The 117246-nt window shown below is 39.7% G+C and overlaps 1 protein-coding gene across 1 annotated transcript; it reads left to right on the forward strand.

The window, feature by feature from the left end:
• Positions 1-21645: 21645 nt before the first annotated feature.
• On the forward strand, positions 21646-98477 carry EML4 (echinoderm microtubule associated protein like 4; the record flags this gene model as incomplete). Its single annotated transcript, XM_010576534.1, has 23 exons — positions 21646-21841; positions 33133-33262; positions 38931-39104; positions 41237-41365; positions 44495-44520; positions 44960-44992; positions 58885-59008; positions 64111-64260; positions 65732-65801; positions 67167-67277; positions 69677-69772; positions 71899-72033; positions 72262-72397; positions 74222-74373; positions 75914-76039; positions 76159-76290; positions 76913-76980; positions 83211-83299; positions 84518-84615; positions 89174-89261; positions 90527-90625; positions 95000-95130; positions 95635-98477. Coding segments are annotated over 23 exons (2958 nt in total), but the record flags the coding sequence as incomplete, so codon positions are not given.
• Positions 98478-117246: the final 18769 nt, after the last annotated feature.

Consider the following 117246-nt stretch of genomic DNA (forward strand, 5'->3'; position numbering starts at 1 on the left):
CCCGGCCTCTGAAGTGGGAGCGGGAGGTGGCGGTGTGTGCAGGGGCCCGCTGCAGCCCTCGGGGGAGAGCTGCCTCTGGGCGTCCAGCCTTTCATTTCCACCTCTCGGTTCTACGCGTTGCAAAGGGCAAGTAAGCCCAAGCCCGCTCCGGGAAGCCTGGGCAGCGTGCGGGCCTCTCGGGCAGGAGGAGGCAGTAAAGGCTCGTTCAGAGCGGGGAGTTCTTCCCTGCATCGGCTGCGGCTCCCAGCGTGTGCATTGCTCTACTTTCTGTGCGCCCGTAAAACACGGATTTGCCCTTCAGAACCAAGTTTTTCCCCCCCGCTTTATTTTTCACTAGTGTCGCAGTAAAAATTAAATATTTCGACACCTCTTTCCTCTCTTTAAACAGCTGCTATCAAACCGGCCTCTCTTGAGTGTAAGTTGGGTGATTACTTGCAGCGTTCTAGCTGCATCAGCCAAAAGCATATGAGTTAAGGCTTAAAAAGACCAACCAAACAAATAACCCCCCTCGACAAATCGGATCGGAGGAAAAATGTATTGCTCCTGTATACGGTGAAGTATTTTACTGCAAATGAAACAAACGTCACTGAGCTGCTCTTCTTTGTCTGCTGATTCATGCCGCGCGGTTTTGATATGAATATGGTATCTTGCACAGAAAAAAGTACACTTCTGCCCTAAATATGATGGTCAACAGTTTGTTTAAAAAAAAATAAGGAAATAAGGGCAGGTATTTAATGCATAGATTTCTGTGTGTATTTAGTGGGAGAAAGGAACGACTTTGCTTACTCTTAAAGTGAGCAATGCACTGTACTTTCATCGGCTTCAGAATTCAAAGCGTTTGTTTTAGAATTCAAGATGTTGCAACCCTGAGGAAAGAGGGAGGGTGAATTGGAAATTTTAAAATTACAAGTGCTTCGTACAATCTTTTGCAGGCTTGCAAGGATTTTTATGGTAGAAAAGAAAGGCTAATGTTTAGCTCTTTTATCTTCAGAATAAAATTCCAAAGAACAGTAATTTTTGTGGCTATAACTTGCAACTTTGTTACTGATTAGTAGAGGTTTATGTTGACATTTCTATTGACTCTAATGGCTTTTAGCAAGAGTTTCTGTGGTTATCTGTAAAAAATATAGCAGTGTCTCAGACTTGAGCTTGAGGCATATCTTGAAATTCAGAAGTGAGTGTGGCATGGTGGACTTACCTTTGAGATTTGTCTAGAAGTGCAGCAGAATAAGGTGCAAGAAATACAGTCTTTTCTCAATGCGTATGTTCTACTCCAGGTTTTTTTCTGCATCTTAAAAAAATAATTTTGGCTATAATCTTGATACAAGACTGAGGATTTTGCTGGATAAGGGTTAAAGACGGCATTTGTAATTAAAAGAAAATGTGGCTTTGGATACTCTTAGCACTGTAATGTATTCTGCTGATTTAAAACTTGATTCCTACTTAAATCATTAAACCTAATGTACATTTATATAAAGTTTTCTGAGGAATGTGTGTTGGCTGGCAAGTGAACTTACAGTGATAAGAAACTGCTATGTTGGAGAATTAACAAGTGCTTTGTTCATACGAAATTTCTAACTTCATCCTCGAGAGCTCCTTGCCTCGAGGGCTTTTAGCAACTTTGCAGTGGTAGCAAGTAGGAAAAGCCTGAGATTAAGCTGTAGAAAGAATTTTTTTTTTTTTTTGGCCATACATGCTCATTCTTGCTTTATTTGAAGGAGATGAAGGCTTTGTACTAACAGTAGGGTATTTCAGGTGAGGTTTGGGGGATAACTTAATTTTTTTTTAGTAAGTATCCTATAGTGATATGCTTTTCGATAGGAACTTCTTTACCTTACCTTTAATTGTGATTTGTTTTCTGCACAGGTATGACTGTACCTATGTCCAGTAGCTCATTTCTTGCCAAAGCTAAAAATAAATTCCTAATTCAGCAGTGAAGAATTAGCACTTCCTTTTACCATATGGGATATCAGTGCCGATGGGCAGCTGAATCAGATTTTTAAAAAACACTTGTTTGATGTCAGTAGGGATGACTTCTTTTTTCTACTTACATTTAATAAGCTTTTTATAACTGAAGCTAAGGCAAGGGCTTCTGTCATAACATGTCCCTTGGGAAAGATCTTAGCTATCAAATTAGGTCTGGGCTAGAATTTGGCTTAGGTGATACAGATCAGGATAGAAATTTTTAGTTTGACCAATGAAAATATTTACCTGCAAACAAAACTGTTAGTTTTGCATGCTTCTTGATTAAATATCTGCCTCCAATGACACTTGGCATTGTAAACAGTATTTATAAACAGAAGAAAACCCCACAAATGTCCCCAAATTTGTAAGCTTTTTTCCAGACTCTTGAATTGATTTGGATACATTTATCTTTAATGTTAAGACTAGTAGAGAGTTTGCTTAGGCGTTGTTTCACAGTGGGGGTTTGCCAGTTGCTGGAGGCGTTGGTGGTAAAGGTGGTGGTGTTGCGGTGGCTCTGCAGGGTTTCTGCAAGGGTGAGACTGCGTCCTCCCTGGGTGTCACCGTGCCATGGAGGGCACCTTGGCTGGCAGAGACTTTGCCCTGTGCCTCGCTGGCAGGGGTGACGGTGGACAGTGCACATTGCTGCTCTTGCTGCATTGCTTCCCTAACCAGGCGCTCGCAGAGGAGTACTTACTTTGGATTGGTATCTGACATAAGGAATGTATTGTCCACAGTCTTGGGCTAGAGATGTGTTAATAGTTTCTCTGAACTGGCTTTCCTGTTTTCCAGAAAAAAACCCTATTTGATAGTAGCACGCTTAAAGGGCCGCAGTGAGTTTCCTCAGTGAAGGAGGCAGAGCATTTTATTTTCTAGAAATAGTGAAATGCAACCCAGCTATTCCACAGGAGCTGGGGCTCCCTTTCCCCAAGGTTACGGTAGTCCAAATGCTTTAGGCTGTATTTTGGGAAAATTCTCTGCTTCCTATTGATCACCTGACAGAAGGGCAAACTGGTCCCTACCAGGAGGAACAACAGTCACCAAGAAATGAATGCAAAAGGTTGCATTTTTGTGGACGTGGCCATTCATGCTTGTGATTGAAGGGCTTAAATGCCTGGAATTGGGGATTTCTGAATGTAGGGACGGATGGGATGTTGCTCTCCTTTTGTATGCTTCTTTGCTTATTATATCATACTTTATAGAAGGAAATTTTGAGAGCTACCACTCTTTACTGGCATCATTTTCCACATCAGTTGGACATCTTCAGCTAGGATACTTGTCTTATGTCTAGAGGTGAAATCCCATCTCATTATAGTTTGTGAAAATACCATTGCTGCCTCTTGCACAGCCATAAGTCTACTAGAATTTGCAGGATAATGTATACTTGCTTTTAAGTTCTACTTCCTTATCAGGTTAGTATAGTTTTAGTTACCACCTTCTACTAGTTTGGCAGAGTTAAATGAAGCTTTTATTGAGTGGTTATATTAGAGTAATTATAAGCACAGTTGGACAAAGCAGTATTTACTTTGTTCATGTGTTAGCTGAGCCTATGCTTAATGAAGGGAGCTCTAAGCTAGGTGGGCTAGCTGTTTCCAGGCTTTATTACATTAAATTTATCGTCAAGGTGCTACTTCCTCTTCGGATACTACTGCCTTTCCAGGTAACTGGGAGAAGGGACATGCCTGGTCTGACCCAACCATGCACAGTACAGGCTGGTGTGGTGGCATTGCGCAGAGCCACGTGGATCCCTCTGTCAGGTCAAACACAGTGTTTGATTGTCACTGACTGTGGATGGCCTGTAAATGTTTGCGCCTACACAGCTCATTAAAAATCTTTCAATGTATGTCTCGGCTGAGAAACAGAAAAAAGTATATCTGGTATATACTTTGGTAAATAACTGTTTTATTAATCTATAGCATATGACTAAATATCTGCAGTTTTGCACTGTAACAGCAGTGCCATGTAGATACAGCATAAAATTACAAATATCGCAAAGGTCCATAGGGGTTTTCAACTCACACTGTTTAGAAGGTTAATACTTACCTAGACTCAGTGGACAAGTCTAGTTTCTTTAACTTGATAGTTACCTTTTAAAAATGTGGTTACATTTTTTGGTAATGTTTCTTCTGCTTTGCCTGTCTGGGTCTCTATCTCACTTCTAACAGTTCTAGGAATATGTATTAGTCATCAAAAGAGAGTTGAGAAGATAATGATGACTTGTGCAGGGTAACGGTTAGCATTTCCTTAGCAGTCGCAGAAAGTAGTTGCAAGGTGAAGTAATTGCAAGCCACACTTGAAGTTGCTGAAGTATCAAAACTGGTGAAATATCAAAGGTGCAGTTGACACAGCAAACTTGTCATTAGAGGTCAGATAAAAACGTTCAGCGTGCACACGCTTTCTGAGCACTAAGTCAATGGTCTCAAATTTTGAGTAATGCCCAGATTAAGAAACCCAAGAAAGTATCTTTATGAACGCTACATCACACCCCTGCTTCACGTGGATAAATAAATTAATCAGGAAAGCAGCAGCATTGGAAACCTCCCTTTTGCAGCATGCAAAACTAAAGTGGTTCTTCAACCTGCTCATTCTGCAGTGAGACAGAGTGGCTCTGAGAGCATAACTTGCAAAGAAACACAGAAAAACTGCTGGACTTGTAGAACCTGCCCTGTGAGTGGGGAAGGAGAAAGAATGACCAGATGTGGCAGTCATTGGTCACAGTTGTTTATCGTGTGATGAGAAGATGCTGTGACGTATCGCAAAACCAGATAGAATTTAGATGCCACATTTTCTGGCTTTACCCTTCTCTCGCAGCATCTTTTTTGTTCTTCATATGCTCTAAGAATGCATGAATTTGTTGGGGTTTGCCCTTGTTTGCTTGTGATGCTCTTCAGAAGCATTTAAAACCATGAGAATACCCACGGTGAGATTTCTGATACCTATGAGACGCATTGAACAGAGCGTTCCCTTCCATGAGAAGCTGATTTGAGTTGGTCCTTCAGGTTTTTGCATGCTGTTGCCACCGTTACTTTTACCCATTTGCTCAATGGCTTGCTTAAGTGGCACGGTGTCTTGAGTGGTAAGGGTTTTTGGGGGGTTGTTTCTTTTTAGATGCTAAAGGGGCAAAAATTGGAGGTGGAAGTGGCTTTTGATTCCTGAGTGGTTTGCACTGATCACGTGCAGTTTCTATATTGGGGTTAGATTACGCGACTGGTGGAAGAATGGCCCTGGGGGCTGTTGGGCAGGGGTTTGGCAGGAGCTGGCAGGGGCAAAGCCGTGCTCCTGGCATGGCTCCCTCTGCACCAGAGCAGTGACGTTGCTGGGGCAGGGTCGTTTGTCCTCTCCGCCTGTGGGTTAATGCCAGGAGGTCTTCCCCAGCTCTGAGGTGTACAAGCTGCGTTTCGTGTAGTGCTCCCGTACGAGGACTTTTTGCTGTTGCAGGTCAGAAAAGATGGTCACACCTAGTTAGAGTGTGGGCTTGCACATGAGTTGCAGAGAGCTAAGTGAAGGCGGAAAACTTACAGCATGTTGACACAGTAGGTTTGTAAATGTGGATTAGTAGGTTAAACAACCTGGCATTTAGTCTTGAGTAAGAGAGTGCACTTGAGTAGTTACTACAGGGAAGCTGTGATGCTGTTAACTCCCTCTTGGGCTCACTCCCTCGTAGTTTATGTGGCCATACCCCAGGTCATAGCCCAAAGAACTTGCTCATACTATCTCAGTTTTTATTCTTTCCTGCTAATGCTAAAAATAAAATAAAATTTGTAAAATAAGATTATCAGAAAGGTTAGAAGATGCTGAAAATGTATAAACCAATTTTGTTCTTATTGATCTATTCTGTTGGGGGGGGGGGGGTCCTTTTCATGCATGAACGATCTGTTATTTTGTCTGGCATTATTATGCAGAAATTGCATGCTCCTGGATGGTTCTTTTTTATGTATAAATAGCTGAATTAGTATAGCGAATGCTTAATAAGTGTATGTGGAATTAATCAATCTTAAAACATAAGCGTTAAAGGAATAAACTAGATAAGCTGTGGTTTAAGATGATAGCTACTTTCAGAATAATTATTATTTTTTTGGTTTTAGATTGTTCCCTCCCAGATATCAAACAAAGTTATAGAAATCTCCAGGATTTTAAAAAGGGAAGAGAACTGAATTGCAAACACTGGAGATCTACAACATACAGCTTTTTCCAGTGTGCTTTTCACTTCATTAGTTTGAAGTCTATTAGTATGAAACTATAAATTTTCTTTCCATGGGTTGCAGGCAGGCTTTACCTAGCATTGCTGTTCCTCATCTGTTATAAAAAGCTGAAAGCGATACCCAGTGTACTGAAGAGAAAAGCTCTGTGGTAGGTGTGCGAAGGAGCAGTGGCTGATGTGGCAGTGGCAGATTTAGTGGCAATGTAGAGGCTGTGTGGTTGCATCAGTGGTGGTGTACATTTGCAGCAAAATGTTGCTGCTTTTTTTGAACTTGTGTACTTTAGCACATAAAGATTGCTCTTTCTGAGGCGGCTTTGATTTATGTCAGTTCTTGATTAGTTAATGCCTTGATTTTGGGGAATAAGGAAGAAAATGGGAAAAAATGAAGCTTATTCCTGGTTTGTGACACTGCTGTTACTTAGTCCCAGCCAGATTTAATTCTTGTTTTCCTGTCAAGCATTTGTAGTACTTGATCATTTCTAATACCAGACACATCCATGATCAGTCCCGTCTCCCTTGCTAATTTGTAGGGATATTTCTTTACCTAAAAAAACTGTTGCTTTGTACCAAATAGTGGGAAAAGAAACCTGAAGATTTTTTCCACTTCAGAGGCCCCATCTGTTCGAAGAACAGGTAGTAATCTGTTTATGATACAAAACATGATGTATTTAAGCAGCTTCGATAGAAATGTGGTCCCTTTTGAGTTTACAAAATTTGTCAAACATTCCACATAAGAAATGTATGTGTTTTCCTACAGGATTCTTTGAGAAGGAAGGAAAAGGTATCCCCGTGAAAAGGCGTATGCTTTTCCCATGCAGGCAAATTCCATGCACGCGTTCGTGATGGTTTCATATGATTTATCAATAGCGATTGTGACACTTCAATTTCATGTAGGACTTCTACATAAAATTTGTTCAAGGTGAAATTCTATAAGGTCTTAGCCTGCCTGTGTCATCCAAAATGTTCTGTTAAGTGATTTTTCTCTGGGAATTTGTAGCATCACATAACACTGTTGCCATGTGTTTGTGTTTGGTTGCAGGTGAATCAATTCTGAAACCTGCTTTGTGGCTTAGCCTAAATAAAGATGAGACCTAATTCCTCCCTTTCCAGTGGAGTTTTCCATTTTAGGTGTAATAGTGCCAGGATTAGCAACTGAAATTACCATTGAAACTGGCTTCATTTTTATGTATTCATTTCTGTGGAAGCAGCCTAACTATAGCTTTTTAATATATATGTGTAGTCACACATGCTGTTCAAGGGTTCTTCCTCTTCATGAATTAAATTATTTCAATTTGACAGTTAGCTCACTGGTTTGCAGAGCATTTGTGGAAACTTATTGTTTATAGTGTCCTTGCTAAGGAAAATGTGGCAACACTGGATGGTAGATCTGCAGTCTGAATTGCTTAAAAGAGTATCTTTCTTTGTAAAATAATAAACGTTAATATGAAATATTTCTACAGCTGTTCACACACAGCATGTTGCAGAATGGCCGGATCGATGACCAGGCAGTCCGTCTCCTGTCAGGCAGCAGCAGCCACAGTGGCAGGAAAGGTGTGAGCAATGCTTTCCACCCACACCTTGTTTATAGGTGTTGACTTCAAAGCTTTGCTGGGGCTATTTAATCATTAACATAATAAAACAAAAGGAGCTTAACTAGTCATTTTTTTTTAATTGTATTTACGTTTGGTTCCCCTTTTTGAGGGTGGCTGTTGACTTACACCAGGATAGATACTTGCTGTCTGGTCTGAAATGTTTTCTGTGACACACAATGTGCAAATATTCCCTTTATTTCTCAATACTTGCTCCTCTGTAGTAACTGAAATGGAGATTGTGACTAATGTGCGATGAGTAGTTGCAGATACCACCTTACAGGTTGGCTGTGTGGGAGTCATGCAGCTTGTGCTTTATCCTTTAAACTACGCAGATAGCTTAGCAGCGTCTATACTATGACTAGTCTGTATGGAGACATTTTAGATCTTTCCTATGCAAAAAAAACCCACCAAACTGCTGTTGATTTGGTTGTACCTGGAGTAAGCATTAGCTGTTGTAGAGGTGTTCCTCTAGTATCAAAGCTGAAAGCAGTTGCAGAAGTTGGGGAGGCATCTTTGTGGAGGTAAACAAAAGTGGGATTTTGACTGCTGCTGTTAGAAGTGTCATGTTGGATCTGGCTTGCAATTAAAGAGATTTAGTCTTACACTCCCAAGAAACCATGGACTTTTAAAAATATCAAAAGCAAACCTTATGTCTGTTCTTGCCTACAGAATACAGGAGACATGTAATGACTGTGAGGTGGTAACCCCTGCTGCAACAGCGAGTGTAATGTTTTCAACACAGAGCTGGGAACCAGGGGTGCCTTCTGCAGGGGATGAAGCCTGCTGGGACAGAGCGTGACGGGCACACAAGCACAACTGGTTGCCTTGGCTCCGGTGTGGCAGTGCCTCAGCCATGATGGATGATCACGGGAGAAAACTTAACACTGGAATTAATACTCCCTCCAGAAGGCTTGTCTCTTAATAGAGCTTATTTTTCACAAGGTAGTGAGCGTACCATCATCCTTTGGATAAGAAAATGCAAAGAGGGACAGTAACTTTTCAAGGTCACTTTGGCTTGCTGGAGAGAAAGTTGGCATTTTCCTGAATGGGCTCTGGTATTGAGAGATAATAAAGCAATGGCCGCAAATGGGTTGTGAATAAGGGGAAGGAATTCCTGTACCTTAAAGGCAAGGACAGAGAGCAGAATACACCCCCCATAATCCAAGAGGAAATAGTTAGTGACCTACTATGCTGTCTGGACACTCACAAGTCTATGGGACCAGACGGGATCCATCCAAGGATACTGAGAGAGCTGGTAGAGGAGCTTGCCAAGTCACTCTCCATCATCTATCAGTGATCCTGGTCAACAGGGGAGGTCCCAGATGACTGGAGGCTTGACAACGTGACACCCATTTACAAGAAGGGTCGGAGGCAGGATCTGGGGAACTACAGGCCTGTCAGCCTGACCTTGGTACCAGGGGAGATTATGGAACGGTTTGTCTTGAGAGCACTCACATGGCAAGTCCAGGATAAGAAGGGCCAGTCAGCATGGGTTCATGAAAGGCAGGTCCTGTTTGACCAACCTGATCTCTTTCTATGACCAGGTGACCCGCCTAGTGGATGAGGGAAAGGCTGTGGATGTTGTCTGCCTGGACTTCAGCAAGGCCTCTGACACTGTCTCTCATGGCATACTCCTTGAGAAACTGGCGTCTCATGGCTTGGACAAGTGTACTCTTCTCTGGGGGAGAAACTGCTGGATGGCTGAGCCCAGAGGGTTGTGGTGAATGGGGTGAAATCCAGTTGGCGGCAGGTCACAAGTGGTGTTCCCCAGGGGTCAGTATTGGGGCCAGTTCTGTGTAATATCTTTATCGATGATCTGGACGAGGGGATCGAGTGCACCCTCAGCAAGTTTGCAGATGACACCAAGTTGGGAGGCAGGGTCGATCTGCTCGAGGGTAGGAAGGCTCTCCAGAGGGATCTGGACAGGCTGGATTGATGGGCTGAGGCCAATTGTATGAGGTTCAACGAGGCCAAGTGCCGGGTCCTGCACTTGGGTCACAGCAACCCCATGCAGCGCTACAGGCTTGGGGAAGAGTGGCTGGAAAGCCGCCCAGCAGAGAAAGACCTGGGGGTGCTGGTTGGCAGCCGGCTGAATATGAGCCAGCAGTGTGCCCAAGTGTGGCCAAGAAGGCCAACGGCATCCTGGCCTGTATCAGAAATAGTGTGGCCAGGAGGAGCAGGGAGGTGATTGTTCCCCTGTACTTGGCACTGGTGAGGCCGCACCTCGAGTGCTGTGTTCAGTTTTGGGCCCCTCACTACAGGAAGGACATGGAGGTGCTGGAGCGTGTCCAGAGAAGGGCAACCAAGTTGGTGAGGGGCCTGGAGCACAACTCTTATGAGGAGTGGCTGAGGGAGCTGGGGCTGTTTAGTCTGGAGAAGAGGAGGCTGAGGGGAGACCTTATCGCTCTCTACAACTGCCTGAAGGGGGGTTGTAGTGAGGCGGGTGCTGGTCTCTTCTGTCAGGTGGGTGGAGATAGGACGAGAGGAAATGGCCTCAAGTCGCGACAGGGGAGGTTTAGATAGGATATTAGGAAATTTTTTTTTACTGAGAGGGTTGTCAGGCATTGGAATGCGCTGCCCAGGGAAGTAGTTGAGTCACCACCCCTGGAGGTATTCAAAAAGCATGTAGACGAGGCACTTCAGGACATGGTTTAGTGGGCATGGATGATGGTTGGACTCGATGATCTTGAAGGTCCTTTCCAACCTAAATAATTCTATGATTCTATGAAATACTAGAAAACTCAGATAAGACAGTGAGTTGCCAAGTCTCTTTCCAAACAGATTTTACCTTTATCTGAAATCACTGTGTCCCGTGAGTTGGAGAGATAAGAGCTGTCAAATATCCTGTTGTGTACACCAGCCCTGGTCCCTTTCCCCTCCCTCCTCTGGTGTAAGTGTGTTTCTGTTGAGCACAAAAACCCACCAGATCCCGCTCTTCTCAGCAGAGCTGAAAGGGAAGGCTTCCCCTGGGGGGGAGAGGAGTGTTTTGGGAGAGGGAGCTCTGAGTGCCCAGGGGGATGCCAGCACCACAAAACCGAACTGCAGTGAGTTGGTGGCCTGTGGGGAGCTGCCAGCCTCCCTGGGAGTGGGCGCAGGGCTCTGTCCCATGGGAGGAGCGTGGCATCCTGCCCTGCTGTCCTGGCACCCACAAGAGGGCTGCTGTGAATTTGGAGGAGTGCTGATGAACAGGGGTGTCTGCGCTTTAAGGCTGAATTTTGGGCCTGAAGTGATGCTGCAAAGGACAGGCTTGGGCAGCTGTCCCTTAAGCATGAAGGAAGATGAAGACAAGTGAGAACAGCATTTGCTATGCTCCATGTTTAATATCAATATCAAGAAGTAAATCTCTTTAACGTGTCAGTACCCTAATACTGGTATTTTTATATGCATGTCCATCATTCCAACAGGAGATTATTCTTGTTGCGCAAACATAACACTAAATCTACCAGATAACATCCTATTGCCTGTGAAACACAAGCAACCACTGACAGCTGCACAACCTGTACAACCCAGATTCATAAGTGGACAGTGTGGACAAAAACATATTTCTTTTGGCAAAGGAAATTAATAAAATAGGCCAGGACTCTCTTTTTCCTGACTTGATGGAGTTTTGCATAGTGGCATTTATGATAGAGTGCCTTAAAATAGCACAGAATGAGATAAAAGAAACGTAGTTTGTACAGTGGTATTTTTGATGTTACAAATTAGTTACTTATGAGTCCTAGGGGCAGGAAAAAAGAACAGCACAATGAAGCAGCCAATACAACAAATTTCAGAAATATTCCAACACTTTTATTTGCAGAGGTAATGTCTAACTTGATTGCTGTGTAACAGAAGCTGGAGATTATTCATTTGTCTTCTAGGATTTTAGATTAGTAAAATTTTGCAAATAAACATTGCATGGTACAAAATAAATTGTATCCATAAAAGAAGAGGGTATGTTGCTTTGCCTGATGTTATCTCAATGATTTCAGTGCTTTTCTGTTTTGCTGCTGAAATTATACCCTAGAATTGATGAGAGTATAACAAGCTTCAAGAGTAAAACCAGCTTTCCTCTGGGGCAAAAATGTACCTGTTAAAAGCACACCACAAACAAAAACTCAGATAAGTTTGTTGCCCAAATAAGCAATAAATATTTAAGATGTTGGAAGGTTTCCGTAAGTTTCAGATTAGAGGTATGTTGGTACTACTGAATTCGGATGTTTTGCGTCAGAGGAGGTGTACTGCAGCAATGGGGAATGTTGGACTTTCCCTGAGTTGTTGCAATCTAAAGCTTGAATATTTTGCAAACTTGGATTTTATTTGCATGTTACTAGAAAAAATATATTGGAAATATAGCTTGGAAATATAGCTTGGAAAATCAGAGGTAACCTGTATGAATTGGCACTTAAATTCTGAAAAAAAGATACCCTAAATATATGGACAGTTCTCTGAGCAGGAATTAGCACCATCACTCTGACAAGAACAGTTAAAAAATAAGTGGCCCCGAGGGGAGGGAGGGGTGCAGAGAGAGGTGGAGAGTCTGAGATCACTCTGAGTGCTCTTTTTCTCTGCCGCTTACAAGCCTTCACACCAATTTCCTTGCCTGCCAGATAACTGGTGGGTACCTGTCTGTGAAACTGAGTTTGCAAATACTCCAGGAAAACCAGTGTTTCAGATGATCCCATGTTTCTCGGTAAACTCTCTACGACGTTTGCTGAACTTCATGATGTTTTGGGTAGTGGTACTTTTGTCCGAGCCTGAATATGGTTATTATTATCATTCGTTGTGTTGAGCAGATCAGTGGCAATTACTGCTGTTGTATTTTTTAGATTTATGCAGTAATGTCATATGGTTAAAGAAAAGTGTTATGAGTGGGAAGTCAAAATACAGAACATAAAAGTCAGAACTGGGTAGTCCTCCAAGCCTGTATTTCATCTTCTGGATCATATAGGTATTAAGATGCAGCCTTTAATTACTTGATCATAGTCTCCTCCAACTCAGAACTCGGAAAAGGTGATTCTGCCTAAAAAGCGGTTGTTCAGCATTTTCAGTTGCCTTAATTTTCTTTGCATGTCTTCCTATATTATTTTTATGGCAAAGCTTTTAGTCTTGCTTTTCAAAGAAGTGCATGAATTTAAGCATTGCCTTCGCTGCAGCACTTATGGTAGTGCTTCGGTAGCCCACAAGTGTTAATTAACCTTTATGCAGTGTGGGATGATGCTTGCATTTAACAGATGAAGAGTGAAGTTAAGAAGAGATTAAGGTCAAAAGCATCTGCTAATTACCTAATTTTCTCATTAAGTAATTGCCCAATTTGAAACCGGGAAGACTTGATTGTCAAAGTGCATAGGTAGGACAGCCCTGTACACATCAAAAGCCTGATTGCTGCTGGTGTGAGGTACCTGTGAGAGCTCAGCACTTTTCCACCCTGATGTCCAGGGTTTCAGGTTAGGCAGAACCTGCAGGTTCTTCCTCTGTGTGGCCTAAGGAGTGCAGGATGGATGCTTTCGTACTCTTGGTGTCCTGCCCTGGGCACCCTTCAGCCCGACGCAGTGTCTGGCTTTGCCTTCATCCTGCAAAGCTGGAGCCTGTTGAGTTTCTCCATGGGGCGGCCGGGATGCCATCCGGTCGTGGTGCAGGGAGGCAAGCGTTGGCAGAGCCCTTGGTGACAAGGAAGACCTCGGAGTTCCGGTCCCTCTTCATCTTCAGCATGTGAAAAGTTGTTTCTTTAGAAACTTTTAACTAGATCGGTTTGGGCATGGGGGAGGATAGGGGAAAGGAACTCCAGGCACTGAAATTTTTAACCTACATAGTTTCATGCTTGGCAAAGTTATTAATTTGTAACTCTTAAATTAGCATTTTATCATGGAAGTGTTCTAACACTTCTAGCCCAACATGAAATATTTTCGACGAAGGAATCCTAATGTATGTGTGCTAAAGTGTTATTTTTAATGCACGTGTAACTTAGAGCAGTTCGTTGCAGCTGTCTCTCTGGTTGCTATGTGAAATTCCAAGCATATGTGTTAGAAAAGATGCTGTCTGCCCCTCTCTTTCTCTTACTGTGGCATGAAAATAAGGTGGCATCAGATATTAAAAAGAGCTTGGGGTGACTGGGATTGCTGCTGAGCAAGTTATACGGGGGATCCCAAGCAGGTGCCTGTAGACACCATGAATTCTGTCTACGGAGTGTAGCAACAGTGAGCAACAGTTGCTCATCTGTTGAGCAGAAACACCATTTTGGAAGATAAAGGCATGTCTTGCTGGTTGAAGGCAAAGTGTTGAAGAGTCCTGAGCTTAAGAACAGTGTCAGGAGTATCAAGAGCTAAGCAATGCTAGGGGAAGAAAGATACCACAAGGCTTTTTAAGTAGTGGGTGGTAAAAATCCCATGAATAGTCTTACTGTTGAGATGTGTCTTAATGGAGGTGGAGCTGATATGAAGTATGCAGTTGGGGAAGGTTACATGAGAGAGCCAGCATAATTACCTGCTTTTTCGAGTAATTATACGGATACCAATATAAAATATGAGAAGTCTGTGTAAGTGTTGGTTTTCTTTTGTTTTCTTGGTCTGTGTATCAAAACTGGTGTTGGCAAGTATGAGGTCTGATCTGTTTCTTCTTAAAACTTGTGTGCCCAATAAATACTGGAAACGTAGGCAAGCTGAACAGTTGTGTTGGTCAAATACAGCATGGGTGGAGTTGTGCCCTGTGAATCTCTTGCTGATATATTTCTAGATTATCTGTATTAAAAATAATACGAGTGTTTACAGCAGCAGACGCACAGGATTATTACAAAAATATTTTTGTCATAACAGCTGTAATTTGTGGTTATTACAAAGTTATTTTTTCAGGATGTTTTTGTATCGTTTTTTAATCTTTCTCCTTCCCTTGCTTTTTCACATCAGAAAAAAAAAAAAGATTTGAAAGCTTATGTGCACAAATCTGTTTGGTGTACACAAGTAGAACTGCTAATTACTAGAGATGAAGCGGTAGATCATCTTACATGTCAGACCAACCCTTTAAATGAGATTGCCTGAAAACACAGGTGATGTTCTTTATAATGTAATGGTACAGTGGTAGGCTGCCAGGCATGAACTCGCTTCAAATAAACCATAAAGCAGTTCACAAATAGCAAAGAACAGTAGTGACTATTGCATTTCATAATATTCACATGCTAGGGTAATATCTCCTCATGGATCACCTACAGACAAAAAACTGCAGTTGTATAATGTATATGTTGTGCTTAATTGAAAAGTCCTAAGGAAACTTTGTCCAGTGTAGTTCTATATCTTTGTTCTTCTAAAATTTAATGCACTGCTATAATGATTTAAATTTATAGTTTATGTCCCCTCCCCCCCTTTTATTTTAAATTGCATTTTGTTGTGTGTGATTATCTATACAGATATATACAGGTCTGTATTCCAGATGGGCCAGTTTACATTTATTCAAGTCATGCATAAATTCTTAACAGCATAGATTATATTCCTTTCAGGGTTTTGACTGAGGTTTTTAGGCACAGTCTGCATTTTCAGACTTGAGTGAGGGTTGGGGTTTTTTTGTTGGTGTTTTTTTGTATGACCAAGTTCTTTATCCATCAGTTAGCATGGCACATTGCACTGCTATATTTTAAAGTGAATAATAAGCAATCTTTTTACACGGTTTATGATTAAAAAGGCAGATTAGCCATTGGGGTGATCACTTTTGATGTTTAAGGCACTATCCACTAGACATTGCACTCTCATTTTATGGTCTGATTTTGCACTAAGATCTGTGCAAATAAACTTAGTGCTTACTGTGGACTTGCATTTAAAGCAGCTTGTTAAAGGCTAGTGGAGAGTAATACATCTTTTTTTATTAACTAGCATGTAGAGGACTAAAATGAGATTGTTTAATGTTTCATAGTCTAATCTTATGAGCTGCAGAAGGAAGACAATTTGCTCAGCATGGTGGTCCTTGTGCAGCATCAAGCCTGAGGAAATGAGTGGTGTGTGACAACATGCGTTCTTTCAAAAAACCTGAAGAAATGTCTGTGGAAGAGAAAAACACAAGGCTTAGCTAGTGTTGGAAGTACTAACATGCTGCATATTTGAGAGCCCTGAATTGGAGATCGCTGTCTGCAGTCAGTGACTTATCTGTACCCATCTCAAAGCATCTGCATTGTTCTACAAGAAAGTGCAGAAAGAGCTTTTACCTTTGTCTCCAACAATTAATGTGAGATCAAGCAGTGCGTTATTTTACTTCTGAGTGGAAAAACTGGAAATTAGGGAAAGAGAATGAAGAAGTAGGAAAGGAAGTAAAAAATATGTGGAGTAATCCAGAATGTTAAAGGCCATAGTCTTGCATTTGCAGGAAAGGACAATTTGGGGACAACTTCCTATTCCACTTCCATGCTACCAGATCTAGCTTCTAGGGACACATCAGAAGTTAATACAGTATCATTTGGGGGGGGAGAGAAGGGAGGAGGGAGAAGCTTTTTTAATCTTTTACATTTGTGTTGTGGGTTTTAATTCCTGCTCTCATGTTCCTTCCATGACTCACGTCCTTTACAAAACCGAGATAATTTGTGTGTGTGCTGGCCTTTGGAGGAGGTGAAGGAGATACTGTGGGCAAAAGTGTAGAGTCTAGTTCTACTTCTAGTTCTACTTCTCTCTTTTTTTTTTTTGAGAGTTATGTATTTGAGATATGGAACAGAATTCCCGATCTTTTATAAGCTAGTCTTAAGACAAGTGAGCTGCAGAGAACTGCAGAGCATTTTCTTTCGGTTAACATGGTAGGAAAAACAAATTTGTCAGTTATCTCTCTGGAAATACAAGCCTCATACAGAGTCAAATTATTCACTGCTCTTCAGAATAAAAATTACAAGTCATGCAAATACGTACCTTCCTACACACATGGACAGATTGTAGTCCCAGTGAGAAAGGGTTCTTTTGGGCCATTTACTCCCTGAAATTGTGAGCCAGAGCTTTATACCACTCCAAGTAATTTCTATTGCATTTCTGTAATAAAAGTCTCTTACCACTCTGGGGAAAACATAGAAAACTGTGTGGGTGCCTTGGCAAGCAGGGGTTTAAAAATATCTGTGGTTTGTGTGGCTTTATTGGATAAAATGTAGGATTTTCCACCCTGTGGTTTAAGTTTCCATGTGCTGGAGTTTGTAAAATTTGTTTTTCTGAAATGTTACTTATGTCTAAAATGAAGCCCTTACTTATGTTTAGTCGGGGCTGGGAGGAATTGACTCAGAGAAGTGATAATGGATGCTCTGGAATTGTTGAGGGGCCTCCAGAATAGATGGTTCAGTAGTAAGATTTTTTTTACTTTTTTTTTTTAAATGCAGCCATTTCAAATTTCTGCTAGGCAATGAGTGATGAAGGGTGATACTTTTCAAATGCTGTTATTCTCATGTGCCTGGTTGGTGACCTGTGAGGAGAGGAGGGATACATGGGTCACGAGGTTTGTTAAGTACCATCACTATGTGCTGGATACCCCTTCCAAAGTTCCTGGCCCAAGTCTAAGGGGTGGTTTGAGCTGCTGCTTTGTTCAGTCTACTGGGAGTGGTTTGATGCATGTGACTTGAGGAGTCCCATGCAGCATAATGCATCTGTTTAATGCTGTTCATTGACTATGAAAAGTGAACCCTAATTTTTAGGGTCGTCCAGATATCTCATGAGTACTGAATACAAACATCCCGTATACATCCCTGCTTACTCCAAAAGCAGGGGAAGAATTGATGTTTTAGTGGCTAAAATTAAAAATCTATTGAGCTATGGCAACTATGATAAAATAAGACATCTTATTTTGAAATTTACAGTACTGTACGTTTAGACCTAGCATGGTTTTGCTGTCATTTGAGTACCAATACTCTTATTTTAAACCACTTTTTAAGATTGAAGGACCTTAGATCCTCATCTGTGTGGATGACTCCTCACTACTACCAGCGAGCACTGCAGATGGTGCTTTTTTTGCAATGGTTCTCTTCCCAGTGGCTCTCTTGAATGCATAGGTCATGAACAGCTTGGGAAACGTGACTGACACATCAGAAATTATGCTATTTGATTATAATAAAAATAACCAGGTAACTAAAAAGGTCTTTTTAAAATTAATTAAGTGAATGAATTAGTAGTCAACTTCACTTACAAATTCTTGATATATACCCTTAACGGGTTTCCCTCTTTAAATAGATGAATAAATAAATAAATCTCCCTCTGGTTTAGTAAATTAAGAGTGGTTCATGGAAGGCCTGGATAGATGTCTGAGACAGCATGAGGGAAAGGCCAGATGTTTAGGAGTGGGAGAAGAGAAAGGGAGGAGATGGACTTCTGCTTCACAAGTGACAGACTTTGTACTTGCCTAAGAGTTCTTTCCCCTCTGAAGGGGGAAGGGCATGCACTTGAAGCTTTTTGTTTAAAATTCTTTTGAAGTAGTTCTGTAGATTGTAAGAATGTATTTTTAATGGAAGAAGAAATCTGGAAGAGATTTTGAAAACCTCTATGGAAAAAAAAAAGTATAGTTTTGCATTGTGCAGAATTGTCAAAATGATCTCAAGGATTGCAGTTGTGTTTACTTTCAAGGCATCTTCTTTTAAGCTAATCCCTAGTTGACTTGCTTTTCAAGACACTACCAAGAAGGGCATGTTGAAGTTCAGCTGAATATTTGCTTTCATGGGTGAGGTGTTTGGGTTGGGAGTCATTCATTTTAATTCTCTAATAGTTGCCAGGGTCATATATGACTGTCATCACCTGAAACAGATGCTGCTTCTGTAGAGTGATAAAGAACAATAAAATATTTTCCTATTGTGCTACTGTTCTTTGATCAACCAAAATATCTGTGATTTTCTAGTGATCTTCTTGCTGTCCAACTTCTTTCAGTCACTGTCTCATGTGCCCTCTTTGCAACGCAAAAGCCACTGGTGGTTTGAAACCTCTTTTCTGCCATTGTACACACACATTGCCCACTGCTTTGCCTGTTTTTGAATCAGCTAAATGGCTTAACCGTCTTGGTTTCCTACTCATGCCCCATTTATACAGCTATGACCTCTGACAAGCTGTTGGGATGAAGTTGAGTTTGAGGGTCCTTCTGCCTCTTGATGCTGTGTCTAGGGGTTAAACCTCCATAGGACAGGTCACGGAGGTGGACATTGCTCAACTCCTCTACCATCGCATTTGATATGTTGAGGAGGTCAGAGCATTGCAGCTCACCCTTACAGGGCAGAAAGATTTGCTCTCTTGCTTTCCTTTCAAGTTTCTAATTAGTGACATAACTGTGGCTTTGGGAACTGCAGGAGCTATCTAATGTGTCCCTTTTTTGGGGTACTGGGGTTCAGCAGAAGCAGTCTAGGCCATGTTAGTAGTCGGTGGGGAAGAAAGATGTCCACGTCAGGCAGAGCACTTGCATCTATGCTCATCAGAGAGACAGACCAACAGTGGAGCATGGCTGGTTTGGTAATTACTGTTATTTGGACTCCACACAGAGAACACAGTAATGTCTGGCTTCTGAAATGATGATTTGACATAACTACTTCCTCCTTTTACAAATGTTTTAGAGTGATCTGCTGTATATTTCTACAGCCTGGGAATTTATCCATAATTTATCCATTATAAGACCTTTTAATAGTTCATTAATTGAAGGCTTTGGCAGACAAAAAAGGAAAAAATTAAGCTTTCCTTTTTTTTTTTTCTGTATTTTTTTCTTTTCTTTTTTAAGGAAATGTCACACTTGTCTCTTCTGTTTGAACTGCTACCCAGTGTAAGATGAGTTGGAAAGATTATACTATTTTGAAAATAATTGTCATTGTTTTCTGCAGTGTTCATTTTGACTGGTCCATTGCATGTATTTAAAGGCTAATATTGTAAGGATAGCAAAAATATGAATTATATGGTACATCTTGAAGTCTAGTTACTTCCCTAAAGCAAAAGCTTTTCTTCCTGAATTAATGTAAATTTACCTTAGTTCCTTTTTATATGCTGCACAGGTATGTGTGCTTGTAGGAACTTCTACTAGCTCCTTAAAACAGATGGGTTTTATGGTTTGAAAATGGGGTTTTTAATAAAATAATCTTACACAGTCTTTCCCAACCTGGGGTAGCTGTCACTGGTCTGGATCTGTAAAGTACTATTGAGAGAGCATTGGATATGCTGGGCTGTAGAGTCGTTAAAATAACTTTTCTGCATACAGGAGGTACAGTTATGGCTAATGATATTAAAGGCATTTTGTACAGAGTTGTTCTGATCTTTTGTCTCTGGATCTCAGTCTGAGTACATGCCTTATTAATTCCCCCACAGTTTTTTTTACTTATTAGCCTGAATGAATACAGTATTACCCATGAAGTGATACACTTCTGCTTTTGGTTTAACCAAATAGTGAATTAAATCAATACGCAAAACTGTCTTCGTGTAGGGGTTGTTTTATCAATGTAATCTTAACTGTTCCTTTCAATGTAATAATAATCGTGAATACATTTCACTACTAATATTAGTTTGTTTTACTAATTCCATGCAGGAATTTTGTTGGTGTTGTGAAAGTGTTACTGTGATTCTTTATTTTGGTTGGTTCAATTCTTGGTCCTTCAGTAGTGAGTATCATGTTTTAACTGAATGGAAGTTGGCATTAAACTCCTTAATCGCTTTCATATTTAATTCAGTGGAGGGGTTTGGCTCAGTGTTTCTTTTGCTTACATTTATTTTAAAAGTGCCCTTATTCAAGTATTTCAAAGATTAAGGCTTTTTTAGTGAAAAACAGAGTTTTAGGATTGTGGCTTATATTAACTCTTTTTTTTCCTTGGTATATCTTCATAAGATTAATGAACTAAAGTTTTGATTGTATATAATTGCAGTAATAATATCAGCTATTTACCCTTACGTGTAAATTCGCTCTTTGTATACATTTCATAGAAAATGGACTTACGCTGTCTGTCTGTGTAATACAGGTAAATTTTGTAAACCTGTATTAGAAGTCCCTTCCTGAGTTTTTAGTAAGCCTAAATTAGGATGGATAAGGAATTCAGTACCTTGTGATTAAGCAACATATTCTTTTATGGTGTTTTTTGTTTAGTGGTTGGCCTGTGATTTATTGGAACGGCCAAATACAAAAGTCTGTTACGCGTTATTTTGGCTTGGCAGAAGTAATACAAAGAACTGTCAAAGGCAAACAGTATGCAGAAGCTGTAATTTCCTTTTTACCACTGAAGAATAGATTTGGCTGGATTATGCCTTCAAGGCTAATCTATCTCTGTGTGGCCAAACAGATTTTTGGAACCTTTTTGCAGTGTATTTATTTTCTGTTCACTTCAGGCCAAATGTTATAATGTCATATGTTTTTCTGGCACGTACAGGGTGGTGATGTGAAAAAAGTTAGAGAAGGAATTGAAGTTAAGAACTCTGATTTAGACCACTTAGATTGAGATTGCCACTTGATGCAATTAGGTCGTGGCTAGCAATACTTTTATGTTCAACTGTGGAATTTTTTCTTCAGCTTTACAACTTTCTTTAATACTAAGGATCACAGTTAAAATTCTTCAACAGTTCCAAAAGAATATATTGCAAAATTTTACCACAGTTTTATACCTTTTTAGTTAATTCAGTTGGCTATTTAAATAAGCTTAATTTCAGTTTGTCTTCTGCTGGTAAGCATGTTTTTCTTTCTACACTATTTTAACAGAAAGCACATTGCCTCTTCTGATTCTTATAGGGCCATGCACCTTAAGCCTTCTGTCTTGGCTAATGATTAGTAAAGTTTCTGTCTTGAAGCACTAATTTGATATGTTTAACATAATATCCATTCCTTATTTGCCTGACCATATTTGTTTGAATGTCTTCAGTATTTCAAAATGATGGGACAGACATACTTATGCTGTACATGCTTTTTTCTGTGGCTTTTAGTTAAGAACAAAACAGTTAAACGTCTCTTTCTACTCTGCTTTCCCGCTGTACAGATGACAGCATCTCAGCTGCGAGCACGTCTGATGTCCAGGACCGTCTTTCAGCCCTGGAGCTGAGAGTACAGCAGCAAGAAGATGAAATCACTGTGCTAAAAGCAGCGTTGGCTGACGTGCTAAGGCGTCTTGCTATCTCCGAAGACCATGTAGCTTCTGTGAGAAAATCAGCACCAAGTAAAGGTAAGCCCATATTTGGTAAATTCTTTCTAGAGTGAGAATGTTATCATTTAGAATGTTCTCCATTGATCACTTCTTTTTTCCCTTTTCTATCTCATTTGGAAAGGCAGGTATATTTTGAGCTGGAGGGGTTAGTTTTTTAAGAGTGGTTTTATAGGATATAGCTAATAGATATCTGAAATACGCTGTTTGCTAACATTTTTATGTACTTAACACTGCTGAAAGTTTATCTTACTTCTTGTTAAAAGATTCTTGTTTTAATTTAAATGGTGAAATGCTTTACACCTGCAGTCTTTAACCTGCCACAGGGTGTTCTGGGGCTTATGGGCAGTTCTGAGTCTCAGCTTTGACTTCACCTAGAAGTTATTCAACTGAAGGAGCATATTAGAGGCTACATTTCTCCCTGCTCCTGAATTAAAAATAAAATAAAACAAAAAAACCCAAAACACATTGCCACCAAATAAGGAAGCGTTCTGAATATAGTTAATTTTTGTTCATCTACAGAGATAACTCACCACCAGTAGGTTTCTTGTAAGAAGTGGCCATATAGCCATTCAGCAATATCTCTTTTGGTTAGTAGCTAGTAACTTTTACATTGCAACTTTGAAATATACAAGATTGTTTAAAAGTAGAGAAACTAGATGCCTTTTGCACTAGTTTTTACATACTTTTTTTTTTTTCCCCTGTGGACATTTCCTTTTCTGTTCCAGAGGACTAATGGAATTTAGTTATTTGAATTTACTCCAGTGTAAAATTGTGTGTTCGGAGAGAACTATGGCTATATATGTTTGTGGTATATATTAGACCTCTGATTAAATAAAAGGTTAGATCATATTTCAGGTAATTCACAGTTCCAGTTCACCATAAATGCATGTATCCCCATCAAACCATGCAGTGCAGTGTTGTCTGGGCTCAATCCGTGTTATTTCATCCTTGAAGTACACCCATTACACCAAAGCCAGTATAACACTGAACTGACACATCATAGCCTATGTTTGGGTGGCTGCATTATACAGGCTGAAAATGGTGAAAGTTTGAATTATTTTAGAAGTTGCAGAGAGATCAAATTCCTTAATTAAGTGTTTTTGCAGTCTCTCTGCCAGATGGAAGGAAGTGATGATGCTTAATTGGCTTGGGCTCTGAATCCTGCCATTCTCTCATGCTTGCTAAATGGTAGACTGTTGTCATCCCTGCTTATAAACGCAGTTTTTATCTACCCAATATGCATCTCTGGTCTAAACAAGATTGAGACTTACTTTTCTAACTTTTTGTAAATAGAGCTCTAGCAAGTATTTCAACTAAATCACTCTTTGCTGTCTGCTGTCCATTATGATAAAAAGAAAATGTCCAAGTAGAAAACTGTGGGCAAAACGTGTGCAACATAGGACCTTATTCTTCCCATTTAAATGCAGAGGAGCTGGAATATGCACAAACACAGCTAAAGACCTTTGGCTTGGAGCTGTCTAATACCCAGCAAACTCTGTGCACAGGCAGGGCAAACTTGCAGTGTTCTGCAAAATGCCTTGGGGCCATCTCCTTAGTGAGACTTTGGGGGTCTTGGGGCCGGCCATACCAACTTCTCCAGGTGAATTTTTTTTTTCAGTGAAAAATAAATTAATTATTTCTTGGGGGAGAGGGAGGGTGGAATATCTAAAAATCTTCAGCTTTGTGCTGTTACATCTCAACCAGTTAATGACAATAGCATGTAACTGAAGAAAAAGATGGGGGTGGAGGTAGATATGTACACATATGAGCTAATGCATTGAACTTTAAATGAGTTATGACCAATTGGCACTGTATTTAATTTGTGGTAGATGTGTCCCCATTGTGTTCAGTTACCTAATACCATCAGGCAACACATTAACTTCACTGTTTATCATGAAATCAGCTGCATATAGATGGTATAAAGACATCACAAAAGAAAATGTTCACGTACAGTCACTGGAATTTTGTAAAAGTCTAAAATTAGACTTGAGTGAGTTTGAGATTAATATTGATTTAAACTTAAACATCAATATTTTAATAAACATTTCAAAAGAAGTTCGTACATAGCTTTTTGCAATACCTTAGGTATTGATTTTTGATTGATTTTGATTTCTATATTTTAAGTTCATTCATTGGGTAAAGAGCTCTTGAAATGTTTTAACAAAGAGAAATGTATTAGTTTCGTGAATGAGTAGGATTGGCAGAAGATCTGAATTGTCATACAAAAATAATACTCAAGGAAGTCATTGTTAATTTTTCTTTGAAGTATTTTACGGGTACATAACAGGCTCTTACTAGTCAAGTCATGGTTGATGCAAAGGTAATTGTATTCCTCCAAAGCTCTTTTTGGTGTTCATGATCCTGTCAAGAATCCAGATTTCTGCGTTACAATGATTGCAGTTTCATGGTAAATATTATAGGTAGGTTTTCTTTAAAAAAAAATGCTGAGGCTTTGATTCACAGAAGTATTTGTCTCTACAGCAGCCCTTAAATACATGCTGACATAAATGAGCAAAGAGGATAGATGTGTGCATATTTCTGAATACACTGAGAGAGATGTGAAGTCTGGCAACACAGTAAGATAAATACTTTTAAAATAAACTGAACTTAGAAGAATCATAGTACCGGAAAAAGCCATCTTGAATCTTTCCATCAAACAAAAGAGTTTTAATCTGAGTAAGAGACAATATCTAAAGTAGTTTGAAGGAGTCTTTCCTACTTGCTGCTGAAATGAGTTTTCTAAAACCTCTCCATTTTTTTCTTGTTGCCACCTCAGCAGTGTCTTTGAAGAGAGGTTTTTCATAGGCTAAAAATAAGTGCTGTGAATAGACGGTGAATCATGCTGAAAGGGACAAATCCTGATCACTTTTCAACTGATTTTTTCATTCTGAAGTTCATGGCCCAACTTAATGCAAAAGATCTCTTCGTCCTTTGTGTGATGTCCTATCTGGTGAGCTAATTCTGTGCTTATTTTTCTTATCCCTTTTTGAAGCAACCATAGCTGAAGATAAAATTGTTTGCATTATACTTGTAGTCTTGTGTTTTTCTTTTTTCCTACATTTCTGTTGCATGCTTATTTTGAACTTAGTCCAGTCTTCAGTGAAAAACTTCACATGGGCATGGGTAGAGTTTTATTTCTAACCCATTGGCTATCAGTCAGGAGGTTACTACCTGTGATTTTATCTGTCTTGCCCTGTCTCAAAAGCAAGCTGCTCTTCGTGCAGGGATAGGTGATTTCCAAACTGTATGAGAAAAGCTAAAGGGTTAGATATTTTTTTTTTAGCCACCGTAGTGCCTCCGAGTAAAGTATGAAGTGGGGATACTGTATGAGGGAAATACCTCTAGTAAGGATTGCAACAGACCTAGAGCTTGTCTGTTACTGCACAGTGAAAAGCAGACTGGGAGTCTTTGCATGTGGCTTGTTTTCCTGTTCAGTATGTCTCGATGCAGTGTCATTCTAAATAGAGAAAATCTTTTCAAAATAAAAAGGCTACAATAGTACTTCTCCATCTCTGCACACAGCTAAGAATAACTACACAAAGGAGAAATTACCAGGTCCAAAGATAGGGTTGAGAATTAGAAATGTGAAAGGGCTTGATTAGGGAACTGGTCCCCAGCAGCTACAGGGTTTGTGGGGATCGTAGTGTGAGGGTGCATTTGGAGGGGGGTGGGAGGATGTTTTCTTTCTATCTGTTTTCCTTTTCTTTCTTAGTAGATGGCTTGGTAAGAAGAATTTCTTTGGTGGGAAGTTCTTTGCTTTTGGCAGCTCTGCGCTCTTGTTGCCACACGTCTCTGCTGTTGATGAATGATTGATGCTGTTAACATTCACAAAAAGTTCCAAAAACAAAGATTACCTGGACACCGAAGAAAAGGAAAGCATAAAGCAGTCTGGTACTTGCAGCTGCCAGCAAGATAGATTGGCTCGCAGCTGGTGGCTGGTAAACCTATTAAAATCTTCTAGGGTGTCAAAATGTGTGTAACAGGAGAATTCATCCCTCAGGCTCTGGGTGTGGAGACAAGTTTGTGGCACACAATGGCACCAGTAAAATATCTCAGACTAATCATATCACTGGGGTGTGAGCTCTTGCCTGAAAAAGCGACCATCTACCAGAAAGTACATCTGATGTCTGCCTGTAGAGAAACAAAGAGTTCATGTCCTTTTTCTGGACCTGAAGGAGCCTCGTCACAGGTTAAACCTTTGGACGAACATTTCCTATTGCTTGGACAAGAATTGATATAAAATAACTCATATGCAGACTCAACTCACAAAGTGAAATTGAAGCAGTGGATGGCAGTTTGCAGAGAGGATCTCCCATGACAATGCAGGGTGGCAGACTTGAGAGGCATTTATTTTACTTAAAGCAATGATCTTGGGGACCTGAAAAAACAGCCATGTACTGGAAATGCAGATTTTTTAAAAATTTATTTTATACTTTTTCCTTTGTGCAGTGGATTTTTATAGTAGGAACCCAGAGAGTTTTTCTTCCTTTCCTGCTCCCTTCTCTCGTGTGAAATAGTGTGTAACTTCAATAGGAAAAATCCTAAGTGGTATCTTGGATCAAATTCCATCTCATTGCACTAATGTAAGCAAAGCACTTCAGATGTCATTTTTGCCGTATCTCAACAATGGTTTCATTTCAATAACATTAAGTCATTTTCTTTTATATTAACAAAAATTGACTTCAGGTGTTCAGGAAGCTTCATTAATGAAAGCATAGGATAGACTTGCATTTATGGTTTTAGTCCTAACACATTTTAATGCGCAGAATTGTACTAATAACTGGGTCATGTTTATGTTGTCTAATCAGTAAATGTTAAAGGAACAGAAAATAGAAGTGTAGACAGGAAAATGCTTATGGTAGAGGTAGGATATAGGCTTTTATCCATGATATTAGAACTAACCTGGCAAGCTTGTATGTGTGTCATTTTACTCATGGGAATAGTCCAATTGAAGTCTGCAGGCTGTATGCTCGCATAACAAATAATGATACTCTTGAGGTCTTAATGGATTTTCCATGTATTGGTTTTAGTGCCATCTGTTCTTTCTGCATTAACGTTAAATTTTTTGCATTTCTTCCCCATTTTTTCCTGTCTTCTCCTCTGTCTTTAATATTTTCTTTTTCTTCTGTTATACTTTCTATTCTTGATGTTCTTCACATATTTTCCTTTATTCAAAGAATTTGGATCTAGAGGGCATTAATGAACTAAGGGTCACTAACGAGCTAAGCTAAGTTTAAGGAAAGAGAAGTGAAGAAGAAGAAAGTTCAGTTTTCTTTTAACTTCTGTAACCTAATAATATTGTTCATTGGAGAACATACTTAGGGCATTGTAGAGGAGTGGTTTACAGTTGTGGTGGTAAGTGTCCTTATTCTTCTTCCATATGTTTCTTACAGTTTTGGATCTATTTTATGCATTTTTGTGCTTTTTTTAGAACAGTGTGGGCAAATTCTCCTGAGCGGTACTCAGCCGTTCTCCATGATGCTTCCTCAAACTAAGAATTGCAATGTTGGAAGAGTTAAATGGTGCCACTAACTTTTTCAGATAAAAACTGCTTGTTGTTTGTAACACTAGAGTAGCTCTTTCATCACTGTTTGCCAAAGTACATCAAATTGTTTCAGATTACCATAGTTAAAATTTTATTTCCTCTGCTTGGGTATAGCTCATTTGGCAGTTGGTTGAGGAAGTAGATGGTGCCTCTGGGAAAGTATAGCAAAATAATAAGATGGTAGGGAGGGAGGAGAAGGGCTGTGGTTTGAAGAAGCAACTGGCTGTCCCATGCCAAAGAAATCCTCAGTTTCCCTGGGTAGTAGGTTTTAAAATGCCTGCCCAAGGAGCCGTGCGTTAGAGCAGGCTCCCCTAGACTCGTAAGAGCAGAACGCCTGAAAAACTAGTTTTATTTCTCTAGGAGAATCAGTTATAGTTAGAAATGTGTGCATTGACAGATTAAGTCACCAGCTATAAAATTTTTGTAGGAAATCTCTAAATAAATATCTAATTATTCTTAATATTGTAGTTAATTTATCTGCCTATTGGGAGAGACTCACTTGCATCTCAAGATGTTTATGCATTACCTATACATTCTCAAACTGTTGCATATTAACATGCTTTTAACAGGAAATGACAAATAATGTGTTTAATAGCCAATTGTCAGTTGAGATTTGTGAAATTGGGCTTCAATTAAAAAAAAGTATGAAAAGCATCTTGTGTTTTTTCAGCTAGATACAATTATTGTAAGAATAATAAAGTTTGTCAAAACTTAATTTTGTCTTAAAATTGGATTATTAAACAAGGTGAAGTATAACCCATAGGTAGTGAATGGAATTATTTTTTCCTGATTTATACTGGTCATTATTTGAGAACTAATATCTCACCCTGACCTGTAATGTTTGTTCATGTGATAGAAGAAGAGAACATTTTTTTCTACTTAAGAAATCTCAATCAGAATTTGACTCTTACTGTGTAAGTGAAGTAGCTGAATAAAGAAAAATGCTGAAGAAAATATTTCCCTACCCTCCAGAATACAGTAGTCTTTTTAAAAGAGTCGTAGTGCTCCCAAGCTATTTCTTTGCCAGCATCTTCCATGAGCTGAGGGACTTGACATCCTTTGAAACTTTGGAAACAGCAGTGACTACAGTTAGTTGCTTCGGTACAATTTATTATAACATCTTGAAGTAAGTTTAGGATTTGTCGTAACTTCTAGTTTGTTTTTGATATCTTTATTTTAGGAAGGAAGTGCAGATAAAATCTTATGTTTTGCTACATTTAGAACTGTTTCAGTCTGTTTTTCTACGGCTCACCTGTGTGGGTTCTCTGGTGACTAATAGTGTGGTTGAACACACATTGTATGCTTCTTTAGTAAGAGTACTAAATTGGGTTTCTGTCCTTAAACCCATCAGTTTTATTTGCACAAAACCCCTAGGCATGTAATATGCTTGAAATATAGAAATCTTTGTCAAGTTTTGCTGAAAATGAAGTATTCTAAGATTGTTGAAAGACTTGGATATTTTGTGCCTTTTTTTTTTTTTTTTAACAACAAGGCAAGCCTAAAAATACAGTCTATCTTTTTTTTTTTTTGTAACACATAATTTCTTGAGCTTTTTGTTTTAAATCCACTAGAATGAAGTGTCCAGAGAAGTTATTTTGATGTAGCTGCAGCTTCTTAACTTTAAATTGAAATTACCTGAAGAAGAGAAAGAAGGGTTAGATTTTAATTTGGAAGAAAGGCAGTTTGCCTGTCAGGGTATCAGCAAATACAAAGATATTAAGCGAATTGTTGTTCCAGCTAATACAACTAATAACATAATAAACTATATTTAAACATAAAAACCTGTAACTTTGGGGTTTGGGAAAAAGAAGAGAATTACTAACTGATCCTCAGCTCTAGTACCTTATATGTATGTTTGGAAAGAAAAGCTGTCATGTTATCACAGGACACACATTTTCAAAACTAGCACTGTCTCTTACAGCTTGGCTTCAGTTTTTCCCCAGTTAGCTAATCAAGGCTGATAAAGAGTTGGAAATAGATTCTTGGTTTATTGTGGTCTGTTTTTTCTAATCCTACTTATCTTTCATTCACACACTTGTGTACTTGACAGATGTTAATGAAATGCTTCTTTTGAACTCAACAGATACTATTCTGTGAAAATTATCAGAACAGAGATGAATCCGTTATCCATAAAAGACATTTTTTTCCACTTTGATCTCTGACAATTTGGCTTTAATCCTGGTCACCATACACTGGCTTTCATTTTACGTTCAGTTTATGTCTGGCTTTTGTTCCAAACTAACAGATAAAGCTGAGTGCTATTCAGTCTGAAAAATTTCAGACTGTTTATGCTAGCAGGTGACGTATGACATGATATTGGCAGAGATGTGCAATCTGAGTGCTGGGACAACTCAATTGGTTTAGGCTATTGATCTGGAATTTGTGTCCTCCTGTGCCATTTCATTATTTCCCAGGTCTGAAGCAAAGTTGCTTGACTGCTATGAAGGCCTATCATGCAGTGAAGAAGGTTATAGCGTTGTTAATTTTTGACATCTTTTGACTGTAGAGATGCCCTGGTTAAAAGTTGTGAATAGAGCTGCATGATTTGGACTGGTAGGTCGGCTTCCCTGAGCTTCTGACCTGGCTAGCAAGATCCCGGTTGTGTGTCTCTGACCCCACGGACAGCCAGGCTTCACTGCTCCACTGCCTGGGATGTGCACAGGGCTTAAACATGCCCTTCCTTCTCACGGCTTAAAATGTAAATGCATTTTCTTTACATGTAATTGCAGATGATTTCTTGAATTTTTCATTTTTTTCCCCCTTTAAAAATAGTATTCTAAAGGTCACTTTTGAATACCTAGTTAAAAAGGAATATATACTGAGTGTGGAAGGGGGCTTTTTTCTTAGGGGTGTTGAGTTTGGGGTTTGAGGGTTTTTATTTGTTTTGGTTGGGTTGTGGGTTTTTTTTCTCCATTGTTTTTGTTGGGTTTTTTACATTTTATTGCACATTGAGTGTGGCACTCTCAACTGTGACTGACCAAGATTTTGTTCTGGACTGTAAGAAAGCCTGATATATTTTTGACTCTTGAAAAAAATCTGTCAGTGTGGCTTTTTTCCTAGATATTGATGTTTTGGTCTGTGTCCAAATGTTTTGGTCACCTTTTCAAGGAATGAATGGTTCAAGAGATCTTTGTTATGTATAATTGTTAGTCATTTTACAAAAATTGTTTTTATTTTGATTCAAAAAATCTTAATCTCAAACTTAATTTTGCATGCCGCTTTTTGAAATTAGGAAGTACTCTGCAGATCTACCATCAACATCCACTTTACCAAAAACCAAATAACCAAAAAACTGCCATACGGATCCTTTTTTTATTATTATTGCATTCATCATTGCATGGAGCAGTGCATGTTCCTGTCATGAGTATGCACTGTTGTACAGTTTTATTCGTAATCAGTTTTGTCCTTGAACGTAAGCAGGAGCTAACACTTTCTGTACCTAGAAGGGGGAATTACTCACAAAATAGCCATGTGCTCCTTGCTTGAGAAAACTGAGAAATTTGTTCCCCATCTCATTAAGTTCCTGTACCCTGTCTTTAGCACTGTTGTTCTTTACACTTTCCACTGAATGCTTTCTCCACCATACTGAGAATTACCGCTATTATGCCTCCTGATCCATGTTTCTGGAAAGTTGTGCTAGTGCTGCTTGGAGAGGCGTTGATCTATTATGATGAGCAGACGGAGATGTTAAGGTCGTATGCAGTTCAAGAGTGAATCATAGGCCTTGATATTATGCATCTCCACAAAGAAGATGATTTACTTTGTCAGTGAAAATAAAAGAAGCTAATTTATAGGCTTCTAATACTAAAAGTGCTTTTTAAGCTCATGTGCTTTTGCTCTTGCATCTAAGTTACACAGGGGGGTAAAAATCTCTTGAGCTTCAGACGTTTTGTACAGCATATTAACTTTTAAAATAAAAATCTATATTCCAAATGTGTATGTTGCAAGTAAAACAGTCACTAAGAAGTACCGGTTGGAAGGAATCACACTGAGTTGATTTATGCAGAACTTAGGAAGAACAATGATCTTTGCAGTGTTTCTGTATTTGAGTGTGTCTTTACTTTCTTCAGATTTCCTTTATTCTCATTTCTGCTGGGGATATTCTGCATGCTCCTTTTGGCTCTCCTGATCTGAATTTCAGATTTGGTCACATGCCGCTTGGTGCGTTTGAAGCAGTATATGGTTAGCACAGGTCAGCCTATTTCTGCCTTCATCCAAATAGTTCTGAAATCTAATACTCCCTTGATGGTATCTTTCATATGTAAATTGCTTGTTTAAAACAAGAATTTGCCTCTTAGCCTGCCTGATAGAGCTGCGATGTGATAAATGGACCAAACGCTGGTATCGTTCAAATGATGCATCTGTGCGAGTTTGCCCTCAGTGCACAGAGCAGTTGATTCTCCCTGACCACTTTTTTACTCCTCACTTTTATCTTCAATGTGTGGCCTCATGCCTTATCTAACTCACACTATTCCAAGCCTGCCATGAACACAGAACTGTTATTTTCCTGTCAGTCATGTCTTTCGTGCTTGTTGCTGAAGTCAGAGAGACTGGACATCGTGACCCCATCAGATGCAGTAACAATTTGCTGTTTGTGAAATGGGGATGTGGCACGGAGATGGGATCAAAACTAACCACTGACTTTTGGATGCTTGATGTGAGATTAGCCCAGGAATTTTTTCAGGGTATGCCACGTTTCAGAGGGTAAAAGCACAAGTTTAGCACTCAGAGGGAGGAGGGGGCAAACTCTTTCCTGAGTAAGACCTTAGAAATAAGACAGGCAGGCAAAAAAGGAGACACACACAATTAATGGGAAAGGGCGAAATGTCAGGTTCGAGTAAAATGCCTTCTATTTCCCTGATGGTCTGTGGCAGAGGCAGGTCTGCAAGCCAATTGCCAGGCTAGCGTTCAGCTCTTTAAATAGAAGAGCCTTCGCTCCCCCCATCTTCCTTGCAGTCCCCTCCCACATTCACTGCATAGTTTCAAACTTCTACAATGAGTGAAGTGGGCATCTGACAGACAACAGCCTTCTTCACAAATACAGTCTTGATTCATCCCCAGAGGGAGTCTGTAATGTTCACTGGATGTGGCAGATGTTCTATGGAGTGAACTGTATCAGAAACGTAACAGCTATATTGTAGTGCATATATGCAAAGGTTGATACTTTTTTAAGATCGAAGGGAAAGCTGAAAACAAGCTGAAAAACTGGATTTTTGAATCCTTAGAATCACAACCCTTAAATAACTCAATAATTCTTTCAGTGTAGAGAAGGCTTCTGTCTGCAATTTCTTTGAACTTTAGTAAAAAACAGATTGAAAGCAACAACTCTCATGTAGTGTTATCTGAGCTGTGATGGTTTTGAACAACAGAATTGAAATAATGAGATCTGCTGTCCCACGGCTGTTGGAGCTAACCAGCTTCCCAAGGCTAGCCATAGTCTCTAATTCTCCCTGTGGATCACAACCGGAAAGAGATGTGGCGTGTCACTGAATTAAAGTATTTGCTGGCAGCATGGCAGTAGAGAAGCTGACCCCTATCAGAAGATATTCTTGCCTGTCTTACTGTCCCAGGTCTCCCATCTCTAGCTGCCTAGCTTAAGGCTTTCATGAACGTATGTCACTGGATATAGGCTAGATGGTTGTCTTGAATGCTGGGGCTGCTGCTGTGTGATACCAGGTCCACACCTGAGAGCTTTTAGTTTTTCAGATGGATCTTTGGATACAGCTGTAAAATTTTGTGTTCTTCAATATTATTTTTTTTCTAGGTCAGCCAAGCCTTCGAGAAGCTATCTCAATGTCCTGTATAACTAACGGGAGTACAGGAAGCAGGAAAACAAGCCACAGTTCATCTGTTTCTGTTGCCAGAAAAGAAACTCTTTCATCTGCTGCAAAAAGGTACCGCCTTGTTATTAAAATTGAAAAATTTTTTTTTTTAAAACAAACAAATGGAGCAAGAGTTTGATTTTTGCCTCTGCATGACCCTCAGCAGAGCTTCCTGAAGCCTAGTAAGGCACAAATAAACTTTGGAGCTGTACCGCGTTGTTGGGCTGCTTACAGCAGGGTTCTAAAAACAGTTCATAAATGGAGAGTATTTCTATAGTGTATAGTGTCCAAAATGCATTCTCACCGAGGGACAGAACAGGCAAACGTATTTCCAATACAAATGGAAAATTTTTCCTTCTGGTATTCATCTGCATCTTTGTTGGTTTTTTTCAAAGAAATTAAACAACAAAACTGACTTCATTGTCTGGAGTGTAAATAGTAGGCAGTAGCAAAAAAGCTATGAAACAATAGTGAATTGTGTAAGATAAAAATTTACATTTTTGTGTAGAAGATCTTAACCCAAAATGTGGCTACTTAGTCCTTATGAAGAATATCTCTATCAGATCTCAAATGTGTAGAAATAACACTGCTTGAGTATTTGAAGTTAAATGAGCTAAGCACCAACCATAGCTTTTTTTTCCCCTCCATGTAATGGTTTCAGCTGCATACAGTAAACAAAATGTTTGTGTAACTACTTTCTTCTGTGGGTCTGTTAAATAGTGATTGCATGGCTTCTTTAATCAGTAGGTTTTGCACCTATTCCTTTTTGTTGGGAAGAACGGGCTGCCAGATACAGCCACAGCGCAGAGAATACTCTAATGTATAACTGTGGTAAATTATGCGAACAAATTCTTGGCCTCTGTAGAGTACTCTGGTAACTTCAGTGGCTGGTTTATCTTCTAGCATGGATGTAAATACTGTGCTATAGAACAAGACAAGGAAATGATATACTTCAGGGAATAAAAATGCTGCATGCAAATATAAACTGTGTGGGAACAAACCAGGAAAAGCTTTAGTGCCGTTTGGAATTTGGAAAGCAAGGGTAATGCCCTGCTCTTCGCTATTCTCCATTGTGTAGCATTGCGTGTCTTTCTTTTTAATGAATCCTTATGTTTACTTTTCAACAATAAATCAGAAGGTGATCACTGTATGTCTCTATACTAGTGTGACAGGCACCAGGACAAAAGACATTCCCACAGGAAGGTATTTCTTAGTTAGAACTTTTCCATTAATCTTAACCACTGTGGCTCTTGGCACTTTGATGAGAGCCAGTCCGGTTCCCGTGGTGTTCAGCTTGCGTTTGCGCTGAATCACCTTCTTGATTCATTGGCTGCTCAACACTTGACTACAGAAGAAGAGCAGCCTGAAGAGAACGGCATCCCTTTCATCTGAGTTAAGGTCTTTAAAAGGAGACCTGGATAGGCCAAAAGAGGAAAACCTTAATATGCGAAGAGCAACTCTTCCTGGGCCCCCAAGTAACTGTTAGGGAAGGTTTTGGTGCTTCCAGTGCAGCTGAAGATACATGACTCCCTTCTTCAAGGCTTGTTTTAGGAAGGCCTAAGTCCGTTCTTCAGTTATCTTTCCAGCAGTTCCTTTCACTCTCCAGCAGTTCCTTTCACTCTCCTGTCTTTATATGTTCTTCCATTAAAATTGTTTGGTATTCGGAAGAATATAGACTTGCCCTCTTGTAAATTACCAACTCAAGAAAGATGAAAGAAAATGCCTGATCTCAGGCTTTGTGGATGCGTTTTTTTAATAACAGCAAAACCATTCGGTACCGAATCGTGTTCCTATTAGAAACATAAGTGAATGTCAGTAGTAGTCCCATTTCCGTAACAAAGATAGGGTAAACATGTTTATTTCTAACACTCTTGTCATGGTGAAAAAGAGGCCAAAGGAGAGTATCAGCTGGTCGTGGGATGCTTCACCCCAACTTGTCCAGGCTTTTCTTCAGGCTGGAGGTTGAACTGATGCAGCAGGTGGACACGGTCATCTGTTGATGTAGAAGTACGCTGTAGTTACCAAACAGACCCCATAGCCTGCTTATAGCTTTTCATGTTGTAAATACATGTAGCCACACATCTAGTCACAAATAACAGGTGGCCTACTTGTGTCCAAGCTGTTGTTGTTGAAGTTCAGTGTCCGTTTCATGCGGTCTTAATATTGTATATTTCTGTGGCTCTGGCCTCTGTAGACCTGCCATCTCTGAGAATTTATTCTATGAATAAACAGTTTCATTTCTTAGACTATTTAATCTTTGTTCTACCAACACGAACACTGAGTTCATGGAGATGATCTGATGGCTCAGTAGCTGCACAACAGCAGCATGTCTCATTTTAACAAAGGTATGCTAAAATAGCAGCTCTTGCTAAAACCAGAGCCCAGAAATGTATCACAAACAAGAGGTAGATGATGCCCCATTGACAGAAATGAAGTCATGTACATGTTGGGAAAATTTCAGCCCTATAGTCTGGAGCAGACTTGTGATAGAGGTGTCGAAACACTTCAGAAGAAAGAACCATGCTGCATACCTTGTATATCACCAGAGTTGGAAGCAGGTTTGTACTTCGTACTGTAGGTGACTGTCACAGAGACCTGTCTGATTGTTTTCCCTAGGACTAAACATTCTTCTGAAAACAGCTTCTGGTAAGAATAGTCTTCATGTTTCAGAATGACAACACTCCACGGTAGCTGCCAATGTGTTGTGGTCCAAAGGATGAGACATTGTGCTGCGTGAAATTAAAGAATCTGCAAAATTAGGGCAGATAGTAATAGCTCTCAGCTACTCACATGTAGGCTGAAGAGATGCCTCATCAGGTTGGGATTTGGAAAGAATTTTTTGATGCATTAAATGACTGCTTCCCAGAACAACTAGTCTTTAGAAACCCACAAGAAAAGGTGCTGGTTTTGATTTGGTTTCAGTTGTTGCACAAGACCTAGTTGAAGAAGTATTAGTGGGAGAGCCACTCTGTAATAGCCAGTCATAATACAATTAAGCTGAAGATTTTAGCAGAAGTGAGCAAACAAAATAAATTCAGCACAAAGATATTCCATACCCAGGCTGCCACATATCTACATAATTTACTTTCAAATTAAAATGGCAGTCAAAAAAAGAAGCCTGCTTGCAACCTGGTGGTAGATAAAAGCACTGTGTTGGAGCCCAAGGTATACCTTGTGCTGCAACGCAAAGAAAAACGAGAGTGGTCCAGTGATTCTCGTGGCCCAGCAGGAAAATTAAGGAGTGAGCCTAATGGTAAAGGTGTGAAATGGATAGTCCACAGCTGCAAGCTCAGTGAAGACTTTGGAGAGATTCCCACACTGAACCTGTGGTTTCTAGGAGGTGGATCAGGTGAGCTAAATGAGTTTGGGTAAGAACACAGAAAATACAAGACCGAATTGATAAGTTAGATGTATGCTACTGTCATCAGCAGGTGGCATTCACCTGAGCCTGCTGGAGGAACACAGAGGTGAACTGCAGGATTGCTGGTGTGTCATTGTAAGTGGGATATTACAAAAAGTGTGGTGAAAGGGACTACAGGTAAAGACCCCACTGTTGAACTCTTTTATGTTACCATCAGAGGCAGAGCATGGTGCCAGGAGAGCCATTGTTCTGACCAAGTAGGACCATTCTTCGTAGATGTGCAAGCTGGAGTTATGGAAGTCGTTACATTTGTGTGGTGTCTCTCCTGCTTCCCTCATCTCTTTTACTGTTATTAGACTGTATTTTGAAATCCCCAAGTAGAGGGAAAGGGAAAGTTGGAAGCATGTCTTCCTGAAAGATGATCTCTTTAAAAAAATCAAACACAGACACACCCTCTGTCCTAGTAGATGGACTTTGTTGTGAGAAATCCTGCATTTATGGGAGAGTGAATGCAGAGGTCTATGAGTGTACATGTCAGAGTAGGAATAGAGAGACTTGTTTTCTTTAGTGACAAGAGATTCTGAAAATTTATTTCGCTATACTGCATTTCTTGCCACAGACTGCAAAAAGATGAAGATTTCATAGTGTGCTTTTGCATCCAGTAATGCAAGCTAAGTCTTCTGATTAAAAAATAGTAATTTTTATGCTTCTAGTTAATTAAGGACTTCTGGCTATAAATTATTAACCAAAACCCCACAGTTCTTCAAGCTTTGTTCTCTGTGATCACATATATGCCCTCGAAGAACTGTGAAAGCTCTTTCTGTCTTGTTTCCATCTGTTTTTCTGAAAAGAAAATGTAACTTTGATGGATTATATTGACATTTTTAACTAGTCAGTATGGTTTACAGAAGAAATCCTGAGTGATCACTATAAATGTATTTTGGCATATGTTTTTACCTGTTCTTCTATGCTTCTTTGGAAGCATTTAGAAAATTTGAACTCATATAAGTGTTGAGGGCTTTGTCTCAGTGGTAGATGATATACTTTAATTGAAATAATAAATAAAACAAAAAGAGGGTCTTATGAATGTTATATTAAAATTGGGGGCCCATTTTTATTCATTTATTTTTAATATTGTCTTACTGTTTTTCATTGGTTTTGGGGGAAAGGTAGATGGAAACACAAATAATTAAGATTATACAAGGGTTTGGGGGGGAATTGGTGTGAGGGAATAGAAATCTGGATTCTCCCCTTCAGAAAGATACTATTTGTTTTTTACTTTGCAGGTTACTTTGAACCCAAGAGAAAAAAAATTTCTTTTTCCTTTTTAGCCGATGTTTGTATCTTGCTTTGTTTGTTCACTGAGAAATTTATCTTGGAAGATATTTTTTTATTCTTAAGAAAGAAATAGGCCACGTACTACAATACTCTTCTCTTTCAGATCCTGCTATTGTTTGTGGTATTCAGTATATTGCAAAGCATGTTATTTGATAGAAGAGCCTTTTAATTAATCTTTCTGTTTACATAATGGACCATTGGTTATGTTCTTAATGAATTTAAGGTTGTTAATGGTATGTATTTGAAGCTGTTTAAAATGTTAACCTAATAAATACAGCATTATGAAAATAAAGATGTATTATTAGCTGTCGTTTACTGAAGGCATTAAAGAAGTGGCAAGACAGTCTGATGTTAGTCAACTACAGATCAAAACAGCAATGAGTTTTCAGGGATGATTTCCTTTGAACTATGGTGCAGCCAGGGAGAGCCCAGGGACCAGCAACAGCATTTCAGTCTTTCAGTGACAGCGCAAAGATAAGCGGTACCACACGTGTCCAGAAATATAGAGAGGTAGGTATAGTTTCATGGCAGGCTTAAGCTAATTGGAGATAATGCAAGTCACACTCCTGCCTTTCCCTTGCACTGAACCTTGGCTGGCAGCACAGTAAGGTAGTCAGTGAGCTGAACCAGAGGATGGGTTTTTTTTTTTCTGAGGGACGGCAGACTTGAGATGTATCAACTTGTGTCAGCTTTGAATGCTGTAGGAGCACCTGCAAATGAAGGACATACTCAAATCAAAGTTGTATTCATTTTAAAATCAGAGTAAACTTAGTACAACTACATGGTAAAAATAGGTAAATAATCTTCATGCCTCCCTCACCTTTTTTATTTTTGGAGTTTGTGAATAAATCTTATTTCAGCAAAACACTAACCTGAAGAGATTGAGTAACTAATCAAAGTGTTCTTTTGGTGATTATATATAGTAAGTTGTTACATGCTTCTCCCATCTTTTCACAGAGGGTGTTTTCTCCCACCTTTTTAATTTATTTGCTTGTTCTCTTTTTTTTTTTTTTCCCCCCTATGTTATACTTTATTTTACAGCGGTACAGAAAAAAAGAAGGAAAAACCTCCAGGACAGAAAGAAAAAAAAGAGGAATCTCATTCTAATGATCAAAGTCCACAAACTCAAGCATCACCTTCTCCCCAGCCCTCCTCACAGACTCTCCAAACACACAGGCAAACTCAAGAAAGCAAGAGTTCTGCTCCAGCTAAAAGGTTTTCACAGTACCACAGTACAGCATTAGAAAATGATTGTAATGATACTGAGTTCATATTTGACAACAAGTCATGTGAAATAGTTCCAATCTCATGATCAAGTTAATAAATGATATTTTTTGTGCTAGAGAACATGCATTCAACATGCATTGCGACAGAGCAAATATGTAAAAATGCAGTTTTTCTTTGAGTAAATCTTTAAGATTACAAAGTTTGGGCTTTTTTTTTGTTCTTTGTGATTGAAATCCTAATATGGTAGATTACCTCTAATCAGTCATTATTCTAAAATATTTAACGATGACTCTGACTTGATCCTTCTCAAAATACACTTCATAGGTTTTGTCTGGCATAGCTGAGTTGTGGAGTGTATTTTGCACATGGCCATTTACTACACCTCGTAACAGCATTAGTTAAATACTAGTATCATTGCAACTCTTCCTTCGGGAGTTTTTCTTCTCAAATTACTCTATAAAGTGACTGCAGTTGGGATTTTTTTTTTTTTCTTCCCAGCCGTTCCCTTTTCATTTCCTGCTAGGTTGCAGGGTGGTTCACTTCACTTTTATTCTGATTCTTTACATGAGTGAAGTTCTGGTTATACACCCAAATCATAGAACTGCTTGACTGGGGTGAATGTAGAAGTTTATTTAGGATTGCCTCTAAGTTCCCACTCATTTTAGTGGGAATTAGGTACAGGAAAAATGGTACTTCTTTTTTTAATGCCTTTTTAAGTCAAAGAAATGGATTTTAAGATTTGGGTGATTACTTCTGAGTTTCAAAACTATGCAGATCACTCGGTGTGGTTTCTTTTTGTTTTTTCGGTTCATTGTTACCTTATTGTTTTGGGAGGTGTGAAATTTTCTTTTACTGTTTGACATTTAGGAGACTGAAACAAGCTCTTAAATAAATGAAATTTATTCTGAAATTTACTGTAGTTCACAAGATGATGTTGTCTTGCATTGCTCGATTTCACAGCTCTAATAAATATTTCAACTTTCACTTGACTGATGCATGTTATAACACTCCATAAAGGCTCTGTTTCCATGTCTTGCACAAACTCTTTAAGTTGTCTGAAGCTGAACTTGTGGCCTGTTGTTCTCCTGCCTGGTATCTCACTGTAAAGATGTTTGTCTGAAGTCTTGCTTACTAATCTTTTGCAGTGTAGGGAAAAAAATAAATGCCTTTTTTAGTCTCCTAATGGTTTAACTTGATTTGATTAACTTGTTTGTCACAGGACCTTTCAGCCTCCTGAGGTGCTGTGGAAGGAGCTTGCCATTTCTAAAGCTGCAGTTCAGGACTTACTCCTGCAAAAAGCATTTCTGACGGGATGAAGTATGATACTGTTAGCAGGACATATGTAGACTCTAGATCAGCTGATTGAAGAATAATTTGGGCTACATCACTTCTGAAAATGTTTTCCATGATTAAGATGTGCGTGAAATTAATGAACTAGTGACTGCAAAACTTGCAGGTTCCCATTAGTGTAAATTGGCTACAATTAGATTGCAGAAAATTTATATCAGAATTCATGGATTTAATCATCTGTAGTATTGGGCCAAACCTAGCTTGCCTTATTCATGCAAGAAGTTTGCAGACATTTTTTTCAAAAAGATTAAAGCCATTAATGTGGTTTAGAATGTGCTATCTGTAAAACAGCCATATGAATCTGTAATCTGATAGAACTGTTCTGCCTCAGAAATCAGTGTGTTAAAGCTAGTGAACAGTTAATCAGCGGAAAAAAATTCTACTTTTCTTTGTTACCTTCTTAAGTGATTTTTTTTTAAATAATTTATTCTTTAAGGCTAATCTACTGTAGCCTCATTTTTTTCCCACTTTTGTAATTCATTAGCAATATAGTAATGAAGTATAGAGTTGTTTTGTTCAAGTCTTTATATGAGAGCATTTGGAAGTGGAAAGGAATGAATAAAACATTTGGCAGCTGTCTTGCTCAATTGTTTTCATTCATCCAGTTAGAACTTTTTGACTAATCTTTTTTTCCTGTTTCATGCTTCAGCTTGAAGGAAGACCTAGCTCTGCTTTTGTCTCCTGCTGCTTGATCTGTCCGTTGCATACCAGTTCCATTTATTGATATCTTATTAGCTTGTAATTTTAAAATGTATCTTTGTTTCTTCTAGCATAAAGAAATCCTTGACTGCTGAAAAACCTCACAGTGCTTGGGAGAGTTCAGATGACAGTCGTAACAAGCTGCTGAGAGTAGCATCAACATCTAAATTAATATCAAAAGTGGCAAAGAATGCAGACAAGTATGTATCAGTTTGGTGCATAAAAGCAAGTGAACTTTAGAGTCAAAATATTATGAAATTGCATAATTTTAGTAAATTTATTTGTGTATATGCTAAGACCATTTGTATCTTTGTTTTTACCAGGAGTAATTACTTGCATAACCTGCCAATGTGATGCTCCAGGTGCCTGTGGAATCTCAAAATTACTATGAACTGTGAATGCAGGATTTGAGTGTAAATATATTTTAATGTTGCCCATTTGGGTTAGCGAAATTATGCACTATGAGTTAAGATTTATGGCTTAATGCCACTGTTGTGAAGCTTCCAACCAGTTTTTTCTTAATTAAAACTGATTTGAAAATGCAAGTGTATTTCCTTGAAGTTAATTTACTGGATTTGACATAGTATGTGTGTTTCTAAAGTAGGCTGTAGTAGTAAGAATATATTTTTATGATTTCAGGTGGGTCTCTCAAATTAACTATTTAACAGGTTCCTGATTGCAGGTTCTAGATAATAGGCAGGGATCTTCTTTTCAGCTTCACCTTCAGTAGGTGATGTGCTGTAGCCCACCATTCCTCTCGTGCTCTTCTTCAGCAGCAGGTTTTCTCAGTTTGTCGTCTCCAGTGGAGGCCTCACTGGGGATGAATAGCACAGAGTAGTTACTTCTCCTACTCCTGTCAGCACAGGTACAAGAGTTTTCTTTTTGCTGTCACTCCACATTGTTGATCCCTATTGTGACCAACTTTTTGTCCTCAGTACTCTTTGCCAATTGGGCTTACCACTTTGTATTCGCACCCTTAGTTGCTGGTTTTGACTTTGTTGAAATTTTGCTGAATTTGTTGAAATTGTTGTGTTGACTTTTTGACTGAGCCCTCTTGCATTTGCCAAGATCACCCAGTGTGCTGGCAGCTTCTCCCAGCTTGATGTCGTCTGCAGATTTCATGCATCTGCTCATTAATCTTCATTCAAATAGCCATTAACTGGTCCAAGGCAGAACTACCTGAAAATCCCTCCCACTATGACAAATAAAACTCTTCAGACCTTTCAGAGTAATTTCCAGTCTTTTTATGATCGTGTCTGTAGTGCTGTCCTTAGCTTGGATATAAGACTGTCAAATACATACTTAGTCAGGAACAGTGCAAGTGCATTCCTTCTTCCCTGGGAATGGGAAGAACAAAAACATCTTTAATCTTGGGTGTGGATATCAGCACGTTTACTAAAAGCTTTATGCTTAGCCTGAAGAGTTCTGCAGAGCAGTGAAGTGCTGTGTGTGAGGGACTATGGGTTATGTATTTTGCAAGTATTTTTTTTCCTTTTATGATTGGTTTTCACTGTTGGAATTTAAAAGCCCTTTGGCAGTTAAGATTATAGCAGGGTACTGCTAGATAATATTTTGAAATGAAAAAACTCTCTGACTTGATTTCTGTTTATCGAGTTTCTTTTCTTAGTTTTTGTTATGCTGCTAAAATACCTTTCACAATGTGGTATATACTTCAAATTTGCTAATCATAAAAAATAAATTTTACTTTTATTGACATTTTGTATATTGGTTCAGGCATGGTCTAAACAGAGGTATCTTGTTTCATTTTCCTGTCATTCTGATTTTTTTTATAAAAGACTTTAAATGCTGCCTTTCTGCAATCTCTAATGTAGAAAAAAAAATCAGGTATGTAACAGACAAGGAAAGATTAGGATTAAATGTTGTAAGAGAAGGTTGTCTGTTCATTACTTGAAGCTATTATTGTATCTTAAAGTATTTGGAAAAAAACCCAAAGCTTTAAACATTATCAGTTGTAGACTATCATCTGATTGAAGACTGGGTGTTGTATTGTTTGTGTACCTTGTTCTTATGCTGAGATTTATAATAAAAGCACTATTTGCATTCAAGAGTACACATTCATACTAATTTTTTACTCATATCCTGTGTGCTCAATTTCTGAAAGGATTGGTTGGTATTGTGCAAAGGCATATTGTTATATTGCATTTATCTTCCCCAGTTAAGAAACATTGGCCTAATCTGCCTGAAGTTACCCGAGTCTTGTGCAAGGGAATAGAATTCAGCCCCTAATGTGGGCCCCAGGACAGAAATGTTCTACATATGCTCTGTGCTACCAGCCCAGGATATGAATTTTGTTTAGTAAGCTCAGTCTTTAAGCCAGCACTGAGCTGTAAATCAGTCTGATAAAGCCATAAGAAGTAAGAGGGTTCCCATGGCAGCCCATCATTCAGTGTTTTTCAGGCAAGACTGGGAGTCTAGTTTTAATATTTCATTTGGCAGTGTGGTGAAGGGAGATTCTACCAATAGCCAGAGATTACTTTTCCTCATGCATATGCTTGACCCTCTGCCACTGTTAGAAAAATTTGACCTTCATCCAGCTAAATATACTGGATGCCACTCATACCTTCCTGCTGAATTTCAAATTAATTCAAGAGGGCTTTTTTATGCAATACACCCTCCTGTCAAGGAGTGGTATTCTGGTAAGAAGTAGCTCTGATGCTGGAAATTAGTATTTCTTCCCTCTTCACAAAAAAGGATTGTCGTTTTTTGTGAGTAGTTAATTCCTGGTTCTGGTGAGGAGAGACATCTCAGCTGCGCTCCTTTGAAGACTTTGTGTTGTACATCCAGTAATGCCTTATGGGTCCAGTTTAAATGAAACCGCAACTTGCTTACATTTAATCCATGTGTCCAACAGGGTTAATTTCTAGAAAAGTTTGTGGTGGTGTGTGCTGACAGCTAATTTTGAAAGGTGTTAAATGCTTTGCATGCAGGCCTGAGGGTGTTTGGCAGCTTAAAACACTTGGTTATTACAAGTTTGCTCTCAAAATGGAATTTTCTGTGCACAAGGAACATGCCTTCCATAATTTATTTTTAAAAGCTTTTTGTATTTTGTTGTTATCACAGTAGTTCTTAGGAACCCTTGCCATCGGGCCAAAGACTTTAAGTTACTCAAAAGATATGATGAACTGCGTAAAATAATATATGGGTGAAAATGCACTACAAGATTAGTTATTTAGCATCCTATATTACAGTCACACTGTACACAGAATCTGATGAGATTACCAAATGCAATAGAGTGTAAGAACTAGATAGCGTTGGCTTGATAAGTATTTTGCATATTATTAACAATATTATTTTGAATTTTTCCCCAGGCATAAAGATGTCATCGTCAGCCAAGGTAAATAAAAAAATTTATTTTTAAATACTGGATAAAGTTGAAAAGATTTGCTTTTGACCGAATAGTATTTCCTGTAAATACATTGGGATATATGCTTATGAAACAGATATAGAGCTAAAATAGCATTAACAATTACTCCAAGAATTCATCAGGACAAATATTACTCAAGACCTGTATAAGGATCTTTGAAATTATGGAGAAATACCTCATCAAATTGGAACTTTAGGAAGGACAGAAATTTTTGGTGGGTGGTGGGAGGATTTGTTTTACTCTTGTGAAACAAAAACCCTTTTGATTATTTTCTCTGTGTATGTGCATAAATAGAGAGAGGTTATGAAAACAAAAACCTAAAGTTTTGACCTATGTGCCAGTCTTCATCCAAGCAGGTGTGAGACTTTAGAAATAGTTTTAAGATATTTTATTTCTGTCCCATAACCAGCAAAAATGTCAACTCGTGAAAAAAACAGCCAAGGTAAGAATTAAGCTATGCCCTTCGGTTGCTTTCTAATTTAGTGCTCTCACGAATCTTTTATTTGGCTTTTCGCCTTCAAAGAGCATCAGTGCATGATCTCTTAAAAACTTTGTGCATTCAAATAAATATTTCAGCTTTCTTGTTATGGAAATATTTATGCATATCACATTGCAATCTATGTTGGGTTTATTTGGGGGTAGCCTAAAATAAATTACTACATACACAACTTCCTCAGAGAGGAACGTGTGTTCAAATAAGGTTCTAGAAGTCTTGCATTGTTGCCTAAAATATCAGAATATTAAGAACTGCCAACTAAAAGATTTGTTTTATCTCAGCTTTCTGTCTTGCCAATATTACAACATATACACGCTGATTAGACAAGAACAGAGACTGAAGGTTTTAATATAGTCTCCTAAAATAAAAAATGAGTCTCTTATAAAGCGTATGTCTTTGCACCGATGAATCTTGCATTCTGTGGCTACCTGCTGCTGCTGGCTTGTTCAGACAGGAAAAGGAGCCATCTACCTGAACGTGGTGGCACGCAACAACAAAAGAAATCCACTTCTTGTGTCGCAAAACTACTCTGCTTTGATGTCCTGCAAAGTGTACTGAAGCATGCAGTTTCAAAACTAAAGCATGTAACCCAAGTGCATGCTGTACACAATGTGTATCTATGCACAGAGGTTCTGTCTCATGCTTTTTTGCTGCTAATTAACAAATCTGTAGTCTCCAAATTCTGTGCTGTAAGCAAGATTACATTATACACAGTTTGATTACTTTTGGTCTTCTCTAGATTTTCTTTCAAAAACTTAATATATGAATAGTTGTAATGAGAGCAAAATCAACTTGAATCCAATTGCTTTATCTTTTTCTAATTAAAAATTTTCTAATTGAGGCTTACCAAAAGCATCCTTCAAAGACAAGAGGGGTGAAAGAGGGTGCATGAGCATGAGGAACAAAGAAGAAATGTTTCTTTATGGCAGGTTGCTTAACACTAGCTGTGGAATGGTACATATGTGCAGCAATGGTTACTGTAGGAAGAAAACTAATCAGTAGTGTCCAGAACAGCTGCAATTTAGCTTTGCAAGAATTAAATAAAACTGTTATATTAAAAATACCCTTTCTGCCAAACTCAACTTTTCACAAAGTCAAGTTGCATACAGCTAAAATATCTTCAATACTAATTCTTTCCTTACAATGTGCTTCTACAATTCGATGTGTTCTGCCAAGAATGGGCCATCCTTCAGTTCTCTCGTCCTGGTAGCTATAACTTACATGGCCTCGATGTGTACCCTGCTATCTCTTGTGTTACTCTGCAGATGATGTGAGCTTTCACTGAATGGTGAATGAGTACCTTCCATGCGTGTCATGCCACAGTCTGTTCTAGCCCAACTGGAACGAAAGAGAAATACAATGCAGATGACAGTGGCCCCATGTATATGGAAGACAGAGAGAAAATCTTGTTGTAGAAAATGCATTTACTAACATTTTAAACATGTATAGTGGCAAAACATAATTCTGCCTTTAACATGGTTGCGATTAGCAGGGTTCAGTCTCCAAAGTTTTGGTTTTTTTTTTATATGGACCAATGAGTGTATTTTTCAACAGCTTTTATAGTATGTGTCTGTCTGTGTGTGTGTGTAAGGCTGTGTTAGGTTTTGTGTTGTCTGCTGCCACAGAAGTAACCACCTGTTCATTACTGTAGTTGCAGAGGGTCCTCCCATCCTTTTCAGTATAAACTTAGCAATACTTAGCCAATTCTCTGTAGTGCAGCTTCCTGTTCAGGGTAGGTGACTTTAGTCTGTTTTGTACTCGCTAGTTGCCACATAAAATCAGTTTCCAGCTGGCACCATGACCCGCCCAGTCAGAAAGTTGAAGAGTTGCACAGACAGTTAACATGGTTTCTGGAGGTAAATCCCGTGCAGCTGGACAGAGTTGTCTTGGGCAGGGTGGGATGAAGGGTAGCCTTTGCTCATGCTGTTTGTGCAGGACCTTCATGTTCTGCAACCCAACGGCATGAAAAGTTACAGCTGCTTTAACACTGCTTCGTGGCTTGCCAGCCTTTGCCTCTAGAGGTAAGCAGTCTCTAGCATGGTGTTAATTAAGTACAGTAGCTCCCCTGAGCTGCTCATTTCACCAGGCTGTATGTGAAACACTGTGTGTGCCCCTGGCACACACCTCCGGCGCTAACGATTGTGTCACTGCACTTCTGAGAAATTGTGTGAAGGAGACTCTTGGGGAGACTGTTGGTGTGCAAACTGTCAAGCTTCAGAGCAGATCTATGTAAGAATATTTCAGTGTCTTTATACACACATAAGCTTGGCAACACAGTGAAATTGCAGATTATCATAGCAGAAGGTGTTTGTGTGGGATAATAGGATGGAAGGTGACAATTCTGTGTAGTTTTGAACATCCTGCAATCATTTTTGTTTCTTTTTTTTTGATTCAGCTATTAAATAAACTGCTTTGAAACCTGTCAGTGTAGTACAGTACCACAAAATGTAGAGGAATGTGGTTTTGCACACTTAGTTCTTAGAATCGTACTTTTCTAGCAGCAGAAGTTACTTCAATGTTATCTGTGTTGTAACCATCTGTGCATGTTCATTATGATTTCTGTTGATAGTATGTATTAGCTGTGAAAGTGAAAGACTTGAGGAGCAGGTGAGGATGAATCTTAGATGAGTTTCCACAGTGAAAGGCATTGGCTTCGGTATGGAGTCCCCCAGAGAGCATGCTGCAGGTGTTGCGTGTGAATGTCAGCAAGACCTGGGAAATTCTCTCCTGCCAGCAGCAGCAGTGTGGGGAGCCACAGTCTTTGTGGGCAGTCACTTGAGTTTCCTCTGTTCAGCACCATGCCGAGACCATGCACGTTACCAGTGCCTTTATCACTCTTACTTGGGTTGAGTTGCACCTACTCCATGTTAATGTTGGGCCTGAGCTTTATGCATCTGGGTATATGCCGAAGCAGGGTAATACAGACAGGAACGCTTCGGTGATGCCAATCCACTGAGGGAAGTATTATACACACTTCCGTACATTTGCTGAAGAGGGTTTGGGGGGGTTGTTTTTCAGCTTATTTTTGAGCATTTGTTTATCCTTGTAAACAGGGGCAACCTTTTTACAATAAAATTCAGTACTAAGGAGGTATTAAAATTCTGTGAAAATCCAATAAAGCTATGGGTGGAATGAACAAGTGCTGACTACAGCCTTACAAGGACACTAGCTAAAGTTATTCTTTTAAATTCTTTACCAGCAGGTGTTTATAATTGCCTATAAAAGCCATCTTGCTTTTCACTTCAGCAGAGACATTTTTAAAGTATTAATCATAAAGCATTCATATTTTTATACCCAGAAGTTAAAGACCTGGCTTATTTGAAGATAAAAGGTAATTTTTTTCACTGAGATTCCATGTTTGAGTTTGGTTTTCAGTGATAGCAACTCCATATATGAATCACTTGTTCACTTACAAAGTAAGAGACACTTTAGATGTTTTTGGATGGCAATAAAAACCATATGTGAAAGAATTAATGAAAAACATTCGCTGCATGCCTCAGTTTGTTTCTTTTTAGATTGTGCTTTATTAGTTTCCAGTACTTTTTCTTCTGTTAGTTTAACTGTGCTGTAGTTCTAGCTTCACAGAACGGGGCGATCGTGAAGCACACAATGGAAAAATCTGCCCTGCTCCAGTGTGTCCTGTCCACGGAGAGTGCGAAATTCAGTAACTACCTCGGATCAGTTTTTTCATCAGACACAGATTTTCTGTCAGATGCTTATTGAAGGTGCTCATGTACCTGAGGGCAAATGGAGACCCAGTCTGTCTCATTATTATTGGGCTGCTTAATCTCATTCAGGCATTGTGCATATTATTAAAAACCATAGATACTGTAAGAAAAACAGATTGGTATTTGGGAGGTTTTATCATTGATTCTTGGTGAAATCAGGATTTTATTATTTAAGCAGGAAGCATTTAGATACAGTCTTACTGAGTTTGTTTGTGTCCAGTACTTCTTTTAGAGTCTTTTTTTTTTTTTTTAATAAAAGGCTAGAGTTTAATATTAAACTTGAATTATTTCAGTGCAAATGGTAACTGTTGTTAGTACCTAGATTCTTAATGTCACCTGGTACATGCCAAAGTGGGGTTTTAACTATGATTTACTCATCAAGTTATATTAAATTAATAACCAAAGATCTATTAAGAAATCACAAGGCAAAGATGTAAAATGATTTCACACTGAGGCAAACCTCTTGTCTCATTTGCTTTTTTTGACTGTTGGTTTGCATTGCACCAGCACTCAATAGCAACAGTGCATGTCCGCTTGTCAGGTTCAGCAAGCATTGACATATAGCTCAGGGAGAGAGATGGCAGACCTGCAGTCGCATTTTAATTCCACTGTAACTTAAAATGTAATGGTCTTGGCACAGTGGCTGAATTTGGTTGTATTTGTCTCTGTGCTGTTAGCACTGGTTTAAATTAGAAACAGGCTTTTAAGCCTTTGTTCCTCAGGTTAGTGGTCCTACAGAGTTCTTGGACACAGGCCTGAAAGCAGAAAGCTTGTGGGAAAGAAGCTATTTGTAGTATTAAAAAGCATAACTTCACTGGTCAAGCAACTAGAAGGTGAAGACAGATTAATAAATGTACTCTGGATGTGGTAGTTTATTGTATATTAGAGAGTTCTGCTTGGCCAAGCTAGTTGGAGTCTTTTGGGGTTTTTCGTTTGCTTGTAATTCACTTTAAGGGTAAGATTCACATGCTAAACACAAGTAGAACTGAGCTGAGGGTTTTGATGCATCAGTCCGTGTTCCTCTTTCAAACTAGATGGCGTGGGACCTATTGAAAAATAGTCACTAATAATTTGTGAGATAAGATTATTATAATGATTCCTTAAGAATTAAATTTATAACCACGTAGAAAAATAGATAATTTTGTTATTTATTCACTATTATCTACTCTGTGTGTGTGTATATATATATATAAAATATACTGCATGCTCATTAGACTTCCCATTGTGCATACACTTGCTAGCTGAAGAGCAGTTAATTACAGCACAGACTTGGGGGGCTACCTCAGGGTCTGTCTAAATAATGAGGAATAGTGTGATATAAAATAGGTTCTAATATTTTCTCCAGTTTTTTTGAAGAAATCAGTAATTGAGGATGAGGGCTTCTCACATGCTTCTAGGAAACTACTGTGTATTCCCTGATGATTTCATTTTGAGGCATGTTTTTTGGAAACCAGGAGGATTTTGGTTTTGTTATGTCACTGCCTTCAAATTTCTGAAGGATCTAAACAGTAGCTTTCATGTCTCCTGAATTGCTCTTCTCTCTAGATACTTGAGTTAATCTACAAAGACTTCTTTGATCTTTTTTTTCCTTATCCTATCAGTTCCTATTATTTTTATTATTTCCCTCTGAAAACCTTCCATATTCCTCTTAAGAATATGATTCATAGAAAGTAATAAATTGCTTAAGTGTCATTGCATGAGTCTTTCTGGACTGACTTCATAGAAGCACTAATTTCAGCCTTTCAGATGGTTTGTATTGCCATATCTTTGCTGTTTGTTATCACCTGCAGTGTTTTTCATTGGTCTTACCTTCCAGCTTGCTTTCCCTGAATTGCTGGGCTTTGAACTTTCTTCCAAGAGCAAATTAATAGGCATTGTTTGCAGTTGAATTTTATTGTTACCTTTGTGCTGCTTTTTCTTTTTGTTTTTTTTGCTTGTTTCTTTCTTTCTTTTTCTTGTATAAGGCGCGATTAAAAGCTTATTTATGTTAATGGGAATCTCATTTTGATACAAGGAGGCTTTGCAGAAAATTTTCAGCCACTGTCTACTGTTTCTCTACAATTCTTTATTTGCCCCTAGTTTTAGTCCTGGATTCTTGGGTGTTGCATGATTTACCAACAGTTTCCTTGCATGCAAGGTAAGTATGCTGGCTTACAGTGACTGTCAATGAAGATGCACTTGTTTCCTTGTAGATCAGGCAGGGTTCTAGGGTTCCCTCTCAGTAGCAGCACCTTGTTTCACCGACATATTTATTCCTCTCTTCTCTAGCAGGCTATAAACTTTCAGAGAACCCACAGCAGATCTCTAGTTGCTAACACCTGCCTCCGGCCTGTTGGGACATATTTGGCTTAGTGTTTTACATTAATGAACTTAACATAGGAAAGTAGGAGCACTGATGAAATTTCACTGATGACATGAAGCTGAGAGACCAAACTGATATAGTGCAAGCTGAGATTTTAATTTAGTAAGACCTAGATGTTCCTGTGGCCTGGACTAGTATAAGACAAAATTAAATTAATCAAAGTGAAAGATCATACATGCAGGAGTTGCTGGCAGTGTTTTAGCTATAAACAGGTTGTCTGCCAGAATTAAATGTTGAGGAAAAGGGCTCTAACATGCTAGTTAATCATACAAAGATTGAACTACTCACTTGTTAGAAAAACACAGATGCAATCCCAGGATTTATCAGAAGCAATTGTAATGGAGATGTGCAGCCTTATGGAAAATGTTAATGCGTCAAACCCTTTTAGGTTCTCCTCTGTAACACTGCATGCCATTATAGCCACCCACAATCATAAAAGGAAAATTTTGTGGTGATGTGGAGACAGACTGAAACCTTATCACACAAAAAGAGAGTTAAATAGCTGGATGTTTTTATTTTTGTAAAATGAAGGCTGGGAGGAGGAAGGGCATGATTGCTGTTTTCATGCTCGCCTGATGCACTTCCAGTCAGCAGATGGGCAGACCTGTGCTGAAGTTAACAGCCATGCTGTCACACGCACAAAAAGCAAACAACCTGGCCATTCTTTTGTTGTTGCCTGGAAGTTGAGAGGTTCCCAACTATTAGGAGAAGGAGATTTTTGGATGGTATTCCAAAATCAGCAGAGTGTGTTTGTATGTATCCTAGTGACAGCCGAGTCTCTCCTGTCTAAAGGAAGTGCTGCAAGTACCCTGCTCAGAGTAAAAACCAGAGTGATGCAGGCAGAGAGAGTGCACTGCGGGGAGTGCTGTGCATCTCTTGGGCAGGGCTTAAGCTCGGCTCAGCTGTGATGTTCTTCCAGCTCATGATGTGGGTTGGCAGAGCCTCATGGCTGATAAGCACTCAAATCCACCTTTAGGTGGGCTCTTGCCAAGTCACTGGGCTCTGTCTTTGTGTCACTCTTCCTGACTGATGTTTTGTGTCCCTTTAGCTGACTGGGGCCACAGCGCCGTCAGATGAAGTGTTTCTGCATCTTTGGGGCTGAGTTAATAACTTCCCCAGACCTCCGGGTTCCCACAGACAGCTGATACCTGCATGGAGTTTGCTTGGGTCCAGCACACCCAGAGGGCTGCCATGTGAGGCTAATAAGCCTGAGCTAATCCTGGGGACAAAAATTGGGAGTGCTGGTCATGTGTCCCCTGGCACTCGTGCAAAGAGATTGTTGAGGCTCTAGAGGTGAATTATTGCGTAGCCAAGCAGAGTTTGGCAAGGGCTGTGAATGTGAGCTCAAAGCTGCACAAAAGCAGCTACAGCTGTTCCCAGTGAAGAGCTGACCCCTCAAGCCAGAGCGCTGCATCCACTTGATGCTGCCTTTTGTAGCAACCCTGGGCCCGAGCTATTCCTTTTTGTGTGGCGTGGATAAGCCATGGCACCTGGGTGTGCTATCTACAGAGCTCCAACTGTACTTTCAGGTTGGTTTGATCCATATTTGAAAGGATTGATAGGACATCTGCAGTTGCAGATTAACTTAGCAAGTGCCAAGGTCCTTTCAGGTATGCCCTCCTGTCTCTTCCCCCTTGACCCCCAAATGCTTCTGCACAGTGGGTAGCGGGGTTTGAACATCTCTTTATATGCTGTAGAGAATTTTTACTTTCGTACCTACTGTTTTCAGGCAGGTAGATACCAGAATTGTTGAGGATTTTTTGTTTCTTGGGTTTTTTTTCTTTTCCTCTGCTTGCTTTAAAACTTCTGACTTTATCTCCCCTATACTCTCTTACCTACGTATCTGTTATGGGATGACCAAGGCTCTTTTCTTCCAGAAGATCAAGTGAGGGGGAAAAAAAGTCTTGACATACTGCTTTATGCCTGGAAATAGTGAGAATGCAGGAAAGAAACAGATAGTCTAATGCTCTTGAGCATTCAGTTGAGCCAGTATGCTATGAAAGAGTTAAATCACTGGTTTTCTTAATTTGCAAATACAAGAATTTGGCCTGAGGCAATTAGTTTCTGTTTGAGAATCATTTTGTTGATATGCTGCCACCCTCTCTAGTATTTCAAAAGTTTTTGACATTAATATTATATCTGCCCTACAAGTTATTTTGATGAAAGGAAATTTACAGTCTTAGACAAAAATCTTTCCGTGGGTTGTTTCTTTTTTTTTTTTTTTTTTTTTTTTCTTTTTTAATCCTTCCTCTTCTGTCGGGAGAGGCTTAATCAAGTTATACCTAGCCTATGTCTCTCTAACAAGTGTGTTAAATACATATCTTCAAAGGTAATCTTGAATGACATGCAGCTAGCTAATAAAAGCAAAAATGTTCTTTCTTTTAACGGGGAGGTTCAGAGAGCCAATATTTATCTGAATGTCCTGCAGATAATCTTTTCCCTGAACTCCAGGAGAACCTCTTCTCTTCTGGCCAAAGACTTGACTGAATTCCTCTTGGACTCTTCATCTCTCATCTGCAGAGTCCAACAGGTGCAACTGCCTCCATCCATATGAATTTCAGTTGCAGCTTGTCTCCACCGTTCTAAGCAGCAATGAGAAATTTGATCCTAAATTTGTGGTGTCATTTTGCACTGATCTTGTGGAACCAGAAGTGCCAAGCTCAGCGTCAAATCAAGAATTCGACTTGCATAAATGCATGGTCTTTTCTAAATACCCCCGGGCTACTCTGTGCTTAAATTTATGAGTGTGAGTGCCAGATTTTAATAGAAAGGTCACTATTAATACATTACTCTTGGTTTTGGCCAGTATTGTTTTATCTCTGTAAAATACATACTATAAGAAAATATTTTAGTGGAAAAATGAGACATGTTACTAGTTTGGAGTAATTATCTAAACATTTGTGTTACGCTAGTGACAACACTGATCTTTAGCTTTTCTCAGCAATGCAATTAAGCAATGCACATTTGGTAAAATAACTATTGTTTCTAATGTAGCTATTACAAAGTGATTTTCTTTGTTCTTTGATATTTGATCTGAGGCAAGTTTTCCACTGTTGTCAGTGGATGGACTCACAGGGTTCTTGTTCAAAGGAGCTGTATTTGTTCTTAAAAGTAGGTCAACTGTTTTGCATCTTCTCAGTATTTGTTCCGTTGATACTGGACTTAAATGGCTCAGCTTTCATTATATTATTATTCTAAATAAGGAAAAACCTTTATGCATGTGTTATTTTTACATTGCTCAATTTTTACGATTTCTGTTTAGGAATTATTTTTGGAGCCTGTGGGTTTTTTGCACTAGCTTTCAGTTGTATTTGGACTGTTGTAGGAGAATTCCCTTATGTTGCCTCCAGCACAGAGTAAACCTACTATCAGGGTCAAAAGCGACACAAAATTCAAGGAAAATGAATTCTTGGTCTCAGAAGGTTGACGTGAGCACACGAAAAGTGGAAAAGGAGTCACACTAATCATATCCTTTAAGTCTGGGAACTTGGTAAATTTGATAAACTGTGATCTGTTTCATCAAACAAAAAAAAGTTAAAACTGTTGAGCATCAAGAAATCAAACTACAGTGTGTTAAGAGGAAAAACAAAAGTTTTTGATGAATTAAGCCATATGTGTTGTGAAATCTTCAAAGTGAGTATCATGCACCTACTAGAATACTTTTGACTAGTTTATGTTCAGGTACTTGGATTCATTGACCTACTTAAGTTTGAGCAGTGCTCTGATAAGTGATGTTAAAACCACGCAAGTGGTTTCTTTGGCTAGGAGTTACTGAATAAATTTATATGATTTGGTCACCATAGGTTTTTCCTATATGTGTCAATGCTGTCCAAGTCATTGGTGTGTGTTAGGATCATCACTGCTGTGTTCAAAGCTAGTGCTTTCCAGTGTTTTCAGAGCTGGGGTGGTATTCCACAGAATTTCACACAACTCTGGTAAAATTCTCTATGGTCAGAAATACTTCTTTTAAATAACCTAGAATATTCATATTTTTTCATTAGACTGATGACTGTTGGTCTTCTATCTTATCTAGCTGTAGAAGAAGGACCTTGAGTGTCAAGAATTGATTTCCAAACTTTGTGCAAGACTGCTTTATATCTTTGGTGGATGAAAACAGTTACAGGTTTTTCCTGTCGCGTTCTTTTCTGACTGCAGTAAGGCAGAGTATGTTTCTGCAGTCTGTATAGTAGGGGTATTTCAAACTCAGAGAAGGGTAGAGACCCTGGCTTAAGGTTGGTCTTGCTCACAACTTTGATTATTTCTCGATCTCTGCATCTTCTAAAATGTTTCTGCAAGCAAGAGACTATTTTGGAGTCTACATTGCTTCTGCTGTCACTGGAATGCTCAGCTTTCTCTTGCCTTTTTAGATCTCCAAGTTTGACTTGAACTGTTAAGCTATAATTCTGTGGGAATAAGTCTGAGTTTCTCATAATTTCAATTATAGATATTTTAGGGAATGCAAAACACAGATTACACATTCATGCAATCTGAGTAATAATATTGCGCCTAATTGGGCAAATATTTACAAGCATTCCCTGGGCATTTACAGGGAAGTCTGTCTCATGTTTGTCTTTTGAAAGAAATATCATAGTAATTGTTTAAAGATCATAATTTTAGAGCTCAATATTGGTTGCATCAAGTGCGATGAGAGATTTCTTAATACTGTATTGCTAATTCACAGCTATTCTTCTACTCCAGTCTTACTCAACTATTCACATTTTGGTTTGAGACTCTGAGTTCCCTCTGTCTGCTGTGATTTTCAAATCCCTACTCATAAAAAATACCGTAGTTCCAGATTCACAGTAGAATATTATATTACTTTGGATTTGTGATATTAGTTACATTAACAATGGATATTAATTACTAAAGAAGTTGAAGAATGATAAAAAGTTGCCATTTCATTGACGCAAAATTAGTGAAATACTTGGATCTTTGTGATCAGTGCTTTTTGAAATGAAACTCACATGTCAGCAGCATTGGAGTCTGGCATTAATTCTTGTGGATTTGAGGCCTGATTTAACCATGGTTAAACAGCACTACAGTGCTGGTTTTTCTATGTGGGTAGAGCGTAAAGGCTTTTAAAAGTCTCCAAGGACTTTTCTAGCCATCTGAAGTTAGAAAATTATTATTGTCGTAGCGTGGAGGGAAGACTCCTGTAGGGCACCTAATATACTAGTTGCAATCATGTATTCCTTAAATCCAGATGCCTTATCTTCCAATGACTAGCTGATTTGTTTGACCAAGCCACTCAGCTACTCTGTAATTAGTTTTCTCCAGTGGAAAACAATTTCATGTTCCTTGAAAAGGAACTCCTAAAAGCTTGTGAAGTGCTCAGATGCCCCAACAGATTTACATGTATTTTGCCACAGCTGTAGACAGTGTTACAGCTGGAGTCATTAGGAGCTGTTGCTTCTTTCCATTCTTCAGGATATGATGCAATGTGCAATAGCATGCAATTAGAATGATTTCAATAAATTAATAATTCAGGTTAGTGTATTAGTGTGTGTGATGATACATAACTTCAGATGATATTCCTCAGCAAAGCTTTTGACACTTTTTCCTGCAGTATCCTTGTGTCTTAGCTTGGCCATTATGGTTTGGATAGGTGGGAAGCTAGGTGGCTAAAAGAATCAGTTTGGTGGTTGGCCTCCGAGGGTCATGGTTAATGGGTCATACTCTACTTGGTGGCCAATAGGTAACAAGTGGAGTCTGCAGGGGTTTGTCCTGGACCTGTCCTGTTTAACAACTTTAGCCATGACCTTGTCATGAACGAGTGCTTTGGACTGCTTAAGCAACACTGTCAACGGTATTAGCAAAAGTGATTTAATAGGAATTTATAAAACCGCAACTTCACAAAGTTCGATGGCAAAGTTCACTCTATTACTTAATACATGGATGAAATGTACAAAGGAGAATCAAGTTAGAATCAAACTAGAATTTTTTATACAGAGACTGAAGACGCAAAAGGCTAAGAGAGAAACACACAAAGGAAAATCGAGTTAGAATTGATTTTTCATGATTTGCACAGAGATGTAAAAAGGTAGGGGAGACCCTCTGTTGAGTCATGAGGTTCAGAGAAGACCCCCTTCTTTCTAAACTCCTGATGGAGCTTAGGTGTGGCTGGATCCAATCCTAGTCCCAGACTTGGGCAATGGTTTATGTCTAAAGGGATTATGTGTGTAGCAGCCGTCTGAGGTTCATTCACAGTTTGAGGTGAATCACAAGATTTAGTAGAATTTGATCATTTTAACATTTACAAAGTGATTCAATAGAATTTACTACAATCACAACAGTGACTTGGTTATAGATTAGGAAGGGCAATATTTATACTATACTTGCTGTAGAATACCTGGGTCAACTCACACACACATGAACACAGACACTAAGAGAGAGAGATAGGTAGAGAGAGAGAGAGATATAAGCAAAGGTATACCTGTTAAAAATTCCCCTTGAGTTCAGTGAAATACCCACATCAAATGTCTCGGCATTTTCTCAACAGGCGAAGGGGTTGAGCCTCAAGGAGCGAAGGTTATCAGCCCAGGTCCTGTTGTCAGCTTTCAGCAACGGTCCTCCGATGTTCGCAAACGGGAGAGTTGGCGAGCGGTGAGAGGTGTCCCCCTCAGAGGGAGGTGCTGGTCACAGCCTGCTGTGGTCCAGGAGAGCTCAGAGGGCCTCACTTAGGACTGCTCTTTGTGGGTTCACAAGATGATTGGCTTTAGTCATCAGCAAATTACTGGGATTCCAGTAACACTGGTACCATTTCACAAGAGTTACTCAGATAAGGGAGGTTCCAAGGCTGTCCGGGGATGACTGATTATTCCTGTTCCCACTCCCCACCTTAGCCATGCAAGAGTTCCTGGTACGGTCAAGGGACACTTAACCGCCCAACTCACTACACAAAGGCTAAGGTCCAGTGGGAATTCCTGAGATCGTAGAGCGGCCCAGGATTGTGGGGGGCAGTGCACCACCACAGACCTGGAGCAGGGAACACAGTACACTCTCAAGTTTGCAGAGGATAGCAGACCAGGGCCCCACTTAATATGCTGGAGGGTAGAGCTGCCAGCCAGGGGTACCTGGGCAGGCTGGAGGGATGGGCCTGCAGGAACCTCACAAAATTAAGCAGGGACGAATGCCAAGTCGTGCACCAGGGGGAAGGAAGAGCCCCTGGCAGGGATACAGGCTGGGGACAGAGGGGCTTGGGGGAGCAGCTCTGCAGGAAAGGCCCTGGGGGTGCTGGCAGACAGCCAGGTGCCAAGAGAGGTTGTGCCATCTCCATGCTTGGAGGTTTTCAAGGCTGGACTAGGCAAGACCCTAAGCAACCTAGTCCGACCTCGTGGCTGAGCCTGCTTTGAGCCAGAGGTTGGATTTAAAGACTTCCTGAGGTCTCCTTCAACCTGGAATACCTTATCCTGTGATTTTATGACTACTTACTTACTCAATTTCAGATTTTAATTAGAACTTGAAATTTGCCTTTGTAATTTCATTTGCATGTCTAAAATGATACATGCTTAGTCTGTTCTATCACAAATTCTACTAACGCTTACTGTGTGTGTGCGCGCGCGCGCGTGTGTGTGTTAGTGTTCTGTCTAAAAAAAAATAAAAATCTGGGCCTTTACCAAGCTCACATTTCAAAAATAATTGTTATATCACAAGTGTTATTTGCATTTCTGTGCTTATTACTGGTTTCTTTCATGCTTATTTCTTGTGTAAACTTGCCACGTGATTAATACGCTTTTTTATTTCAACAGAGGGAGAATATATCAAGATGTTCATGCGAGGTCGACCAATCACAATGTTCATTCCTTCTGATGTAGAAAACTACGATGATATTAGAACAGAACTGCCTCCTGAAAAGTTAAAACTGGAGTGGGTGTATCCTTGATATCAGTAACTACTTGCTCTGTTCCCTTTTCGTCTTGTCTTGCTTTGTTTTTTTCCTTTAGAATTTGGTCTTGTCTGCTCTGTTCAGAGACAAAAATTACTTAAAAGCAGGGAAAAAAGTTCAATTTAATATAGCAATTGAAATGGTTCGTAGCTACTGTATAGTATGACTTTAAGCTGCAAAATACATAGGCACAGAAAAGCCATATTTTTTCTTTATTTTGCTGTTGAAAATAATTAAAATTTATTTTTAGTGTGAAAGAAAGTCTCTTTGGAGAGTTACAGAGTTTCAGAAATGTCCTCCTCTGCCCCCTACTATATTAACATAGGCTTTGCATTCAGGAACATTGGTAGTTTTCAATCTCTATTCATTTTTAGGAGGTTTTAGAGCTATGGCAGATCTTGAATTTCTTGTGGTCCTTACCTATGGAGTGAGGATTGCAGAAGCAGCCATCCTTTGCACTGCTTCTGTGTTTCAGCTCCAAAGTGAAGGGGTTACTTTCTTGGAGACTAGTGTGCATTAAATGCACTAAATAAATTTATCATTTGAAGAATGGAGTTGGTGTGTGGCTGATGACAATTCTCCAGGCTTAGTAGATGAGATGTTAAGTTCATTATAAGAAACATGTTTTTGCACACGTTTGGGTCTTCCTGACACCCCCTCATCTCTGCAGATTCTTCCAGTAAGCTGTGATTGTGTAAGTTTCTTAGTACTTCAGTAAAACAACATGTCTAGGCAGCACTTGGGTTGGTGTAATAATCTCAAGTTTGATCCTTCTGATGTTGCTGAAAGCAGAAACATTTTTAGGAATGTTGATGATACACTGTCATATGGCAGGATATGTACAGACAGAGGCTACCCCTACCTCTATCAGCATATCTTAGTGACTAAGGCATACATATTTTTTAAGCCACCCCTTGTTACTCCCTTTAGGAAAGAAGATTTCTCTATTATTTTTCCTGCCTTTATTAACTAATAGATGTTTAAAACAGATAATGTTGGGTACTTGGTTATGAAGAGCAGCTGTGGAGCTCATGTCCTCTGAACTTTTCAGTGAGACTGTGGAAGCTTAGACCGTAAAGGGGGAAAGTTTTGGATTAAAAGTCTGATGGGAAGGAAAACAGAGCTTATTCATGCTTTGCAAAGCTGTGATGCCCAGCTTTCCTACTGTCACAGCTCTTGGGTGCTGATGCTGGCATTCATATGACCATGGAGTGAATTGGGTCAGTCACTGATCTGGCTGAAATGTAATCTTTTTTTTTTGTGGAGTTAACTTTCAGCAGGATCAACTCATTAATTTGATTTGCCTCACAAACATGCAAGAGCTAGAACTGGCATACTGGAGGAAGACCAGATCTACTTTTTCAGCAGCAGCGAGCAGTTTGGACTGACAAAACTGATCATGAAATCACACCCTCAGTTAAATAAGTGCAACTCCTGTGTAGACACTTACTTAATGTCCAAGGACCTTAGGTTAAACCCATTTCCTGCTGAGGGCTGATTAAAGTGAAATAAATCTAGTCTAAACAGACTGTCCATAAGTTTTTGGAATCTGTTTAAGGAAATGTCATCCTAAATCAGACCAGTATATTTATGAGTGTAGGGTATCTTTTGGATACAATGGTGAAGAAAACAATGACGAAAAGGCAGTAAAATTTATGAGGGCTTAATATTGGTCTCTGTGAAGTTGCACAGAATTGCTCTTCAGTTTTGGAGATGGGAAGATACAGCAGCAGCAGATCTTGTACTTCATGCACAGGTTTAGCAAGGGGAAGAAATCTGCAGGCCAGCTGTAACTTCCAGATATGATGGCACACTGAAGCCTGTACACCTTATTAAAAAGGCATAGAGACAGTGATTCATAGAATGTTTTAGCAGTGTCAGTGTTTTGCAACTGAAAGGTCAATTGAGTGTTGAATTGTTCAATCTAAGTTTTGTTTTGAACACTTTTAATTCTCCTGCCTTCTGGATGATTGTTCATAATTGGGTTTTCCTTCAATATTACTGTTTTGGAAGATGCTGATCAACTATGAACAACTTGAAGGCAAGAACTGAAGGGTTCTTGGGGTGGGTTTTTTGTTTGGGGTTTTTTGGGGGTTTTTTTGGTTGGTTGATTGGTTCGGGAGGGGGGTGTCCTTTTTAGATGAACTGTGTCCTGCATGTATATTCAACTACTGATACCCAGTACTGTAGATTCAACAGAACACGCTTAGCTTTTGTCTGCCCTGCAGATTACTGTCAGTTGAAGAAATATCTAAGCTGCTTGGCAAGATAAAGTAGCTCATGGAGAAGTCTGAGCTCTTCACTGTGTCTGGTTCCTGAGTGATTTCACTGAAATTTAACAATTTAGCTTGGGTATCCCTGCTTTGTAGTGCAATCTTTCCTACTGCACTTCAGAACTGGTTAAAGCATATCTGGCATTCCCAGTAATAGCGAAATGAGTTTATGTAACAGCTAGAGAGATCACAGTCAGTGCTGCTGTTGACATGCAGTGACTTTATGGACTCTTTCTCCCAATGTATAGTAGCTCAGTTTCTGGAGGGTATTTCTGACTGTTTTATAAGATTATTTTTAGCACTGGTGCTCTTCTTTCTAAGAATAATTGAAGCTAGTGGTAAATGTACTATTGAATTCTGGTGTAGAGTGGATCACTTTTCATGAGGACCATGGCTATTCTTAGCCAATTAAAAACAAAAAAACCCTCAAAACTAAAAGCTGTTAAGTATATAAAATGTTGTAACAAAACAGTCCTTGTAATTGGTGAGAAACATTCACAATATGAAGACAACCATCTCTGAATTTCCCTGGTTGAAACAGCAGTCTCATTGAAATTTAGTGGAAATTAAGCATCAAAGTTGTGTCACCCCTTTTTCTGTAGAGAGAGTCAGTCAATTATTGTATTAATGTATGTGCTGATTTGTTCTCTGTGGAGAAGGAAAGAACTGCTGTGGAGCAACAGCTCCTCTTGTTTTCTCTCGAGATAGTTGGGATGGAGAATGAAGAAAGCAAAAAATTTCTCCCACAAAACAGATTGTTTCTTTACATGCTCCTAAAAAACGCAGCTGCTCTTTGGTACGTTATTATGTAGGAGGGGTAAAGAAAAGGAATGGGCTGAGAAAATGTAACCATTTTTTGCAGCCTCATGAATGCCAGAGCTCAATGGTGGGTGCCAAAGTATTTAGCCTTAGCTTTGCATGGTAGACTTCTGTTATGGAAAGGCGTGTTTGCATAAATCGTTAATACTTGTCTAGGATGAATGTTCAAAGATGTCAATCTTACTAAATCCTTACCAATACACTCCCTATTGTATAGAGCAGATTAACAAGATCTGCCTTTCTCCTCTGAGAAGGTATTTAGAATAGCATTCTTAATGCTTCAGGATAGAAAAAAATATTTTCATTGATTTGTTGCCCATTGTTTTTGAAAGTTCAGTGATCTGGTTGTTTTGGTTAGGTTTGGTTCTTTTTTATAAAAGGCCATTCTGGAGTTTCTTTTTGTTCCATTAGTGTTTAAAAGAAGAAGAAAGAGGAAAATTTAGTGGGAAAGTAAACGGTGATGGAGGAGAAAGAGAGGCATCCTCTTATTTTTTCTGCCCTCAGCATTGTGTTGTATCAGCATTTCTCTCGTTATCATTTGCTAAGCAAGCTCCTCTGCTTCAGAGGAGCCATTGTGTTTTCTGTAGTAACTGAAAGACAGCAAGATATAAATCTGGTTTGTTTTCTGTAGTGTTAAGAGATTTAATTGACAACTGAATGCAGTGTCCCTCTTTGAACCATTGTTTAGTTACAGCATGTTTTTAATTTTGCAAGTGTTTCTGTGGTATAGCAGTCCTGTGGTTTGATGGGACTGCAAAAGAGGAAAGGTAGTGTGGTGGGGGATTCTTGGCTGTGGGAGTGGCATTGGAAGGGGTGTGGTGGTATTTTTGGTAAAAAGGTAGCCCCTTTCCAAGAATAGAGGTCGGGCCGTCAGCTTAGATGTCAGTTTAGATACTCCCAAACTTGGACTACTGCATCTGCTTTCATTTATGAGAAATGGCCAGCTTCATGCATCCAGCTTTCTCCATGTGGGTCTTTGACTTCCTTTTATTTACCTGATTAACCAGGACCTAAGGCTGGAATCCTTTAGATAGTTGCTTAATGTATTTCCCATATTTTCCTTGCTCTTGCAAGTGTATTAGTTGGCGCTGAAGTGGAGAGCTCTCTGAAGTGCAGGACATAACAGGAAAATTACATTTTCTGAGGCTACAGAACTACTGTAAAGTCTGAGTTATGATGTTAATTGTACTTAGTGACCCTGGGAACTGCAGTACAGGCAGACAGCCACATTAATAGTCTAGATGAAGAAAATTGCACCTGCTTCAAAGAAGTAACAAGCTGTAATAACATTTGATCAGCGTAACTAAGGCTGAGTCACAGTGTGTAAAACTTCTGAACTTCATTAGGAGTCATGCAGGTTTCCTCCAAAAGTCATCCCTTTTATATATTTTGGGTAGATTTGGATAGAATATTTTTCACAGTGTCAGTTCCTTTTTAGTTTTGTTTGTTTTAAAAATACTCTAAAACAGTCTAAAGAAATATTTCCTGAACTTGGCAGCTGCTGGGCAGAAGCTCGCCTTTTTCTGAAGGGCATTAGGAATTTTCACACGCTTGTTTTAAAAGGCCGAATAGTATACACTGAAAGTAATACTCCGGTGCCCGCAGTGCGGATGCATAGCTCCATTGCTGTAAAAATTGTTAAATCAAAACAGTGAGTCATGCTATTAACTAATGAAACTTCATGTGGAAGTTTTTATAAAATGACAGCACTGTATTTGTTTTACTTCAGTGTGCCTTATATATTTTATTTTTAACATCAATGAGCATCACTTTTTAAGGGATTTGGTTTCCTGAAATCCAATTGTATGGGGTTTGTTTTGTTCTGTTTTTTTTAAACTGTGTTACTGAAATTGTGCTATAGTTCTAGAGGAAAATCATAAAGGGCATTTCCTGACATGAGAGCTCCCAGGAATCCTTTAAAAAAAAAAAAGTTGGTATTTTTTTTCTGATATACAGTGATTATGAAAACCTTGACTTCAAAAAAAAAATATATGTAGATATGGGTATCGTGGAAGAGACTGTCGAGCCAATGTTTACCTCCTTCCTACCGGAGAAATTGTGTATTTCATAGCATCAGTGGTGGTACTATTTAACTATGAGGAGAGAACTCAGCGACACTACTTGGGTCATACAGACTGCGTTAAATGGTTAGTATATAACATTTGCATGTAAGTATATGTGTAATAATGCAGAAATGTATTTTGTTTATTCTCTCCTACTGTATGTATGAGCTCATTAATGTCATCGTAATTGTAATTGTTTTCTGTTTCATCTACCCCAGTAGATTTCACTGTAGTAAACACTGCACAAATGAATGGTGCTAGAGCAGTCTATGCTCGCTTACAATTTCTGGCTTAAATGTAAAACAGTGGGATACGTAGACAATCTAAGAGTGCCAGATTAGAGAAAGGATCTTCGCTTAAATTATTCTAAGTAGATATCCCAGAAATTAAAAATTGTTGTCAGCCTAATTCTAAATCAGTGATTTACAGGCAGTATGGTGAAGGTGTAGTCTTAAAGGAGAATTAGAAAACCAAATGGAAAACTGAGGAATAATTTTCTTATTTTTTAATAGATACCCCATCCAAGTATTAACATGGTCTGGGAAATCAGAAGTTTGCAAAACAAAACAGAAAAGCAGGGAAATTGAAGCCAATGTCATTGTGGGTGGAAAGGCAGTTGCTGATTTTACAATGTTAGTCTGAAGAGTAGTGCACATCATGTAATCGTGAACATAAGCTCCCTACTGTACCTTAATGGAGGAGGTTTGCCATCTAAACCTCTTTTTTCCTGGCTGTGCTTTGATAACTGTAATTGCTTCCTGTGGGAGGAATGCTGTCAGTCTTGTGTTCTTCACTTTCATTCAAAAAACTAGACTGAATAGTAAATGGTTTTGGTGTCCATTATCCTGACCTCTTGAGGCTCTCCCTGGCTCCCCCTTTCCTGTTTCAACAGCTTTCTCCACTTTTGTAGTTTTACAGAGAAAGCAAGTAAGAAGGTCGGTCAAAAAAATCACTAGGACTAAGAGGATGTGTATTCTGAAATCTGTTTTTTCGCATCAGGTCCAAAGCAAAGTGTGATAAGCAAAAGCAGATTTTTACTTACACTAGTAGTACACCATACTGGAAAACTTCATTAGTACAATTACTCATTTCAAGTGGTAGTAATCCCTGACTCCTGGGTGCACAAGCCCTCAGCCAACTTTTCAGCTGTTCATGCAGGTTCATGCTATCTGTAGGTTTAGGCATAAAATATGCTATAGTGTTTATAAATATGGCACGTAACTATGCGTAGGAAGTTCATCATGAGACAAGGTACATTTTGTTACAGTGGACTCCCGATACAGTCAAACCTTAGATTTGTCAGAGCACATGTGGAGGTGGCTCTTCTGGCGCTCCTGGTTGTGTGCCAGCAGCCATCGCAAGAGCCTGATCAACCCATCAGTACAGTGTGTAATGAAATAGTCTGATGAAAAACATTCAAGCCGTCTCATGTGGGATTTAGGGTCATAAGTGTCTTCATGGGCTTCTGTTGAGAAAGAAAAAAAAATTTACAAAAAACCTCTCAGTTTTGAAGACCTATGACAGCAAAAGCAAGTCATATTTCTGTCTGTCTTAGTCTTGCAGTTCATCCAGACAAAATTAGAATTGCAACAGGACAGTTAGCTGGAGTGGATAAAGATGGAAGGGTAAGTAATAGAGCTGTTGAGCAGTAGTATCTTGTTTTGAAAATCAGGAAAAAGTGTTTGGGGTTTTTTTTTAATCTCATCATCACCTTCTGTTTGTAGTTTATTTTATGCACTGCATTTACTGAGATATTTTGCTGTTTCTAAGGTAACAGCCTATATCTCTAGCAAAAGACAGTAACAACTAAGCACTCAGCCGTACGTCAAAAAGAGCAGAAGCTCATAAAGTCCTTTATCTGTGACATAGGAAACTCAATTTTAATTGTGCAAGCAAATGTGAAGCTTGTAGTTGATTTATAAGGCCACATCATTTCTGTCACATTTTTTTCAATAAGTCTTCTGCCAGAGGAGGACAAGTCCCCAGTTCTCTGGGTCAGTGTACTCTTAAGGCTTCATGGAAGAAGAAACCAACTTTGAGAGTTCATGGAAGGTGTGTCAAGCTTTCCTACAAACTTGCTCATTTGGGAGCGAGTGTGTTTAAATGCTCTTGTCCCTGGCTCGTGGGAAACTCTGTCACAATTTGAATAATTGGATTATCTTCATGAAGTTCTAGACAGAGGAAGAAAAAAAAAAGAGGGGAAAAAGAACACAGATACTATGAAGTGTAGAAGCATGTTAAATATAACCCTTATTCAGATGTTCAACTTAATTTCTTTTGTAAGAAATTGATGTGGGTTTTTTTGTATAGATGTTATAATTTCTGCTGAACATTTGTTGACTTTCTTGTTAGGGCTGGCTGGTTTGTTTTTCCATCAGTGGGATGATTTATTGACACTTTCGATGGTGAATGCTGTCCTTAAGCCAGCTTAATTCCCACTTCATTTGTGATTGTTTCACATTTATGAAGCTAAGCTGGTTTGGAATAGTACTTGTATGAAATACAACCATGGACATTTTCATGGAGTGGTTGGTGATGGTTAGGAGACTTGGTTCACCAGGGTGTTTTGTTTTGGTTTGGTTTTTTTCCTACTTTATGTATAGAAAAACCCAAGGTTTGATCGTTGTTTTCAGCGGTTGCATAAGACTGCTAGGTCTGGTGCCTGAAATGCAAGATGACTCTTCCATTATTTGTTCAATGACTTAAAATGGGCAAAGATTTATTTTCACAACTACCAAATGCCACCACACTTAATTTCCTGCCTCGGCGGCACTGCTGCCACGTTTGTAGCTCAGACACAGGGAGTAAGATTGTCTTGACTTGCCTTTTGAGCTTCAGGATACTATCCAGCAGCATCGTTAGCACAGGTCATCCTGCATTTCGGTCTGCAGTTTGTAATTCAGGTAGCATCTGCTTAAGGAAACTTGACACGTGCATATGATGCTTTCACCGTTGATGACGCTGTTTTGTCCCATTGCTTTTTCATGCAGCCTCTGCAGCCCCATGTTAGAGTATGGGACTCGGTGAGCCTGGTGACGCTGCAGGTTATCGGCCTCGGGACTTTTGAGCGTGGAGTGGGGTGTTTGGATTTTTCAAAAGCGGTAAGATGGGTGCGATTACTTGGTGTGTTAATTTATCTGATCCTATGTAAACGGGAAGGAGATCTCTGGACATTTTGTATGTGGTTGTCTAGCTGATCTGTTTTGGTATTAAAAGTGTGTCAGTAAAGTTTATGTATACTTTATAAAACCAGCTGACAGCAAGCTAGCTGGAAAAACAGGAAATTGCACATTTAAAATTGTGGTAACAAACTAGCACAGTGAAAAAATAGCAGGCAAGAAAAACCTTAACTAGAAATTGAAGGCCATGCTGGGTTTAGTGGTTTGGTTTTGTTTGTGAGGGGCTTGGTTTTTCGTTTGGATGTTAAAAACAAGTTTGTTAGTGAGGTTCGTGAAGACAAATTTTAGCAAGTTCTGATAGAAGGGGTAACTTTTCTGCCTGCACAGCTGGAGTACGTTTTTATCCACCAAGAAATAAAAAAAACTCCCAACATTGTCTTGTGCTATTTTTTTCCCCAAGGAATAATTTGTTCAATTTGTGCCTCTACTTTTACACGGGAAAAAAAAAATAGAAGTCTTGTTACTGGGCCCACAGAATTTGTCAGAAAAATCAGTAGCAAACAGAGATGTGCTACTTGGCATTGATAAAGTTCTCATTTCAGAATCGGCAATGAGTTTATTTTTTTGTAAAATATGTGTATATTTTAATCTTTAACCTGCCTTTGTATTTTTGCCAAAGCACTGAGACATATCAGACCTGCTGAAAACTTAGACTGTGATTCTTGCATCCCAGCAAGAAAAATTAATGTGTGTAAAAAAAAAAAAAAAAAAAAAATGCACAAAAAGAATGTCTACTGTATTTTGCTAATAGAGGAAGAGATTCACAGGACAGCTGAGGTGGGAAGAGATGTCTGGAGATCACCTCATCCACCATCCTGCTCACAGCAGGCTCAGCCAGAGCAGGCTGCTCAGGGCTGTGTCCAGCTGGCTTCTGAGTATCTCCAAGGATGGAGACTCAACGGTGTCGCTGGGCAACCTGTTGAAAAGAAATGCTTATGCTATCTTGCTGCAGTTTCACTTAACACTGAAATGTTGCTATGTTAGTTACATCTAGGTTTTGTCTTTCAGTAAATAAGATAATTTTTATGGTGGGTTTTTTTTACACAAATAAGGGGTAGCATAAATAAAATAATGTGAAAGGAGTACTGTCATTCCTGTCACTCTAACAAACCAGTAAAACTTTTGAACTGAGGTACGTTGGTTTTTTTCTAAGGTGAATAAACACATTCCAACAAAACAAACAAGCAAAAAACACAGGAATTTTTGAGGACTAGATTTTAGTTTTTATTAGTTCTGGTTTGCAGCTGAAACTGATTTTGATACCTTATTACAGTCTTATATGATTCCTCACTAGACAGAAACAGTGAATGTGCAGTATCTAGAACTGTGTTTTTAGCACATAATTTCATTAAGCCACACAAGAGCTGTGTATATCACCAATCCTGTCTTCAGGGTTTCTTTCCACTTAATAATTGACATGTATATTTGCATATTACTGCTCATAATAGTATTTGGGAATAAAAATTTCAGCCACCTCTGTTTTCATAATTTGTTAGAGAATGCGGTTGAGCTGCAAGAATCAACTTTAAAATAAATAAGGCTTCCTCCAAATCTTTCTACACATGTCCTTGAAACAACTGGTTTGTGCAAGTATGTGTTGCTGTGAATAAGTATGTTTTTGTTCTAAGATTTTCTGTCTGCTCTTCTGATTCCATATAGCCATATTTAACATTTTGTTGTAAAATTGTTCAGAATAAGCCATTTTAGTAATTTAATACTATAGATGCCAGTCTTTTTGCTCTGTAAGCATAATTTTATTCAGAAAGTGTTATTTTTGCTGCGGTTTTACCAACGACATGATGAAACTGCTGGTACTTAATGCTCCATGTGGAACAAATTAGATGTGCTTACAAAATTTGATAATGTAAAGTTGTGTGTATGTGATGGTGACATTTAAGAAAAAAACAAAAGTGGAGCTATGTGTCTGCTTCCGAGACCTGAGGAAAAACAAAATATTTCCAGAATAAAAAAAGGGAGAAACCTCTTTGCTACTAGCATGATATTGCAAACAAGAAAGCAAAAAAAAAGACAACAACAACAAAAACAAACTAGAAGAGAGAGACTTGGTAAGATACTTTTAAAGGTTTCCTAGAATCAGTATTTGAAGCATGGTCATTTTTTGTGAGATTATGAAAAAATCTATGTCTGTCTTTAAGAGAAAAGGAAAATACCAGATATTTGGAGTTTATAATTACTTTAAATGGACTTGATTAATTTATATTTGTACCTTTGTGGTTTTTTAAAATACTACTACCCTGCCCTGTTTCTAAATGGGGTGTGATAGTACTTTGTCAGCACTTCTTTTTTTCTTTTTCCTTTAGGATTCTGGTAGTCATTTGTGTGTAATTGATGACTCTAATGAGCATATGCTTACTGTGTGGGATTGGCAGAGGAAATCAAAAATAGCAGAAATAAAGGTAATTATTGCACAAATTAATATTCTGAAATACAGGTGGTTTTATTCCCATAAATAAAACAGTTTGAGACACACACATTTGATTGTACTTGGAAACTGCAACTGTAATACTACTGGCTTGTATAAGGATACAAAAGAAATGTATTCTTAACTTTGATATTGGAAGGTTTTTGCATATTGGAGTGCTTATAATTACATTTTACGTATCCTTGAGAGCCAGTGCAAATAAAGCAATTCTCTAATATTTTCCTAATTTAAAAAAAAAAATAAATCCTGGGAACTTTAAGAAACTGAAGTGGTGATTCAGTCTGTAGTTGTTTATTAAAAAAAAAAAAAAGTAGTTTTAGTCATCACTTATTTTCATTTTTGTCTGAATCAAGTTCCAGGCACAGATTCTCCATACATGTTTCTTTTCTCATTTGAAGTCCATTAGTACTTTTGTAGATTGCAGTCTTGTCTGCTTTCCTGTTTTTTTCGTAACCTCCTAAATTTCTGATTGATGAGAAGCATTCAGAGGTGCGCTCAATGTTCGTGTAAAGTTGATTCCACTGGAAACACCAAATCCAATAACAACTTGCTATTGAAGTCCATATTTTGAGACATCTTGATTTGCATTATACAATATCAAGCAAGGAGATACTACACGGATGTGGAACTGTGTATTTTTTAATTTTTTTTTTAATCATGAGTCAGCAAGAGGAATACAGGCATGTATGTCTATATGATTACAAACTTGGAATTTCAGATAACAAAATCAGGTTGGTTTGACCCATTTTCTTCAAATTATGTTGACCAATACTAATTATGTTCTATTCTGTAAGTTTTAGTGTAATTCTATGTCAGTATTTTCATTTCCTTGCTGATATTTAATGTGAAGTTATTTGGCATGTGTCTTGTATTTCCCTTTTTATTGACGTTATGTTTTGACTGTTTTCACTCTCCAAGGAGTTCCTTGGTGATTCAGAATTGGCTGAAAACAATTTGGCAGGGACAGCTTGCCCTTCAGTACTTACTCATGTTTAGGACTTGATCTTGCAGTATCTTAAGCAGCTTCCACAATAGGTGGTGTGAGCAGAGTTTCATCCCTTGAGCTAGGGTGCAAAACAGAAGCCTTTTCTCAGCTGAACTCCATTACATTTTTCAGTCCTTAGTTTCCATAGGATTTGTGGATATCGCAAATCCACTCATGTGGAGGAAGCTGTGTGTGAGAAGCATAATTCAATAAATATGGCCATCAACAAAAAAGTTAAACTTAAGAAGGTTGTTTTCCTAAAGTGAGCCAAAAATGGTGAAGTGGGAAAGGGTGCCGATTCAGCAGCACTTTTATGGATACCCCTTTAAAGCGTGGGCTTAAATCCCATTGAAATGCATTGATGCATTTACTTAAGTGTTTTGTAGAGTCCTTGCCTCCAGGAGATTGTCTTCAAAGACAGTTTGGTTGAATGTACATTAGAATTTAGATAAATGACCAGTCAGTTTGTTATGTTTGTAAAATCTATTGGTAAAGGATGAAATACTCACTGAGGTGTTAGTAATTCAGTAACAGTATATACAGCCAGTAAAAATACAACGGTGGGACACTGTGTTTCAGAGTTTTGAGTTATGCAGGCTTCTGTTTTTCTTTGTGAGGAGGAGAGGAGAGGAAGAAAGAACCCAAAAGAATTTTTATGGAATTTCAGAAAGAGAATGATGGATGTAATCCTGCTGTTACCATTGTCTCACTTGCCTCTGTCAGAGCTTTGTTATCCAGAATACCAAACTAGTCTGTGTAAAAAAATAAGCAGGGTGTCTTTTATACATCATTCACGTTCCATGGCAGAAATTTTAGCTGTTTCAGAGGGCAGAAGCTTTTAAGATTTAAAAAGCAAATGTAAAACCCTGACTTTTCTACTGAAGTTTTATAAAGATCTCTTACGAATGTAGAAAATCCATACATATAAAGTGATATGTGCAGTCATTCAGACAGTTGATTTAGCACGGAACACATACAGATTCTTTCAAGCATACAATGAGCTGTCTAGTTCCTCATATCTCTGTTCTGAAACCTGGGATCTTAACATGTGTTTTTAGTAGTTAATGTCTGAATAATGCCCATCTGAATAAATATTATTTCTGTTATTATTTCAGACTACAAATGAAGTTGTTCTTGCTGTAGAATTCCATCCAACTGATGCAAATACCATAATAACATGTGGCAAATCTCATATATTTTTCTGGACCTGGAGTGGCAATTCATTATCAAGGAAGCAAGGGATATTTGGGGTAAGAATGTCTTGATGTCAGGTCAGTTTTAAGTCAATGGAATGATCTGCTCACACTTTCTATAAATTTGCTTCGTTGTTACCATGTACTGTTTGAGCAGAGGTGTAAACAAACAAAAAAGGTTAAATTCTGCTTATGTGTATGCAGGGTGTATGGGTATGGATACGTTATGCTAATTATGTAGAGAGTACAAGTAATTATCCCTTTCTTTTGCTTGCTTTGTTTCAGAAATATGAAAAACCCAAATTTGTTCAGTGTTTGGCTTTTTTGGGAAATGGTGATGTGCTCACTGGAGACTCAGGTGGGATAATACTTATATGGGGCAAAACTACTGTAGAATCTACTCCAGGAAAAGGACCTAAAGGTAGGATACATTCACAGTTAATCGCAGATTTTAGATAGTCTATAGAAGACAAACGTAAAGCATTGCATTAGAAAAGGAATAGGGAAACAGGCCTGACTAAGGGTGTACACTTCCTGTTACTAACAGGTGTACTAAACTCCTTCAAGTGTCATGAATTTGCTGACTTAAGAGCAGTCTAGAGGTTCTAAATAATTAATGAGACTGTGCCTGAAATGAATGAAAACTACTTTATCTAAAGGGTTTGCATTTAAAAACAGGTACAGTTAATTAGCTCTCCTTTCATCCTGATATTTGAAAAAGGCTGTAGGATAAGTTTGAGGATTCCACAGGCTACCTCTGCCTCTTAAGGCTTCCATTGTACCATGCTTAGTCTCAGAGAAATACCATTAAGTGTTGAAGCTGATGTTAATGGGACTTGCATGTGAAGGAAAAATATAATGCATAGTTGTACCAATTATGCAAATAAGAGTATCTGGTTTAGCAGATAAGTCTTGGCTGTAAAATATACTTTAAAACCCATCTTATTTGAAATTTGGGTTAAACTTACACTTTAGGGCAAAGCTTTTGTAAAAAAGAAAGGAGAATTATTTGCTACCCTACATATGCAGACCTGGCACAGTTGAGCCCTAAGGTAACTTATAAATTCAAGGATAATTTGTTTTACTTGGCAGCTTTTCAAACACTCTGGTTTAAATGGGTATGCCAGGAAAACATTCATGTAAAAAGTAAATTTTTAACCGTAAGTATGTTTTTGTAGGTAAATCTTTTTCTTGTCTTTCAAGCTAACTGCAGTGGAAAAATAACATATTATCTGATGTTTTAATTTTGAAGTTCTTGTGCAAAAAATAACCGTTCCTGAGTATAATCTTAAAAGATGTCAAATAGAACATTTATTTACATTGCCTTAATTAAATATGGGATCTTTTAGTTGGTTTATCACATTAGATTGGTCACAGGACTTGATCTCATACCGTTTTTCACAGTGTGAGAGCATGCTGACTTGAACTGACTTGAGCCATACGCAAAGTCAGCGAAGTTGAGCTGGTATTTATTTGGGTGGTGTTTTAGGCTTTTTCTGTGATTGCTATTTGGAAATATGCAAGTCGCAAAGCACCAGAATCTTGCTTTTTTTTTAAATATACTTTCCTACAGCAGTTCTTTTGACATGAAGTCCCAATTAGGATGCAAAAGGCTTCCTTTGCTACCTTTGTTGTTTAATTTTCTCACCTCTCTTTTGTTCTTCCTAGTGTTTTCCTTTGGGTAGGCTACTGTATTGATAGATGCCAAATGCTGCTTACACTATTTTTAAGTGAGGCAACATCCAGCACTAGTTGTTAAGTTCATGCATCCTGGAAACTTTGCTATAAATAATTTGCTTTTTATTCCTATAAGACTATAGACAAGAAATCTTTGAGTTTCTTATAAGAAAGTAACTTTAATTGTTTTCAAATAATTACTTGCTAAATGTTTATTGACTAAACGACAGTTTCTCTTGCATCTGGAAAGACTGTGTTCCCTTGGATAGCAGAGAAATGAAAGCATTTTGCAAATAATTGTTTTTCTTGCCTTCACAAGTTGTAGGACAATCAATCTCAAAAAATTCTCTTCAGAAAGGCAGGCCCTTTGTTTTATCTTTTTATCCTGCAAGAAAACACTACCACCTTGTGTTTGCAATACTGATGCGATATTAATAGCCTGACAGTCCAAATGTAATTATTTATTATACACTGTTACTTTATTCTTCTGTCAAAAGGCATAGCTTCTTGTAAACCCCAGGTGAAAAAACAAGTAGTGTTCTGTATTATTTTCTTTTTGTGCATGTAGGAGTATATCAGATAAGCAGACAAATCAAAGCTCACGATGGCAGTGTGTTCACACTCTGTCAACTGAGGAATGGGATGCTACTAACTGGAGGTGGGAAAGACCGAAAGATCATCCTCTGGGATCATGATTTGAATCCTGAAAGGGAAATTGAGGTAAGAAAGCAATAGTGACAGGGAAATTGCCTTGAGCAAGGTATTGACTAGCAAGACAGAGCCCTCCTCACCCTTTGGAGGATCGGTAGTTAGGATGATAGAATGTCTTCTGGTTGCTGTCTTTTTAAGTGGATGACAATGTTTTATTATAAAGTGTTTAAATTTTCAGCCTGTAATAAGCCTATATGAGGCCTCAGTTCTCCTCTGTTTTAAGTTCAACAGAAATTATAAGGTTTTTCTTTCCTCCAAGCCCTTCCTTGGTTTCTTTTATTTGTCACTTTTTTGAGGATATTGTTTAGTATCACCTGTGTTTTTGTTAAGTGTGCCTGTCTGGAGAAAGACAATGTTGCCAAGATTTGGGGGGTTTAATAGAACTTTTGACATAAGGCAAACAATCGGTGGGATATTTATGGGTATTCTGTAAGAATTAATGATTAATAAGCTATGTTGAGGAACTTCTTTTAACTTTATCCTAAAACAAGTGTTTAGTGAATATGTATGTGTCTGTGATTTGGCTATATGGCAATGCTAGGTAAATGGGGATGAACTGGAAAAAAATTGTACGTTATGGATTTTAAAATACTCCCTCCCCCCCGACAATAAGATGACCTCTTGAATTAATGTGTTCTTCTTAAACAGTTGTTCTAATAATGGTTCACTCCACTTACCTAGTGTCCATTTATAGCATCATTTTTTGCTTATCACATATGTTTAGTTCCGTCTAGAGTTTACTACCTTGAATCTAATATTTATCTTTAGAAAACATATCTTCAGAGTAACTAAGCATTGACTATTATATACAACTCTTAGGCTTAAGTAACACACTCTATTCGTATCAGTGTCTCTGTTGGCCTTTTGTTAATGTTATGTTGAAGCTGATTTCTTACGTTGAGAAATATTACCAGAGCCCTGACAGACATCTTTCTGAATGATTGCATTCATTTTCTATCTTGTGTGGCTGATATTAGTGTATTTTCTAAAGGTAAATCATTTAGAATACCAAACAAATGCACACTGTAAAACAAACCAGTCTATTAGAATTCAAGCATGCAATAAACAAACTCAATAAAATTTGGGGTCATTGCTGACATAAGGCATGTGAACGTTTACTTAAGGCTAATCACGAAGCATTTACTGTGGGCTACAGGATTTTCCTTATTTTTCACAATGTGTTTTGAAAAATAAACAGTAACTGTGTATTATTGCTATCCTTATAAGATGAGTTGTAAGGTTGTGGAGTGCATTCGTTTAGTGTATTTGGCACTTAAAAATCCATGTAATTTAATTTGTAATTTTTTCTACTGTGACTTATTAAAATGGCATAATTGTGATTGTTTTGGAGTGAGATCGTCTTGTATACTGAACAAATAAACGAGGTAGGTTTTGGGTCAAGTCCTGATCTACTGTATACATGATTAGATTATTCTTTTTACTGGGAGAACTGCAGTTCTGGTACTGTCTTTGTGCGCTATTTGTGGCCTTCAAAAATAAGCACCTATCAAGATGCGTGACGTGGTTTTACAGATGTTTCTTTTCCTAGGTTCCTGACCAGTATGGAACAATCAGAGCAGTAGCGGAAGGAAAAGCAGATCAATTTTTAGTGGGTACTTCACGAAACTTTGTTTTGCGGGGAACATTTAACGATGGTTTCCTAGTAGAGGTACAGGTGAGCACAACTTTTTTTTAAGCTATAACCCAAAAATGGTTTGGATTTCCCTGCTGGTGTGTTATTTTAAGAGAGTCTTTATTTTATTCATTGTTAAATCATATGTGTTTTCTTTCCAGGGACATACAGATGAACTCTGGGGACTGGCATCCCATCCTTTCAAAGACTTATTTTTAACATGTGCCCAAGATAGGCAAGTTTGTATGTGGAACTCTGTGGACCACACACTGGAATGGACCAGGCTGCTAGATGTATGTCAACCCTTTAATGTTAAATACAAAGCTGGAAAATAAGAAAAAGCATTAGTTTTCTGCAACACCCTTGTCCCATCTGATTGCAGGAGAAACAAAAATCCTGTAGTTACGGCTTTAAAAACAGCTATTTGGAAGCTTTGCTAAACTTAACCAGGCTCATCAGACATTGTACAGACTGTAATCTGGTTACCATTGTCTGATGCCATTCTGACAATTCAAGTTGTATAAAACTTAGTCCTTTCTTCTTGTTACAGTTTAACTTTTTCCCCAATCATTCAGACAATCTGAAGAGGGTATCATACAGTTGTGCAAGGTTTGGCTTTAGATGTCCTTCCTTACTGTCCTTGTTTGTGTCATATTTTGGCTAGTTCTGTCCTAATACCCAAGCAAAAGTATCTTTTTACACAGAAGTTTAGGCTTTTTACTTTCAATGTCATGTAGTGCATGTCACTGATAGATTAAAAGAAAATCTTTCTGAGGGTTTTAAGCATGCTGCTAACTGATTGGTTTTTCCCGTGTCAGTTCACCTCAGACTTTTAGGGTAGCTTTGGTATAAGGAGAGGTGTTTGACCATAAGGAAGCAGGCGGGTGAATGATGTGTCTGTGCCTCTCTGTTCAGGAACCAGGGCACTGTGCTGACTTCCATCCCAGCGGAGCAGTGGTTGCGATAGGAACACACTCGGGCAGGTAAACACCTTTCAACTGCATTGTGATGATTGTGATGATTGAAAGTTTAAAGGAGACAATTTGATACTATGTATCTTATCTATTGGAATTTATTTGCTTTTTATTCTTTTTGCTTGAGGTTACGTAGCCTAAAAAGCTTGGGGGAAGGGGATGGATCTTTCTTACATGGGTTAGATGAAGACAGAAGGATTGACTGTTGTTAGGCTGTTCTGGTTTTTTAACTACTCTTTCATGAAAGCCCAGATCTTGATTTTTTTTTTTTTTTTTTTTTAACTCGTTTTTTTGCAGGGGCTTCCATGAGCACTCCTTTTTGGCTTTACCAAGTATCATTTATTTTAATACTGTGTGTGTATGTTACATTAGTTAATAAGACAGGTACAGTACAGATCTTCCTCTTTCCCAAATCAAACAGACTTGCAATCTTTTAAATTGACATGGAGAGGCAAGTGAACAGGCTAGTATTTTGATTTTTATGTAAGACAGAGTTCGACATGGCACATTGCTGCAATGAAGTCCTATTGAGCTGTTCATATTCTTCCTGAAATCATTGTGTATTTGAAAGCTATCAAAACACAAACTGAATCTTTTAACTTGGTGTTTTTCAGTAGTGGAAAAAATTTGGTTTAACTCATAGTGAAACTCTGGCTTGGTATCACCTCCCAAGAAAGGAGTCTCATGCAATGGATTTTTAGCAAGTACCAATTAAAAGAAAAAACAGGATATTCATAGCATTAGGAAGGTGAGAGGAACAGATATTAAATCTGTTAGGATTTTTATTCTGTTTTTCAGTTCTACCTCATGGTTGACAAATAGATAAAATAATGCATAGTGCATGTAAGAAAATGCGGAAATTTTTTTTGTGTTTAATTCGCCTCCTAGAAATTTTTTTTATGTGTAACCTCATGCCTAAAAACCATTTAAAGTTTGGTTTTTAGAAACCTTTGAGCATGTGCAATACCCTTAAACTTTCCTGGAAAAATGAAATGTTAAATACTTCTTAGGGAATTTCCTTTTCCAAGATGAAGATGCAGTCTGCACTTAATTCATTAGGTATAATATCAGGCTAGAAAACCTAGTTTACCTTCCTAAGAAAAATCTTGCTGAGCTCTTGTATATTTGGTTTCCACATTGTACTTTTCCATTTTTTCATCTCTTTCTAATTATAGCATTAAATTGAACAAGTGTTTCTGCTTTCATTAAGCAGAGCAGAAGATACTGGCCTAATAGTACTTGAAATAGGGAAAAGGGAAGAGAAGGTCAGGCTACATTTCTTGAGAGTTATTAGACATTTTTGAAATTATATCAAAGCACAATCAAGGCATATTGAGCAGCCAAAGCATTCAGTCTGTTGTTTGCTTTTGCTTTACTTTTCTTCTTCCTCCCTTCCAGACCATTTAACGTTACTTTTTGAGTTCAGCACTTTTCAGTTTAAATTCTTATTTTTAAATTACTTGAGGCAACCAGTTTATACTATGTTGGATAAGTTTATGATGGCGGCCTTTGGGGTTTTTTGTTTGATTTTTTTACCCTGTTCTTGGAACTAAGCAGTTATATTTTCACCATTATATTTTACTGCATTCTATTGCATGATTCAGTGATAGGCTTGAGATATACAAATGAAACTGAATTTAAATGAGCCCTGGTAAGTGGACAAGTGTACGAGAAATAAATGGAATTGTGAATCAAGATAAACAGACCAGTTTTAAATTTACTGCCTAACCAGTGACATCACGCAGTGCTTTCTGTGCCAGATAATCCAGTCCAAGGGATTTATTTCCCAAGGAATGAGGGCTGCATGATATACCTCGATTAACATAGGAGAAAATAATCTCAGACCCATAACAAGTCATTTAATAACTTGATTCATAGCCCAGAATGCTTAAAGCAAATATTAAATGAGTCTAATCTGTTTAGGACTCAATAAGCACAAACCTTGGATGTGTCTATGTGTTGCTGTTCTCGTGCTGCTCTGCTTCCAGTATGGAGGTCAGTAAGACAGAGGTAGGGAATGGAGCATTAAGAAAGTTGGGTTTGATGGTTGAAATTGTGACATCTGAAGAAAAATGAAATTTCTACCTCTCTTCCCATTCTTGTCTGTTGTTTCACAGCGGTGTGTTTTTATCAGGCCAACATGTCACGGTCTTGGTGTGTTTTTCACATACCACTTCCCATGATAAGTATTTCGGTATCATTTCCCTTTTTGGGCTGTCTGGAAACGGTCTGCTGCAGGTTTTGTTACTGCTTCTTTAAATACCTGCTGTGTGCCTGATCATCAGTTGTCTGGGATTAAGCCTGGTTTGGAGAGAACTAATACTTTTTGTGGATCCTGCTGTTTGCTGGAAATGCACAGGTGGAAAACTAAAAAGGGCTGGCAATCAGAAATCCTACCAGAAAAGTGGGTTTTTCAAGGCACTGTACAGATCCTTTTGCCATGCTGCCAGTGGTATTATTTGCAGGGAAGTAGATCTTTCTGTGACTAATCATGTAGACTATCTTGAGTGCTGTGCATATTGAGTATTCAAAAGCCACTAACATTATTAAGAAAACTGAAGGCTAAAGGACAAGACCAGCATAAGCCAGAGCCACAAGGAGGTAAATCAGTCAATAGAGCTATTGATCATTATACTAGTTCAGCATCTGCTGTGGTATTAAGATGAAGAAGCCTAAATATCCCAGGGAACCAGTCTTGTAAGATGGGTTGGTTTGTTCACCCTGATTAATGCCTTGCAGGTTCAACATTCAGTATTACCTAAACATGGGAATTGCAAGTGTAAGTGCAAAAATATATTACTACTATGGAATACCATTTCCCTGGTGATTTAATCAGAAAAGATCTACATTCACAAATGTGAATTATCAATAATAAATGTCTGTCATGGGTCAGAATTTGTTTTCCAAAAGAGAGTAGTTTAAGGGGTTTTGTTTCTAAGCATGTTTTTTTATATAGGTTATTAGTGTTTTTTTAAAGCAAAGGAATGGGAAGACAAGAAACAGATGAAAAGGGCAAAAGTTTTGTCTTGTTTACGTGAACTCACAAACAAGTTAAGCATGTTATCTTCAGTAATAATTGGGAGAAAAATTAATAAAAATCAGAGAAAGTGAAAGAACCACTATCTTACAGCTGGGATACCATTCATCCATTTATTTCATCTGATCTACAGATCAGAAGTTCACTTGGCAGCCAAGCTTTGCATTTCACAGCTCTTAGGATTTCTTCAGGGTCAGCTGCCATTTGCATGTTGCATACCTGGGTCTTGGAAGGAAGATCGGAAACACAGTCTCAAGGTGGACCCCAGCTGTTTGCGAGAAGGGCTTCTGTGGGGCATGCTGATGAACCACTGTAGCTGCTAAACTGAAGACACATTTCATGGAGAAGGGCTTTTTTGCTGGCAGTTGCAGTGTTTGCCATGGCATTGGGAGAGCTTGGAAGATTGAAGAGAGCACGTCTCATTACAATTCGTGGAAGCATCAAGAAACAGCTGAACTAGATGTGACCAGTGCTTCCTTTCTTAAATTATTATCAAAATTGTCACGGTGCACTGACTCTTTCAAAGGTCAGCTAAGATTGCTGCTAGTATGTCCTCTGCAGAAGAATTTTTTGAGAAGGACTGGTGTCACAAAATGCTGTCTCCTAATGCCAGATGAAGTTCAGTGTGCACTCTTAAAAGCAGCAGCAGTTTTGCATTGTGTTTGATACCAAACAATACCACCTCTGTGCTTTCAGTAAAATAGGGGGGCATTGAATGTTTTTCTGGTTGCATTTTAGGCTTTGGGTATTTTTCATTTTACATACTATTAACTGGAGGATTACCTGGTTCAGGTAACAGCCTCAAAGGACCAACCTAAAGAGCCAGTGTCAGGACCAGCATCAAGAGGCATGTCCTTGTGGCAGAAGCCGCCCTGCCCTGCCCTGGTTGTGTATTTTGGGACACGGAGGGTTCAGCTCTCCCCTTGGCTGTCTAGCAGAAGCGCTGTGCAGCATGGGCACCTGCAGGAGGGCATGGGAAGGGGGTACTTACCCGCTTTGTGGAAGAAAGCTTGCTTTTGGCTGTTAGTGTGCTGATCATCAGGTTTTATATCCAGGCACTGCAATTACGCTGCTCAGAATAAACAAACAGGTATCATGCTGTGTCGTCTTGCTAGATAAATAGATTTTACAGTATACTGCCTAAGTTTTCTGGTAAAGCAAAAAGTCTTCCTATCTCCTGTTTCGCTGGCTGTGCACAAGAGGTGTGTTGCCCACCTGGGCTGAAGCAGTGAGGAGCCTCCAGCCTGTGCTGGATTCAGGAAGACACAAAATGAGAATGAGACAGTGGGGCATTGGCCTTCAGACCAGCTTCTTGTGTTGCTTGAAAACCAGATGATTTCAACTCAGTGATGCCTCCATGTGTGTTCTTCACCATTCTGTTGTTGTCCCATCAGGATGTACTTTTAGAGCAGTTTTGCTGTCATGGTGGAGTGATTGTTTTTCTTTCTGTGGTAGCAAAATGGCATAGGTACCCTCTCTCTTCACCCCTGCCAAACCCTTTTGTGGTTTTGGTTGTTGGGGTTTTTTTTAAATTTATTTTTGTTTGTTCTTTAATATCCACACCCACCCTTCTCAGGGTTATCACCCCGGTAACATCTTAGTGAAGCATTTGGCAGGGCCAAAGGGGGGCACAGTTTGAACTAAATAGCAGAATAGGAACTTGTAACTCCTAATGTGTTCAGAGAACCAGCAAAGCTTCAGTGTGTAGATTGGAAATCAAAAGTCCACTTTCAGCAGAGCATTACAGAAGAGAAACCGGGAGCATGGTTTCTACTGCTGTCCAATGCAAACATATTAGCTGTTTTCCACTGGTTGCATCTGTCTTGCACAGAGATTATTCAGCAGTCCATGGCATGTGGGGCTGGGGGCAGGGGGGGTTGTGTGTATGTCGTTTCATTTCTTTCATGTGGTTCTCTAACCACAAGCTGGTTTTAAGCCGTTGGACCAGGTCACTTTCCAGATACCTAGCTACTGGACACTGGATCAGCATGAGCTGGAATCTGATCTCCATCCATAGAAAGCAGCGATATACGCTGTTGTTCCTGGAGTTTATTTTAGGTCATATAAGTTTGTTATGAAATAAATGGTCCTAGCTTTAGCACTGTTCCACTGAGTTCACTATGAGACAGCGGGTGGAATTGCCTTACTTGTTTTCCCAGTGTGTGAGCTCACTGTTTGCCACTAGGGATGGAAACCTGGCTGTGGCATATGCACACGGTTGTGAGATCAGAAGTTTGGAGCAAAGACATTAAATTCTGTGTACAGCTTTAATGTATTTAGCCATGTTGACACCTTATGTTTTCATGATACATGTGTATGTATTTATATTTTTATTAGATTTTCATTGTCTTTGTTTTGCTAATGTTCACTGTATTTAGGAGTTAGGTGGGCATCAGAACCACTGCAGAATGCTCAGGTTCTGCTGATCTTGCCTGTCTTGCTGTCAGTGGCCATTTCAGTGTTTAGGCCACTGAGTTTTTTAAGCTTCTCTGAGCTTTTTACGTGTGCCTCGTAACTAACACTGCAGTTTGAAAGTTATTGTTAAATAATAAAAAATGCAATTAATTACCTTAGTTATAAATTATCCAAGCAGGAAATAAAAAAATAAAATGCTAGGTTATCAACCATCAAATTTTCGTAGATGGTTACGCTTTCTTACTTTGATAAAATTATTCATAGAAATGGAAAGGACTGAGGGGAAAATACTGAATTAGAATAGATTTGTGTTTAAAATGAGTGTGGATATGTTTTCCACTCCCTTCCACTCCCTACTACTTCTATTTTTATTTTTTTAAACTTTGCTTCATACAAATTGAACGATCAGTTTTTATATCAAAGCTGTTCTTCAAAATGGGGAAGAAGTAGTAGATCAAAATTCAGCTGTAGCCTTAAGGCTTCAGGATGATAAGGTGCAGTCATATTAGCTATCTGCTGGCATGTTTATCATCTGGTAGACATTTTGGTGATTACTGCAGTGTTCAAGGGAGGGGGAAAAAATTGGGCTGTATTTCGAATCTTTCATATATTCTTCACTGAAACTTGTATCGCTTTGTGAACCAGAAAAGCGTTCCATTAAAAACAGATGTTTGCTGTGCTGCTTTTGAGGCGCTAGTATAAGAAGATGAAGGCAGGCAGTGATTATTGCTCCTTTGCTTGTTTTTTTGTTTAGTGGAAGTGATACTTACTGGAATTCTCTCTGTAGGTGGTTTGTTTTGGATGCAGAAACAAGGGATCTGGTTTCAATACACACTGATGGCAACGAACAGCTCTCAGTGATGCGCTACTCAGTAGGTAGGCAGACTTGTATGTTCAGAATAATTGCAGATAAATGAGATGTCTGTTCTGTTAAACTGTCTTAAACTACTCCCCAGTCACTAGAAAAGGTAGAGCTTTGAAAAAAATCATTTAAGATGCTTAATATATAACTGAATACTTGGTTACAGATTTGTTTGTGTATGCTAAATCTTGGACTTTTTGTAACTGCAAAGTTACAGTCACCTTTCCCAGCCTTTCCTTCATGTTGATCTGTACTGTTACAATAAAAGCTAGCTTTGCTCCCAGAAAAACTAAAAATTCTCAACTAAATAGTTGGCAGGTTAACAGAACAGGCTGTAAAAAGCTTAGTGTTTCAGTAATATTTTAATATACTTCTTAGTTAAATTTCAAGTTTATTAATACAAAACCATAAAACCAAACAGGTCTGTCTGAAAGTCAGAGCTGTTTGCTCAGTATTTGCTATGGGTTTACACGGTGTCCAAGCCAGTATTGAGTCTCCTCTTCAGATGTGACATGACAGACCATCAGAGGCTGAATTCTCTCTGTTAAAACTGGATGGAAGAACACCCTTGTAAATCTGTTTCTTGTTTGCTTTTGGATAACATGCCATGTCAGTGGGCAAAATGTTCGTCTGCTGCTGCCACATCTGCCAAGCGCAGCAATGTATTTCAAAGCACTGATGTTCCTTGACACTTACAGAGGCATTTGATCATGGTTCAGGGCAGCTCTTGTCCATGTCATTGTTTTAAAATGGAGACAACACAGGTTGGAAAACTGCTTGTAATGTTTGAATGCTCCACTCGTCATTTAGACCTTATTTGGCACTGATTTATACACAACTCTACCCCCTGCCCCGCCTCCCCTGCCCCCACCCCCACCCCAGCTAAGCTAACTATAGAGTAAATACTGTTACGCATTTTTTGTGATGCACAAAACTCAAGCCTGCCCGCTGTTGACAGTTTCCAGAAATCCAGTGCAATCTGAGGATTTATACCCTGTCCATTGGACACTTACTTAAAAAAAGCAGAAGTGAAAGAACTTGCCCAAAAACCATGCCCACAAAGTAAACAGATACTGACTGAAAAACAACATAATGTAAACAGTTATATATCCTTAAATACAATTAGTAAGCAGTAGTTTAATCGAGGCTATTGTCTTAGTGATAAATCTGAAATCATTAAAATTTGGAAAACAAATATTCTGTTAATTTATATCAAATATTTTGTATTGTAGATGGCACCTTACTTGCAGTTGGATCCCATGACAACTTTATTTACCTCTACGTAGTAACAGAAAATGGAAGAAAGTATAGCAGATACGGAAAATGCACTGTAAGTTTTGGAGCAAATATAATCAGCAGTTCTTGCATTTTGATGTTATACGTACACCAAGATGTTAAGCAGTGGAACTCTCCGCGCTGATGCTTTTCCTTTTTTAGTTTTGGTTATATGTTTTGTGGGGTTTTTTTCAGCATTTAATTGATTTTAAACTTTGGTCTGATGGGAACTGCAACTGTTAGTGTTAGGTGAACACTTTTGCATTGAATATGGCTAATTTCTCAGAGTATTGACTTTCTTTGAAATGGGAAATTAGCAGTAAGATGGAGAAATGCCTTGTACCTATATGCTGAAACTCTTGGGGAAAATATTACACTTGTGTGGGGGTATTTTCCCCCTATTGGTAAAGCACTCATTGGACCAATATAACATTAGATGGTGGAATTTCTTTAGAATATGTGATTTTGGAGGTTGCAAATATGCACTGTTTTCAGCTGTAATTGTTACTACAAAATTTGGAATTGGGGGATATGTTAACAATAAATTTCTGGCCCAGGGTAGATAAATCTAAGTGTAGCACAAGCAGTGGAGTTTATATTAGTCCTTATATGAGGTTGTCCCAGTGTTTAGTTAGGTGTCTAACATCCTGGCCTTAAGTTCAGCTATCTCTTTAGGTTAGTAGGAATATTTACATAAAGAACATCTGAACCTTAATGGGATTTGCAAATGATATCATAAGAATAGGTTCACATTTGAAATGTGAAATGTTTTTTTTAAGGAGTGCATCCCCTGCTCAAAACACTTTTCATATGTTTGTCACCAATTGCATTTAGTTTTAAAAATAAGAAAACTCCTAAAGCTGCTTTGTTAATTTGAAAATGGGAGGTAAGGGGACCATAAGGCTAACTTGTGGGGGTTTAGGGTTGGGGTTTTTTTTTTTTTTTTTCCCTACAACCTTTGATGCAAGACTTGCAGTGGAAACTGTTAGGGGGGAAAAAAAACAGGCATTAGCCAGTCCTTTAGTGACATGTATGATGTCTTTGAGAGATTTCTCAATCATTTTTGATTTGGCTGAGGATGCGCCACACTGCTAGCGCATGGGGGTCCAGAGCAGCCTGTGTCCAGCTGCTGCCAGGGGCACAGGGCTGCGGGGGTGGTCAGCAGCTGTGGGTTTGCCCCATACCTACAGTGTGCAGGCTGGCAGGGAGGGCTCGGCGCTGGCATGGGATGCAGCTGGGAGGGAAGGCTGTTGGATATGCTAGGGACTCCTCAATGGCAGGGTTGCGGTGCAGGGTGGGCCAGGGCATCCTACAGCCCCTAAGTAGGGTGGTGATGGGCTTAGCCGATAGCACAACAGTCATGAGACAAGAAATCAGGTCTGCAGCCTTCCCAGGGAGCTCAGGCAGTGGGGAAAGGGCTGAGCCTACACATAAGTCAGACTGGGAGCCCAGTGGGGCTGGTGGGGATGGCAGCAGATGGCTGCACCTCAGTACAGCATTTTACCCCATCACTTACTTTTTAATCATAAAAGATAAAATCACTCAGAGATGGCTAATCTTAACACACATAATATTTAGCTTGCTATGTACTTCAAGGTCTCTGTGAGCTCTTTGAAGATGTATGAGATCATTTATTTCTGTATGTCATATGTATTATGTATCAGGAGAGAGCATGTTGTAATTTAAACCAGCATCTGTATGTCTGTCTCTCTGCCTTGGCAGGAAAGGGGTTTGTAAAAATAGGGTTGGGAGAAATGAGCATTGTTATACTCCGGCAGAAGCGTTAAGGCTTCAAAGCAGATTTCTGTTAACCATTTTTTTCAGTCCGAGTGACTGTGTGTAGAGGCCAAAATTAGCAACCTGGTTTCTGTCGGGGCTGAGCTCCCCTGACCCTTCCAGCGTGCGCAGAAGGCAGCAGCGTGTTAGCTGACTGGAGTGCGCTGCGAGGCTGCCGATCCGGTTTCATGTGCCCTGCACCTCCCCTCTGCTGCCTGCCAGCATGCTGGCGGGTCGATACCAGCTTGATACTAAGCAGAGAGACACCCAGGCATGCTCGGGACCCGGAGCACTCTCCTGGCCGGTGCTTCGGTGCTGGCACTGCGTCCTTCTGGCGTTCTTGTGTCATTCAGTAGCCTCGAGGATGACCTCCAAGTAGTATGACTCAGTCCTCCTGGTAGTCAACTTCTGGTTGTTTCTTCCAACTTGAATAAATTATTTGAATACTTTCAGAAGGATTTTATCTACTGAACCAGCATCAGCTTGTGCATAAGGGCTGTATGCCCACTGTTACGTTTAAATCCCCTTCCAGTCACGACCAGGCTTTCTGCTGCTGCCAGAGAGGCGAGTCTCTGACCTGTGAATGTGTTTCCACAATGAGAGATGGTGTTGGTTGTGATCAGAAAGAATTTCAGATGAGCTGAAACAACCGTTTCGACTAGTGCAGCTGTTTTTTGAGGGCTCCAGCTATGCAGACAGCAATGTGAAGGTATGGGCTGGGGTATGAACTTCCAGCATGTCAGCAGCTCTATGGTAGCTGGCGCTGTCTCTGTTTGCCTTACATCAGAGATATCTGTTAGCAAAAGAGAAGTGTTGTGCACTTACCGAGGGGGCTGTGGGGTGAAAGCCACTCAGGCAGCCACCCTGAAGTATTTGATCCACTGGACTTAACCTGAAATAATTAGCATGCCAATCCTATAGGCTGTGGGTATTTGTACCCTTGCACCACTTAAATCTGAAACAGATGAACATTGCCAATGAAGGAGAGGGTTTCCATTTAGTTAGATAGTTTTATTAGCCAGTGATAATATGAGTAATTATGTTCATTGTATATAAAGGTACAGAAAAGGAGAGAGTAAAATGTTGCCCTATCAGTGGGCAGCTACCAAAGAAAGATTTTAATAGAAAATGGGATCATCCTATTGAAAATACTATGACAATGTTTTGTTCCAGTTCATCGTTCAGTGATCGCTTGCCTGAAGGGATTTTGCAGCATGGAGCCCCCTGGCCAATTGCTTTGTTCCCTCCCCCACTGCCCCCAGGAATTTTAACAGCTGCCAAATGTCTGGCAGGATTTAGTAAATGACTGACCAATTCTTTTCCATGTTGGAGTTCGTTTGCAGATTTGAAGACTTGGAAAATAAGGGGGGGAGAGAAAATCCTAGCCAACTGCACTTTTTGTTGTTGTTGTTGTTTCCCAAAATACCAAGTTTGCATGTTGATATCGTATATCCCATCCATGACTGCAAAGCAGTTATGTCAATACACAGTTCCTCGGCTTGAGACAGAGACTAGTTCATAAGTAAATAAATCTTAAAGGCTAGCTTTTCTCTAAATATTTTTGCAGTCTCTCACAGAGGACCTGGGGAGAGGAAGACAGACATGGCGTATTTCTACATGTAATTCTGGAAGCAATCAGCACCTCTTAGAGTTCTCTATAGAGGCAGTTGGTGTGGTGGGTGGTGCGGCAGCCAGTGCAGTGCTCCAGCATGGCCCTGGCACGGTGGGTGCAGGCTGGGCCAAGAGACCTTGGGGGGCGCTGAGGGATGCCATCTTCATAATGCCCACTGAGAGAGGGAGGTGAATTGGCATCTGTCAGTCAAGAAAGTGGTGTTTTGTTGCCTGGCAGAATGACTAGGAAGGGGAGAAAATGGATGGTCTTACAAGGGGAAGAGGAGCAGTAAGAAGAAATGGAAGGGTGGAGGAAGAAGAGAGTGACATGGACGTCACTCTTATTAATTTCCTAGCCTTTCCTCTGCAGAGAAATAATTTATTCCTACCTTATACAAATGTGTGGCTTCTCTGGAGCCTCTCACAGCTTTATTATTACTATTATTACTACCAACAAAAAAGTTCGCGCACAGGAAAAATATTCTGACCAGCTGCATTTAGCTTCTCCCTCGAAAACAAAGGTGGGTCTTTAGCCCTCAGTGTGCTCTTGATGGTGATAGCTAAGCAATTGGGCCAAAGTGTTCTGATTCTTATATAGATGACCCTGTGCCTATAGGGAAAACTTGAAGTTGGCATTAACATGCATGCAGTGTAAGAAGCAGAGCAGAAACTTTCAAAAAGCTTACGAGGGTATTCTTGTAACACCAGTCCTTGATCTTGTAGTTTTACATGGTGGTTGTTAACTGAGCTATCCTAAGTTTTTAGGATTAGCAAAGGTTATTCGAATGTGCGTGTGTTTAATGGAAATTATTTTGAATGGATAGAGAAATAAAATAGAGTCCTATCTGTCACTTTTCTGTTGGGATCTAAAAATGATCCTGTGCAAGTTACTTGCCTTTCTCAATTAGTAGAAATGTGAGTTCATCCATATTTTAGCAATGTACCTTCTAGGAATAAATCATTCTGGGGTCTAAGAGGGACATGGTTTACAAGTGAAGAATCCACCATGCAGTGGGAGAGGCGCGATGCCCAGCCTGCATTTGTTTAGCAAGTGTGGCACTGTGGAGTAAGGAGCCTTTAAAGGAGCACAAGTGAATTGCGGCAGACCTGGGGTGGGTGGAGAGGTGCTTTTTTGCTGTTAGCTGTCACATCTGTAGGTGTAACTTCTGCTTGCGTTTGAATTAAAAGTAAGCGTTTCACATTGATGTTACTGCATTCTTCTCCAGGGACATTCCAGCTATATTACACACCTTGACTGGTCCCCGGACAACAAGTTTATAATGTCAAACTCAGGAGACTATGAAATACTATACTGTAAGTATGAAATTAGATACACTGGAAACAGAAGTATGTATTAGCTGTCAGAAAATTCAGAAGAGTGTGTTTGATCAGGACTGTACAAAATGCTTACTGACAAAGGAACCAATTTGAACTCGTGTAACCTGATATCTTGATGTTATTCAGAGCTGTGTATTACCTAATGGCAATGCCAAATATAGCTTACTTCTTTACAAGGTCATAAATCAGTTTAACAGCATAGAATTTACAGAACAAGTGGCGCTACCTTTTGATGTTGGCCCAAAGTTCTGTAGATTGAAAATAATATATACAGTTGTCTAATTAGTGTCAACAATACCAGTTGTTTTCAGGGAATAAAATCAGTGGGTCTGTGCCACTGTTCTGCTCTGGGGTTTCTTTCTTTAAACTTTATCTTGGGTGGTGGTGTTGAAAATTAAGCAAAGCAATAATACTACTTTAATGAGTTAGTGGTAATAATGGTTTTGTGTTTGTCTTTTTTTAATATGTGAAAATATGAATTTAATATATAGTGGTTATGTCAAAAGTTCAACTTGCATAGTGCATATCAGTCTGTTTTTAAATACTTTTTTGTATTCTTGTCTTCCTGTAGCTTTAACTAGATCCAAGAGGATTGTAGTTCTGCTCCTGTACAGGCAAGAAGAACCAGCAGTTTAAATATCTGTCACCTTAAAATGTTTTTTCTGCCTGTCACAACTTAGGTTTCAAACCTGGATAGTGCAATATCTCAATCTACCAAAAGGAAATGTTGGTGCTTATAATTGCCTGTATAGGGAAGCAAAGAGCTGTGACCCATTAGTACTGGGCTGGTGTATTGAAAGATGGACAATCTTTCCTTTCCTAGTTGAAAAGCAGTCTAAGGCTCCTCTGGCAATAGTTGCTCACTGTTTTAAAAGCAGAGCTTCCTGAATGATTGCTTGAATTTTAACACATCAGTGAAGCTGGTAGGAAGGAGAAATTATTCTATTATAGACTGTATTAAAGCATTTTGTAGAGTAGGTGGCAGGGGATGCAAGCTGCAGGGAAATGTTTTTGAGGTATGCTGATCTAAAGAGGGAAATGAGAGGTAAATGTGACTCTTAAATACCAAGCGAAGCTTCGAGTATCTGGAATTTGATGAAAGTACTGGTCTGTCTTTGCCTCTATACTGGGATTCCAGATTGGTTTTAAGATATATTTATTTACTGTCTTAGCACCTTCAAAGGGCACATATGTAAATATAATTTTATATGGCATAACTCATCATTCACATTTTTTTACAGGGGACATTCCAAGTGGCTGTAAGCTAATCAGGAATCGTTCTGACTGTAAGGATATAGATTGGACGACATACACTTGTGTGCTAGGCTTCCAGGTGTTTGGTAAGCACCATTTAACTTGCTTTTAAGCTATTCACGCTGTGCTTTTGTGTTTTTATTTTGCTTCAATTTGTCATTAGAAATACAATGTTAATGATTATTGAGGATGGTGCTGAGATGACAGACCAAAGAGACTGACCGCAGTATTTGTTTGTGATACAGAGCATTGGATGCTCTATAGACAACGTAAAATTGATTTCTGTTTCATCTTGAAGTTTGGGATTTGACTTTTCTGCTGTCATTTTAGGCTACCAATTTTGGAGGCACTGAAGCAAAAAGCTGATATTTTAAAGTGCTCGTATGGCACATGTGCGTTCTTCTTTGCTCACCTTGTTTTGGGATAGAAACAAGACTATGTGAGTGTAGGTTACAGTTCATGACTTAAAATCATGACAGCACTTTGACACCTGTAGTCAAAGGTGAATAATATGCACTGCTTCTAAAGAGTTAAAATGCTTTAAAGATTAAACAGATTCTTTACCTAGTAGTTTATTTTTAAAATGTACAGAAAAATTTACAGCGCTGCAGATCTGATTTTAATAGTGCAGTTTGAGACTGTGGCCAAACAGTTCAAAGTGCTTTTGCTGAAGGCAGCTCTGTTGGCCATAAATGAGGAGCCCCTCTGTGAGGGGTTGAAAAGTATGGTTCGGCCTGTCAGTGTTGTAAAACCAAGTTGTGTGAGCAGGATGCTGCATGTCTCACTTCCGCTGAGATTAGATACCTCTGTTCTTCATGTTGTTGGAAACATTAAAAGCAGGTAAATCAGCACTTTCTTTAGAGGTGAGGGTTAGGTCTATAATCTTTTCTTCACAGCTACTAGGAGTTCAACTTTGAATATCAGTTTATATGCAGGGTAGAAAAAAATCAGTTAAGTCTGAGTGCTTCTGTAGCTTCTGACACCTATCCGTGCATATTTTAGGACTGTCATGTGCTTAATGAGCAAGTAGCCTTAATTGATTGCAGTTGATCTGTGGGATAACACTGACCCTGTGTGGCATATTGGTTGGGTGGAGGACATTTGGTGCTTTATAACCAGGCTTGATTTCCTTTGTGGGTACCAAAGATCTGAGGCAGAGCAGGAAAAATAAAGGGGTCAGAGAAGGAAGCTGACTGGTTGATAAACTGCATAAATATTTTTGAGTTGTTTGGAGCTTGAGGTAGGTAGCAGAAATAAACAGGAGCATGCTGTTTCTGGAGCTGAATACTGTTGCTTATTGCTAGTTTGATGAAAATATTGACTCTCATTAGCCTGAGAACTGTGAACTGGGTTGTGTACATGTTTGGTTTTATTCAGTCTGTCTGGGTGAAGTAGAGACTGGATGGCTGTTGCCTCCTGATGCTCTGTGCGTGTAAGCCTAGGCTGACAAGGAATTGGTCCACAGCAGTCATTTCCTCAGTGTCTTTACTACTGCGACTGAAATAATAGTGCAACACAAATGCCTTTTTTAAAATGGAGTATCAGAAGATTCAGGAGATGCTAGAGAAAGTGAAAAGGAAAACTCTGATGCTAATATGATGTCTTTCTCCAGGAGCAATGAAAACACTTTGTAAGGACTGAATATTCCTTCTGGAATAGCCTTGGAGCTGAAGGCATTTTACATTTTATGCAGAGCACTTAAATGTACCAGGAAGGTGGAGGGAGCAGACGGTGGCTCTGTTGCTACTGAACTTCATTTGGTAGTAGAGCAGGCAGGATAAGGGGAGCAGCTCTCTGAATTCCAGCGCTTTCCCAGGAGTGTCCTTTACTCGTGACCTAAGGAGATGAGGTGTGGGAGTGCAGAGTTTGGTTTCACATCTAGACCATTGGCTTTGTCTTTTTAACAGCTGTTGGATAGAAGTGGCTGGGGCCAGGCTGGAGATGAGCAGCTCCCATAATGACTGTTTTGAGAAGCCTTTTTACTTTTTGTTTTTAAAAAGTGGATGTCTGTTGATCCTCTCTGCATTCCCTTTTGGATTAATACAAACTTTAACCACTCTGGGTTAAGTTTAGTTAGTCTCAAAAGCTCTCAAAATCTTCGGTGTGCCAGAGGACCTGGGAATGAAGTAGATAAAGCAGATAATGTGATGTTATTCTGGGGCAGAACAGAATATATTTAAACTTCCTAGCCAAGATTCATCATGCCTTGACTTTATATTGTCTGGTAGTCTGACACCCTTTGCAGAATCTTAAAATTATGGCTAGGTCTCAGACAAAGGCAAGTATTTTCCCATTAAATCAGACACTGCATCTAAGCCAATCTAGCAGATATTTGCTGCCCAAAGGAGAAGTCTGGCTTTGACCTGAGGGTCAGCTGGCTCAGGGATTCAAACAAGCCAGGGGCTGCTCACTTTAATATTCAGGAGAGAGGGTTAAGTTTATGGGATTTGGGCTTTGGGGGTATGTGTTTTACTAATTTAGCTCTGTGGATAGTGTGTCCGTAGGCTCAGGCATTGCACTGTTGTCAGCAGAAGAAAGAGGATAGAAATGCATGGTTCAGATGAGAATAGCATCGCTCCTTTTTGGCAGTTGATATTACTATATTGGCTCAGCACTATCATCAGTCTGCACTCCGAGAACTTGGAAGTCACACTCTCATTTACTGCACATTTCCCACACTTTCATCTGAGCAGATTGTTTTGAGAGGCTTACCACTGGCTAGCAGAATTTATTAAAATTGAAGTGCTGCTGTCGTGCCTAATAACAAAGTCCTATTATTTTCTGTTTTTTGCTGTTTTTACAGTTAAGAACTAAGAATTTGGTCATATTAATGTCTTGTTTATTCCACGTTTGCTTGATGCATCGAAAGCAAATCCTGCTGTCTTACGACAACAGGTTGTCTTGCCTTTTGAGCTGCTAAAGAAATTTGTGAACACAAAAGATATTCAGTAAGAGATGCAATCTTGAATATTCGTCTTTTTAATCTTAAATTAAAAAGAAGAGGAGATAGCATAGCTGTTTGGCATAGTCTGCCTAAGGTGGTAGCTGAAACTTCAGGAAACTGATTTGAAGTTCATTTATTACTCCCACCTGATCACTGTATTTTATACATAGAATGCAGGAGAAAGTTAAAATTCATTCATTTTGAGCTACTTTGAAAATTCTTAAGTAGTATATATTTTTCAGATTAATTTCATTGATGTGAGAGTGCTAAAATGTTTCTGAATACTTTCCTTAGCATTTCATATCTTTATTTAGTAAATTACCTACAGTGTAGCTTATTGGCATTGTAACAAGCTTAACAAGCTGCCTTTGTTATTCTTCAGAGAAAATGAAGTTTTTACTCCACCCACTGAAGAATGGAAAAAAACAACTTTAAAGTTAAATGCTATTTGCCATTTTGCTTAAAAACAAGAAGAATTAGTGTGGGAGTTTGAAAAAGATAAGGCGATTCTAAGTTGGTGTTTTGTGCTATATAAAATAGTAGACAGCACATGTTTTTTATTTTACCAAAGTTGGTGATTGTAGCAGAGGAAGAAGATATTTTCCTGTCTGATAATGAACATCCCTCTCACTCCATCAGACACACAGTTTTTCAGGGTCGGGGGTGAAATTTGAGGGGGGGGAAATTCCTCCTAACTCCTGAACTAATCAGAAACCCAAGTCTGAGCTGTAAAAATATGGTACCTTTGGCATAAACTGGCATCTTATAACCCCTTGCTTACCTTTTGTTCAGCTTTTCTTGCAGATGTGAATCATCAGTTTTGTTATGGGAATCTCTAGGGTCTTTGTTTTTTAATAAAAATAGACCCTCCTCCTCCCCAATTTGTTCAGTGCTTTTTATCCAGGCAATGTTGTTATTCTTTTGTCTAGACATATCTGTGTCACTTTTTTCACTTAAAAACATATTGAATTATACTTAAGCACTTGACAGCACTTACATCTATGAAACTCATAGAGGCTGGGTTTCTGTGCAAAGTATCATAAATCAGTTGCCTCCTTTGCATCATGCAAATACTAAGATTTAAAATAAAACCAAAAGAAATCTCTGCATAATGTATGGTACCTGGGCTTGTTCCATGTTTCAGCATGAGTCTTGCTTTCAAAACATTTCTGCATGAATGAAAGTGTTAAATTAAGAGTTGCCAGTTTTAGCAGCAAACTTAAGATAAGCTTTAAACAAGACAGGTTTTGAACAGGAAACATATATTAAGCCTGAGAGGTTATCCTGGCTGAGGCTGAGGGTTTGGGGGAACGGGGTGGAGGAGCACCATTAGGCTAGCAAAATGTTAATGACATTTAATGTAACGCATATTCCATTTTCCAGTTGAATGTCTGTCTTACCTTTTGTTAAGCTTGCCTTTTCTCACAGCGTTATAGATCTTGGTTTTGTTCATGGATTGTCTTTGAATTTGTTTCTAAAACTACCATCGCTAAATATCTGCTCTACTCTCTCCTAGGAGTTTGGCCCGAAGGATCAGATGGGACAGACATAAATGCCCTTGTCAGATCCCATAACCGAAAAGTGATAGCGGTTGCTGATGATTTTTGTAAGGTCCATCTCTTTCAGTATCCCTGTTCCAAGCCAAAGGTAAGTCTAGACCAGTCTAGTCTATGTGCTTGTTTGCATTGCATGAAGCTTTCCTTGCCAGACACCTGCTTCCAGCTTGGTTGTTTGGAACCTGGCAGCCAAACAGCTCATTTATATCTGAGAACAGTGCTAGAGAAAAAAGCATGGTTTTCCCCATTAAGTTTATATATAAAATAATATAAAATACAAAATAATATACCTAAAAGCAAAGAGGCAATAGTTCTCCTTAAGTTCTGGAGAAGAGGCTTGACACTCTCTGTTCGTTGGCCTTGGTGTAAGGTCCATTACTTTTTGCATAAAGTTCTAAATCTGTCCCAAGTTACAAGCCTTAAGAAGAAAGGATGTATTGTGGGGGGGGAACCTAATATAAATACAGTTTTTTACTCTTATGTGAATAAAGAGCTCTCTCGAAGGGCTAAGCAAAAATAGTAGTAGTTTTAGATTTTGGTATCGTGTGCTCTTCTAGTCAAGCATGTGATTTATCTTTCTGCTTGTTTTCAATAGGCTCCAAGTCACAAATACAGCGCTCACAGTAGTCATGTGACAAATGTCAGCTTCACCCATAGTGATGGCCACTTGATTTCAACTGGAGGGAAAGACATGAGTATTATTCAATGGAAACTTGTGGAGAAAGTTACTCTACCGCAAAATGACATTGTTGTAGACATCGGTGCAACCAAAGTGCCCATCTCTGCCAGTGAAAATGCTGTACAGTCTCCTGCACCTCTCCCACAGCCTTTTAACGAAATGAACCAAAATGAAAGTGTAACTGGCAGCTCTCCGGCTTCTTTGGAGAGCAACTTGGAGCAGTCTGCGGAGGCCAGCGAAGAGCAGAGTGAGGAGCAAAGCGAGGGGAGCAGCCTGGATCCTGCTGAGCCAGGCTATGAGGAGCCCTCCAACGAGATGAGCGAGGAGCACAGCGAATCCACGGTCACTGAAGAGCAGCAAGATAACTCACCGGTGTCTTAATGCTCCCAGCTCAGGCGGTTGTTATTTTCCCTTGGTGTGCGTGCTTTCATTACAGGGTGAGGGTTCAAATAGGGAAAAGTAGCTGAGATTCATGACCACTCCAGCTTTTGAGTTTCAGTGAAATTTTTAGTCTGAGCTTCAGTTCAATGTGTGGAACCATCCTAAGGGCCTGGCTTGATGGTCTGTGTCAAGATCTGGTCACGGTTAGTAGTGGACATTACCATAGATCCATTTCAGTTCTGAAATCGCTGTCAGGAAGTGGCATGAAATGTATACTGGAAAAAAGGTTAGCTCTGAGAATTAGCTGAAGTAGACCACCTTAACTATGTGAAAGTGCTTTCTGAAAGAACTAAGCTGATGGGAAGCACTGAGCTGTTCCAGCTGAGGAGTACTGTGCTGCTTTTTCCAGGTGCGAAGACAAACAAAACAAAAAAACAACCAAAAAGCTCTTTGTAGGGCTGTTTTCCTTTGTTTTTTCTTAATGAGAAAAATAGAGGAGAAACAATGTAATGATGCCACGTGCATGGCGATGCCTTCTTGATCTAACATATATGCAATTTTCTAACACTACTAATTCCTAGTGGAGTCTGGATGTGTTCGCAGTTGGTCTGCTCTGGGTGCTGCTAGTTCTAAGGCAAATCCTGTCAAGGAACGGTGTTGGCTGTTCCATTTTCACAGACTATTTAGTATCAGACTAACTAAATACTGGCGTGTTTCACTTTTCATGACCTGAAAGTTGATTTAAACTGTAAGATGTAATTGTCTCTTCAAAGAATTGCTTGCCTAGAGAGATTGAAACTTTAAGAGTCTTTACAGTGACTTTGATGTGAACAGCAGAGGAAGCATGGCAAGAACACAGAAGTCAGACAGGCTCCAAAGTTAAACTTTAATCCTTCAAGCAGAACTTGCTCCATCCCTAGTAGGAGAAATATAAATACAGTTAACTTAAATTATTAAATTGGTGCTTAGGATTAGTATATTAAGTTGATAATTTTTTCTTTTGAATTTTTAGAGGTGACTCTAAGAATCGTTAAACTGCAATCTCTACCCTCCCCCACTGGCTCCTTTAGCAATTGTGATATAAGCATACAGTAATTTAGATGATGATGTGATTTTATTTTTTATTTTTTTCCCCTAGACTTGCTGATCTATTGTTTTTGTGATTTGTGTTTCCACCCCTCCCTGGGTTGCTCTAAGCCATGCAGCTTTCATGTGGCTCTACCTGGCCAGTTACAGGATATCTTGGCATTTGTTATGCATTTGGAAAGTACTTTTTTTACAAAGTTTGTCAGATAGCTACATTTTTTTCTTAAGTGCATACATTTCCTACTTTAAAAAGATATAGATTTACTGACAGATATCCATTTCCTATGTACTTGTTCATATTTTGATTACATAGAATTTTCTTTTTTAACTTGCTGCATTGTGCTGGTATTTTAGTTCTTAGTTAGAATATCATGTTTAGAAACTTTGGATGAGTTCATAAGTCTTAATTGTGCAAGCGTTTACGTGATTGTGCCATTCCAAAGTGCATCAAAACTGTCATTCCCTTACTAGTATCTTCTCAGGAGAAATGCTACAGATCAGGTATTTAGTCATCATTTGGAAAGATAAAAACAAATGGACTCCCAAAGGACATTTAGAACATTTATATATAAAATATATAAATATATATATATACACACATATATATATAAAAAAATATCCTCTTGTTTACAACAGTTCCAGAAAACCTCAAAGTAGTTCCCTTCAGATGGAGGGGGATATGAATTCCAAGCAACCCATCTGTTTAAACTGTGCTCTGTACATAGAGTTTTGCTGGAGAGCTCTAATATGCCTGACTTGCAAATTTGCCAAAAAGCAGCAATGGAAGGTAAAGGTCAGCTCATCAAAGTTCTTGGTTCCAAATGAGGAATATGCTGTAGTTTTAGAAAATAATCGTAATAAAGGAGAAAGGATTTTAGAGTTAATGAGGCACAGAGCTCTCTCTGTCATTTTTATGAACTCCACATAAACAACACTTTTTTTTTTCTTTTTTTTTTTTGGAACATCTGTCACCTGGGGTTGCCATGTAAAGTGAGAGTTATAGTTGTGATACTCTTGTGTTTGTAGTTCAGAAGACTCTACTAATATGCAAAAAGCCTTACAGCTTTCAATTGCTGGCAACTACTGTTTAACAAATAATTAAATCTGTGATAATGGATGGAAATGGGTGGGATTATGTAACTGTAGATGTTTTAGAAAAATAATTGTGAATGAATTATGACTAAGAGTGTTTCATGTGAAGATGTTTGAGCCATTTCTATCTATCATGCATTCCTGTCTCAAGGCAGAAAATTTTGAAGATTAAAAAAATAAATAAAATCATCAAAATAATATATCGCAGTGTCTTTCTCCAAATCTCTTCTGGTTTCTTCTGAATATAAAGTGGATGCTGTGATGACAGTTGCAATGTCTGGGTCTATGATTCTGGAAGAACCTTTTTGACTTGTGCTTTTTTTTTTATAACCTCCCAGACTGCCTAAAAATAAGCTGATTCAGCATCATGAATAATGCTGGCACTCCTAAATATTGGTCTTGTTTACTTTTGTATGTTTATGACATTTCTCTTTTTCATTTTTGATTATTAGCCTACTAGCATTATCCTGCTGTAGCTAATTGATGGGCAGCAGGGGATCACAAATAGGTATTTGTCCTGATGTAAGATGCAGTCTACCTTCCAGGGTTCTGCCAGAAGCTTTCTTCTGGAAGTCATGCGAAAAAAGTACAAGCTTATTTTGGATGTAACATGTTAAATACCATGATGCTTCTACATTCCTGATAGTCTCTGTCCAATTGCAGATGCAGAAGGTCACAATATGCTTAATACATTCCTTGTGAAAGATTCTCAGTCTTTAAAGACTTTGAATCATCTCAGATTCTTGCAGCTGGTTTCTGTCCTTCACAAAAGGGGAGGGTGGGGTAGAGAAGAAACCTGCAAGATAGACAAATACCTCATGTTTATCCTCACTTAAAAAACAAAAACCAAAAAAAAAACCAGCAAAAAACCATCATTGCCACCCCCTGAGGTTGACTGGAAACCTCAGTGACTCTTCTTTTCCACCGAATTGTCAAGAGAATGCTGCTATTCCAACTTGAGCAACAGGCAGATGTCTTGAGGTCATGCTGTGCTCTTTCCAGCACACCCACAACATCATGTACCACTTTGCCATGGGGGCAGCTGTGCAGTGGTGTGCTTTTCTAGGCTCTGCTCCCTTTCTCTCGAAATTCAGCTCAAGGCTTTTGCCACCTCTTCTCCTGGGATGCTGGGTAAGGCAGGAATCTTCCTGAAGAGTAGGTAAGCTGGTCTTCTGTGAGCCTCTCTCAGGGTGGAGACGGGATGGGGCTCATAAGTGCCCACTCTTACTTGGGACAGCAGCATCTGCTGCAGTGATGGTATTTGTCCTGTGGAGCTGAAGTTCAGGGTGGAAGCTCCACTGAAGGCATAAAATTACAACAGCATCCTGTTTTACATGATTGAAAAATTAAATTTGAAATCTGCATTAAAATTTTCATTTAGGTTGCATAGTAAAATACTTGAATGTTACGAAATGCCAAGTTTATGGATTCTTGCAGTATGCATCCATATTGGGTGCATGTCATGCAAAGTGATATTAATTGGGTTTTACATAGAAAGGGCACTTTTAAGGATATGACCACATACTTTGGTTTGGGTTTTTTCCCCTGTAGAACTTCCAGGATAGATGAGGAAGAGGCTGGGGATGTGGATGGGTAATGAGGAACCAAGAATTTCTTAGGTTTGATTTTCCTGTAATTTTCATTATAAATAACAAGTACTGGTTTTTGCATATGATGCATGTCAAGTTCCAGCCTCTTACTTTTTTCAGTCATCCCTAGAATACATAGATTCTGGCTCTGTCTCTCAAAATAAGGCAAAAATTAAATTTTGATTGTTGTATTGATTACAGTCTACACTGAACAGTATGTTGTATTTCTACTTTCTGCTTCACCACATAAGGTGTGTTAGACTGCCTTGTATTTCCTTCAGTTCAGTGCAGTATTTCAGTTGAACCAGGATAAAAGTAAGTAGAATGTCCTTATGAAATTTAAGCTCGGCCAAGCCAAATAAACAACAAATATTCTTTTCTGCTGCATCATGCCAATAAAATGTTGGTTCCTGGCAATGAAAGGATTAATACTACATGAGATGGATTTTACTTGCGCGATACTTGTGCTGCTTCTTTGCTTTCCTCCTGAACAAGCCTGAGCCCATTGCCTAATCTTTATTTCTGACAGATGTTTTCTGTACTAATACTTTAATCAACTGAGAATGAAAAACGGCTTACAGTAGGATTATACAATTTAGAAGACTGGGCAGTGTACACATTTTAATGTATTTAATGTGCATGGTGTGTCTTTGTGTGCATACACATGTATACAAGCATGAAATAGAGACGGCTGCTCAAGGCCTTTTTTTTGTTTGTTTGAAAGAGAAATGCGGATGACTTCACACCGCAGTGAATTAAGAAGGTTTAGGAGCACAGGGGAAAAAAAGTGTTCCCAGCAGGATGGCAAGGCAAGAGGGCTGGGAGAGGAGGCACAGTGGTGGGATGGTGGTTGTACCAGAGCTGCGTTTCCTATGATGGGTCCCCAGTACCCTCCTGTGCAGGTCCGGCTGTCCCCCTCTGTCCGGATGGACTAAGCTGAAGCTCCTGACACATCTAAAGGTTAAAGTCCCCTAAGCGGTATTTCACAAATGCAGGATGCGTTCAGTTAAACGAAAAGCCACTTCAGAGGTCTGCTAACCTCGTTACCTTAAACTTGCTTAGTTACCTTGAACTGAGCACAGACCTCGGATTCCTCTTTTTAAAGAGGAAAACTTGAAGTGGAGGAGCTCGGCTGCCTCCTGGCACAGCTGAGCGTGTTACAGGAGGGCTGTGGGGAAGGAGGGATGAAATGCCCCATTAAGAAGAGACTCCAGTACATGGACTCTGGTTGCCATTGAAAAAAGAAGAAAAAAACAAAACAAAAACACCCCACCTCCTGATATTGTACTTATGACTAAACTGGTTTTAAGGGAAGAAGGGGAGATTATGAATGGATAATTTAAAAAAAAAGAAAAAAATTAACTCTTCCCTGCCCCACACCCAAAATTGCCCTCTGTTAGGTTTTGTCCGTATGCTAACACCTAGAAAAGCTTTCACTTCTGTTAGATGTACTGGGTAGTTACAGGGTGGTTTTGAGGAAGAGCAAGTTTATGGAGATTTTGACTGGGTCTTATTTTTAACAATTCTAGAAAAGAGTTTTCTTCCAAAAAGTTTTACTAACAAACAAAAATCTGGAAAGTCTACATGTTCAAGCGATATGTGCATCCTCGTGATTTAAGTGGTGGGTTTTACAGCCCAGTATCCTCTTCAGAAGGGGACTGGACTTCTGGGCATTTCCCAGCTCTCACCAGACAAGTGATCTCCGGCAGAGTCGGCAAGGTCCGTGCCTTGTTAGCAGCTTCTGCTGCGTACCTCTGCGTATGTCACGTTATTTTGCTCTCAGATAACCACCACACTTTGTTGGTTCTTTGAGACAGCTGTAAAAAAACACTTTCTGTAAATTCTTACAGACTGTCTGAGTTACAATCAGTTACATTGTCACAGCTTTATTTTTTGATAAAGTGCCTTTAAGTTACTGTTTCTAGAACATGCCTTTGTACCGTGAGCCAGATAAGTGCTCCAGATATCTCTTGAGATATTCTATTCCCTATTGTGAGATATTTCAGCAATTCAATGTTTCTGTCATTCATCGTCTGTTTTGCCAGTCGACCTTGCTCTCAATCCTCCTTGTCACACAGCACGGTCTTTGTCCTGTGTACATCACTGCCCTCCCAGGATAAAAGCAAGAGGTGACATTTGCTTTTAATGCTGCTTCAGAGTTCATTTCAGCTTCCTTTAAGTACGCTGTCTTGTCATTCCAGTTAGTGTCTGTGTGTGACCCTTTTTTCCCCTCCCACAGAAAAGAGCAGTCCTTGCTCTGGCAATAGTTTTTCTTTTTAGTCTCCCTTAAGTCCATTCACACTTCCTGTGCATCTGTAACTGCATACAGGAAAACCATAGAGAATGAAAGTCATAAGCTGTCTGCATCAGGCAAGGGATACGCCTTCAAACACTATCTAGTATGTAAGTACAAAAATCCCTAGTACTTTGTATTCTATAAAAGAGTGTCTCTGGTGTTGTGTGGACACTGACAGTAGAATTGGGAACTTAAAAAACTATCTATGTCCTAGGTAAAAGAAACTTGGAACAAACTTCTTGTTACTGCTACATCAGAGAGGCCTGGAGGCTCGCCTCATAGCTCAGGAAAACAAAACAAAACAAACCCAAAACCAAAAAGCCAACTAAAGCATTTGGCTTTAGCAAGGCACACAAAAAAGAGTTTTCAGTTTGACAGCGGAAGAAGAGGGAGCGAACAGCTAGGTAGTGTTGTGTGTACAGAGGAGGTAACTGTATGCCAAACCTGCTCTTACTATGTTTCTTCTGGTCCAAAGGTCGGTGTGAGCTGCATCCCTGCTGTGGGTGGGCACTCTCTTTTCAAGTGATGCTGCAGGTTCTACTGGAGGCAGTATTTCTGTGGAAAACCTTGCTTTCAGCATTGCTTTGATTACAAGTTTTCCTTGAAGAATTGGACAATGCAGAATGAAGAGTGGAGAGAGCAGTCAACACCTTGTCCACACACAGATTTGTCATGAATGTTTAACATGAAATGGCTGTAGTATAGACAGGGCTCTTGAAAGTATCCCATTTGCCCCAAGTTTGGCAAATGGCAAATTAAATGTCAGTTGAGCGTGTGAAGCTGGGTTTCTTGTGTCAAAAGTTGCAATGCATTTTTTAGATTGATTCACATATCAGGAGGTCTGCAGTCCTGTGGATTTTCTGCCAGCTGGGAGGGAAACAGATGTGAAGCATTTTAAACTTTAAAAAAGCATACCTAGGAGGGATTTTTCAGGACAGATGTCCTTTCCACCCTTTGCCAGGACCATACGGATCTGCTTACGTTACATTGTGTGTATGTGCCTCTGAAACATCTTTCCCTGAGTAGGCCTCTTGCTCTAATAGATTTCTATTCAATTATACATAATGTTTCAGAATGGTTTTTCTCTCTTAAGAGTATGATGACCTTCCAGGTTATTTCCAGCAATTAAATCAGAGTCTGTCTCCCTAACCATCAAAGAGGGGAACGGCTACAACTCGCGTAGGCCTTCTGTCATCTGAAAATTTTGGCTAAGGCTTCAGCTGTCAAGACGAAGTTATCCTGTGCCGACATTGCAGTTAGAGACTAAATAGGGCTGGTTGTGTGCATATGTAAATGCACATACTTAAGGGGTGGGGGGAAGCTGTGCAGGGCCCATCAAGGTCACCCTGTTTTGGTGAGCACTGCACTATGACACGTCATCGTTATCAGCCCGTGTGATGTTCCTGGAGCACTTTCACTTCCTCAGATTACTTTCTCCTGGAGTGTTTTCAGTTTAGTAGCAGCACACAGGCTATCACAATCCATAAATTTCTCAGAGAGGAGGGGAAGAGGTTTTTACATACAGTATTCTCATTTAATGCTTTGATTTTTACTTTTTTTTTTTTTCTTCATTATTCCACGGATTTAAATTTGTTTGACCGGAAATGGGTGAAGCAAAGCATTGTCACAAAGCATGCCGCGGGTTTGGAAAGCTTTTTCTTATGTTCCCCTCCACGTCTTTGCAGCCTGACCAATGTCACAGATCGTAATGTCACAGATACAGTGATAGTTTAGCTCTGCTATAAGAAGAGACCCAGGGGAACTATGGGCTGTATCCCATTTTTGGGTCCTGAATTATTGCCAACTATAATATCTCCCCACTGCATGCGCTATCTCCCCAGAATCATCCTGTGGGAATAAATCATAAGTCTACAGCAAAGAGCAGAAAGGATTTTTCTGCATAAGGGGGAGGGCTGCAGATGGGGAGAGCTGCCATAAACAGCTTACTTGACAGTCCAGCTTTTTGCTGAATTGAAAACACTTCTAGAGACTTGTCTCGCTGAAAATCAAGGGAATCGGCTCACTAGTTCCAGGCTAGATACATCTGCATGAAGCTGTATGCGTAGAGAACTGGGCCTGGGGGTACTGTGCTCTGCTGCACATCTGTCATGCCACGTCTCTGTAAAATATGTATTTAATGAAATGTACACGAAATGGACGGAATTAATATCATGTGTAAAGGAATAGGCAAGTTTTTGATCAGCCCAACATGCAACTCTTTTGTAATCCTTAAGCCAATTTGTTTGTTTTCCCTTGTTCCTTCAAATTTTCAGAGGCCCTCTATGAGGTTTATTCCTGGTAGTTCTCAAGGAGTTCCAGTTCAGAGTCATTTTCAGGGCAGAGCTGCATTTAAACAACAATAAAATGCACCATTGTTTTCTCCTGTGATCCAAAATTGATCAAGCTACTGCTGATGGCTTGATGAAACATTACAGTAGTGAGGCTGCATAGTTACTGAATATAGTAGTGAGAAAAAGCCAATTCTACATAGTAATGGCAAATAAAAGCCAAGTGCAGTAAAGGCATACCGTTTTAGCACAGCTGCGTAGACATGATAATCAGACTTGTTTGCCTTTAGTAGTTGCTTTGGATGAGTAACACTGATACCTGTTTTTTCTTGACTCTCATGCACCAGCCACTGACCATGTATGAATATAATAACAATTCTTGCCTACTGAACTGAAGTGCTGCATAGGAACTTGTGGCTTTTTGTTGACATTCATTTGGAAAAGAATCCTCCCCTTCTTATCATGAATATGGAAATTTCACACCAGGCGAATTTTAAGCTAGCATTAACAAATATTCACCTGAGAAATTTACAGGTACAAATTTAAGCTCTGAAGTGGAAAGGTGACTCTGAGAGTTGATTACGGGAAGGAAATACGTGGTCTTACATGACTGACACAATAAAAGAGAGGGATTGCACCACTGAATTTTCTTAATTGTAACAGATAAGTGGTCTTCAAACACTGGTATAGGAGTTCAGCAGTGGAATTATTCTAGGAAATAATGATACGCTTCTTGAGTAATTTGAAAACTAAAAGGAGGGAGAAAGCTGGAAAAGGGGATTTGCATGGACGGGTCATCCTACTTTTCTTAGCAAAGGAGTGTGCTCACCACTACAGCGCATTGCAGGCTAGATGGTGGGTTTGTGATTCTCATTCTCTAAACTACAAGAATTTCACCTTTTAAAAGGGTCTTTTATATTCTAGTAGAGAAAAGGCAATAGGAAGCATGTTGTGCAATGCTTTGCCAAAACAGAAAGCAGACTTTCCTGAAGGATTTTCCTTGCTGATTTTTTTTAACCAACTTTTTTCAGTGCTGTTTTTTTCTAGGACCACTAGAATTAGACATACTTCAGGTAGTGCTCCTAGCATTTGTTTGTAATTCTTGTTTTCCCGTGCCTGTCTTTATCCAGGGATGTTATTCCATTAAAAAAGAGCTCATGAAGTGTGAATACAAGCTCTCTGTTCCTCAGAAATCATGCCACTGCCATCCACTCTACCTCCAGGAGACTTGGATTTCATTATTTTGCTTTTCTATCCAAGCAGGTTCTGAATATCTTCCCATTCTCAGGTGTTCTGTGGCTCTGTGTTAGCACTTTCCTTAACGTGCAGAAATTGATAATGGTTAATTTGACCATTGCCCTTAAAGGAAACACATTGCCACTGAGGAATTATGTATTCAAGCTTAAGCTTTTGAACTTTGTCCTCCAGTTTTCCTCTGAACATCCCATCTGTTATACAGGCTATATAGGCTACCTCTACCTATGAGATAGTGGGATGTTCTGTTTTGTAGCAATGGCCAGTCCTGTTCTTCCAGCAGTGCTTACACCTTACTCATCTCTGACCACTACCTCAGTATAAATTAGAGCTGGATTGATAAGCAGCTGTGTTGCTGCCTTTCTTACCGGCAGGTGAAGATCTGCCCGGGTGGAAAGATGTTCACACCTCCCAACTTCAACCTGTAAAACTGTACCCAATGAAGACAGGAGGATATGCAATGATACTGTTTTCTTTCTCATGTTGGAGCTAGTGTATAGCTCGGGAAACCTTACAGCTTTGCAGAAATTTCTACAAAGACATTTCAGATAATATATTTTTTAGATTTTTCTCCTTTCTTGATGAAATAGTTTGATTAATTTACAGTACCTTTGTTACAGCTATGATTACTTCAGTTCGCTGTGTGTAGGCTTGTACTAAGACTGAAACTAAACAGTGCTGCACAGTTACTTTTTTTAACTTTGGAAATGTTTTCCAAACTTATATCCTGTTCTGGATATATTTTTCATGGTTTTTATTACTAATTTCTCATTCACTTGTAGAACATCTTGTATTTCTCTTTGCTGCAGGTAGAAACTAATTATTTAATCTCTCTACCAAAACTTTGACCCCATGGTGGTATCAATCATCAGGACCTCTAGTCCAGGCAGTGGCCAAAAAAGGTGTTTCTTTCTCTTTTTCAGCAGAGTAGAAAATTGTTGTTGTTGGTTTTTTTAATTAGCAAGTTGTATTTTCATGTAGGTGGTCTCCCCTCAGCCTCCTTTTTTCCAGACTAAACAGCCCCAGTTCCCTCAGCTGCTTCTCATAAGACTTGTTCTCTAGACTCTTCACCAGATTTGTTGCCCTTCTCTGGACACACTCCAACACCTCAACGTCTTTCCTGTAGTGAGGGGCCCAAAACTGAACACAGCACTCGAGGTGTGGCCTCACCAGTGCCGAGTACAGGGGAACAATCACCTCCCTGCTCCTGCTGGCCACACCATTTCTGATACAGGCCAGGATGCCGTTGGCCTTCTTGGCCACCTGGGCACACTGCTGGCTCATATTCAGCTGCTGTCAACCAGCACCCCAGGTCTTTCTCTGCTGGGCAGCTTTCCAGCCACTCTTCCCCAAGCCTGCAGCGCTGCATGGGGTTGCTGTGACCCAAGTGCAGGACCCGGCACTTGGCCTCGTTGAACCTCATACAATTGGCCTCAGCCCATCAATCCAGCCTGTCCAGATCCCTCTGGAGAGCCTTCCTACCCTTGAGCAGATCGACCCTGCCTCCCAACTTGGTGTCATCTGCAAACTTGCTGAGGGTGCACTCGATCCCCTCGTCCAGATCATCGATAAAGATATTAAACAGAAAGGGGCCCAACACCGAGCCCTGGGGAACACCACTTGTGACCTGCCGCCAACTGGATTTCACCCCATTGGGGTGAAACCCTCTGGGCTCGTCCATCCAGCCAGTTTTTTACCCAGCAAAGAGTACACTTGTCCAAGCTGTGAGACACCAGCTTCTCAAGGAGTATGCCATGAGAGACAGCGTCAAAGGCCTTGCTGAAGTCCAGGTAGACAACATCCACAGCCTTTCCCTCATCTACTAGGTGGGTCACCTGGTCATAGAAGGAGATCAGGTTGGTCAAGCAGGACTTGCCTTTCATGAACCCGTGCTGTCTGGACCTGATCCCCTGGTTGTCCTGCACATGCCATGTGAGCGCTGTCAAGATGAACTGCTCCGTAATCTTCCCTGGTACCAAGGTCAGACTGACAGGCCTGTAGTTCCCCAGATCCTGCCTCCGACCCTTCTTGTAAATGGGTGTCACATTGGCAAGCCTCCAGTTGTCTGGGACCTCCCCTGTTGACCAGGATCACTGATAAATGATGGAGAGTGGCTTGGCAAGCTCCTCTACCAGTTCTTTCAGTATCCTTGGATGGGTCCTGTCTAGTCCCATAGACTTGTGAGTGTCCAGATGGCATAGTAGGTCACTAACTATTTCCTCCAGGATTAATGGGGGTATATTCTGCTCTCCATCCTTGCCTTCCAGCTCAGGGGGCAGAGTACCCTGAGGATAACTGGTCTCCCTATTAAAGACTGAGGCAAAGAAGGCATTAAGTAGCTCAGCCTTTTCCTCATCTCTGGTGGCAATGTTCCTTTCTGTATCCATTAAAGGATAAATATTCTCCTTGGGATTCTTTTTACTGTTAACATATTTGTAAAAACATTTTTTGTTGTCCCTTACAATAGTGGCCAGATTTAGTTCTAGCTGAGCTTTTGCCTTTCTAATTTTCTCTCTGTATGATCTAACATGATCCCTGTACTCCTCCCAAGTTGCCTGCCCTTTCTTCCAGAGATGATAAACTCCCCTTTTTTTTCTTGACTCCTAGCAGAAGCTCCCTGTTCAGCCAGGCCAGTCGTTTTCCTTGGCAGTTTGACTTGCAGCACATGGGAATAGCCTGGTCCTGAGCCGTTAAGATTTTCTTCCTTCAAGAATGTCCATCCCTCCTGGACCCCTCTGCCCTTCAGGACTGTCTCCCAAGGGACTCTCTCAGTGTCCTGAAAAGACCAAAGGCTGCCCTCCAGAAGTCCATAGTGGTGGTTTTGCTGACCACCTTCCTTGCCTCACCAAGAATTGAGAATTCTATCATTCCATGGTTGCTAAGCCCGAGACAGCCTCCGACCATTACACCTCCCACCAGTCCTTCCCTGTTCGTAAACAACAGATCTAGCAAGGCTCCTCCCCTGGTTGGCTCACCCACCAGCTGTGTCAGGAAGTTATCTTCCACACACTCCAGGAACCTCCTAGGTTGTTTACTCACTGCTGTGTTGTATTTCCAGCAGATGTCTGGAAAGTTGAAGTCCCCCACGAGGACAAGGGCACACGATTCTGAGACTACTGCCAGCCGCTTGTAGAACGATTCATCCGTCTCTTCAACCTGGTTGGGCGGTCTATAACAGACTCCCAGCACAATATCTGCCTTATTGGCTTTCCCTCTCATCCTCACCCATAAGCACTCCACCTTGTCATCAGAATTGTGTAGCTCTGTACAGTCAAAACATTCCCTAACAGAGAACCATCCCACATCTTGATAGGACAAGGGGTGGCTTGATAGGGTAATGGCTTTGAGCTGAAAGAGGGTTGATTTAGGTTAGATGTAAGGAACAAATTCTTCACTGTGAGGGTGGTGAGGCACTGGAACAGGTTACCCAGGGAGGTTGTGGATGCCCCATCCCTGGAAGTGTTCAAGGCTGGGTTGGATGGGGCTTTGAGCAACCTGGTCTACTGGAAGGTGTCTTTAGGTGATCTAGGTGATCTTTAAGGTCCCTTCCAACCCAAACTGTTCTATGATTCTATGCTCTTAAATCAAAGGTATTGATCTCTTCTTTGCAGACAATGAAAAACCATTACACTGGTGAAATGCAGGTGTCAGATCCTCACATCGCACTTCTTGCTGCTGTAGTCTGAGTCTGCTTCTGTGTGTGCTGTGTGGGTGTAAGACCTTTCACAACAAGCAGCTGCACCCAGCCACCATCAGGGAGGTGCCTTGTAAATTAAATTCAGCTGCTCATCTGATCGTCCACAATATGGAACCAAATGTTTGTATCAGTTTGACATTTTCTTTATATATTACGCTTCTAATGCACAAGTTGCTTGCTTTCAGCTTTTTCGCTGAAGGAGGAAGTAGACGACCTAACCCAAGTGAGATACCCATATGTCCATGTGCCTGCATGAAGCTGTGATGGTTTGCACCAGCTCCAGATGAGGTCGGAGCGTGACAGTGGTGCTGCTGGCTGTGCACAGGAGCCCCAGGAGGGAGGACTGTGCTGCTGCGAGGCTGCAGGGCACAGGGAAGGGTATGTAGAGGCTCTGCTCAGTGACATCCCATTTCCTATCAAACCCAAAATCCCGACACAGACCTTCCAAAGGCATGCTTGCCATGGCAGGCTGTACGTAGCTTTTGAACATTAGTTTTGTTTTCTTCTTGGTGTGCTGCACCTTTAAAATTTCCAGCTGAAGGCTCTTGGAGAGCAGCATGTATTGATTTGTTTGCTGAACTCTCCTGAGGGGGAGAAAAGCCATTGTAATGGGCAGCTCTCACTCTGCCTCTCCTAAGTTGGGAAAGACAGACTTGGTTTGGTTTCTGAAGGGACCATGATTACGTGAGGTAGTGATGACCAAGTACTAATAAGCTTCTTGTCAGAGAGCACAGCACTGAAAAGGTCGAGTTTTGTGGAGAAAAGCTTTATGGAGAGGTCTTGTCTGCATACACATGTGAAATCAGACCTGCCATCCTAAAACTGCTGTGAGGTGGGTGAAGAGTCCCGTGCAAAGCGGGGTCAGGGACTGCCCTACCCCTGCTCCGACACCGGTCAGCTCCGGTTGCCATCTGGGCTGGCGGGGCTTTTCCTTCCCCCGCTCTCGGAGGTGGCCCTCCTACACTGATGGGTTTTGCAGCGCTAGTGACATGGGCTTACCCTGAGCTCCACGATATTGCAATAAATGTTGAAACATTTAGACACTAGGGATATGACTCAGATGCCTGTGCCAGATACGTGAAAAGAAAATAAGAACAGAAAGTAAACCCTCCAGAAGGAGGGGAGGGCCTGCGTGCATGTTTAATTGAACAAGAATCAGGCATTTTAAAGTCTTTCTGAGAAAAACAAGCCTAAACCTTAAGCTAAAATGCTCTCTGGCCATTTTGAAAGCCATTCCTTCCCCTCCAGCTGATATAACAACTGCAACCAGTTTCCACCCCTGTCCCTCTTTTATCTGTTTCTCTTCAGTAAAGTCAGAGAAAGTATTTCCGCTCCCTCGCCCTCCTTCGACGAGGAGGCTGCCTGATATCCCCTCAGTCCATGGGAAACGGAATGAAAACTGCCATGGCATGACTCGTTCTGTTACAGACATGCACAGCTCCTTATCCCCAGGACACAGGGTGCTGAAAGGTGACAGTTCTGTACGTGCCTGCAACTGCCTCAAAAAACATGGTCTGAAATATATATATGTTGTGGGAGAGAAGCATGAGGTTTTTAAGCACACGTCTTTGAAAATATGAGAGCTTAAGAAGAATTGGGTCACATCTGACTGCTACCATCTGGCCCACTTCACTCCAAGATTACCCAGGAATGTATTTCACATGTGCCTTTGGAACAAGATTGTGAGCTGCCAAAAAGCAAATATTTTACAGCTGAGCATTGCGTTTCGCTCTGAGCAGTTCAAATGCAATAACTCAAGGAGGAGGATTCCACCGGCGGGTATCACGCAGGCCATTCGGGCTCAGCCCCTTTGTTTTGTCTGCGCGGCTTTGTAAGACGGGACTCCTCGTTCCTTGCTGGATTGGGTTTAAAGGTCCTTGGTTGGGACGGCCACTTCCCAACGGAGAGCGGTCTTTTAAACCCGAGTCCTGGGTAGGCAGCTGACCTTGTCTTAAACCGGAGTCCCAGCTTAAACAAGGCGGCTGACCCTGTGCAAATGGTGCCTCAGGATTGCCAGTGGGGAGAGCTGCAGCTGAGTGGGGACACCTCGGGGGGAGGCTGGGGACGTTGCAGTGCTGCTCCTAACTCAACGGGGAAGCTCTCACCGAAGGGCTTCACCCTTGTCTCTCAGTTTCCCTGTGTGTAGAATGAGGGCATCTCACTTCTGTGAAACCGAGGTGTGCTGCCCTGCCAGAAATATATATACGTGTATTTATATAAAGGTAAATATTATTTAATAATATGTTTTAAAATGTATGAAAATAGATGTTGTGATGATACTTACTTGCAAAGATGGCAAACTGGCAGGCGGGCCAGGAACTTGCATGATGAAAGAGCACATTGTGCCTGTTGTACTTGGGCTGAAGTAGGTCCATTCCACGCAGCATGAGAAACCCTTCTCACTAAAATGGGAAATGTCAGGGATAGCAGCACTTCCCTTTGCCTCCATCTGGGCATCCTGTAAGAGGAAAGGGAGCTTTTTGCAAATTACTCTAACCAGAATGGAGTTACTCCTCTTTCTGCCTCAAGCAAGAGTGTTTGCAGGACCAGATTGCTGAGCCAGCTGTGGAGGTTTCACTTCTTGCAGCGTGCTGGAGATGGTGGGATACTGAGGTTAATGAAAGATGTAGGCTCTCTGGGGGACTCTGGGATAATCTCGAGAAGGGGGTGGGAGTGCATCCTTCCCTTTTTTATTTTTTTTTAAAATAATTGGAATCAGCCACAGTGCAATTTTGTCTTAATTATTATTTTAGGTTTTGAGTGAGGGGAGTTCTGCTTTTTAAGACTTAATAAACGGGGCACTTTCATTTACCTGTAGGATATGAGCTCTGTCACACAGAGTGCAGTATGAAACTTTATGTAAGTATGCAACATTTCTGCTAGCTGGAGCCACCCATCCTGAGCTTTGGGGGGGGTGGGAAGGTGTGTAGTGGGACCAACTTGATGCTTCAAAAGGGTGGTGGTGAGCAAGTCTTCCCCAGGTCACAAGCCTACAGAGGCATCTCCACACCCTGCCTGCTAATGTGCTGCTGGGCTTGCACCAAATTCTTCCACCGTGGTAACAATGGCTACAAATAGGTATAGTCTCAGCAGGGCGGCACCGCCCTGTCTTTCAAGATAAGACTTTTGGGTCAGAGCAGATGACTTTTGGTTGCAACAGGAGGAAAGTAGTTCAGGCTGCTTTTGTTCCTACAGCAGTTGCACAGCAGACAAAGGGTTTGAGTTGCTACACCCTTGTGTTTTATTCCTCTCAAACTCTACTGGTTTTAACCAAAAAAAAAGAAAAGAAAAAGCAACTTGTGAATCATGTTAATTTCTTCCACTGCAAGGATGTATTTGCCGTATTTGGAAACATTTACTAAGCGCTATGAAATCTTGTTTGATCCTCTAAAACAGAAGAACTTGGTAACTTTTACGCTGCAGTCCATGCTTGTAAATGATAAGAGGCTCCAAACACCAACAGTGAAAGTGGTGTTTCATGGCTTTGCTGCAGTCTGAACAGGATGAGACAAGAATCAGAATAATAATTCAGAATATTTCATTGAATTATTTTTTATCTGCTGTGCCCACTTCTACTAGCCTGAAGATAGGCTGTGTTTTTCGTAATAAATGTCAGTTAATCTCAGCTTTCTCTCAAACACACCCAGGGAAGAAGACAGAACTGAGCAGCAAATAGACTTTACCTCAGACTGTGTTTTCCTGAGGATATCTGTGCTCCACCCTGACAGTCTGTGTGAGCCAGTTGTTCATAACCACGTGTAGCAATCACCAAGAGAAGGGACTGAGGTTTCTGTAGTCTGGGTATCATTTTCTGGGAAATCTTGTTTTACAGAACACCTGTTGTTGGGTGTGTTGAACGTTTAAGAAATTTAAAAAAAATTTGACACTTCTCAATTTGTCCTTTGTTGGTCTTGGAGAAGAATGGCTACAGCATGGGAACATCATTCTAGCCAGGGAAATGCTTTCCCTAGCTTAAGACTAGGAAATGCTTGATCTCTGTTTGAGCTATCAGGGAACTTCTTCCTGCGCCTCCTCTGCTAGCCTAAAATCTCCCTTGGAATATCAGTAAATGCATTTAGGGAGTGAAAATGTTTGTCTCTCTCATCTCTGTTTATGTCTAAGGCCATTTTCAGAGCCCACAAGCAGAGTTTTCACTTCATATCTCTTCAAGGAGCTGTGGGGCATCTAAAGATTTCAGCTGATGATTGCTGGGGTCAATAGGTGCCTTTCATCTGAAATACAGATGATGTTCCTGGCCCTGTGTGGTGTGTTCACCTCAGCCAGGGGATTTAGATTTTCTCTTGGTGGGACAAAAAATAAATCCTTGCAAAGTTTGAAAAGCACAGTTTGAAATAAACATGACTTTTTTTTTTTTCCCTCCATTCTTGGGCATTTCTAGTAGTTTGAGCATATTTTTGTCACATTTTCTTCTTCTGTTCATGTATATGATGTTATGTGCTAAAAATCTAGAGCATGTGTAACAGTCTGAAAGCACTCACCCAGAAGCGCAGGGCTTTGTTAACAGCAGAGCCTTGTCAACTTTACAAAGAACATAATTAGTTCAGGCTCTTTTATAATCTTCCCTTCTGTTATTTCTTATGCTTTCCTTGCATCCTCTCAGAGAGGGTGTGTTACACTGCCAGTAAAACTGAAGAATAAATTTTTGGTCAATAATTTCTTAGAGATAAGAGCATGCCTTTTGAATTCAAACCTGCTTAGCACTAGGTGGCACTCTGCTATAATCTAAATTAGTTTGCCTTAGTTTTGAAGTTTGGCAAACATTTTAGCGATGGGAACAACAAGAATAGATTAGATTAATCGGTAATTTACCAGGATAGGCACCCATCTTGTGGTATGAGGGGAATTTTAACTAGATCATAAAGCTTTCTGAGACTCTCTAAATGTCCGCTGGATGACAGAGCAAGGAGGAAATGAGATCCATGTACTTATTCTAATAGTGCTGTTTATTGTACTTACTGCTGAGGAATCAGTATGGTGTTTTGTGGGGTAAATAATGTGGTGCTCTTTGGTGTTACAGTCTGAAATAATTTAAGGCCACATCAGTAGGATGGCGATTGTGGGACACCTACTGAAAGACTGGCCATTCTGCCCCATTTGTTCTTAGTGCATTTTGCGTCATGGAGGCTAGGAGAGGGGAAGCTGTGCTATTTATAATTTTCACAGTTTTGTGTTGCCATGTGTTTGGGGTTTTTTTGTTTGTTTGTTTTTTATTTTAATGGCCTGAGTGTATGGTGTATGTGAAGATTTTATAAAGAGGTGGATTTCTGGGACAAGTACTGCCTGGGTGGGTGCAAGACCAACTATTGGTCTGTGGGGAGGATAGGATCCTCATAGAAGGTAACGATGTGGGCATGTTCGCAGAGTGAATTGTTAGAGGAGGAAATGAAACTGATGGACATAGGGCTTGAGCACTGGAACTCAGTTTCTAGTGATAAACAATAATCTGGAAACTCTGGAGTGAGGCATTGTGATCCATCCAAGCTCTAATTCCAGGAAGAGGTGTTGTCTGGGAATGCTGCTCACGTTCTCCTCTAATGACATCAATAGCGTGACATATGGAAAAGGAGTGTCTCATGCACCATACACCTGAGAATGAGCTCTGAAATTCTCTCTTGTGGGGCTAACTATGGGCAATAAGACGATTTCCTGGAATATGACTGAGTGAAAATCCTCTGCAACCAAATATTTCAGGGACAGAATCAGGTGCCCTAATTTCAATTAACAGAAGCTGTGTCTATGTTAAAAAGCAATGCAGCCCAGCAGGAGCAAACCTGTGGATCTAAACACTTGGAGCTGAACTCCTAGCATCCATGCTTTACAGATTTTAAGTGCATATACATTGGGCTAGCTCTAGCCTGGTCGCACAGAGTGCCCCCTACCAGCTGGAGGATGTTAGGTGCCCTCTTGAGGCTCATCTTCTAAGCAGGTTTCACATGAAATGAACCTAGTTTGCAACCTGTGAGACTGCTTGGGGATGTGAATTGAAGCACACTCAGGTGATGACACTCAGGAGGTTTGCTTTAGAAGTTCTCTCCTGTTCCAGGTTAAAAAACCCCCTGTGCCCTAGGGCAGCCAAATTCTAGAAATGGAGCCCTCCTGCTTCCCTTGGAGGTGGTCAAAGCACTGGAAGGTGTTACCGTTCTTGGTAGCTCCTACCCCATCCCTCCTCACGCAGCTGAGTTGAATGTCATAGACCATCAGCCAGCATCAGTGATCAGCCCTGAGCAGAGTAACAGAAATGCCACGTATGCTCTCTGCATACATTCAAGCCTGGTTTTATTCATGGATGGGACAGAATTTGTGTATGTGCTGCTCATCAGGAAGAAATAGATAGTGTCAGAAAAACTCAGCTCATGAATGCTGGTAAGAGAAATACGTGATTTGGAAAATGATTGTCAATTGCTGATCTTACGTCAATGTTATTTCTGGGCAGCTTCAGAGGAAGGGCGACCTATGGCTCAGGACACAAACCCAGCCCTGGGATTACTGCTTTGATATTTGAAGTCTGATGATACAGACTTCCTAAGCGACCATGAACCTAAAGGCTGGATTCAGTCAAAGGCTCAGCTGCTTTAGCGTAACTCATCCCCTAACTCACAGAGTGTGGGAACTGAGACTCTGCAGCCAGTATGTGATGAGACTTAGGATCTGAGATGGGCAAATGAAGCATCTCTGCTGCTGACCAGAGAAGGGAGTGAGTTGTTGGTTAAGCTGAGGCGTGTGGGGGAATTTCTTGTGTTTGGCAGAGCTTAAAAGCATGTCTGAGGCTGCTGGAGGTTCCTGTCCCCTTGGGAGCCAGAGACTGGGGTCCTCCCCACGGGGAGGCAGATGAAAGCATTTTCTGAGAAAGCTGACCAGAACTGACTGTTCATCCTTGAAAATGGGGCTGGCAGAGGAGGACAAGGGCACTGGTTTTTTATGAACTAATTTAGGTGTTAAATGTCTTCACCAGATGTCTTGGGGACCCTGGGCTGACTTTCTTCCTTGGCACGTGGAGGTGAACGTCCAAATTCGCTCTTCGCTCTTCATCGGGAGAGACCCTCAGGGCACCCGCAGCACCTGGCTGGAGGAGCTGCAGGGCTTCCACCTCCCGCTTGAAGCAATGCTGGTGGGCACGAGGATGGAGGGAAAAGGGAGAGAGCCTGGCCCAGCCCAGTGCTTGGAGCATTTGTCTGGGAGGGAGGAATGGGCTTCAGGTGCCTCTAAGTGCCAGACTTTGCCAAAACAGAGCAAATGTGTTTCATATGAAGTAGGTGTGTGTCTGTACATTTCTTGCTGGTGAACATTGACTTTTTATTAGTCTATGACCTTTGTGGTTTGAGTCCTGTTCCTAACATTAAGGGCTCTGTTGTGAAATACCTTTTCTTGTGCTCTGTGTAGACCAGTTTTTATCGCCCCAAGTGACTGGTGCCATTTTCCTTGGCTATCCGGGCATATCATTTGTTTAGCAGTTTTCTTCCAACAGTTGGTTTACTGGGTTGTTTTCTTTCCCCCTGAATTATAGCCCAGGGCTTGTTTTGTCCTGTAAGACAGCTCTGATATTTTGGAATGCATTTATTATTTGCTCCTCGTCAAATACTTGCAAATAATTAACTTAAGTTTCTATTCCATAGCTGATCTTTGGTTGCTATAATGGCAAAAAGGGGCATACTTTGTAGATTTCTTTCTAAGGGGAAAGAAAGCTCAAAACTTCTGCATTTTTATCTGGGGGCATGCCTGCAAAGAAAGATAAAGCCAAATAAGAGTAAATGGCTATCTGTACACACTTGTGTAAAGGCTATTTTTTTTTTCTTTAATCTTTCTGTAAGCTATTGCTTCCCCCCC

This window comes from Haliaeetus leucocephalus, unplaced genomic scaffold (genome assembly GCF_000737465.1).
Source record: "Haliaeetus leucocephalus isolate CR32 unplaced genomic scaffold, Haliaeetus_leucocephalus-4.0 Scaffold526, whole genome shotgun sequence".
NCBI lineage: Eukaryota > Metazoa > Chordata > Aves > Accipitriformes > Accipitridae > Haliaeetus > Haliaeetus leucocephalus.